The sequence below is a fragment of the Vulpes lagopus genome, chromosome 3 (assembly GCF_018345385.1).
Source record: "Vulpes lagopus strain Blue_001 chromosome 3, ASM1834538v1, whole genome shotgun sequence".
NCBI classification, from domain to species: Eukaryota; Metazoa; Chordata; class Mammalia; order Carnivora; family Canidae; genus Vulpes; species Vulpes lagopus.
The window spans coordinates 104,372,260-104,509,299 of NC_054826.1; the positions used below are offsets into that span (position 1 = coordinate 104,372,260).

The following is a 137,040-nucleotide window of genomic DNA, read 5'->3' on the forward strand; positions in this document are numbered from 1 at the left end:
TGGAGGTAGATTCTGGAGCCTGATGTCCTACTGCTTCCACTTCCAGGTCCCTAGTGCTGACGTTTCCAGTACCTGGGTGCTGGCAGCATGAGCTTGCAGAGGGCAGTAGAGTCACCTGAACACCAAAGGTTTCCCTAAGGCATCAACCGTTTAGGAAATCGGGCTCCCCTTAAATGCCCCTCCTTCTCCCACACTCTCTCTCACACACACGCAGGACCGTGGAAGTCCTGGCCCTGTGCCATGAGGCTGTGGGTGTACGGCGCAAATCAATTGCAAAGTGAGTTGTAAATCTCATGAAAGGTGCAAGATTTCGGAAAGCCTGTGAAGGTTGTTAATTCTGGGGGGTGTTCTGGTGGACGAAGCTGTCGGCAAGCTTGGGGAGGGCCCGGCGGTGCCAGACACGCAGGCAACAGGCAGACTGGTGAGAGGATGACGAGGACAGATGTGCCTATCAAAGGATCACCATCAATTTGGGAAAACTGATGGTGCCCTTGCATTGAGTGGCAAACCCGTCCTCCTGGTTACGGAGCTGGGAAAACCACACTGGTGCGATTTGTTGAAAAAATTATGGCCCTGCCAAATCAACATTTGATTCTTTGTTGGTTCTCCAAATTAACGTACAAGGGTATTCACAACCCCCAATTCCCTGAATGTAAGGCAAATTCAAGAGATTTATGATCACCTTGTGCTGGAGAACAGTCAACAGTAGGCAATGAGCATGGCACTCTCCCCATATGACCACTTGGGTGGCAGGAAGCTCCTTCCTGGACTTCCCACCTCCCTTCATACGCAGTCTCTGCCCAAGATCTAGACCAACAGACAGCCAACGGACAAGCACTTACAGATTTGCTTAACGGTGTCACCCACATGTCAGCCACGTCACTTCCACATCCTTTATAAAAATGAGAACTTTATTTCAGAGTTCAGGTATTTTTAGGGGTGTGTGTGTCAAATTTGTATCTATTTGTCTAGGTGGAGAGAATGCATGGGTAGGTGAATAGCAGTGAATGAACCTTTGGAAGGTTTCCCATCTCAAAGCAAGGCACTGGCAATTCACTTTTGGGTGGATGTGGGTGGAGGTGGGTTTAAATTTAGACCCAACAAAAACACTCTCCTCAGAAAGTGATACCCTTCTTTCTTCTGGAGTATCAAAACCATGAAAGTCATAATCTTTCTCTCTGTGAAGTCCACTGCAAGAAAGCTCAAAAACAGGTTTCCTTTTGATTTTTATTTCTATTTTGATGTTCTGTATACATGCCTTTTAAGCCGCCAGAAATCATTTTGGAGGGTGCATGCTTCATGAGACTTGACGCGCACTAAGGAATCATTAAATCACGAGAAAATGGAGCAAAGATTGGTGAGGCCAGGCTTCCTAAGGGGCTCAGTGGGGCGGGCAGACCAGGCAAGGGGCAGGCAATGCGCCCTGCAGGGGCTGGGGCAAGGTCTCCAGTGCGGGGTTCTCAAGGCTGTGACTCCCCTAAGGAGGCACGTGCAGGCTCAGACTACTGCAGGATCAGCGCGAGACTCCCCCCACCTCACCAGCAACACTTCCAGCTTGGAGAGAGGATGGAGGGGCTCTCAGGTCCCAGGAGGGAGCAGAAATCATCCTGCTGCAAGGGGCCATGCTGGTCACCACCCCCACCGCACCCCCCGGCCTGTACCCAGGGACCTGGGTGCCAGAGCCCGAAGCCCAGTAATCAAGGGCGAGCATCTGAAGCCCACATCCAGCCCTTACCAGCCTGACGACCTCGGGCAAGCTCTCAAGAGCCCGAGCAGCCAGCATGGGGTGGGGGTGGGAGTGGGTAACGATGCTGCTACCCCACGGGGCTAAGACTGCAGGAACAACTGCGAACAGCTCTTCGCACAATGCCTGGCACCCACCAAGGGCCTGATAGTCTGATGGATGTGGGCAAAAAGGGTGGCCCAGATGGATTCCTGGAGAGCTGGGGACCCCGGGATAGTGGGACCCAGGGCTCAACCCCGCAGATTGCCCCCCAAGAGCTGGGGACCGGGCAGGGGGCCAAGGGCTCACCCCGCGGATCGCCCCCCAAGAGCTGGGGACCCGGGCAGGGAGGCCAAGGGCTCGCCCCGCCGATCGCCCCCCAAGGGCTGGGGACCCGGGCAGGGAGGCCGAGGGCTCGCCCCACAGACTGACCCCCAAGGGCTGGGGACCCAGGCAGGGAGGCCGAGGGCTCGCCCCACAGACTGACCCCCAAGGGCTGGGGACCCGGGCAGGGGGCCGAGGCTCGCCCCGCGGACTGACCCCCAAGGGCTGGGGACCTGGGGAGGGGGCCAAGGGCTCACCCCACAGACTGACCCCCAAGGGCTGGGGACCCGGGCAGGGAGGCCGAGGTTCGCCCCAGAGACTGACCCCCAAGGGCTGGGGACCCGGGCAGGGAGGCCGAGGCTCGCCCCACGGACTGACCCCCAAGGGCTGGGGACCCGGGCAGGGAGGCCGAGGCTCGCCCCACGGATTGACCCCCAAGGGCTGGGGACCCGGGCAGGGGGCCAAGGGCTCACCCCACAGACTGACCCCCAAGGGCTGGGGACCCGGGCAGGGAGGCCAAGGGCTCACTTCACAGACTGAGCCCCAAGGGCTGGGGACCCGGGCAGGGAGGCCGAGGCTCGCCCCACGGACTGACCCCTAAGGGCTGGGGACCCGGGCAGGGGGCCAAGGGCTCACCCCACAGACTGACCCCCAAGGGCTGGGGACCCGGGCAGGGAGGCCAAGGGCTCACTTCACAGACTAACCCCCAAGGGCTGGGGACCTGGGCAGGGAGGCCGAGGCTCGCCCTGCGGACTGACCCCCAAGGGCTGGGGACCCGGGCAGGGGGCCGAGGGCTCGCCCCGCGGACTGACCCCCAAGGGCTGGGGACCCGGGCAGGGAGGCCGAGGGCTCGCCCCACGGACTGACGCCCAAGGCCTGGGGACCCGGGCAGGGAGGCCGAGGGCTCGCCCCACAGACTGACCCCCAAGGCCTGGGGACCCGGGCAGGGAGGCCGAGGGCTCGCCCCGCGGATCACCCCCCAAGGCCTGGGGACCCGCGCAGGGAGGCCGAGGCTCGCCCCGCGGACTGACCCCCAAGGGCTGGGGACCCGGGCAGGGAGGCCGAGGGCTCGCCCCGCAGACTGACCCCCAAGGGCTGGGGACCGAGGGCTCGCCCCGCGGATCATCCCCCAAGGGCTGGGGACCCGGGCAGGGAGGCCGAGGCTCACCCCACGGACTGACCCCCAAGGACTGGGGACCCGGGCAAGGGGCCAAGGGCTAACCCCACAGACTGACCCCCAAGGGCTGGGGACCCGGGCAGGGAGGCCGAGGCTCGCCCCACGGACTGACCCCCAAGGGCTGGGGACCCGGGCAGGGAGGCCGAGGGCTCGCCCCGCAGACTGACCCCCAAGGGCTGGGGACCGAGGGCTCGCCCCGCGGATCATCCCCCAAGGGCTGGGGACCCGGGCAGGGAGGCCGAGGCTCGCCCCACGGACTGACCCCCAAGGGCTGGGGACCCGGGCAGGGGGCCAAGGGCTCACCCCACAGACTGACCCCCAAGGGCTGGGGACCCGGGCAGGGAGGCCGAGGGCTCGCCCCGCAGACTGACCCCCAAGGGCTGGGGACCGAGGGTTCGCCCCGCGGATCATCCCCCAAGGGCTGGGGACCCGGGCAGGGAGGCCGAGGCTCGCCCCACGGACTGACCCCCAAGGGCTGGGGACCCGGGCAGGGGGCCAAGGGCTCACCCCACAGACTGACCCCCAAGGGCTGGGGACCCGGGCAGGGAGGCCGAGGCTCGCCCCACAGACTGACCCCCAAGGCCTGGGGACCCGGGCAGGGAGGCCGAGGGCTCACCCCGCGGATCACCCCCCAAGGCCTGGGGACCCGGGCAGGGAGGCCGAGGCTCGCCCTGCGGACTGACCCCCAAGGGCTGGGGACCCGGGCAGGGAGGCCGAGGCTCGCCCCACGGACTGACCCCCAAGGGCTGGGGACCCGGGCAGGGAGGCCGAGGCTCGCCCCACGGACTGACCCCCAAGGCCTGGGGACCCGGGCAGGGAGGCCGAGGCTCGCCCCGCCCTCCCCCGCCCCGGCGGGTCAGCAGGACGCCCCGCGGCCCCGCTCCGGGGTCCTCCCTCCGGCCGCACCGGGCCCCGTGGCCCGCTGCCCGGCGGCGACAGCGGCACGGCGGGGCGGGAACCCACAGCCAGGGAAGCAGGGCTCCCGCCAGGACCGCCGAGGACACCCAGGGAGCAGCCGGAGACCGAGGCCACGGCCCGGAGCTGGAGGCTGCAGCCCTTGGCCCGGAACACCCGACCGTCCCGGGAGCGCGGAACCCCGCCGCTGAGGGCCCAGGAGGCCCTGCCGGGACCGGAAGCCAACAGCCGCACTTCCGGCGGGGGAGGGGTGCAGGGCGGAGGCGGGCTCGCGTCGCCCAAAGGCGTCACTTCCGGGCGCGGCGCGGTGAGCGCGGGCGGCATGGCGGGTGGGAGCGGGACCCGGAGCGGCCGCGGGAGCGGGGGCAGGAGGGCGGGAGCCCGGGACGCGAGGACCGGGACCCCGTCCGCCGACCCCTGCCGCCGGGAGCGGCTCCCGAGGTGCCTGCCGAAGCCTGGGGTGCGGACGCTTCTGTTCAGTGCCGGCGGGGCAGACCCGGGGCACGTCCGACGCGGTCTGATCGGCTCCTTTTCTCTTCTTCTTAACCGTAGCAGTGCGGTTGAAGAGACCCGGCCATGGAAGGCAGGCCCCTGCTGACATCCAAGCAGAGGACGGAGGTGGTGTGCGGGGTCCCCACGCAGGTGGTGTGCACCGCCTTCAGCAGCCACATCCTGGTGGTGGTGACCCAGTTCGGGAAGATGGGCACCCTGGTCTCCCTGGAGCCCAGCGCCGTTGCCAGTGACGTCGGGAAGCCCGTGCTCACCACCAGAGTGCTTCTGGGGCAGGATGAGGTAGAGTGGGTGGAAGGGGGGGGCCCGCACGCAGCCACCTCAGCAGCAGTGGGGGCACCTGCCTGCCCGCCGGCACCGTTTCCCAGCCCAGCGGGTTTTGTGCAGCAGGCAGGTGGGCGGATGGATTTTGTAGGGTTTGACCCTCGTGGGGTAGCTTGGAGCCCGAGCTCTGAATAGATGGCCCATGGGATGTGATGGACCCCCGCCCAGCCTCCGCAGATCCTTCTGGGTTGCAGACAGCCCGGAGACACCCAGGATCAGGACGCAGCAGGAAGGCTAGTGTAACAGCGCCTGTTCAGCGTGTTGTTCAGGATTCGAGCTCCGGAGTCCAGTTGAACTCTGAACCGCTGTTGCCTTGAACTTACAGGGAGGGGTAGGTGGTTATTGGGGTGCAGGAAGGCAGTCGGGGAATCCTCCACGAAGGCGCTAAGGAAAACCGGATTTGTCTCCTTTAAAGTGGTCTCTCTCCTTCCCTTCTCCAGCCTCTCACCCACGTCTTTGCGAAAAACCTGGTGACCTTCGTGTCTCAGGAAGCTGGAAACAGAGCGGTCCTGCTAGCCCTGGCCATGAAGGACAGGAACGCAGAGGGGCTGAAGGCTGTGAAGGAGGTGATCCAGGCGTGCCAGGTCTGGTGACCCCAGAGCCAGCAGCCGCGGAGACTGGACGCCCTGTCCACTTGGAGACCGTCTGTGGCTCAGGCAGGAGGAGGAGCTGTCTGGCTCTAGCCCTAGAAGCCAGGAGAGATACACACATCTCAGGGGCGCTAACTTATCCACGGATGGAGGAGAGCTGCGGAGAGTGTCTGCCGGGGTTGTGGTGGTTCTTACCAGGGTCCAGATATTTGCATGTATTTGAGAATTGAAAGATGAGTCCTCAGGTGTGAATCCCGGCACTCCATGAGCAGCATCCGTTGTTGGAGGAAATGTTTGATGTTAAGAATAAACACCTGTCCCCAAATACTTCACCATCCCTCCTAACAGTGCTGAGAAGCTTCTGTCCCACGGTGTGGGTTCCGTTGGGTGCACCGTAGGTGGGAGAAAGCCTTACATGGTTCACACACTCTGCACACACCTCTCGCTCCTCCTCTGACATCCCTGAGCGGGTTTGGGTTGCCAGACAGCTGTTAACTTCCACTCCGAACACATTTCTTACCATCTTGCTGCTTGACAGTTCCCGTGAGGCATGTCTACCCCAAGGCAGCCTGTGCCTGCTCAGGCCTCTGGCAGACAACCGTTGGAAACCCCCCCGCCCCGGGCACATCTTCATCTCCGTGTAGCCACAGTGGAACTTCACCAGCCACACCAGAAACTGGGAGGTTAAGTGTGCTATCGAGTCCACCCCACAGAAGATCAGAGACAATGTGGGCATGGGGTCTGGGAAGCAGGGACCAGCTGGTGTCCCTGTGTTCTGAGAGTAGCCTTCCCTGGGAATGGGAATTTTTTTTTTTTTTTTTTTTTTTGAGATTTGTATAAAGGGGTGCCTGGCCGGCTCAGTGGAGCATGCGATTCTTGATTTGGGACTTGTGAGTTCAGGCCCCACAGTGGGCACAGAGAGGACTTAAAAAATAAAATCTTAAAAAAAAAACCATCTGTGTGATGAAATATCTTGGGTGGCATCCATGTCCTCATGAGATCAGGAGGAGTTTTTATTCAGTTTCCCTTAGAACCGACGGCTTCTGAGACAGGTTCTTGACTAGAAACTGCTCTCCAGCTGGCAACGAAAATAATTCAAGCCGCTGGTCCAGTTTGGAGGTGGGTGTGAGTTTGCTGAAGGTAGGACAGAGGGAAACTCTTCAGGGGCTCATTCCTTCAGACACTGCCTGTGCAGGGTCACTGTCAGCCCTGTCCCACCCAAGCCACAGACTGACTGATGGTGACCAGGTAGTTGTGCTTGGGAATCCTGATAGACTTCCTGGAGGAGGTGCCAACACAGGAGAGAGGAAGGCACCTTGTGCTGCCACCACTGCTGCTGCAGGGAGCTTGAGTGACCAGGCTGCCCCCGCTGGACCTGCATGCTTTGGAGATGCCAAGGGAAACTGAGGCCCATCCCCCAGAGGCACAGGACTCCTTTGTGGCCAGCTTTGCGGCACCATCCCAGCCAGTGGTTCCCATCCACCGCCTGACCCCTCGGGCAGACACATTCTCAGCCTGGCTGGTCCCACCCCACCTGCATTCACCCTGGCGTTCCTCCAGTAAAGTCCTGCACCCTGAGCCCCACTTGGTGGACCTCTCAGGGGACCAGGACCAGCACAAGTTCCAAGGACACCAGAGCTGACCAAGGAAGTGAAGGGAGAACCGCACCCACGAGGACCCCCAGGGATTGGGCTGTCAGGACGGGTGGGGAGTAAGGTCAGGGCTGGAATGGGGAGACTGCTGGGAGGCAGGCCAGCGAGACCTCGGCGGGAGGGGAGGAGCCGCCTGCTGGAGAAGCAGCGCCCCCACACCAGAGGCAGAGGCGCGGTATCCTCAGATTAATACTTGAGAGCAGTACTTACTCAACACTTGTCATCTAAAGATTAGATGTTTGTGCCATGGGGTTACCACTTTTCCCATTTAACAAGCAGGGGACCTGAGGCACGGGCAGGGTCCCCGTCTGAGTCCGGGTTCAGATTTGCAGCCTTTGCTGTTGTGGGACGAGCACACCTGCCTATCACGGTGACCAGGCTCCGCGGACAGCCCGGGTCGTACACATGCTAGCAGTCCTCACTCAGGCGGGGGAGATCGCTCCGCTGGTCATCCATGTGTGCCAGAGGGGGATACCGAGGCAGCGTCATGCAGCCACCCCTGGCACAGGGGAGCTGGGACCTGAGCTGGCCACAGGGCCCCTCACTGCCGCCCACTCATGGCCTGACTGCACGAAGGTGCAACACTCCCACCCCTTGCAGCCGCCCTGCAGAAGAGGCAGGTGGGCAGTGAAGGACCCCGGCTCCATGGGGCTCGGAGAACCGGGGCGGTGGCTGCCCGACCCACAGCGGCCTGCCGGGCGGGGGGATGCAGAACTAGCATGGACGGGGAACAGGGTCCCCGGCGCCTTCTCCGCAGCTGCCAGGAGCCGTCTGCTGGCTGGTAGGAATCACGGCCCAACGTCCATGCTCCTGTCACCTACGCCAGGGCCTGGTACTGTCTTGCCTTACACATCCAGGCGGGGATGGGCGGAGAGGCGCTCCGCGCCCCGGCGGGGATTCAGGAAGAGCGGTCGTGAGGCCGCAGGTCCCACAGGCGGGTGGGCCCCTCAAGAGGCGGCTACCCCTTTACACGGACCGGCGCTTACCCAACGACCAAACTGTGATCACGCCTTCCAGCAATTTGCAGCCGGTGAAAGCAGGGGACAGGGGCTATCAGCCCGCAGCCTGGACTGCTGGAGGGGCTGCTCCGTCAAGGCCACACTGTCTGACCACGGTGCCACCTGCCCTGCACGGTTCTCCACCCAGCTGCAAGCCAAGGCCCCCTCCCTGGCACGCCCTCCCTTTCCCTCAGTGGCCGTGGGGACAGGGCTCAGAGCCAAGGGCGAGCCCGAGAAGCCAGGGAGGGCGGCCGCTCTGGGCAATCCCTGAGCAGCTCAGTGGGGCTTTGACAGAGCCCCCAGTCCTCCCAAACCGGGTACAATGAACTGGACTAAGACAGCTGCACACAGGACCAGCGGAGTGCAGGCGCCTTAGCACCTTGGAGTAAAACGCAATCAGGACTTGGGACGTGGACGAGGGACTAGGATGGCCAATGGAAGAGCGATGGCGGGAGCCGCTGGTGACTGACCGTCTTCTCAGAGGCTGCGCATCTCTGGAGGAGGCTGCTCAGGGCCAGGACCCCATCTCTGGGGAAGGCAGGCAGGCCTGGAGGGGGAGGACCCTGCAGCCCACCCCCCACGCCTGGGCCACTCCAGGCAGGGAGGAAGGTGGGGGAGAGATACTGGGAGAAATGGGGGGGGGTCTGAGAAACAGACATCCAGAAGCAGTGGCCCTCACGCAGGCGGTCACCGGCCCGCACCAGCACTCGGGACGTGCCCACTCTGCACTCACCAAGCTCCATTTCCTACCTTCCTTCAACCCACACACCACCCAGGAGCATGAGGACCCCTGAACCCACTTCACAGACAAGAATACCAAGGCTCAGGGCCCTGCAGGGGGAGCCAGCAGGATTCAGGCCACAGCACCCCCCACCCCTGTGCTGGCCAGGGGCCCAAACCCTGCAGCCCCATTAACAGTGGGAGGGGGCCACTGTCAAAGCATGTGGAGCTACTTGTCCTGAGACCCCTTCTGGCTCCCTGATGCGGGACAGCCGAGGGATGAAGGCAGCAGAGGGACATGTGAGCCACTTCTGGAGGGACAGCGCACTCCACGTGTCTCAGACATGGCGTCACCCCATCTACCCCTCACTGCACCTCGGAAGGTGGGCTTCCGATCCCGTCCACACGGACTGGAGAGCTGTGGCCCCCAAAGCCACACCTGGCCAGTGACCCAGACGAGAGTCACAGCGGATGTCAGACTCTAAGGCCCACTCGTACCCACCGCCGGACAGTGGGTGGGAGGGACAGCTGGTCCCAGAATCTGTGGCAGAGGGTGTGGCCTGGGCGGCACCCAGGCTGGCAGAGCCGGCCTGGCAAGGTGGGCGGGTGGCAGGGAGGCGTTTTCTGGGTACCGGGGAAGGACAGCACTTCCCCAGGAGCAGCCGTACCTTGGACCGAACCAGGCTGCTGTGAGGAAGAGCACTGGAGGTCGGGAGGCCGCGCACCCCCGGGCCTAGAGCCCTGCCACACTGCTGCCCAAGGGGCCCGACCAGAAGGCTGAGGGAGCCACCGGGGAGGTGAGCCGCGGGCATGCATGTGTGTGTGCATCTGTGCACACCCATGGGTGGGCTGTGTTGTCCAGGCCAAGGTCCCATTCACTCCAGTGGGGTGGGGGCTCCTGGAGAAAAAAGCCCCCACCATGAAATTCTGAGAGTCCCAGCCTCTCTGCCCTACGCCCCTCCACCCAAGGGGACAGGGCCCTGCTGGTAACCACAAAGGGTCTCAGGCCAGCCTGGCCAGTCCAGGACCAGGCCGGCACCCCTGCCCCAGCTCTGCAAGGAAGAGTGCCCCCCCGGTACACACCCAGGACTGGTGGCTGGCTCCGGGGCAACAAGCAGGTACAGGCAGGCCCCAGGTACACACAACTTCTCTCTGGGGACTGAGGCAGCAGGCCTAGGGGAGGGACAGGGCACAGGGAACAGTGCAGAAAGGGCAGGAGAGCCCCAGGAGCAAGGGAGGAAGGTTCCCAAGATCCCACGTGGGGGTCCCCCAGGGCTGAGTGGCCTCGAGGCCCAGAGAAGCCCACGGACGGTGACCTGGCTGCTAGACTGTGACCTAGCTGGGAGGCCCAGCAGAGCTGTCCTGGGCTACAGTGGCCCATGGCCATCTTTAGGAGAAACAGGTGGCAGGGAGACGGGTGCTGACCAGCTGTATACAGGGCTCCAATGGCGGCAGAAACAGGAAGGTCACAGTGAAGAGCGTGTCAGAGTCCCAACCCAGTGTGTCTGACCCAGGGCCCGACCTCCCTGCCTGCCCTCCACGCAAGGGATCCCAGAAGTAGAGCTGGCGGGGGGACCCATAGTCCCCCATGGGCCCAGAGGGGAGAAGTGGTTCAGGGCACCCAGGCTGGCAGGTCCCTTCCACAGCCCTGTGACGCCACTGCAGCCCCCTACTTCTCCCAGGTCCCATCAGAGTGGCTTAAAGGCCTGAGCACCCAGGAGCTTCGCTGACGGTGGCCCGGGTCCAGTCACCCCCAGGCCCTAGGCCACGGTGGCTATTGATTGAGTCCAGGGCCATTCCAGGGGCCTTAACAAGCTCAGAAGCAAACCCTGTGTGCCACTCCCTGGGCACCAGCAGGGGGGACCCCCAGGGAGAGCCAGAGGACCTTGGTGGGGCTGACCCATGAGATCATGGTGTCCTGATGCTCCCTGCAACCCTGTGTCTGACTGCCCAGGGAGCACCAGACAGGGCTGGCGGCAGGGAAGGAGCCACAGGCCTTCAGAGATGTCCTCAGATGGCAGGCCAGCTGAGAAGGGGAACTGGCATGGCAGGACAGGTCTGGAAGGAGGTCCAGGGCCAGCAGTGAGGCCAGGAGCCACAGGCATTGGGTCATGGTGGTGAAAGGCAGGCATGGGAATGAGGACAAGGGTCTGACAATGGCCAGCAGTGCCTCGGCCACCCACCGCCCAGCCAGGACCTGCCCGGGTCTAGTCACCTGGTCACTATAAACAGGGGTCAGAGGCCCCAGCTACCCAGATCTGGGCAGGCAGGTCTGTCCTGTGACAGGCTTGGTCAGCATCCAGCCCCAGGCAGGGAAATCAGGCCGGGCCAGCCCGGTCACCTCTCCTGAGTGTGCATGGGCCATGACACCGCTGCCGGGGTGGGGCCGATGGCCCCACAGGCAGCTCTCTCGGCCCTCCTTGTCCCCGCGCTGAACCCCCCCAGCATGCTGTTTGTGGTGCTCGGCCCAGCTCCTGACCCCTCCCTGTCTCCCCATGCCTCCCCAATCGGGGCTTCTGCTGCTCTCTGCCAGGTACCTTGGTGGCCTGCGGTCTTGCTCCAGGGTCAGGGCCCTGGGAGGACCATGTGGCTGGGAGCCTTTCCCTGAGCTCAGGGCAAGGCAAGGGGGGTGTCCCAGGCCCCCAGTGATGGCAGGGACCTGTCTGCTGTACCCCATAGAATGGCAGGAGAACTCCAGACTCATCTGTACAGACGAGAAAGCAGAGGCCACGGGCAGAGCAAGGCATTGAGGACTGAGATTGTCTCTGGTGCGACAGACCAGGACCCAGAGAAGGAGGTGGGGCGAGGGCAGGAGGCCCCCATTTTGTAGAGAACCAGGCCTCTAACATGCACACATGGCCTGGTGCTGACTGGAAGGTCCCCGAGCAAAGCTGTGTCCTGTGCAAAAGATCCTGGAGTGGGGAGACTTCAAGGATTCCTGGAGGCCTTCCTGGAAGTAACAGCTGAACAAGACTCCAGGGTAGGGCAGCTGCGGGAACAACCCAGCGGGGACCCTGGACCTGCCCCCCCCGGCATCACAGCAGGGGTGGCCCTGGGTGGAAGGAGCTCCCCTTGCCACTGGCAGAGCTGCAGGGCGAGGAGGCCACCGGGCCTGCCCCTGGTGTACAACCTGCCTTGTCAGAGAACACGACCCTTCCCCACAGTGTTTCCACCTTTGAGGAAAGGGTAGAGCTTGGGAAATCCCTCGGTCTAGGTCTAGGCCCCAGGCCTCGCGCCTCCCCAAAGCCAGGGCCCCTCAGCACACTCCCAAAGGCCTGTCCCCGCTGACTCCAGCTAGGGAAGTCCCTCCAACATCTAACCATAGTGCTTCCTGCTGCATGTTCAGACATCCTAGCATCAGCCTGGGAAGGACCTGGGCCTGCTTTCTCCACCTGTGGAGGTGGTGGGCTCCCTGGGCCCTGCCAGCCCTGTCCATGTCCCCATAGCTGAGTCTTTGCCCTCCGGGTCCCCAAGCCGTTGTCACCATGGGCAGTAATGGGTTCTACCTCCACAATCGCCCATAACAATGACAACAATGTGCGCCGCCAGCAACACTGCTCTGCACACGCTGGTCGGCGGGCCTGCAGGTCACGGGTACCAAGGGCAGGTGGCAGGCTCAGGGCACACACAGACAAAACTGCCTTTGGCTGCACAAGTTAGAGCCCAGCCCTGCCACCCCTGCCAGAGCGAGTGGGAGCCACGGCCAGAGGGCAGGCCACTCAGAGGCTGCCCACGCCCTGTGCATGGGGGACAGGCTGGGCCCGGCACAAGGGGGGATTTAAAGGAGACATCTAAGCCGGCAGGACAAGGAAACAGCTGGGAGAAAAGGCATGGGAGGTCCCAGCAGCGCTCAGAGGAGGCCTGCTGGGGACTCTAGGGGGCAGGGGGTGGACGGTGTGGGTGGAGGGGTAGGAGTGGGGCCGCGTGTCCAGGGCTGGGCCTGGGGCCTCCCACACTCCTGGGGATCCATCACTCCAACCGTTGGCCCAGGGCTACAGGAAGTATTAGGTGCCACAAAGGACACAGACGTGTGGTCCCATCAAGGGCACAGAGCAGACGCTCCGTCCTGGGGCCCACGGTGGTGGCATGTATGCATTTGTGCCCAGAGCGTGGCCCCACCCTGACACCCCCTCCAGAGATGGAGCTGGGACAGCCTCTTCCCTGAGGGGCCTGTGGCATCAGGCTGAACCAGGGGCAAGATGAGTCAGGCCCCCTCGCGGAGCCCGGTGACCTGCCTGTCCTCTGCCCCCGACCCCGCAATCCCAGCAAGGTTTCCAATGCACCTCTTGGGGACTGGTTGAGAATTTCACAACATAAATTCACCCAATTCTAAGCAAACATCAGCCCAGCTCACCGAGACCCCTCCTGCCCGCCTGGGGCCTGGGTAGAAGCCACCTGGCTGTCTGGCAGGTGAGGGCACCTGGCGGCCAGCAGGTACCTGGGAGCCAGCTGCTGCTGAGCAAAGATAGAATGTCAGCCTCCCGGAGGGGACAAGCCTCTGCTCCTCCCCTTCCTCCCGGCCCCTCCCTGCAGGTGGCAGCACAGGTGGGCCACCGGGGCTGAGGTGGTGGCCGCCCCTCCCCAAGCCTGGTACAGCCTCCAGATAGCGGCCCTACCCCACCCCCCCGTGGGGCTGCCACTGGGGCCACGTGGCCACGCAAATGACCTGCCAGGCTTCCCTGGAGGCCCGGCCTCCCAGGGCTGGGCCGGCGCTTCCTGCCTGAGAGGTAGGCACTGGGTCCCGACTGTGGGCTGGAGGGAAGGGGAGAGGCTGGGTAAGCCACCAGTGTGGGACGGGGGAGGTGCCCGGTGCCCCAGCTTACTGGCAAGCAGCTGAAAAGAACCAACATCTGGGGTAGTGAGCGGCTTGGGGAGGTGGAGGGCCCTGCAGCAGAACTGGGCATCTACACAGTTGGGCAGGTCCCAGGGGGTGGGAAGGGGGGGCTGGGCTGCACCCCCCCCCATCAGCCTCTGTAGGCAGTGCCAGTTGGGCAGGGCACCAGGGGCTCCCCCACTTTCCCAGGCATCTCTGGCCCCTCAAATGTGGGTTCTCCGCAAGCCGGAGCAGCAGAGGCGGGGACCACCCTACCTCAGAGTCTGGTAGCTGATTCTGCGCCCAAGTGGCCGAGCCCTGGGGAAGGAGGGCACCCCAGGCCCTGTCCTTGGAGCTGAGTTCCTGTGCTCGGAGCTGCCCAAGGCCACCCGGAGTCAGGGGAGTGGGCAAGACGGTCAGACTCGAATTCCGCACAAGGGACGGTGAGGTATGCCCAGGGCAGCCCTGGCCTGCTGGTGGCCTGGGGGAGGAGCCCCTCCCTCCCCGCCCCCACTCCCTCCTCCCCTGCTGGCCCTGGGGCTGCTTCCAGCTGCCAGGGTGCACCTTTGCCCTCACTCCTCCCCATGTCCTCCCTCACCTCTGCAGATGACTAATGTCTCAGGGCTCCTGGGAACAGCCGGCGGCCCCCTGGTGTCAGCAACCTGGCCACAGCCCAGCCCCCTGCCGGCCATGCCCACCGTGCCTGCCATGCCCTCTGTGCCCACTGGGCCGCAGATGGACCGCATGGGGAACAGCTCCCAGGGCGCCTCCCGGCTCTTCCTCACCACTGCGTTGGCCCGCGGCATCTCAGGGGTCTTCGTGTGGACTGCCCTGTTGCTCACCTGCCACCAGGTAAGCCCTCCCTTCTGCACTTCTCTTTGGGCCCTGCTCTCTGTGGGACATGGCCCTGGCTGGCCCTGCTGGGATCTGGGACCGCAGGCCATGGCTGTGGGGCAGCCATCAGAGCCCTGGATGGATGATGCCAGGGCACAGGGGCAAGAGAGGAGGCTTTCTCCAGAACACGGCCTGTGGGAGCCAGGCCTGAGGATGGCAGTTCTCTGCCAGGGACAGAGCTTGGCTGGGAGCCCCAGAGGGGCTGGCCCCCCAGATCTAGGGAAGGAGAGGAGAGAAGCAACATGCTCAGCCCTGAGCCCCACAAGCCCCCGGCCCCACAGGGTGACAATTAGGCAGATGGACCCACCCCTCAGAGGGGGAATGGCCAGGCCCAGGGAAGGAAGAGCCAGGGTATGGGCAGCAGAACTGACACCCAGAGGGGCCCAGGATGACATGCTGGCCATGGGAGGTGAGTGTGCAGGCCAGGGACAGGACTGTCTGGGCACAGGGCGCTCAGGACATAGAACAGGGACCTTGAATGTCGGTGCAGCACACCCCAGAGGGTGTGGGGAGCGAGGGACAGCTGTGGGGGGAGCTGAGAGCAGAGTTGGCCTTTGGGATGGTTCAACTGGCACTGAGGGGAGGGCGGCGTGAGCCTGGGGCAGGGGGCTGGCAGGCAGGGAGGGCTGTGTGGCCTCACACAACCACAATGTAAGGTAGACACAAGTGTGTGAGGGGGGCCAGCTGAGTACAACACGGCTGAGAGCAGCAAGGGCCATCAGGGAGGGCTGTCTGGAGGAGGCAGTGTTTGCACAGAGTCTTACCAAGCTGCTCTTGGGCCTCTGGACAGGTCCACTGAACAGGTGTGTGGTGCATGCGCATTCCTGTGGCAGCCACACCTACTCCCTGGTGACGGGACGGGTGTTAGGTCTGGGGTTGTCTGCGATTTATGGGGCAAGGACCCACAGTGGCAGGCCCCCAAAGTCTGGAGTCGGGGTCTCGGACTCCCCTCTGTGTGACCCCAATTTCTGCAGTTGCGGCAACTGCGTGTGTGTGTGTGTGTCTGTCTGTGACTCCTGGGGTCCATCCCTCAGATGGGGCTGCAGCTCCTACCCCCGCCCCCACTGCCAGGCCCTCCGGGACATAAGGGCAACTAGACTCTGCCCTCTCCGAGCCCAGAAGGACAGAGAAAGATTCAACCTCTCACTTTAGAGACGGGAAGGCAAGGCCGGAGAGGACGGCGAGGGCCTGCCAAGGCCACCCAGCCAGGCAGTGCCAGCCCCAGGAGAGAATCCATGTCTCCTAGTGGCTGGTCAGGCCAGGCCCCTCCCACTGCACCGTCGGGGAGTGAGGGACAGATAAGGAGCCTGTTCTGGGCGCCAACCTGCCCCCGCCACTCCCTGCACTGCGCCCTACAAGCTGGGCGCATGCGGAGCTCCACACACAGCCTGCCCTCCCACGGCCCTCTCTCCACCTGCGCTTAAAGGCACCTCCTCCAGGAAGCCCTCCAGAGGTGCTGGGAACCACAGCCGGGTGCTGTGTGCCCGGCTCCCCAATGACTCTTCCTCTTCTAGACCCTCTCCCTGCTTCTCCATGTCCTCGCAGAAGACATGAAAATCAAGAAAGTGTTCTAGGCAAACTGTAATCAGCTGTGTTTTCCTACCGTCCAGGGATAAGACAGTGATGTCTTTTCCTCTTTACCGTGTTTCCAACATGCGTGGGGTCATCTCATGTTTACATGTCACATTACTTCAGAGCGGGTCCCCAAGTGCACATCTTGGGACGCTCCCGTGTGGGGTGGCTCTGCCGTGACCAGCCCGGCCCCACTGCCACGCACAGGTCGCTGTGATGGGCATCCTCATACCCAAACCCTTTCTTTCTGAATGTACCTGCTCCGTGGGGAAAATCCCAGGAGGGGTCGAGGGTATCAGCTGTTTGGATGCTCCCCCCCCCCCACAACATTGAGTTGCCAAACTGCCTTCCAGAGCGGCTGTGCCCCCTCGGGGGCCATGGATGCCCCTCACCCCCACCCCCAGGAAGATTCTCTCGGAATGAATGAACACATACATGAGTGAGCGAGCATTCCCGCTGCAGAGTATTTGCTACGCACGGGGCTGCCACACCCTGGGAAGTTCACACTGCCTCCCACACTGCCCGCTGGCCTGCACGACGGGGGCTGTATGCGGCCTGCCGCCCCCCAAGCCTGCCCTTGCTCTGCCTGCCCAGATTTACCTGCACCTGCGGTCCTACACGGTCCCCAACGAGCAGCGCTACATCATCCGCCTACTCTTCATCGTGCCCATCTACGCCTTTGACTCCTGGCTCAGCCTCCTCCTCCTGGGGGGCCACCAGCACTACATCTACTTCGACTCGGTGCGTGACTGCTATGAAGGTGAGCACCCCCAGCAAGATCCAGGGAGGCCACTTGTCAGCTCAGGAACCCCACCCTCCAGGGCCGAGTCCAGCTTGGTCGGAATGGTGGTGGGGACATCGTGGCCACAGTGACCGCCAACGGCCAGGGGTCACCAGGGATGGTGGGTGGTCGCGAAGCTGAGGGGAGGGTTCTGCTGTGTGAGGGTCCTTGGTGTGGGCGTCCTCGGGGAGCCGAGGCTCACTGCTGCGCATCCCGGCCCTCTGCTCTGCAGCCTTTGTCATCTACAGCTTCCTGAGCCTCTGCTTCCAGTACCTGGGGGGTGAGAGCGCCATCATGGCTGAGATTCGGGGAAAGCCCATCCGGTAAGCATCTCGCCCCAGAGCCCACGGGGGCCCCTCCACACCCCAGGCGTCAGGGCCGGTCTGGAGACATGTCCTCCCGGGCCCTGCTTAAGGGACTTCCACACCCCAGGTCCAGCTGCTTCTATGGCACCTGCTGCCTCCAGGGCATGTCCTACTCCATCGGCTTCCTGCGCTTCTGCAAGCAGGTCAGTAAGGGTCTTGCCTGCCCCTGCCCTGCCCCTCGCAGCCACCCCCTGACCACCCCTGGCTTCCCCCTCACCCCAGGCCACACTGCAGTTCTGCATCGTGAAGCCCATCATGGCCTTGATCACCATCGTCCTGCAGGCATTTGGCAAATACCACGATGGAGACTTCAAGTAAGGCCAGGGTGCTGTGCTAGCTGGGGGGTGGGCACTGGGCCTGGCAGAGAGGAGAGGCAGCGGGCTGAGTCCTCAGAGGTGCCAAACAGGCCTCCCTTCCTCTTGGGAGACTGCCAGGGCGAGGCTGCAGCAAACAGACCCAGAAGAGCTGGCCCGTGTCTGTGGGTTGTGGGGCTGCACACTCTAGGTCCAGGGGCTCCCTCCCCCAGCCCCCACCCCGCAGCCAGCCCACCTGGGGGAGAGTGAGGGGGACGAGGGCACTCAGGCCCAGGGAGCCATTGGGCACAGGGAGGTGGGCAGCGCCTCCCTGGCACTCTGGGAGGGAGCCCTGCACCGGGTCCACAGGAATACATGGCGTGTGCGGGCACACACACGCTCACAGGTGTGCATTCTCACTCACACAAGCACACGCCCACAAGTAGGCACACGCAGGCTTTCATGCGCACATACACACAGACACCCACTCGCAAGCTCATGCAAGCACAACGCTCCTGTGTATGTGTGAACATGCCCACAGGTTTCACTCACATCACCCACACGCTCACACATGGGCACACACCACCCGTGTCTACATGCAGAGGTCATCCCTTCAGGCTGTGCCTGGGTGGACAGGGAAGGGGGAGTGGGGTTTCATCAGGAGAAGGGCTACATCCTTACAGCCGTGTTGGGACTCCCCACAAGGGCTCCCTGCGGGAAGGGTTCAGGTGCACGTCCCTGTTGGTACCCAGGCTGGGGCAGTGGGGAGGGCGGGGGGCACGCCCTGAACCCCCGGCACCTGCTCTGGCCCCAGCATCCACAGCGGCTACCTCTACGTCACCCTCATCTACAACGTCTCCGTCAGCCTGGCCCTCTACGCCCTGTTCCTCTTCTACTTCGCCACCAGGGAGCTCCTGCAGCCCTTTGAACCCGTCCTCAAATTCCTCACCATCAAGGCCGTCATCTTCCTCTCCTTCTGGCAGGGTGGGTGGGTTGTTGGGGCAGAGACCAGAGCCCATCTCACGTCCATCCCCAGGCCCTGTGTGACCTCAGGCCTGGCCTCAGTTTCCCTGGTGGAGCACAGGTCGGAACCCCCACCCCCTTGGCCAGACACCACAAAGCCCCTGGAGCAGGGGAAATGGCGAGTCCCCTTCCAGCAGGTCTGGGTGGTCGTGGGTGGAGTACACAGGCAGAGGCCCCCAGGGCCAGGCTGGAAGCGCTTCCAGACCCCACCCTGCAGGGGAGGGGTGGGCCTAAGCTCTGGGATCAGGGAGGTCAGGGCAGACACATGGGGAGCTCCCAGGTGCCCACAGTGCGGGGACCCTGGCTTTGGAGGCACCCACTCTGCTGAACCTCATCCTCCCTGGCGGACCCCCACCAGCTCACAAGACCTGTGCAGGGCAGGTGCCTGAGCGGCTGTCACCATCCCCAGGGATGCTGCTGGCCATCCTGGAAAAGTGTGGGGTCATCCCTGAGGTCCAGGTCATCGATGGGAGCAAGGTTGGGGCTGGCACGGTGGCTGCTGGCTACCAAAATTTCATCATCTGCATCGAGATGCTGTTTGCCTCCATTGCCCTGCGCTATGCCTTCACCTGCCAGGTGTATGCAGAGAAGAAAGAGAATTCACCAGGTGTGCCTGCTGGGCCCTGTGGGGGGTGGGGGCATGTGGAGTGTGCGGCGATATCACAGCCAGGGGCCTGGGAGAGTGAGGCCAGCCCTGTCTTCCTTGGGGCACCCTCAGCACCACAGCTCTGTCTGCCATCCCATACATGGGCCCAGGGGATGTCAACCTCATGGACACTGGAGGACCCAACCCTGGACAGGGCCCACACTTGCATCTGGCCCAGGCTCTGAGCTCTGAGTGAGAGGGGCCAGACTGGATGTCTGGGCCCCACAGCCCCTGCTGGGATGGGGGGGTGCTTCCCGAGCCTGGGGTACCCTGCCCACCACACCCAGGGGCCCCGGGCATCCCTAGTGAATGATTCATTTGGGTGGCGATGACCTGCACCTGCTCTGGCAGCCTGGGTTACCCCAAGCATGAAGGACTCACTCCGAGCTGAAGAAAAGACCAGAGCTGGCCAAGGTGGTCTCTCCCTGTAGGCCCCAGGAGTCCCCTGGGCTGGGATAGCCCCAGCGGGAGGAGCAGGCTGGGATTCTGAAGCCCTGAGGGCTGGAAGTCACCCCCTGCTGGCTGAGCCCAGGGCCTGGGCAGCCTGGAGGCGGGTGGGAGCAGGGCCGTATCCCCGGGGCTGGGGTCCGAAGGGGAATGGACAGGTCCAGGACACCCCGACCCCACACTCGTGTTGTCTGCCCCCAGCCCCCGAGGCACCCATGCACAGCATCTCCAGTGGCCTCAAGGAGACCATGAGCCCACAGGACATCGTGCAGGACGCCGTGCACAACTTCTCCCCTGCCTACCAGCACTACACCCAGCAGGCCACACATGAGGCCCCAAGCCCCGGCACCCACCCCAGCGTGGCAGGAGGCTCTGGTGCCATCAGAAAGAGTCGGAACGTGGAAAAGCGGATGCTGATCCCCTCGGAGGAACTGTAGAAGGGCCACAGATCACCAGCCACCTGGCTGTGACCACCTGCCCAGGCCTCTGGGAAAGCACAGGGCTCCTCACCCACCAGCCCTCTTGCCAAAGCCCCTCCTGGGAGCCCTCCTGCCAGGCCTGTGGAGACACCTCCCAGTCTCCCTCCCACCGGCAGGCCCTTGGCCCCAGGAGGGGACACCTGAGCTTATCTGATGAGCCTGGGACCCTCGGGGCTCCCGTGGCCATCAGCTCAGGGGGCTGCTGTGATACGGGCACCAGCAGGCTCACACTGCATGGATGGAACCCAGGCCGGGCCCCTGCAGGGCAGGACGGTGTTGGGAAAGTGTGGCACTGCAGGCGCCATAGGCAGCGGGGCCAGGGAGCTCAGCTGGGTCCTGCCGGGCCGCCGCATACCCCCTCCGGCGGCGGTGGAGATTCTCAGAAAGCCCCCACCCCGAGGTGCCACCTGCACAGAACCTTTGCCCCGGGCAGCTCACGGAGCTTGTGGGGCTTCTAGGTGAATCACACTTATTTATACATAAACACCTGGGTTTTCTAGTGACTCCAGTGGTCTCTGTTCCTGCAGGGTCAGTGCCGGGAGGAAGGGACTGCAGTGGAGCTGTCAGATGAGCCCCACTATGCTAAGTCTGGTGTTGGGGGAAGGGTCTGGGTTGTCGCTTGAAGCAGAGGGAGCACAGAGCTCACAGGTAGACCTGCCCTGTGCTCCCAGGAGACCCAGAGCACTCCCCTTCCTTTTGGAGCTCAGCTGCCCCCATAAAATGAGTCCCTGGCCAGGTTCGACCGCAGTGGGTCCGTGGAGGACCCGGACACAAGCCCAGAGAGCGCACAGCATGCAGACGGGGCTCGCAGCTGGAACCTGCCTTCCCCGTCCTCTCGCCTATGTGCCAGGCTATGCTATGCCAGACACTCACCTTGCCCTCCAGAAGCTTCAAGGGGACCTTGTGGCATGGGACCACGGGAGAGATGCCAGCAGCAGCCAGCCGAATGGGGACACCTCCTGAGGGCAGGGGCCTGTGTGCCCGAGAGCCCGCGGGGGTGGGGAGCAGCAGGCAGGAAAGCCTGGTGGGCACCCTCCAGCGATGACCTCCACCCCTCCCGGCCACCTGTACCCCATCACCGGGGAAAGGACCCAAAGGTTCGGAGAGACTGAGCAGGGCAGGGACTGACCCACGGTGTCCTGGCCAGAGTAGGGTGGCCCTGAGGCCTTGCGATCTGGGACTCAAGGCATCAGCCTCTCCAAGAGCCCACATGGGCTGCCCTGCGAGATAAGCCACCCACCCACCTTATCATGCCCTCCACAGCTGGCGGGCCATGATTGGCCCCGCGCAGGCCCTGCGGTCTGTCAGCAGGTTTGCGAGTGGGCACAGTGCCTCTGAGATCTGTCGACCTCCGCAGAAGGTTGTATGGAAATCGCAGGAGGACCCGGTGCCAGCCCCACTGTGGGTGATGGGGCCATGCATCCCCTGCCCGGGGATGTCCACCCCCTTAGGCCCCAGCTGCCCAAAGCCGTGTGCACAGGGTCAGTGGATGGGGATCTCCTTCCAAAGGCCACACCCAGTGTGGGCTGCTGGCAGCAAGGGCGCCTTCAGGTCAGGTCTGTGCACTGGGGATGGCCTTGTCAGCCTGGCACTTTGGGGTCAGGGGCAGGGGGTCCACTGTGTGCTAAGGGTGGGCCCAGGACCCTGGCATACACTCCATCCTCACCACAGCTATGGGAAAGTTGGCCGAGGCCCAGAGAGGTTAAGCCACTTTCGAGAATTGGATCAGCCCCACAAAAGCCACCACTCGCCCTCATGCGGGCCCCCACAGACATCTCCGCCTGGGACTAGGTGCTGCTTCTCCTTCTGACACGACAGAGTAAAGCCGTGCCCCTGCCACCCACAGGTAGGACAGAGCCTCATGTGGTCCAAGTCACTGCCCCCACCTCACTGGCCGCCCCCCTCCTGGGAGGAGCATGGGCACTCTTGAGAAGGAAGGGGAGGAGGCACCTCTGGCCATTGATGGTGACAAGGTGGGCTCTCAGTTCTGGGGGCCAGGAGTGGTAGGGTAGGCAGGTCCCCGTGCTCTCATCTGGGAAATGGCCCCAGCAATCCGCACCCAAGGAGGCAGCCCCGAGAGGGGTGGACGGCCGGGGCAGGGCAGAGGGGCCCTGACAGGCTGGAGGCCATGCCTCCCCGAGCTCACGCCTGCGGGCTAGCTGCCAGCCCCAGGCACTGGGCCACCATGCGGGGCTCTCGCAGGTGGAGCAGGCCTGGCTTCGGGGAGGTCTGGCTTAGCTGGGGGCCCGGGTGACCCTGCCATGCTGCCAGTCTGCTCCCAGGACTGCACACAAGGGACCTGTGGATTGGAAGGCGGGAGACAGGTGTCCCAGAGCTCGCCACCCACTGAAGCCCCCCCTCTCCTGCCCATCAGGGACAGCAAGGACAGGAGTGGTCCTGGTACTGAAGCCCCCCCACCCTGCCCCACAGGGACAGGGAGGGCGGGGGCCATCCCATCAGCTTAGGCAGAGGTGGGCCAGGAGGGCCAGCAGGTCTTGGAAACCGTGAGACCTCATCTGCAAGCCCATCCTTCAGAGGCTGACCCATCTGCCCCTTGAAGGGATGGTAGGTGGGGAAGGCCCTCGGCTCTGGCTTCCAGGAGCGCCCCCTTACTTTAGGCATCTCATTCACCCCAGATCAACCTTCCCTCTCCCTCCTCCCACCTCCTGCAAGACCTGACCTGAGACTTGGCCACATACCACCCGGGGGGTGGGGGGAGCAATCCGCATTCAAGGGCCAGGGGCTCCTGGTCAGGGCAGACGGGACACTCGGGAATCACGCCCACCATTCAGAAGGCCAGCTCAGCCACGTCCACCTGCCTGACCCCCTCCCCATCCCAAGGCTGTCCTGATGGACAACCCCCCTCCAAACCTAGGAGACCCACCGCAGGTGAGGATGGTGTCAGGGGGCCGGGACACGGGCAGGGGGGGTGCAGTGGCCTAGCACATCCAACGCCCCCCCCCCACACACACTCAGGGACTTGACCCAAAGCCCCAGTCACAAAACCAGGCGGGTCTGAAACCAGAAGACTTTATTGCAAAGGTACAAAAGCATCACAGCAGAGATGTACAGCAATAAATTAGGTGGTGGCTGTGAGGGGACAGGGCAGGCGCAGGGCACGTGTCAAACGGACAAGGACCACAACGTGGGGTCTCTTCTCAATAATTTATACCATAAAAGCAGCACAAAAATAAATATTGAAATGGAACAGCCGAGCAACGGAGGCGAGGACACAGGAGGCCCTGTCACCCAGATGGATGAAGGCACTGCCCCCCTCGGGAAGGACCCGTGTGTCTGAAGCACAGGAGACAAGGGGACAAACCCAAGGGACAGAGGTCCTTGCCTTTTCTCTTAAATAAAAAAAAATCCATATATTAAACGTGTGACAATGGAATCTCAGTGAGCTGAAAGGAAAAGCGCGAGAATGCTCCGGTCTTCCGTCTCTGGCCCCCAGCCCCCCAGGGAGCGGGCACACAGGGGGCCCCAGGGCAGGCGGGATGTGGAGGGGAGCAGCGGGCAGCCGGGGTGGGGGTGATCGGCTCCCACCCCCACCCGACCCAAACTGCAGCTCTGCTCTATCAGGGATTTACAGTAAAAACAGGAAAAAAGTTACGAAAAATCTGTACGATAAAATGTGTATATAATTTTATATATATATATACTTTTCTCTCTTTTAAATATTTCCCCATGGTCCTTATTGATATCCAATGTGGATTACCTACCATGGCTATGGTATTGACAGCTTTTTTTTTTTTTTTTTTAAATACACTGGGCCTTTTGCTCTGTCAGGATCCAGCATGCCCAAGACCCTTCACCCTCCCCCAGGACAAGGCCAAGCCAAGGCCGCAAGGCAATGCTGCTGCAGAGCCCCAGACGTCTTCCGGCCGCCCCTGACAGCAGACACAGGAGGAGGATGCAGCCGTTGGGGCCACATGTCCTCTTCCTCCGGGAGGTGGTGGGTGGCGGGGCCAGGAGGAAGCTGGGAGCTTGAACTCACCGACCACCCCCAAACCCCGCAGCCCTGGCATCGCTCCAGCAGGGGCAGGAAGGGGCGGTCCAAGTTTGGAGCACAGAAGCCATGATCAATGGAGGAGGTTTGCAGGGGAGGGAAGCCCCAGCAGGGATCACCAAGGTCATGAGGGGTGCCAAGGGGGGGAGAAAGAGCAGGTGAAGGTTCCAGGTAAGGATGAAGCACCAAGGTGGCTGTGTCCCCTTGTCCCCTGTACCAACACACCACCCAGGTCCTTGGGAGGTGGCCCCATGCCTGTGTCAACTCCCTTGTCACACCATCCAGCCCCTCCTGCAGAACCACAGCCTGCCCTCGAGGACCCTGCCAACCTCACCCCATTCCACACAGAACCCCTGCGCGTCCACCCCCAGACCCCGCCACCCCTTCCTGCACCTGCTCCACCTTCCCCAGCTGGCTGCTCCCCGCCCAGCAGCTACTACTCCTCAGTGGGGACCTCCCTGGGGTCCCTCCAACAGAGGGAAAGCCAGCAACCCCCACGGAAATCTGGTACACGTGACAGGCCACACCAAGCCGCTCTCCTGCAGCCCTTGTGCTGCTGGCGTGCTGGTGTGACGGCTGGTGTGATGGCAGGCCTGTCCTGGGGCACACACACACACAGCCTCTCAGGCAGCCCTCCCTTCATCTCCGGTAAGGCTAGAGCACTGTCATGGTGCTTTTTGTCACCAGGGACAAATGGTTCCTCCTAGAGCACCAGAGCTCAGTCAGGGCAGCGAGGGGGTTCCTGCACCAGCTGGTGGATGATAGCAGGCCACTCCTGGGGGCAGTGGAAGACAGAGGGCCTGCCATCAGGGCCACGGGGCCAGGAACCTTGTGGACCTTCCCTCCATACACCCCGACTCCCAGTGGCACAAGACGCACACCCCTGGAAAAGGACAGTCTGGAGAGAGCTGGCAGGGCCCAGAGGAAGGCCAGGTGGGTGCATGTGTGCGTGTGTGCATGTGTGCGCATGTGGGAAGGCGTGCAGCACACGGTCTCACAAGACCCCATCTTTAGCCAGCACCCTCGTCCCCGCCACGAGTCTCTACTTGGGCTCAGGTGTTAGGGGTTCTGCTCCCCAGGGGAACCGCTGATGGGCATGAGAGGGATGCCCACCACCCGTCCGCCCGCCCACCCAGCACCCGGGCTGCTGCACCCCAAGGCCCAACCCCCGGTCAGGCACTAGGAGGCAGCTGAGAAGGGCACGGAGGTGGAGGAAATCTCGGCAGACTTGACGATGGTGATGACGCTGGTGGTGGCCACCTTGGTGGGGGTGACAGGCCCGCGGGCCACGGTGCGGGCGAAGGTCTGCAGGGCCTCGTACTTGGAGCGCAGCGCGTCAAGCTCCAGCTTCATGCTGCTGTTCTCTCGAGCCAGCTTCTCCACTTCCTGCTGCAACTCCACCCGCTGCCGCTCCAGCTCCTCCTTCTGCGTCACGCGCTTGATGCGGCAGCTGGCGGCGTAACCGCGGTTCTTGAGCGTGCGCCGGCGCTGCTTCAGGCGGACCACCTCCTCCTTGGTGAGGCCTCGCAGGTGCTGGTTCAGCTCCCGCACCGACATGGACACCAGCTCGTCATCGCTGAGCACCGGGGCGTTCTCGCCCGCCTCCTTCTTGACCTGCAGGGGCCACAGCACAGGGGTCAGCACAGGGACACGGGGGTGCCGTAGGGGGGCAGCAGGAAGGACTTGCCACAGCGGGCCCCCAGAGCTGGCTCAGTGTGTCTACGCTGGGACAAAACCTGGTTCCGGGCAGCAGAAAAACCTGGCAGCACTGCCTCTGCCGCCCAGGCTGGCCTTCACTCCTCCATCATGGATTGGGGGTGGTCCCTGTGGGGTCACCTGACACCACACACACAGAATGCAGGTGGCTCTCTGATGGGGGTCACTGGCTACACCTGACCCTCACCTGGTTCCCACTGGCTACCCAGACCCTGCAAGGCCATGGCCCACGTGCATGCCGCCCTCTGTGAAGCTCCAGTGCCGGGGGGTGGGATGGACACAGGCAGGTGAGGGGCAGGAAGGCACGGCAGCCCATCCTTCCACACCCCTCCGACCTAGTGGGACCTCAAAAGGGGTGTGGGTGTGCACGGCTCACCACAAATGCTCAGAGTTCCCTCTCGTGCCAGACCCAGCTCTGCTCCCAGGATGAGACAGCCAACCAAGAGCACAGGCTACCGGCCTCAGAAGCTGGGTGGGCCTGGGAGGCAGCACACACTGCGCACAGTCGGAGCCAGGCCCTGGGAGCTGGAGCATCACCATTCACACGTGCTGCCTTGCCAGGGGTTCTAGGGGATGGAGGCCACACTGCCCACGCCCGGGTGCCGGGGTGATGACATCCAAGCCAACAGAGATCCGGGGATCCGCTCCTACACCTCACCCTCCCAAGGAGTGATCCCCCGGATGTCAGAGCTGGCATCTCCCATGGCCACAACCCTCAATTCTGTCACCACCGCTCTGCGACATCTCCTCTAGCCAACAGCCCCCACAAACACACTCTATTCCAGGGGGTGGGACTTCCTTCCTCACACTCAGGGCAATCCTGGGAAAGAGGGGCTGCTGGGGTCTGAGCCAGGACAGAAACAGGGTCTGCTCACCCCTAGTCCCACTTACCTTTAACCCCTTGTTTGGTTTGGGATTAGTCGTCATAACCTGGGCACGTCACCCGAACAGAAGGCCTTGGAAATTGGAACTACAAGATCACATAAGAACACAAAAGTGAGCAAGGTTAGGTTCTGGCCAGGCTGGGGATGGGACCTGCTGTCGTCATAAGTGACCCGAGGTGGGGACATCCCCACCGTATAGATGCTCCAAGGAGGCTCAGCTCCTCGTTCCGAGTCACCCCAAAAGATGGGAGCCAGCCAGGCCTGAGGGGCTTGCCGAAGGGTCGGCATCCTGGCCACACCCCCCACTCCAGCATCAGACCACCAAGTCACCCAGACCCACCTTGGCCCAGCGCCTGGCAGCTACACGGCTGTCCTGTGCCGCCCCTGCCCACCAGGCCTATGCTGCCAGGGGTGGGGGTGGGGGGCACCAGAGCAGCTGTTGCTTCCTGTCCTCACTCCCTCTGAGCTGAGACGCTTGCACCCACCATGCACAGGTTGCACGTTTAAGGGCCAAAGTGCGCAGCAGCAAAGCTCCCACCAGGGAACAGCCACACCCAGCACCTGAAGGGCACTGCTGCCCCCAGGATGGCACCCTGCCCTGGCAAGAGCCCCCAGTACCCCTGACCTAGCCTGGCTCCAGAGAGGAAGGGCTCCTTCGGGGAGCACACCCCAAGGGACGGGTGGAGCCCCCACCCGCCGGGGCCCCGCCCTCCCTAGCAGACCTACCTCCGCAGAGAGCACTGCAGCTGTGGCATCACCACCCCCACCTGGGCTGCCCTACAGCCATGACCTGAAGCCCATGAGGTGGGCGGGGGCTCCCTACACTGGCCAGGGCAGGATCCAGGAGGTGGGGAGCTGCCACCGCACGAGCTCATCGACTGTCTGGCGGGAGTCCTCCCCGGCGCCCGCCAGCCCCCACCGCTGCCCGCCCTTCTAGTTTTCGCGTCTGCATTGTGTCACACATTCTAATCATTCATGAAAAAGCCAGCCAAAGCATCCCAAGCATGATTCCCCTCTGATAGTTGCCATGGCGACCTTGGGAAGTAGCCAACCCTTGATGGTCGTCATGGAAACAGAGAAGCCCACAGCAACAATGGCTTTGGGCAGGCGGGTGCAGACATCACAGGTTGTGGGACAGTAAACAAACCCGTGTGCCCTGGCGGCTGGCTGGGGAGGATGAGGGGAAGGGGTTCTAGAGTTGCCAGCACACTCTGTTGCTGGGTTAGGGACCAGGGTCCACATTCCAAACGCCAGGTAAAGTGAACTGAGCAAAGAGAACATGAGAAAAATGCATGGCGGGGGAGGGGGCAGGCCCCAGAGAAGGAGCCGCACCAAAGCCTCCATCTCCAGGGCGAGTGGGACTCGGTGGGTGACTCCACCCCGCCTTCCTTCACGCATGGCCCTGGGACCCCGAGTGCAGCACAGCCTAGACCTGTCCCCCCACTGCTCCTGCCTGCTGCTCCCAGAGGGTCTCAGCACCCAGGCCACTGGACCCCCAGTCAGCCCTGGCAACACAGCCACTCTCCCGGGCACTAATAATGGATGATGGAGAGCAGAACAGCAGCAGGGCTGAGACCAGGCACACCCTTGGGGGCACCGGGCTCCTCCGCACCCCCCACACGTGTGCATGAAACAGATACGCAGACACAGCAGGATGGGTGATCCCGGCAGGGACACAGGAGCTGCTTCCTGACAGCAGCCTGACCCCCAGTATCTGTGGTGTTGGGGGGGGGCACAACGAGTGTCCCTCCCTCCAGGTGCTGGGGTCAAAGCCGAGCTAGAGAAGCCACCTGGAGGGCCAGCAGAAGCCAGGCAGCTGGGAGAGCCATGAGAAACTTTTCCACGGGCACAGGAGGGGTGGCCGGGTGCCATTCCAGCACACGTCAGCGCACAAGGGCCTGGAGCCGCCAGGGCATAGCTGTGCGGTGAGTCACAGCTGTTTACAGAGTGAGGAGCTCACATTCCCACAGACCTAAAGCCCTCCCACCCTGCACGGACCGCCCAGCCTGCCTGATGAGAAAAGGGAGGCCCCAGAAAAGGAGGGACCTCCTCTCAGACCCCGACCAGCAGGGGCTTCTCTCCCTCACCATCAGTGAGGGGCCAGCTCAGCCAGCACCCAGGGCCACACAGGGCTTTGGTCAGGGCAGGTACACCTCCTCTGGGGACCTGCCCTCCATGACAGGCAAGGTGGGATGTCCAGGTAACCAGGATGGGCACAGGACTGGGCCACGGCGCTCCAAGGGCTCGGCCCCTCCTCTCTGTCTGCACAGGCCCCCTCAGGGTCCCTTGGCTGTCTGCAAGGTCAAGGTCACCTGGGCAAAGCCCCATGTCTACCAGCTCTGAACCCACCCGCCCACCTCCCTGGCCTTCTGGGAACAGGATACAGATGAGCGCCTCAGCAGAGGTGGGAGAAGAGTGGCCCCGAGCCCACCTGGGGTCCAAGCAAGAAGGGACGCCTCTCTGTGGGATGGTGCCACGCTGCGGTCTGACCCCTGGGGACTCCCTGCTGGTTTCAGACCACCTGTTCAACGGGAGAGTACACGCGGAGGTGATCATCGCCTTGAGACAAGGTTGGGGGGAAACCCAGTAAAGCTCTTCTCTCTGTAGGTCTCAGGCTCTTTTTCTGAAAATGAGGGGATCGGAACCAGGGGTCCCAGGCTTCTGTCCAGCTCGCTGAGGCCTCAGTTGGGCCGAGTGGGGGACGCCAAGGAGATTGGGGGCTCCATTCAACCCCCAGGGGGCTAGGGTCCATACCAGGAAACCCCTGAGAAGCCAGAGACTTGGGGACAGGTGGGCAAGTCCCAGGTAAGGGCAAACACTGTCCAGGGCCTTCTGCTCGCAGACACAACCCCACTGCCTCAGGAGGACCAAATCTTGGCCTCCGCCCCCTCCTGAGGCACCCGCTCGACTGGAAGTCTCCTCCAGCTGCTGGAAAGCACAACTGTCTGCCTGCCCTGCCAGCACCCAGTAGTCTGCCCCCAGAGGCACCTCACAGCCTCAGGGCCACAGTGCCAGGGACCCAGATCCAGGAGCACAGGGCTGGCCAGGCACTGCCCTGCTTTCGTGAGTTCAGTATACAGACAAAGCACCATCACTCCCCTCTGCCAAGCTATACAACATATATGCAGTAGTGAACTAAAGTCACTTCAAACACAAAAGGCAAAAAAACCCCTAATAGTTTGCTTTTGGCAATAGGTTCAGAGAGAGGTTTCATACCTGTGCAAGTTTGTAAAACAACTGATTTTAAAACAACTGCCCTAAAACATGTATTTATAAATGACTGAACCTCAGGCAACCTCATGGCCACCAGAGCGCAGGAGGGACTGTGTTCTGGTCTTGGGCTGGACCCCAGCCAGAGTTAGAGACCTCGGCCCTGATAGGCCAGGCCTCAGGGCCAGGCCGGGCGGAGCGCTGGTGAGGTGGCCCTCCTTCCTTTCCACAGCAGGCTCGATACCAGTGCCACCGCACCAGCAACAGGTCAGGACCAGGACCACCCCACGACTCTCCGACAGCTGCACAGGATGACACTCCGGCCATCATCTCCCGTCACTGCTAACTAACAAAACCCGCCATGAGTGGATGGAGTGCTCATCTCTCTCCACAGGCTTTTCTGAATTCCAGTAAAGTCACCTGAGCAGCCCAATGGCCAGAGCCAGGCAGGGATCCCGGGAGGCGGGTCTGAACCTCTGTGGCGCGCATGCCTGCCCAGCAAGTGAGGGTAAGGACGCCCATGTCCCGCAGCCCTTGAGACGCTGCTGGTCAAGGAGGGCTGCGCTGTATTATAATTTGGAACACCTTTCCGGTGACTGCTTTTCTAACTGAAGAGCTTAGTCTTCAACCCAAAGCCGGAAACTCTATTCTCGTGTCTATCTACACAAAGTCCAGGGAAAGACCGTTTGCCCTTAAAACAAACAAAAACAGACATACCAGCAGCCTAGATGTACGTCAAGTCTGGGGATGGCAGTTTGGAACAAGTTAGGGAGCCAGAGCCTGCCCTCCCTTCTGGGCCCCACCAAGAATAGGCAGGTCGTCCAGGTTCAACAGTCCAGGACAGCCCTTCCAGGGGCAGGTGAGCTGGAGGCCAGGGCCTCAGACCCTCCATGCCCCCAGCATATGTCTACTGCTTGCCCACTGTCCCATTCTGCTCACCTGGGGCGACTGCAGTCCAGGCTGGCCCCAGGGTGCTCTGGCCCTTTCTGCACTGGACCCAGATTCAGGGCCCCAGGGGAACGTTTGCTCCACCAGTAAAGCCGGGTGGCTAATGGGCACAATGGCCTGGGGCTTTGGAGTCTCACAGGGTTCTAATGCTCCCCTTGGTGAGACCCACCTACACCGTAAGCCTCATGTGCAGGAAGCCGAATCTCTGGCCTCCAGCAGAGTGGGGTCTCAAAACACTTGCTCCTGCTCAGTGTGGAGTGAAGGCTACTGCCACTCCTCGTGCCTGCCCCCATTCAGCACCCCAGCTGTTCTGAGCCTGTGTTCCCAGGGCTCTGTGGCTGTCAGGTCCAGGGAGGGAGGAAAGGGGTTCTGTCCTCGAGCAGATCTCCACTCTGAGCAGCAAAACAGCACCTGACTCCCTGGGTGGCTGCAAACCCCAAAGCCCGAAGTCACCGTGACGTGACTGCCTGTGTCCTGGAGGGCTGGGACCCTTCCCACAGGGGGCCCAAAGCTAAGCTCCCAGCTGCACAGTGGGGGACAGGAGTCAACTGTCCCATGAACACAGGTTAACACAGCCAGCTTGCCCCCCAAGCAGATGCCTCAACCAACTGAAGATGGGTCCCAGGACCAGGAGGGTGCACACCTCCCGCTGGACTCCCCTCAATGTGGGGTGCACCCCACCAGCCCGGCCCACACCCAGCCTGCAGGCTGGCCCTGGCTGGCCGCCCTCCGGCAAGACATGACTGTCTGCCTGGCTCGGAGGACGTCTGGTCACCTTGCGTTTGCAGTTTGAGGAAGCTGTGTCATCCTGGCTCTGTCCAGAGGTGACTCAGGCGGCTGCTAAGCTGACAGCAGGCCGAATGCCTCGCCTCCTGGACCACGCCCTGGCCCCTCGCTGCCCTGGTACCCCTCTGGGTGGTCGTCCTGTCTCCAGGCTCCCCTCTGCGCTTCTGTTCGCTCCACAGCTGCCCAGGGGGTCAACCAGCCCCAACCTCCATGTCCAGCCAAGGTTAAAGAGCCAGTGTGTCCGACAAGCCCCAGAGATGCACCCTGTCCCCACACCTGCCCTGCTTCCCAGTCTCCAGCTCAGGTGATGTCCCAGCATGCAATTCATGTCCCCAAGGCCTCACTGCTCCTTCCACATCCACCTGCTGGCCTCAGCCTGCCTCCTTGCAGATGCTCCAGCCCTCCAGCAGCACCTGGCTCAGGCCTCGGCTTCTTCCATCTGGACCTTGGTCCCTCCAATGTAGGCCCCAGGATAGGAAGAAGAACCACCTGCCCAAAGGCCCTCCTGAGCCCCTTGCTCCCTGGCTACCTGTCGCCTTCCAGGCCTCCAGCTCTGCCTTCTAGGGCCCCCACAATCAGTGCTCCTGCCCTCCTCCCTCAACCCCTACTGCACCAGAAAGCCCCCTCCTGCCCTCCCTGTGGCAGGCGGGCACCCTCTGGTGAGCATAAATCAAGGGCTGAGCCCAAGACTTGGTCCTGGTCTCTCTGTCCGAGGCTTGCTCCCCTCGCTGGAAGGAGAGCAGGGGATGTTCTTAACTACACCTGTTCCCCTCAACTTCCAGCAAGTGAGAGGCATGCTGCCTAACCACACATGAGCAGTGCACTGAAGGGAGGGGGCTCTGGGGCACCCCTCGTCCAGGGCAGCCCACGTGACACAGAGAAGCAGGCAGGGTGCTACCCCAGACCCCGGGTGTCAGACTCTGGCGCTATAGGCCAGGTGAGGAGGCTTCAGGCTTGGGGTCCTCATCTAAGCGGGAGGGGGTGAGGGTGGGGCGTGGACTGCATGATCCCTACCATGTATCTCTACCTGTTCTAAAGTTCTATGATTTTAAGACAACACTTTCAATTTCCTGAAACTGCAAGAAAGAGGAAACATGACGAGTCTGGGACTTACAAAAAGCAAAAGTAAACACGGGAGCAATGCATCTTCCATCGGCAGGGAGCAGGGAGGCGGGGAGCAGAGGGGAGGGTGAGTCACTGTTTACTGCTCTGAGGAGCAGCCACACAGAGAACGCTCACAGCTGCCCGGGTTCCATTTCCCGTGTGGACTGGACCCTAAAGCCAGAAAGTCCACTCCAGAAACCTTTAGACTCGGGACCAGGCAGGCCTTCTGCTCGGCTCCTGAGACAGTAAACAGACTCTCCAGCTATTGGAGCTCCAAGAGAGCCCGCGTGTGGGGCAGCAGACACTTGGGCGGACGAAGGTGGGTTGGGAAAGCCACCTCACTGCAGCCCTGCTGGGCCCTGGAGACAGGGCTGGAACGAAGCAAGCCACAGCAGTGACTTCCCCAGTAGCCCCAATTCGACTCCCATTTTTAGCAACCACCTTGAAAGTGAGTGGGGCTGAACTTGGACCACATCCCTTAAAGTCCAGCTATGCTCAAACACAGACGCAAAGGCACTCCAAAGAGAAGTCTTGCTTTGTGTTCCTGGGTCAGTAAACTTTATTTTGGAACCACAGGAGGACAGGGGTTAAGTTCTAAAAGCAGACCTCCCTCCTCCCCCCCTCCCCCCAGCTCAAACTCAAAACACTGCTACTGGGTTACTTACCTCCTGAGGGAAGTTCTGCAAAAGATGTCAACTACCCACAACGCAAGAGAGGTTTAGGTGTGCCTCACCCACGCGCACAGCCCACCTTCCACTTCTCAGACCCCTCCCACCCGAGTGGACAGACACTCTTTAAGGAGCCCCATCCCAGAAGGCACGGTGCTTGGAGAGGCCCAGCGCACACGGTGGAGAGCGGCACTCTGCCGAGATATACCTGTGCTGGGAGGGCTGTAACAGCAAAATCTCCAGTGCCCATAAAGGGGAGGGGAGGGGGGGAGGGGAGGGCGTCCAAGTCACACCGACCCAGGAAGCCACGGACCCCATCTGCGTGTAGGGATCTTCCGCACTAACCATCCAGCGGGGAAGCAGGGCTGCCCGACCAGAGAGCAGCGGGAAACGTAAACAAGAGCATAATCATCAACGCAGAACAGAGCAGGGAACTTCCAGCACCCCAAAACATCAACGCTCCACGGCTGTGTTCTGCTTTGTGAAAGCACCCCACAGCACGTGGCTGGCCACAACAGCACGAGACGCCCAAGGCAAAGCCATCAGCTCTGCCTAAGGTAGACCCAGGTAGGGGGGACCCTCCCCCACCCCGTAGCCCTCCGAGGTTCCCGGGGCGGGGGCGGGGGCGGGGGCAGTGGACGCGGGTAGGCGGACCTGGGAGGGACGGAGACCCCCATTCGCAGACGAGGAAGGTGAGGCCGCGGGGTTTGGGGGAAGTGTCCCCCTCCCCACGCAGAGCTCCCACCCCAAGGCCTGCCTCCGGGGATCCCCTGGCAGGTCAGCTGCTCCGAACGTGACAGCGGTCATGAGTCCCCCCGTCCTGTCGCCCCCGCCCCCAGCGCGGGTGGGCAGCCCCCGCCTGGCAGGGCGGCACCGGCCGGGTCGGCCCCGCGCCACCACGCGCTCCCCTGCACGTGGCCTGTATTTTCGCCCCCGCCTTCCCGCCTCCGAGCGGATCTCGGGGCCCAAGGCACCGCCGGCGGAGAGGGCTGGACGCGGAGCGCCGGGCCCGCCCGCACGCCCCGGGCTCCCCCCCGCGGGGCCCCCAGCCTCCCGCTCGGGCTCGGGCTCGGGGCGGCCCGGGGATCGGGAGAGCGCTCCGGGGCCCCAGGGGCAGGCGTCCCGGCCCGCGCGGCACCTGACGGCAGGTGCGCGGGCCGGGGTCTCGGGGTCCCGCCCAACTTCGCGGCCGCGCCGAGGCCGCCGTGACTCAGCGGCGCGCGGCCCCGCCCGCCCCCGGCCCGCCTCCGGCCGGCCCGGCCCCGGCCCCGGCCCGGCCCCGGCCCCGGCCCCGGCCCACTCGGCCCGGCCCGGCCCGGCCGCTCCTCACCTGGCGTCGCGCGGGGGGCGCGGGCGCGCGGCGGCTCCTCGCGGGCACGCGCTCTCCTCGCGCTCGCGCTCACTCTCGCGCTCCCCTCGGCCGCCGCCTCCGCCGCGCGCTGGGGCTCCGACTTCGCGAAGAACAACAAGTCCCCCCCGCCGCCCGCCGCCAGCCCGCCCGCCCGGCTCCCCAGCATCTGACACCGCTTCCGGGATCGGCGTCGGCGCGCGTCACGCCGCCCCGCCCACTGCGCGCCGCCGCCCGGCCCCGCCCCCCGCCGCCCGCCGCTCGCGGGCCCGGCCCCGCCCACCGCCCACGGCCCGGCCCCGCCCCCTCCCGCCGCGGCCCGCCGCTCCAGCGCCCGCCCAGCGCCCGCCCAGCGCCCGCCGAGCGCCGCCGAGGGCTGCACCTGTGCGCGCAGGTGCCGCGCGCCCCGCGCGGTGGCGGCCGTCCCCGGTGAGGGAGCTGAGCCAAGAGCTCCCCCGTTTCCCACCACCGTGCGCGCCGGCCGCGCTGCTCGCCTCTCCCAGCCGGCCTCGCGCGCACCCCCTCAGCCCCATTGGACCCTCGGGAGACTCCGCCGGCCCAGGGGTGGTCCCAGCGGGAGCCCAGCTTGGGGGCAGGGGGCTCCACCTGGGAATCCAGCTGGAGTTCTCGTCCTGGGGGACAGTGCGCTAGACGCTACTGCCAGAGGCCAGGGTCGTGGGGTCTAATCGGGGAGGGCAACCTCCTTGTACCATGCCCTGCCAGTGAGGAAGGGCCAACTGGCATTGCCCCCGTCCCCGCCATGGACATCCCCATCTGTCCTTTGATTTCTCTTTTTTGGTCAAGAAATGGGTAAAGAACGACGCCTGGGCGGTTCAGAGGTTGAGGGTCTGCCTTCGGCTCAGGTCATGGTCTCTGGGGACCTGCGATGGAGTTTCACACTGGGGTCCCTGCAGGTAGCCTGCTTCTCCCTCTGCCTATGTCTCTGCCTCTATCTGTGTGTCTCTCATGGATGAATAAATAAAATCTTTTTTAAAAAATGGTCAAAGAGAATTATTTCTCTTCTATAGGAATGATGATGAACAGCTTTGGCCCAGGGCCTCAGTGTGAAGGGCTCCCAGGTTCAGGGACCTGGGGAACAGGTCCAGCTCGTGGTTGCAAAGGCAGGCCCAGAACAGTGCCCTGGGTCACAGAGGGGGCGTTCTGGTCCCATGCCAGGTGGAGGATAGTCTGTGGAGGGGACCCCTCTGTAATAATCCACAACAAACAGAGACCAACCTTGAGTCAAACAGTTGAGTCGAACAAAGTTTCACTGAGCTGCTTTTGCAAAGCTGAGGTGACCCACGTCATTCCATGCTTGTGCCTCTGGAAATGATAAGCAAAACCTAAACCACTCCAAGGTTGTGGGGAGAGAACTACTAACCAGTTCTCACTCATTTAGGAAACTTCTGCTGAGGTAACCAGTCACCATGATCAATGAGTGTTCACCACACTCTCACTGTGGGGGCTGCTGTGTGACAGCACAGCCCCCAGCCTCATTCTCTGCTCAGGTGGGCATGCTCCTGGCTGGCCAAGTGTCTTTCTGCTGTGTGCACAGCTAAGTAAGTAAGTCCTACTGATTTGTTGTTTTACTTCTGGTACATGAGAACTTCACATGTCATGGTGTCAGAAGTGGGATCAAAAAAAAAAAAGGACACCCCCCACACACACATACACACACACACACAATGACTCCAAGGCTGCTCTGCAAACAGGTCTCAGCACCCACAGAGCCCACTCAGCTCACCACTTTCTCATCAACCCTGCAGTTTGAGGGTGAGTCTCTGGGATCTCAGCTCTGCTCTATGGTGTTCTAAGCTCTCCACCTTTATTGTGCATTCCTGCCCAGATGGCCAGAGGGGTTTTATAAAACATTCTCTCTGTGTGTCCCATCCTGTAAAGACCCTTTTGGAACTGTGTTTTGTGCTCCTTTTGTCTTTTAGCAGCTTCTGCTTGTGCCAATCAGAGTGCATTCCATTGTCCCTTAATGGGTTTGAACAAGAAAAGGTATAAAAGACACGGGTTTTGTTATTATTGTTTTGTTTTAGTTTTGGTTTTCAGGGGGGTTAGTAAGGGAAAAAGAGTAATTTTGTCTTAAAGTTAAATGATTATTCTGGAATAACAAAGGAAAAAGATAGGAAAAACCTAAAGGGATACAGAAAATTGCAAGAGGTTTGTGGGAAAAGATCTTGAAAAAACAATTTAATGTGTGGTTAAATGGTCTAAGATTGGAATGGATTATTTAACTTCCAAAAAAAGAATTTTAGGGGGTGTCTGCCTGGCTCAGTCAGTAGAGTGAGTGACTCTTAATCTCTGGGTCATGAATTCAAGCCCCATGTTGGGCATGGAGCCACTTAAAATTAAAAAAAAAAAAAACAGATTTTTAATATCAAAAGTACACCAGTACAAAATTAGAATTTGTTTTTTGCTCTGTTAAAGTCACAAAAATATTTTAGGTTATCAGTCCACCCCTAATCAGAAATTATATTTATTTATGAGAGACACAGAGAGAGGCAGAGACATAGGGAGAGGGAGAAGCAGGCTCCCTGCGGGGAGTGCAATGTGGGACTGGATCCCAGGACTTTGGAATCATGACCTGAACCCAAAGCAGACGCTTAACCACTGAGCCACTCAGGCATACCCCTAATCAGAAGTTATAAATAAAGGTTTTTCTTTACTTTTGATGTAATCTGCCTACGAAACAAAAACTCTGTATTTTATGAATATAATTTTCCTGTGCTTTACTAAGTCTTTGATTACCTAGAAAAATAACTGAGTCTTCTCTATTAAAAGAATTAAGGTCATTTTTACAACTCTGTAACTTTCTGTATTTGCCTTTGAAAATTTTAATCATCACTCTGGTGCCAATGGATAACTATGTACTGTTTTCACAGTGAACTATGATCCTATTTGATATTTGATCCTATTTGATATCCTTTGGATATCTTTGACAAACTTCTCAAAAATCAAATTCTAAATGAAGTTTTTTTCTTTAACCTCAAACTAACTTTGGGATTTTTAAAAGGACCCCGGACGATCTCAAAAGATTTGTTCTTTCTCCTTATAACAGGAATTCCGAACTAATTAGGCTTATTTGATATATGACATTACATGGGAAGCATTGTCTAATAAGTGATGATAACCCTTTAGCTTACGTTTGTATAATTTTTTGTTAATAATATGTTCATTCCAGATATTCTATGAGATTCTTGAAAACCTGACATGTACTGTTACAATGTTATTAGTCATAATTCTAGTTATTGTATTAAAATGTATGTCACAGAAAAAAACAAACTTCCTTGTCAATGGTGTTATAATGAACTTTCACAGATCTTTAACCATGGCCACTTTAAGTCTGTTACCATTTACAGACCCTTATTGTTTTACTCTGATGCTTTTGCAAAACTGTTCTTGCAAAAATGCTTTCTTTTCAAAGACATTCCCAGGAGTGATCCTGACAAGCACTCTAGAATGCAGCTCTTCTGATAACTTCAAGACCATAGCACTGAACTGAGTGAGAACTTCTAAAACTTTTCATGGAAAACTAATTGATTCATAAAGCCACTAACCCAAGATGAGGCAAAGCAAGAATTAATTACAAAACACTGAACGGGGCACCTAGGTGGTTCAGATGGTTAAGTGTCTGCCTTCAGCTCAGGTCATGATCTCAGAGTCGTGGGGTCAAGCCCCAAGTCAGGCTCCCTCCTTGATGAGGAGTCTGCTTCTCCCTCTGCCTCTGCCCACCTCAATCCCCCCTCTTCCCCTTTCAAGTAAATAAATAAAATCTTTAAAAAAAAAAAACACCAAAGGAGATGACTATAATTAGAACATTTACAACATTGCTAGTTCTTTCATGTCTTGTTTTCTGGGTGTAAAGGACCCCATTTCTCCTCTGTCTTAAGCTATCTATGGTGTACAACAATTTGGTAAAGTGGATCTTTGCAACAGAGGTTGAAATGTGTTTCTTTTTCTCCCCATATGATCTCTCTAGAATTCAGGAAACTCTTGTTAAATATTCTTATTTTTAACAATATTCATGTTTGCATAAGTTCAATAAGAATCTTTTTCCCCTAACAGGACATAACTGGCTTGGCTTCTTGGTCTGGACAGGCTCTTGAAAGTCCAATCTGAGTTTTCTTGTGAAAAGTTCCAGCAAAACAGACCTACAAGCACCTATGTGATCAATCACTATTTTTGTGCACTTGTACAAATAATCAGACTGAGTGTGTTAAAACTAGTCTTAATTTGCAAATGAATTAGTCTTACTATGGTTATCTTTGATAGAAATGGAGGATGATTATAGGGAGAAAAATATATTTCAATAATACGTCTTTGTGGATATCAGATTCTAGTGTTGTTTCTTGTCTTTGAGATATTGTTTTATACCTATAAACTGGGCTAGATCATCAGTTCTAGTTTCATCCAAAACTTGGATAGAATTCTCCAAACTAACATCTCTAATTCTCCCGTTCTCTTGACTTGGAATCACTATGAAACGAAAACCCTCCTTTTCCCAAAGCTATGCAAGCGAAAGCTTGACAACCTGATATCAGCTTCAGAGAAATCACAATGACTCATGTATGGAGAGTCTCCAAAGTGACTCGTGCTGATATGTGGCTGCTCAGAAAGATCATGCTGCAAACCAGGAAAATGGGTCAGATCACTACTGCCTGTTCTCGCCCCCTCTGGAGATGCTCCAAACCCAACACCTAGAAACTCAAGTGGCTGCTCTCCAAACTCAGAGACTGAACTTACAATTCCCTTGAAGGAATAACCTTTGTTTTTCTTGTGTTTGCATAGAAATGTCTGTCATTAAGTTACCTGATTGCTCAAACCATACCTGACTTAGGTGGAAGCCCACCTGTGGCATTGGCTCCTAAAGTACAATGGCCTCATTTGCCCTGTGCTGAGTAATTGTGAGGCTGAGTGATTGCTAACACATTACATGTGCCTTTGTAAGTAACTTCAAACAATTGTAATCATTGAATGTATTTGATTCGTGGCATGTTGTCTCCTGGGGAACTCTGCTCTGGGGAACCTTTCCATCCTGCTTATTGTCCTCCTTACTGTCGTCATACTGGCTTCTCCAGGATGTTGCACACTCTCTGGGTATGAATGCTGATGGCAGCCACCCATGTGCCAAACAGTGTCCATTAGAACCAGACACCTGGATGAAGTCAACAAGAACCACAGAAATGATGAAGATGTGACATCACGACCCTCCAGCCTGAAGATTCAGTCGAAAGTCAGAAGGCGAAGAAAGAACCTCACTGATATGACCAGCAAAAGGGGAGAATTGCTAAAACCCAGAACAAACAGAGACCAACCTTGAGTCAAACAGTTGAGTCAAACAAAGTTTCATTGAGCTGCTTTTGCAAAGCTGAAGTGACCCACGTCATTCCATGCTTGTGCCTCTGGAAATGATAAGCAAAACCTAAACTGCTTCAAAGCTGTTGGGAGAGAACCACTAACCAGTTCCCGCTCATTTAGGAAAGTTCTGCTGAGGTAACCAGTCACCATGAGTGTTCTGCTGAGGTAACCAGTCACCATGAACAATGAACCTCACTCTGACTGTGGGGGCTGCTGTGTGACAGCACAGCCCCCAGCCCCATTCCCTGCTCAGATGGGCATGCTCCTGGCTGGCCAACTGTCTTTCTGCTGTGTGCACAGTAACTAAATAAGTCTTACTGATTTGTTGGCTTTACTTCTGGTACGTGGGAACTTCTAACACCTCCCAAGTCATGTGGCCTGCCAGCCCACCAGCGCCACATTCCTATCCCCAGCACCCGGGTGGGAGGCTGAGTGTGGAGGAAACTCACCAAGACTCTGGGGGTGACAGCAGGCCCCCATGGGCGCAGCTGTGGGAGCAGTGCTCACGGGCCTCAGGCACCTTGCAGGCGGTGGATTCTGGGAAATAAGCAGGAGAAAGTGCCAGGAAGTAGCCTGTGGCTTCTCACTGCAGAGAAATGGCCCTCTTTCTGAGTGACTGTGTCCTCATTGGGCCAAATTGGCTTTGTGGACAACCAGGCACAGGGGTGTCTGCTGACTGTCTCAATGGGCACAGCAGAGCAACAGCAGCCCACCTCTCCAGGGTTGACTGCTCCCACCAGGGGATGTGAAAGTGGTTTGTCCTCCCCAAACCCTCTGTCTTCAGAGGCAATGCTGGAGCTCCATCCGCTCTGATGTTGTGTGTGACATGGTTTCTCATGAGGGTCCTCTTTCCCCTAACTGGCCTGCAGATTTTTATATTAATGTTGGGTTTCTAAGAGCACTCACAGTGCTCTCATGTCAGCTCCTGGAAGGCGGGAAGAGCAGGATGGCTGGGCACTGGGACCCAGGAGAGGGGAGGTGCAGGTCATGCTCATGGGCTCCTGATTTCACATTCCTAACCTCACTTTCTCCAACTCTAAAACAGGCTCAGTAAAATAGAACACAGACATATTTGTCAATAAATGATGTTGAAACAATGTGATGACCCCTTACAGAAAGGTGGAGCTGGGTCCATCTGCACACAACACACACCAGCACTATACACTTCAAATGGATCAAAAAGATTTAACATTTTTACAAAAAGATCAAAAATCAAAAAGATTTAACATTTTTACAAAGAAACCACACACGATGAAAACGTTCTAGAAATGGATGGTGGATGCTTGCCATAGGGACACACTTAATGCCACTCAACTGTGCACTTAGAAGTAGTTAAAATGGTAAATTTTAGGTTATGTATATTTTACTGAAATAAAATGAATTTTAAAAAAACCATTAAAAATATTTGCAGAAAATACAAGTGACTCCCTTTAAAACTTTGGAGCAGGAAAAAGGTATTTAAATCATGATTAAAAACCTGGACACATAAAAAAGACTTAAGGCAAAAATCAACATAAGCAAAGACACAACACAAAGTATACAGTAGGAAAAAATATTTGCAGTCCACATCACAAAGGGCTATCTCCCTTAATCTACAAAAGACTCCCAGGAATATAAAAGGAAGAGACAAATAAAAAGGACACAGGATAGGAAGAGATCACAACAGAAAAAAAAACAACTAAATTCAGAGAGAGGAAGATGTGCATAATCAAAGCACACATGTTAAAACAGTATCAAAACTCCATTTTGCATCTGTCAGAACTCAAGACTCAGGGGGTGTCCTCCAATGGCAAGGTAGGAGGAACAGGGGCACAGCTGCCAGTGGGGGTGCAGGAGGGCCATCTGGCGGCCCTTTCATCCTTGCCATGGACCTTCCTTGACCTCAGGCCTTCCCCCTTCTAGAGCTCCATGCAACAAGTGCACCTGTTCACAAGTGAACTAGGGGTGTACGAGACTTGTTGTGAGAGCAAAAAGTAGTCACTGCTAAAGGGCCAGCTAAGTGAGAGGCGGGCCCTGGGGTGCCATACAGCAGCAAAAGCTACATGGAAAGGTGCATGTGCAGGTCCATAAGATCTGGGGCACACGGTGGGTGAAAAGCAAGGTGCCTCACTGCATGTAACTGCACCGCCTTCAGTGTGAGGAGGGAGGGGGATACTACGGATGTCCGTGTGCCAAAGGAACCTGCCAAAGGAGAGGACAAGCTCATAATGAGCATCTGCTTACACTAGATAAAGTGCCCCCTTCGTCCTGCGGGGGCTGGCAGTCCCGTGACTGTCGGGTCCCAGAGAGTAGCAGGACCTGCCCCTTGGCCAGCTACGCATGCCGCCCCACCCTCCTTCCAGAAAGTTGGATGTAGGGAGTGCCACAGGGTGGACTCAGGTGGCCCTGGCCAAGGTCCGGGGCAGGGCAGGGCACCAATCACTCTGGGGGAAGAGGAGAGGCAGGGGCAGGGCTAGGCTGTAGCCCTGTGGGGGCAACTGCTCTCGCTGAAGGGGCCCCCGGTGGTCACAGCCTTCATAGCCCCTGACCCCAGAAACGTAGAGGGTTGAACCTTGGGTGGGCTGGCCTTGGCGACAGCCTGCTGCATGACCCCCACACACATGTAGGGCAGCCAAGTGCAGTCCTCTAGGAAGTCAATGGGGCGGGGTGTTTGTACCCCACACCCTGTAAGGGGGCAGTCTTTGCAGGCGGATGTTTGCTGACCTGGAACAGATGACTCATGCTTCTGTGCAGGGTAGGCAGCGCTCAGCAATGCCCTTCCCTCATCCTTTGCTGTCCATTGACTGCCCTTGGGGACAAAGGAGAAGTCTCCCTTTCCAACACCCCAGGTGACGCGCACCTGCCTGCACCTCTCTCTGATGGCATGTACCTTCTCTCAGGGCCTGTCCTCAGCCCACTCCCTAGCAGGTGCATGTCCAGCTCAGTCCCTACAGCTCAGAAGGCCAAGTCCTCTGCCATGAAGCAGCTGATGGCTACAGTGGGAGCTTAGGTGGTGGCCGAGACCCTCTATCTGCTTGTCCCCAGCTTGCTTCTGGTGCGAAGGAAGTAGTTGGCTCTTCTTGGAGAGGGTCTTGGAACCACCTTTTTCTTCACTAGTGGAGGGGAAAGGCTCCTCTGTACCTTAGGTCCAGGGGGAGCAGAGTTTGGCTTCCAAATGTTCCTCTGGAAGGAGCCAGCTGTGTGGCCTTGGGCAGGTCCTCCGTCTCTGAGCCCGTTTGCTAAACTGGGAATAGGATTGACAGACGATGGCCAGACATGGGAAGTGACTCTGTAATATGCAGAGCTCTCAGATGAAGACTCCCATCACTCTGATAATGATATTGATATATTGTAAAGTAATAAAGTTGGTTTCCATTCATACTTCGAGGGCAATTGGGTCAAGAATCCTGAAGAACAGGGATGCCTGGGTGGCTCGGCAGTTGAGCATCTGCCTTGGCTCAGGTCATGATCCCAGAGTGCCGGGATTGAGTCCTATATCAAGCTCCCTGCATGGAGCCTGCTTCTCCCTCTGCCTCTCTACCTCTGTCTCTCTCTCTCTGTCTCTCATGAATAAATAATTAAAACCTTTTTAAAGAAAAATAATAAAATCTTAAAAAAAAATTCCTGAAGAACATACCCCTCCCGCCTTCAATCCCCACCCCCACCCCCACCTGAGAGCAGCGCCGCATCCTCTCTACAAATCAGTGATGTTGCTGCTGACATCTTTGGCCCATCAGCTCCCAGCAGGTCCAGTGAACAGGGCAGGGATGGCGGCCCTCCTGGGCAAATCATGTCTGAGGCCGCCACCCCAACTTGGTGCCACACCCTGCATGCTACAGGGATGCAACAGGAAGGCCTGGCCCAATCTTCAGCAGGGGTACCTGGGACCCAGGTAGTGGCAAAGCTGGCTGATCAAGGCCACCAGCATCCCACTGAGGCTCTCACCCTTCTTCGAAGGCCTGTGGCCCAACCCCTGGGAGTCACAAGAGAGGCAGGCCAGCTGTGACCATGGCCGAGACCACCCTCCTGCATTGGGACACCTTACCAGGTGTCTCTGGGGCAAGAATGGCTGTGCTGCCTTCCCTCCCTCCACCCCAGGAACCACACCATTTACCCTGCAAACAAACACCCTGTTCCTGCCAGTGAAATATGGACATGCTCTAGGGCAGTGGTTCTCATCCGGGGGGTTTCAGGGGGACATGTTCTTACATTCTTGTTTGTGGCAGCCCAAGGAAGGGGGTTTGCTACTGGCATCTAGCGGGCAGAGGCCAGGAATGCTGCTCAATACCCTGCTGCACACAGGACAGCCCCGCACACCAAGAATGGTCAGGTACCAAATGTGAATAGCGGGACAAGGACAGCACAATGGGACAGCCATCTTCCCCTCAATGACTAACGACCACAATGCTATCAATCAATTTCTGTGAATTTTAATCGTTCTTATGCACCAGACACCAGTTTAGGTACATAGCATGCATTCAGTAAACTCCTCTGATGAGCTGGGCAAGACAGCTCTGTCCTGTCCACATTAGGGAGAATCAGAGAGCCAGGACCAGGGCCCGGAGACACAGGTGCAGGTGGAATCAGGTTCAAGTGAGAGGCCCCGTGTGCAAGCATTTATTCTGGCCTTACGCATCATCTTCCCAAGCAGAAATAACCAGCATGTCCACCAAGCGGTGGGCATGGCCCCTTGCCAGATGTCTGTCTGTGGTTGTGGCAGCCAGGAGCCAAGTTTGAAGAGGCGAGTGCACTGCATCTTCCAGGGATGCTGTACCAGTGTCTCCCCGCCAGGAGCGGAATGCGTGTCTTCTCCCAGGAACCTGGCCACGTCTTCCTGACAGAGGACAGTGGGCGTGATGTCCAGTGCTCTGTTTTCCCAAACACCAGCCAGATCTCCGGTGCTCTGGCATTGGCTGGGTGTCCCACAATTCACTGGCATCCTCCACTACTTCCCCGTGTTGGTGCAGATCAGGGGTGAAGGGTTGGGTTCCATGAGCTATCTCCGTGACCTCAGACTTAAGTCCTGAGCCCCTACAGTGCCCCCGCTACTTTTGCTGGCTGACAACAAATTCAGGCTCGGTAGTTCACTGTAATAGAACCAATCACAAAACTCAGGAGGGCATCATACTCGGGGGTACAGTGTTACCATAGAGGAAACAGTGCAGGGGCAGCCAGAGGAGGAGATGCGGGGACAAGAAGTGGGGAGATGAATACTGAGCCTCATGCCCTCTGCAGGCGGCCACCAGGAGCTGTTCCACAAAGTTGCATTGAAGTTCCATTAGGGGTGCAGGATTGAGTAGTTGGTGGGGCCGCCTCTAACCCTTCCTTCCCTTCCCTTCCCCCCTCAGAAGCTCAGGCTCTAATCACTAATTATGCCATCCACCCAGAGGGTCCCCATCCTGAGGCTGTCTGGGGGCCCTACCTGAGGGCACCTCCTTAGCACAAAAACTCAGGCAATGTCAAGAGACCCATTGGGAATAACAAATGACGCTCCCACCTTTCAGGAAATGTCAAGGATTGTAGGAGCTTAGTGCCAGGAACCCAGAGGGAAAACAGATATGATCTTTCTTATTTTAACATGTTACCCGACCTGGCAGCTTCCATCTGGCTCTAGGTCTCCAGGCTTCTGGCTTGGGGAAGCCAGCGCCATGTTGTGAGGAAGCCCGAGTCCTGAGCAGGTGCCACAGCCTACCTTGGGCACAAGCTAGCCGTGCCCAGTGCGACCAGTCACAGAAAACATGGGTCGTAAAGAATCGATACCATGAGAAATGCCAATTGGCACTTGACATCAAGATGCCTGGAAGTCTTATGCTCTTCTTCGATCATGAAGCCTGAGAATGAGAACATCAGTTTGTACTGACCCAACCTGGGACACTTTGTGCCTGACCGTAATGTCTGTACCACAAGTCAGGATGTGCGACATAGTGTGAGTGTGTGGAGGCACCTCTGTCAGCAAAACAGCACCTGGGAACTGTGTTTAGGACAGGGAGTTTCTGGGACATTTGTTTTCTGAATTTATTTACTTTCAAGAAAAGTGAAGGAGGGTCTTTTTCTCATTTTGAATACACTATATGCTCTTTGCAGAATATTTGAACAAGGCCAAATGAGGAGATGAAGCCGTGTATAGCCCCCCTTGCACCCCCGACCACGCTGGGAACACTTGGATGGTCTATAGGGCCCATGAGATGAAGGCCTGGAGTCAGATCTGTGCTGGGCAGGGCAGGAGGGAGGCGGTCATTGCGCAGGTGCCTCCCTTCCCCCAGCTGAAGGACAGAGAGAAGGAGGGGGCGCAGGTGCTGGGGGGAGTGCAGGGGGATAAGCCCTTCCGACTGCTCTCCCCAGAGGAAATGCTGTGTCTGGGGGACAAGACTCTCCCCACCCAAGCTACCTTGCTGGTCCTGCCTGATGTGGGCTGTGACCTCCGGAGGATGCAGCCCCATGCCCTTGACCTCTGACCTCTGCCCCACCACAGCTGACTGGTCACAGAGTGCACCTAGGGGCTTCCACCGGCCACCAAAAGAAGACAGCCTGAGGCCCGTCCTCAGCCTCAGCCATTCCAGGGGGAAATTTTGGCACATGGGTGAGGTGTTGGCTGGGAATGTGTAGCCAGGTCATGAGATACCCTATACCTTAGACCATGGCCATGCTGGCACTGGTTCTCAAACTGTGTTCTCTGGAACCCCAGGGTTCCATGGGGGGCAAGGTATACAGAGGGCCCCAGGGGCACCCAGTTCCTATCTTCCTGGCCCTCTGTGGCTGATAGAGCGTTCTTCCCCTCGAAGTCTTTCAACAGCGGAAAGATCAGAGCCAGAACAAAAGCCTGTGCCTCCTTTTCCTTCTGTTTCCACCCGGGAGCCCAGAGCTGGGCGGCGGCATGCAGCCGCTCACTGTGTGGGGTCCTCAGAGCATGGGCTGCTGGGCCCTGGGACGTCAGCATGTGACATCAAGGGCTGAGAGCCTGACACTAACTGAAGAGAAAGGGAAGATGAGGTCCAGGGAGGGGCACACGGCTATCAGATGGGGCCAGGCGGGTCTGCCCACTGGTTCTTTGCTCCGCATGCCCGAGATCCCCAAGAAAGCACTCCCTGCCAGCACTGGCTTGGCCTCCTAGCAGCATGATTTGGGGAAGGTGCCTGTACGCCAGTCCTGCTTTCTCACCTCCAGCCCCAAAACATTTGGGGGGTGCCCGAAGGTAAGAAACAGGACTCAGGGCCTGGTGGGTTCAGATACCTTGGATCCCCTGCTGGCTACATGGCCTTCCTGATGCTGCTTGCTCCCTTCCCGTGACGGGAGACTCATTTCCTCGTGAGCCAGCCCGTTCTATTTTCAGACAATTGTTGGAAAGCACTTCCCCGCCTCCAGCCAGAGGCTGCCTCCCCAGAGCTTCCGCTTGCTGGCCAGCGCCTGCCCAGCAGAGTCTCAGATATCACAGTGCCTCGGGCCAGGCTGCCAGGGCCCCAGCCTTCACGGGCACCGGACGAGAGGAATCCTTATGGCCTCCTTGCACACCGCCAGCCGGCCCCACGACAGGGGCTTCTCATTGGTGGATTCCAGCATTGAACACTCCGCGCCAGAATGTTCGCTGGCAGAGGAAATTCCCCAAGCCTCCGTTTGAGGGTAGCTGGGTCTCCAAGTTGCCCCAATCCCCCAGGATGCGGGCATCTGAGTTCTAATAACTGCTGACTCATGGTTTTGAAACCCAGTCACCAGGCTGCCGGGGCTTCCAGCACGAGTGAAGCGCTTTCTAAATTTAGTGGACAAGGTAGTTGGGAACTGACCAGCCGCCCTGGGGTGCCCTGTGCCTCATCTCACCGTCCCTACACCAGGAGTGCTAGGAAGGGCCAGGCCTGGTCCAGTGCTGGAGACGCCTGACCCAAGCGGGGAGACCTGGACCCCAGGGAGACACCACCAAGGGCCAAGCACAGCCCTGGGGCCCAGGCCAGGCATCGGGGAGCAGCTGCTTCCTGACCTAGAGGCAGTTAGACCACAGGCAGCTGCAGACCTGCATGCCTCCCCATCCCCCACCCCTGGGGGGGGCACCTAGGCTGGTCCCTGTTTACCTCTGTCCCCCACCCTGCTGGCCACCCAGGCCCTGGCATTTCAGATTCTGGGAGGGGCTGCCCTGTCTGATCCTCCCTCCTGCTGTCTTGGTGCTGCCTAAGCACATCACACAGTTGTTAGGTCAGGACCGGTGGCAGATACAGTTCTCTCGGTGATCCGGGGTCGTGGCAATGGTGACTGGGCGTGTGGGTATCAGAGGCCTGTGTTTGCCCACCTGATGCACCCCTGCGGGTTGAGCCCAGCTCCTAATAACTATGTCTTCACTGAACAGGACCTTGCTCTGTACAGGGCTGTGGCCACATTTATGCAGTGTGGAGCGTGGTCCCTGGATGCACAGGGGGCAGCAGAGCTGGTGCTGCTGGTGGCTGGTGTCAGGCCTACTCGTTGGTGAGTAGTAGCAGTTTCACAGGGACAGGAGGGTGACCAGGTGCCAGCCAGGCCAACTGGGGCTGGGGCCATGGTTGTGGGGGCCAGGGAAAAAGGCTGCACAGAGCAAAGACCAGTGAGAGCAAGGGTGGCCATGCGAGGGCCAGGGGCTCCTGACATGGGAAACAGGGTGAATAGAGGCCAGACGGCAGAGCCTGGCACTCCTAGGGTCCTCGCCAAAGAGCTGCAGCCGGCCAAATGGTGGCCCCCAAACACAGAATGGGCCTTGCTGGGAAACAGAGTCGCTGCACAGGTAAGTCAGGTATGAGTCTGAGATCACCCTGGGCTGGGCTGGGCCCTCATCCACCTGGAGGAGAGAAGGAGGCACAGACAGAGGAGCAGAGGTCACAGAAGAGGCTTGAACATGTGGTCGGGCCCTGGGCAGAGGCAGAGTCCAGGTGCCCCCCAGGAGCTGGGAGGGACTAGGAAAGACCCTCCTCCAGAGCCCTGGAGGGAGCACAGCCTGTCACCACCTTGATCTGAGGCCCCGGCCTCCAAGACTGGGGAAGAATAAACTTCCATTGTTTAGGCCTCCATCTGGGGTGTTTGTCACAGTAGCCAAGGGAGGAGACACAGTACATCTCAGGGAGCCTCGGGCACCTGTGCTGGCATGGTGGGAAGCTCGAAGAATCCAACTCCTGGGCCTGCCCCAGGTCCCTGCACTCAGTTCTGGGGTGGGGCAGCCTCAGTGTCCTGTCCTGGGCAGGGCGGCCTGCAGACCCCCAAGCAGGGGGACGGGAGCCTCTGTGGGGTGGAGCCTATGACTGCCCACAGGAAAGCACACTCCTCTTTGCTTTCCAACAAGAACCTTCTTGTCCCTGGGAAATCCACCTAATTGCCAAAATGAAGCCACACAGACAGACCACACTGGTGCTGCCCACTGCCCCTATAAGCACTGGGGTGTGTTCTTTCCCACCATGGACAGATGTGGTCACCTCATGTGTCCAGGGCCATAAGCAGCCCCCTTTTGCCCCATCTGGTCCTCTCGGCCCCGAAGGGTTGGTGTGGGCCTTTCATAGCAGCTTCGGAAAAGGGGGTGGTGTGGACGCCTCACGGCTGTGCTGACCAATAGAGGTGGCTGGACGCGGGGCCTCTGTGGCGGCCAAGCTGTTGCCTGCATTTCTGCACATTTGGGCTCAGATTCTGGGTCAGAGGTTGGGCACACTCAATCTCTGATGGCTTTTGCCAGAAGTCCCATCTTCCCCGCCCCCGTACATAGTTGCAGAACCTCCACTGGAGTCTGGCCCTGATTTGGCCCTCCTTGCTGGCTGCCCAGACCCTGCTGCCTGCAGCAGCCAGCACCCCATGTTGCCCACCCCAGGGAGGTTGCAGCAGGGTCTCCATCACTCCCAGGGACGGCCTGGAAAGGGCAGGAGGGGAAGCTGGCAGCCGTCGATGTGGAGGGGACACTCCCTTGTATGTCCAGCAGGCTGCCCCCCAGCTGCCCACCTAGCACATGCTCCAGCAGCTTCGCCTCTCAGGTGACCAGGGACGCCCACGCCCTCCCTCCCATCCCTCTCCTCCCATCCCTCGGCCGACTCTCCATCCTCCCACCAGCCCAGCTGTCCCTACCAAACAGCCTCCGCTCTCAGTGGCTTCAGAAAGTAACGAGAGGGGAGCAAAGGAAGGACAAGTAATGATGGAGTCGTGTCCAAAGCTGACAAGCTAGCTTGGCAGGGGCTCCACTGTCCAAAACCTGGGACATCTTGTGTCTCAAATAATGATGGTGCAGGGTTGCAGTGTGCTGGGCAAGGAGTCCCCCAGTCCATCCTGATGGGAACAGGCGGGTGGGGATGCCGCCCACAAACCCAGGATGGAGACTTGGGAAGCCAATGGCCATCAGTGATCCTCAGGACGGAGTCTGTGCAAGTCCATGAGGAAGCTGAAACTGAGTGGCTGAAAGTCTGGGGACCGGGGTGAGAGGGAAAATCCAGCAGAAGCCCCCGAATCAAGTAATCAACTTTGCCAGCAACGAGACAAATTACAGTTATGTTAAAGTCATGTAGCTGCTGATACGACGCGCCTACAGTTAGCATCTCTGAACTACTCCTGCCAGAAGCGCGTCACCTGGGGCTAACCGTGAGCCACAGGGCAAATGCAAGCTCACGGGAATTCTACAAAATAACAGGCCTGGACACTTCAAAGACGTCAACGTCCTGAACTACCAAGGAAGGCTGGAGACGGTTCCAGAGGAAAGGCTGCGGGGGTGGAGGATGGGGCTGCAGAATGCAATGCGAGATCTCAGGTTGGCGGTGTTGCCCAGACAACAGACAGTCTCCTAAGGCCTTAGGTGGACGAAGAGCACGGCTCTGACGTAGTTTTCCTGATGCCGATCACAGTGCTGTCGTCACCTGAGCCAGGAAATACACACTCAGGAGTCCAGGGGTTAAGGGAGTCTTTGGCCACTTACTCTTGAATGGTTTAGGAGAAGTCACGGGGAGAGAAAAAGAGGACAAGACGAAGACAGTACATGGTTAATGTTCCGGGATTTGGGACGAAGCCTCTTCAGGAACACTCTGCACCATTCTTGCAAATTCTGTTTGAAATCATGTCTCCCAGTTTTTCAAAACCTTTGTGAGTTTAGGGGTGTCTGGGTGGCTCAGTGGGTGAAGTGTCCAACTCTTGGTTTTGGCTTAGGTCGTGATCTCAGGGTTCTGGAGTAGAGCCCTGTGTCAGGCTCTGCACTCAGCACAGAGTCTGCTTGAGACTCTCTCCTTCTGTCCCTTCCCCTCTTCTCTCTCAAATAAATAACTCTTAAAAAAAAAACCCACCTTAGTGACTAAAAGTACCAATGGTCACCACCTTGCCCGCGGGTCTGTGTGCTGGGAAGGGGTGGCAGGGGAGGCCTATCTCTGCCCCTGCAGCAGCAGGTGTCACATAAGCAGAAACGCAGCTGGGTTCCAGGAGCCACTGTCCCAGGGTCGGGGTGTCCCAGCTGTCACATTCTGGGGGCCGAGCACTCATGGGAGCCCACTCCAGAGGGATGCAATGGAGACCTCACCTCGTGCCAGCAGGGGTCTCAGACAGCTTTGTGTCAAAACCAGGAGCTATCCAAGTGGTGACCAGGTGAGGACAAGGAGATGTGAGTGAGCTGGATTGCACTCATAATTTCACAAAGGGTACGTAGGTCAATTGCCACGTTCCATACCTTAAATACCTTAAATTGTTGTCAATTACACAACCGTGAAGATGGAAAAAAATACTTTTTTTTCTGGCTACCAAAAAAACCCCCACGAAGTATCATCGAACCGCTTCTTTCTTGATGACTTCATGGAGATACAGACCATGACGTTTACCATTTTAAAGTGCACTATTCAGCAGCTTTTAGAATATTCAAGTGCTTTGCACCTAGAAGCGACACCAAATTCCAGACACATTTACCTCAAAGATGATCCTGTGTCCCTGAGCAGTGCCCCTCCCTGGCCACCCCTCCCCCCACCTGCCCCCATCCAGCCTGACCATCTGCCTTCCTTCTCCGTGGTTTTGCCTGTTCTGGACACTTCGTACCAGTGGTCTGAATGTGTGGTCTTTTGGGTCTGGCTTCTCCCAGCATGTTTTCGGGGTTCATCTGTGGCATGGATCCATGCTTCCCTCCTTTTCGTGGCTGAATAATACTCCATGGTGTGGACAGACCACACTTTGTGTCTCTGTTCATCCACTGACGGACATTCCTCTCCACCTCTTGGCTTTTGTGAATCGTGCTGCCGTGAACGTGGGCATGCAGATGTCTGAGCAAGGTCGGTCTCTCAGTTCTCTGGGTCCGTGCTGAGGAGTGTTTCCCCGGGACCAGCAGCCCATTTCCCGCCAGCTCCATGTCCTTGCCAGCACTCATAGTGTCTGTCCTCACCCGAGTGATGGGGTGCAGCAGTCACCCTTCCCCTCTGAGCCCCTACTGGGTGCCCATCCAGAGGACTGGGATGTGAGCCCACCTGCCCTGTGAGCTCATGCCAGGGGTGCCTGACCTGGGGGTCCTGGCATTCCCACAGGGGTGGGGGCTGAGGGTGGTGGGGTGACAAGGGGGTGACAAGAAGCACAGTGGGAGAGGGGCTGCAGGCAGGTGTGACTGGACCACCATGAGGCCTCCTGCCTGCTGGAATGAGGGCCCTGGTCCCCCTCTCCCAGCCCATGAAAGCAGATGGGCTCCTGCTGTTGGCAGAAGGAGAGCTTTGAACGGGGTCTCGGCTCTGGCTGTGACACCATGGTGCCAGATGTGGCCCGCAGCACAGACGTTTCCTTCTCATGGTTCTGGAGGCTGCCCGCAGCCTTGGTGTCTGGTGAGGGCCAGTTTCCAGGCTCACAGACGCACCTTGCTGCAGGTTGTCCCGTGGGGGTGGGGGGCAAGCAGCGTGAGAAGACTCTCCCATCTCTTCTCATAAGGGCACTGATCCCATCACCAGGGCTCTGGCCCGGGACCCTACTTCCTCCCCCACTGAGGGCAGGGACCTCCCTGCTGTGTCCACTGGTCCTACCAGTGGCTGCTGACAGAGGGACCACAGGCAGGGCCAGTGAGGCCCCTGTTCCCTTCCTTAGAACGTTCAGGAAAGCGTCTGCAATAGTTAGTCCCTGCTGCATCCCTTTGGGATACACACTGGGACCCACAGCTATTCCAACAGGACGCTGGGCCCCGTATCTGCTCTCTGGTCACCGCCTGTCCATGGACACAGCTGGCCATGCAGCCATGCCACGAGTGCCTTTCGCGGGTCTTCCCTGGCCCCCACACCCTGCTTCTCCTCTGAAGCTCAGCCCTTCCCTGCCCGCGGGCATGGCGGAGTTGGGTCCCTATCCGCTGACCGCTGTCTCCCTGAAGCTCGCCATCTGGCAGGGGCCTCGAGCTCAGTGTTTGCGTGCATGGCCTGTCCCTTCCTGCCAGCGGACTGCTCCATAAAGGAAGGCACCTGGCTGGCTGGTGCGGGGCTGCAGGCAGAAATCCAGGCAGTTGCTCTGGGCCTTGTTCCTGGTGCGGGGTGGGATCCCCAGGACGCCCGGATCCCCAGCCAGAAACCCCAGGGCACCCGGAAACTCCAGAGGGGAGGAGGGTGTGGGGTTCCCTGTCGCCACGGAGCCCTCACTCTTCCCCCAAAGGGACTGAGACAGGTTGCACAGCCCCACTGTGCAGTCGAGCAAACAGTCTGGGCTGACTGATGCCCCCCAGCCGGTTGTGACGAGGGCCCTGCCCAGCCCCCGCGCTCCCTAGCTCCCTCCTCCTGCTCCACCGCAGGAACCCCAGAACCTGCCCTTCGACAGCTCAATGGGACAGCAGGACCCTGAAGACGCAGCACATCTGGACCAGAATCCTCGTGCCCCCTCTTCCCCTATCGCGTGTCCTCGGGCGCGTCACTAAGTGATGACAGCCTCCCCTGCCGAGAGCAGGTGCAAGATGGATCCGGGCAGCGGCGCCCCGCCGGCCTCCCGCCGCCAGAGGGCGCTGCAGGCACCGTTCAGACGTCGCGGACCCTCTTGCCTCGCTACCCCGGCCGCGCTGTTTTGCTTCCTGTTCTTCCGGAAGTTGGGGTGCCGAGGGTGGTGGAGGCGACTTCCGGTTCCGGGACGGCCGTGGCCGCGGCTCGGCACTGGGGGTGTAGGACTGTGGTGCGTGGGCCGCGGCTGGCGGCGACAGCGACCCCTGCCCGGCCGATCGGAGGCGGGGTTCGCGCGGCCCCCTCGAGTGGCTCGGCGGGGCAGGGCGGCGCGGCCCCTTCCGCCGCAGGTCCCGGGCCGCAGCGCTGACGGCCCCGGGACGAATGAATGAATGAGCCGGCGGGGGGACGGCGGACCCGGCGCCGGCCTTCCCCTCGGTGACAGCGCGGCGGCGGCGGCGGCGGCGCGGGACGGGGGACAGGATGAACCGGGCCAAGCCCGCGACCGTGCGCAGGCCCAGCGCGGCGGCCAAGCCGTCAGGTGTGCGGCCTGGGCACCCGGGGCGGGCGGCCTCCGGGTCACGGCACGCCCGAGGCCGGCGGGCTGGACTCCCCTGTGCCTCGCGTCCTTCCTCCGCAACGTGAGCTGTGGAGGAGTGGGTGGACCCGCAGCTACAGGGTGGGGAGGCCGGCCGTGCCCTGATGACCCTTGTCTGGTCCCCTCCAGACAGCGGGGGCTGGGGGTGCAGTCCGGCTCCACCACCACCCCCGCCATGGTGTAAGGTGCACGTTTCTCCACCTCCCCTCTCTGCAGGGCACCCTCCACCGGGAGACTTCATTGCTCTGGGCTCCAAGGGTCAGGCCAATGAATCCAAAACGGCGTCCACCCTGCTGAAGCCTGCCCCTTCCGGCCTGCCTTCCGAGCGCAAGCGGGACGCTGCAGCTGCCTTGGCGGGTGCCTCGGCCCTGACCGGCCTCACCAAGCGCCCCAAGCTCTCCTCCACGCCCCCGCTGAGTGCCCTGGGGCGCCTGGCTGAGGCTGCTGTGGCAGAAAAGCGTGCTATCTCTCCGTCCATTAAAGAGCCATCTGTGGTCCCAATTGAAGGTAGAGTCAGTCCCTGGGCTTAGATGGTGGAGATCGTGTTCCCACACAGCTCTGTGGTCTCCCCAGGGGTCAGTGAAGGCTGCCTCCAGGCCTAGCACCAGAGCTGAGCTGAGCTGGCCGTGGGTTCCCTGGAGAAAGGTTGAGCAGAGTCCATCTGGGAGTTTGTTCTGCAAAGACGCAGGTGTCTATCCTGAGTGTGCTTCCAAATACCATCACAGACAGGGAAGCATTAATGAGACCCAAGGCAGCGTGGCACAGGCGGTGGGGCCCGAACATGCTATGGGAGCGGGTGCTGACAGGGGCAGTGAGTGCAGCGAGCCTCTGCAGCCTGGTCTTCCCGCAAAGCACAGGCATCCTGTCCTACGGCTGGGAGGTGGTTGGATGGTGTCTGTCCTTGCTCTTCCTGCCCCCACGTCGTGGGGGAGCTCCTGCCGTGCTGCCAGTTGCCATCCTTTGGTAACAGCTTCTTTCGTTTGCCACCTGGTTCATCTCGGGTGTTTGCTGAGCACATCCTATGTGACGGAGCTCTATTCTCCATACTGGGGATGTGCAGAAACTGAGACCAGAGCCTTGTTCATGTGGGCTCTGTGTTCTACTGCTATCCTCTCTACGCTTCAGTAACCCCTACAAGGCTGGAGGGTACTGTTCCTGCTACGGCCATCAGCTGGGTCGGGCCTGTGAGGTGGGCACTACCTGCCCTGCTCCCTCCCCAGCTGTGGCTATTGTCCTTGGAGGCGGGCAACCATGGCATAGCCCTGACACCCTCACTCACTAGGTCTCTGCTGGTTTGCCCTGTTGCCCCCTGACAATCAGAGGGGGGTGCCCTGAAGGCGGGTTCTGCTTGGGGCTGCACCCTAATAATCGGGGAGGGTCTTGAAGGCAGGTTGCTTGGGGCTGCCCCCTGACGATTGGGGTGGGGCCCCTGAAGGCATGTTCTGCTTCGGGTGACCCCACAACGATGCCCTTCCTGCATCTGCCAGTGCCACCCTCCGTGCTGCTGGACGAGATCGAGGCTGCTGAGCTGGAGGGCAATGACGGCCGGATCGAGGGCGTGCTGTGTGGGGCAGGTGAAGCAGCTGAAGGCCACCCGTGCCAAGCCCGATGGCGCGCTGTACCTGAGCCTCATGTATCTGGCCAAGATCAAACCCAACATCTTTGCCACAGAGGGTGTCATTGAGGTGAGGGCTGGCTGGGTGGAGTGAGACAGGCTCTTGCTCTCTCCTCACACCCTCCCACCCTCTCCTTCCCTCCCCTGGGAGCACGCTGGCTCTGCCCTTTGTGCAGGGCACTGCTCCCCCTGATGATGTGCCCTCTTTTGCAGGCTCTGTGCAGCCTCCTGCGGCGGGACGCCTCCATCAACTTCAAGGCCAAGGGGAACAGTCTGGTATCTGTGTTGGCCTGTAATCTACTCATGGCTGCGTACGAGGAGGATGAGAACTGGCCTGAGATCTTTGTCAAGGTGGGTCTGCCTCTCCTGGGAGGCTCCCCTGGGGCCTCTGCACTGCCTGGGGTGATGGGGGCAGAGCGCTGGACCCTCGGGAGGAAGAAGAAGCCTGCCCGACTGTGCCATCCAGAGGCTGTGTATCTGGAGATCATGTTCTCACACACCTCTGTGGTCTCCCGGGGGTCAGTGACAGCCTGGTACATCTGTCTCTTGCCTTGGTCGCCGGGGAGATCAGCCTGGGAGCCGCCTCCCTACTCCCTGCTGCCCCAGGCAGCTGAAGACACTTGGGGAAGCATCTGTCTTGGGAGCAGAAGGGGTGGGCAGAAGCAAACTGCCCAGCAGGGGCCTGGAGTATGGATTTTATCATGTGCAGGTGTACATCGAAGACTCCTTGGGGGAGCGGATCTGGGTGGACAGCCCGCACTGCAAGACCTTTGTGGACAACATCCAGACAGCATTTAACACCAAGATGCCTCCCAAGAGCATGCTTCTGCAGGGGGAGGTGGGACGCAGCAGTGGGGATCTCAGTGCTGGTAAGGGACGCTAGCTGGCTGGGCTGGGGAGAGGACAGAATGTCCCTGAGGGAAGGGCTGGGGTCGTCTTCCTCCCCAGAGCCCGCTGTTGCGGGTGGGTACTCGTGGAACAGTCGGGGGGTATGTCCACGAGTGGCTTGGTCTACAGGGAGCAGCCCTCATCCTTCCCTCACGGAGGAGGAGGACAGTCAGACGGAGCTCCTGATCGCTGAGGAGAAGCTCAGCCCTGAGCAGGAGGGCCAGCTCATGCCCAGGTAGGCACGCCATGTGCCCCCCCACTCCCCTGCAGGGCCCTGTGTGTGGCTGGAGGCTGACAGGGTGGGCCCATGGGGAGAGCCAGCCCTCCGTCTTTCCTCCCCCCTCTGGCCTAGGTACGACGATCTCACAGAAAGTGTGGAGGAGTACGTCCTTGACATGCTCCGTGACCAGCTTAACCGGCGCCAGCCCATCGACAATGTGTCACGGAACCTCCTGCGGCTCCTCACCTCCACCTGTGGGTATAAGGAGGTGCGGCTGATGGCAGTCCAGAGACTGGAGATGTGGCTGCAGAACCCCAAGGTGAGGGCGGGGAGGTGCCATGAGTCCATGCACGCAAGGGCCTCCTCCCAGGTTCTGCAGGGGCCGGGCTGTGTGCAAACATGACGAGGCACCGCCCGGCCCCCCCTGCAGCTGACCAGGCCAGCCCAGGACTTGCTGATGTCCGTGTGCATGAATTGCAACACGCATGGTGTCGAGGACATGGACGTTATCTCCCACCTGATCAAAATCCGCCTCAAGCCGAAGGTTCTTCTCAACCACTACATGCTGTGTGTCAGGTGCGGTGGGGTAGGAGCAGGTGGGCAGGCAGGCAGGTGGCAGGAGGGCAGCCACAGTCCGAGCCAGCATCCCTTGGCTTGTCTTGTGTCCAGGGAGCTGCTGAGTGCACACAAGGACAACCTGGGCACCACCATCAAGTTTGTGGTCTTCAACGAGCTCTCCAATGCCCGGAACCCCAACAACATGCAAATCCTCTACACAGTGCTACAGCATAGCTCTGAGCTGGCGCCGAAGGTAGGATGCTTAGGTACCTGGCAGCCTTCTCCTGGGCTGGAGAGCAGCCCCTGGTGTGTGGGACTGGCCTCAAGCCTAGGGGCCCAATGCCAGACGTGGGGGCTCCAGGCCGGAGAGGAGCCATGGCATCACCTGCACTCCCAGGTGTTTGGACACAGCAGGTAGTGTGGTGCTGAGCCACAGGGGAGAAAGCCCTGGGAAGGGGCAGAGGGCTCAGTGAGCTCACACGGTGGCTTCTGAGTTCAGGTCAGGTCCAGAGCGGGTGCAGCCCTGCCACCTGTCTCTTTAGAACTAGGCTTCTTCAGGAGGCAGCACTTAGTCCCCAGAAAGGCTCCTGTTTCCAAGCCAAGGCCTGTCCTGCTGTCCTGAGGCCTGGTCTTTCCCAAATGAGGCAAGTGTGTCTGGTGCTGGCCTTTGGGTCCTGGCCGTAGAGTCCCTGGAATTCCAGGCAACTCTTGAACAGAGAGCCAAGAGCAGTGCTGGTGTCATTACCAAAATGGCTCAGCTGTGTGCAGGACACCAGGTGTGCGTGGTACCATGTCTCGCCTCTGCTCCTCCATCACCTAATAGCCCATCCCTGCAGCCGAGCACCTCAAATGTGGGTGCGTGTACACCCCTACCCCAGCCAGTGTCTTCATTAATCTGCTTCCTCGGTAATGAGGACGGCCCCCATGAGCCAGCTGTCAAGAGAGTGAAAGTCGTGTCCCCCGCTGTCACCTGCTGTGTGAGCCTGGCCAGCGTGGGGAAACAGGCAGGGACATTTTCCCAGAAGGACATTTTCCCAGAAGGAAGCCTCCCACAGGGCAAAGTGATGGGAGTGGAGTTGGTGGGGGTGGGGAGTGACCTCCTGGCGTGTCCTCTTTCCGCCCAGTTCCTGGCCATGGTGTTCCAGGACCTGCTGACCAACAAAGACGACTATCTACGGGCCTCTCGGGCCCTGCTCCGGGAGATCATCAAACAGACCAAGCATGAGGTCAACTTCCAGGCCTTCTGCCTCGGGCTCATGCAGGAGCGCAAGGAGCCCCAGTACCTGGACATGGAGTTCAAGGTTACCCAGCCTGCCTTCCTCTGGGCTCCTGCAGCCTCTCCTGCCATCTCTGGGTGGCACCCTGTGTGGCCAGTCCCAGAAGTGGGCCTGGGTTCCATTATGTGTGAGGACTCAGGAGGGCCTGGCTGCATGTGGGAGAGCTCCCAGGCAGGTGTGGATGTGGGGATGGAATTGGAGTCGGTAGGCCAGAGAGACCCGAAGGGTGACATGCGTGGGAAGACAGGGCTGGCCCCAGGGAGATTTTAGAATTTGAAGTGCAGAGGGAGATGGGGGTGGGGGGGTGGACAAACTGTGGAGCGTCTCCAGGGCCACATAGGTGAGTTGTCAGAGGACCTCACTTTCTTCTGCGGTTTGAGCCTTGCTGCCAGTCTGCTCCTGGTCCCTACACCGTCTCGTGCTGGCTATCTCCATGCACCATGCTCCCTGGGTATCCTGTGCCGGCTGCTCATGGGCAGGGGCCCTCTGGGGTGCAGGCCCCCACAGCACGCAAACCTTGTCATGCTGTACTTGCAGGAGCGCTTTGTGGTGCATATCACAGACGTACTGGCTGTGGCCATGATGCTGGGCATCACCGCCCAGGTGAAGGAGGCCGGCACCGCTTGGGACAAAGGCGAAAAGAAGAGTAAGGACCCAGAACAGACCCAACTGCACCCAGTGCCAGGGCAGAGATAGTGGGAACGGCGGTGGGCTCTCCCTTGGCAGCTGGCCATCCCCAGGGCCCACCATCCCTGGACACTCAGGGATCTTCTGGAAGTTGTCTGTTCTCCAGGCCCGGGGCCTGCTGTCTGCCTGGGGCATCTGCTCACTGGAATTGTGTGCCTTCAGGGGGCATTTCAGGCTCACAGTCCTGCCTCAGAGGGCAGGAGGGCAGGGGTGGTTGGTGGCGGCCTCCCTTCATCGCAGAGCCTACTGGGAGTCTGGTATCGAGTCCTTTTGAAGGGATCACCTTAATTGAAGTCATGAAAAATTTGAAGAATGAAATCATTTGGAATTTAAGAATTTTGTTTATCTCGGATTTTCTCAAGCCACAGGAGGCTTACGCCACACTCTGAGTGTTCCTTCTGCTGCTGCGTTGGTGTGTCCATCTCTGTGTCCCTCCCGTAACCCATAGGAGATGCAGAGATGAGATGGATGCTGAGTGCCCCCTGATGTCTTGGCTCCTGTCCCTGTACCCGACTCCAGGAGGCTGCTGCGCAGATGTGCTATAACCCTACATGTCCTTTTCAGACCTCGAGGTGCTGCGCTCCTTCCAGAACCAGATTGCGGCAATCCAGCGAGATGCCGTGTGGTGGCTGCACACCGTTGTCCCCTCCATCAGCAAGCTCGCTCCCAAGGACTATGTGCACTGGTATGGGCCTGGTTCACTCTGCTTCTGCAGCAGTCACTTCTCTGGACTCAGCCCACAAGAGCCTGCCACGCCAGATGTGGCCATCCACTGGCACCAGCTTTGTAGCCAGAGATGTCCCTCCCGCCAGTGATACAGGCTCATCTGTGGGGTCAGACCTCAGGCATAGCCTGCCTTTGTGAGGACATGGGTGGGGTCCTTTCTGACAGCCTTACTGGGGGACTGCAGGATGCTCTGGAAGACACCACGGGAGCCCCTGCCTGGAGCATGCAGCTTCTGCACTTGTGGGGATATGTGTATTTCTGGGAGCTAATGGGGTGGGGAGGGGCCCCTGGGTGCCTGCATCCCGACAGCCTCTCTGTCCCGCACAGCCTGCACAAAGTCCTCTTCACGGAGCAGCCAGAGACCTACTACAAGTGGGACAACTGGCCACCCGAGAGCGACCGCAAGTGAGCATGCCTGCCGTGTGCGCAGGGGGGTGGGGGATCCGTCCCTGTGAGCACCATGGACACCAGCCTCCTTAAAGCTCCCCGCCCCCAATCTGTTCTTCCTGGTCACCATCCCTGTCCCACCACCATCCTGGTGTGCTGTACCTGCTGTGTCTGCAGTGCTGTTCACTCCCAGGCTTTCAGCCACCTGTGTCCATGGGACCCACAAACTCCGTTCCTCTGTGCCTCCCGTGCGTTCTGGAGTCGCTCCCGGCTGTCTTCACTTTGGGTCCCTGCTTCCCAGTCCAGCTTGCTTACCTGCTACCCTCCTGTACTCTCTGCCCCTCCTCGCATTGCAGTTTGGCAGGTTGTGGGTGGTGGCCGGTGTGTCTGTGCCCCTAGGTGTCCGGCCCCTTCACCCATTCTTCCCTGGCAGGGCTGGGTCTTATCCACAGAGGCCTTGGGTGAATGAGCATGAGAGGGAGTGGCCGTCATCCTCTCTGTGGAGTCGAGACTCGGAGCTGGGGCTTCTCCTGCATGTGGGGCACCCTCTGGGCTTCGGGTTGGTACCCGTGGAGCCCAGCCTCCACCTGCTCTTTCCGCAGCTTCTTCCTCCGCCTCTGCTCAGAGGTTCCCATCCTGGAGGACACACTGATGCGCATCCTGGTAATCGGGCTGTCCCGCGAGCTCCCGCTTGGCCCCGCAGACGCCATGGAGCTTGCTGACCATCTGGTAAAACGAGCTGCGGCTGTGCAGGCAGATGGTGAGGGACCCTCCAGACTTTGTCTGGGTACCTCCTGCTTGGCCCCTCGGCCTCCCACGGCTGGGCTCTGCTGCCCTCACCCCTGCAGAAGCCCTCTGGGCACCCACATGCATGCTCTCTGGCTGCTCAGGTGGGCCTGCCTCCAGGCATCCAGCCAGGTATCTGCTCCATCTCATAGCCCCATGCTCACTGGTCTCTGGAATTGGGGGTGGGGCAGCAGACTTGTGTGTCCAGCAGTGATTCAGGGCCTGTTTCTGGAGCTCACTCTGGGACTTGCGCATATTCTCTGCATGATGAACTACGGCAGGTGCTGTGTCTGCCCCTCTGAAGGGCCACCATGGCCGTCCTAAGGACAGCACTCCTGCTTGCGAGGCTGATGCACCTCTGGCTGCCTCTGGGCCAGCAGTTGAGCCCTCAATGTGGCTCCCATGCCAGGCCCCCACCTGCCCCTCGGCATCTGGAGGCCAAGGCCCCATCTGCCTGCTGGCCTCCCACGGCCCAAGCTCTGTGCTTCGGGGCTCCTCTGGAGCATGTGAACTGCATTCTGGAACCTACCTGTGGCTCTCGGGTTTCAGATGTGGAAGTGCTGAAGGTGGAGAGGATTCAGCTGATCGATGCGGTCCTGAACTTGTGCACCTACCACCACCCCGAGAACATCCAGTTGCCCCCCGGGTAAGATGCTGCTTGCCCACCTGAGGTGCCTATGTGCTGCTCCCCTGACCCCTCCACATGGTGCATGGCCTCAGGCCTGCTGTCCTGCCTGCAGCTGCATTTCAGAAACTCGCGCCCCTGCTCTCTCCCTTTGGTGTCCATACTTCATCAATTCTTCTTTTCCTGTTTACTGCCATGCGTGCTTTTCTTAGTAGACAGCCCTTTCCTTGGTCTGTGCTGAGTTTTGTCCACTTTGTGTCATCCACATACACTTCACCCACTGAAAGTCACTGATGCACTGGTTACATGCACAGAGTGGGGCCACCACTGCCATAGTCCTATTTTAGAGCACGTCTCTCCCCCCTAAAGAAACCTGCACCTAGGAGCCAACACTACCCCCTCCCCCCCACACACACACCCTCAGCAGCCCGTAACCTGCTCTCATCCTGTTGGACACTTCACAGTGATAGGGGCACATGACACGTGGCCTGTGGCTGGCCTCCCTTGCTGAGCAGCACATTGTCAAAGTTCAGCTGTGGTATGACACTTACTTGGATTTCTTCCCTTCTCCTGGCCATGTAGCATTGTTCCATGTGGACTCCACACTTTGTTTAAGGTCCTGGCACCCTGTGAACTCTGCTGAGAACCGTTGCTACCTGCATCACTGCAGACCTGTGTTTCCGGTTCTCCTGGGGGACTCGCTGGGTCACATGGTTGACTGAGTTGCTGCTGGCTTCTCCATGGCGGTGCCCAGGGGATCCAGTCCTGCCACACCCGTGCCCATCTCTCCTTGTTCACCGCTCACCATCCTAGTGGATGTGTAGAGGTGTCACGCTGTGGCTTCCATGGGAGCTTCTCTGAGCACCGATGGTGCCTTTTGGCCACGTGTCCATCTTATCTGGAGAGATGTCTGGGTTCTTTGCCTGTTTTTAAATTGGTTTGTTTGGATTTTTGTTGTTGGATTTTGGGAGTTCTTTATATATTCTGAGTCTAGACCCTGAACAGGTCTATGATTTGCAGGTAATTATTTTCTATCTTGCGGGTTGTATTTCCACATTCTTGATAGTGTCCTTTGAGCTTTTGAGAGATAAGAACTTTAATTCTGGGAAAGTCTAGCTCATCTAGTTTTTTGGGGTTCTTGTTTTACGTCATTTTCTTTTTTTCTTTTTTTTTTTTAGACTATTTATTAGGCACAGCCAAAGAGCACTAGCAGGTGGAGAGGCAGAGGGAGAGGGGGAAGCAGACTCCTTGCTGAGCAAGGAACCTGACATGAGGTGGGATTCCGGGACCCTGAGATCACTACCAGAGTCCAGGGCAGATGTTTCACCGACTGAGCACTTCAGGCACCCCCTCTTGTGTCCTTTCTAAGGAGCTATTTCCTAGCCCAGGATCATGAAGATTTATTTCTCTGTTTCACGGTTTCAGCTCCCAGATTTAGGCCTTTGATCCCCCTAAGTTAGTTCTGTGCAGGGAGAGAGGCAGGGTCCAGGTCCATCTTGCTTTGGGTGGACATGCTGTTGGCCCAGTGCTGTGTGTTGACCGTGCGTGGTTTGTGTGGGGGCCCTCAGCTCTGCTCTGCCCAGGGAGGTGCCAACAATGTGGCCCTGTGTGCCTCTCTGATGCCATGTGGGTGCAGTGTCCTCCCCGGGCTTCCAGAGCTCTCTTGTGTGTTCTCCCAAGAACTTGAGTGTTTTAGGTCCCCTTTCATGTGAATGACTGGTGGTCTTGTACTTGGCACCATGTTGAAAAGCCTGTCCCCTCTCCCTGGTTGGCAGTCGGGTGACAATGATGTATGGGTTTTCTTCTGGGGCTCTCGGTTCTGTCCGTTGGGTCTGTGTGTCTGTCCCATGGCAGTAGCGCTCTTCAAGCCCATGGGTCGTGCAGAGTTCTGAAGTCGGGAAGTAGGAGTCCTCTGACTTTGTTCCTCAAGACTGTATGGGCTTTTTTGGGCCCTTGTTTACAGGTGGGTTTTCCGGTCAATTTTCAGAAAAAAAGCCCCATGGGATTTTGATGGGTTTTGCTGTGAACTTACAGATGAGTTTGGGGAGTGTGGCCGCGTTTATGATATTAAATCTCTGGTCTGCAAACATGGGACATCTCTGTTTGTTTAGATCCATAGCTTGTAGTGGGTCAGTCTTATGCTGCTTCTCGTACATTTGTACGGAAGTGTCTGTCTCTCCGGTGCTATTTATTGTGCCCAGGATTCACTTCTTTGTTTCCTTTCTGGGTTCCTAGCGTGTGTTCTGCTTCCCGACCTGGTCTCTCACATGTGGCAGCCCATTTGCTCATCCCTCCAACTTGGCTTCTCAACTCTTTCTTCTCTCACAGTGGTTTTCTGTTCTGGCATCTAGAACTTTCTGTTACCTGTAGGAACTACACACTAATCCTAAGTGTGTCATAAATGTGACATTTAAATCAGAGTGACGGTGTTAGGATTTGCACAGGTGGATAGAGGATTGTTTCTGGCTCTCTCAGAAGAAGAAATAGACCCATAATGAGCACTTACTGAGGTTTTCCATCATGACTGCCCTCATTCCCACTTTGTAGACTGGACACCAGGGCTTAGTGACCTAAAGAACTTGGCTTAGGGGCTCAGCTGGAATGGGGACCTGGGCAGCAGAGCAGTGCCCACAGCCCCCTTCCTGGGCACGCTGGTGTTGTCAGACGACCAGATTCAGGAGTTGCAGGTGTCTGCATTTCAATCTTTGAAGTGACCCCCTCTCTGGTCAGTCACCAGCTGGTCTCTGAGCCATTCCACCCTGCTCAGGACTGAATTGCGTCACTGCCTCGCATGGCCGAGGCCAAGCCACACAAGACTATCCTTGCGTTTCAGGTACCAGCCTCCGAACCTGGCCATCTCCACCCTCTACTGGAAGGCGTGGCCCCTCCTGCTAGTGGTCGCAGCATTCAACCCGGAGAACATTGGTGAGCTTCCTCTGGCCAGCTCACAGTTGTCTGAGCCGGGTGCTGCTCTTACCTCCTGTCGGGGCATCTTGCTTGTTGGGACTCGGAATGGAGTCTGATGAGGGACTGGGTAGTGGGCTGAGACCCCAGGCAGGGCAGGAGTGCTGTGTTCTGGCCGCCACTTGCCATCTCCTTCTCCCCTAGGCTTGGCCGCCTGGGAGGAGTACCCCACGCTGAAGATGCTCATGGAAATGGTGATGACCAAGTAAGTCAGCGTGTGCACTGCTGGGGGCAGGGTGCCGAGAGCAGACCCTAGTCTGGGGGATGCTGGAAGCAGAGCAGACCCAGAGCTCCCAACTCGTTCCGAACTATCTCCTCTGCTGTGCAGCTGCTTGGGATTCCTTTTCTCAACTCGAAAGAGAAGACCCAGTCCAGTCCATTCTGGGTCTGCTGAGCATTAGTACTCTCTCCTCTGGTTGAGGATGCGGTGGGATTGAGATGAGGGTCTTGGTGGCCGAGGTGCTCCAGGACCAGAGTGGGAGCAGGTCAGTGGATGGCCGGTGGCACACGAGGAGCAAGGGGGTGTGGCTAGATGGAGGTGCACGATGGAGACTCTGGGTGGACCAGGTGTAAATGTGAACACTGCCTAGGATCAGCACAGGGGACCGCTATGGTACATGGTGGGTGTGGGGCTTAGGCACAGCTGTGATGCCCGCTGCCAGGGTTGGGTGACTGTGCCCCACTGTAAGCCGGTCATCTGTTTCTAAAGAGTTGATTCAGTGCACTGGTGCCCAGGTGGCTGGTGTGCTTGTGTTGTGCTGCCTGCCAGTCAGTGGAGTGAGATCTGGCTCCATCTGCCAGCATGCTTCTGAGAGGCATAGTGAGGGTGACCACGCAGAAGGCTGTGGTTGAGATGGAGCAGGGCCTGAGGCCGTGGCACATGCACACTCTTGTATGTGTGGATTTGGCATGCGGGAACCAGGGGCCTGTGAGGCTGTGGTGGGTGGGAACAGGACGTGTGTGAACACACACATGTGGGTGAGGCTAGGGTCGATGGGGACCAGGTGTGCGTGGCCCAAAGTTGGAGCCGCAGCTGTTCCTATTGTATCTCTAAAGGGCTGTCCTGAGGCTGATGCAGTGGGCAGACTTTGGGGCCCTAAAGACAGGTCTGACATGAAAGGCCATCGCAGGCAGTGGGTTTGATCTCAGAACACGTGGAGCTGGCTGCTTGTGTCGCTCGAAGCCGCATGTGCCTCTGGGAGCAGCTGGCCTATGGATCCCTGTGGGCTGGGATGCCTGCCCGTTGGAAGGGGATTCTGGCCCCGGGAGTACCAGATGAGCGGGTGTCCAGGATCCTGACCCCCATTGGGCCCAATTCTGGAGGTGGCTGGTGCGCCTGCCATCCCATGGAGGGAGAGCGGCTTGCCTAGCACAGGGGCTCCCTCTTAGACCCCAGATCTGGCAGCGTTGCTGATGGTCCCGCTGATGGTTAGCCTCTCGGATGTGCTTGGTGGCTGAGGCTGTGTGCAGGGCCTTCGTGGCAACCCTCCTTGACCCTGTGCGCTTTGTGGCAACAGCAAGCCTCAGGCACGAAAGTATGTTCCTCCTACTTGCTCCCCAGCAACTACTCGTACCCTCCGTGCACCCTGACCGATGAGGAGACCCGGACAGAGATGATTAATCGGGAGCTGCAGACTTCCCAGCGAGAAAAGCAGGAGATCCTGGCGTTTGAGGGCCATCTGGCAGCGGCTTCCACCAAGCAGACCATCACTGAGAGCAGCAGCCTTCTCCTGTCGCAGCTCACCAGCTTGGACCCTCAGTACGTTGTGCTCACCCTCCGGGGGCCGGGCCGGAACTGGCAGTGGTGGGGCTGGTGGGGCAAGGCTGGAGGAGCAGCCCCAGGACCCTCTGCATGAGCTGAGTGCACTTAGCAGCTGGGAAGCAGAGGGACTGCCAGCCCTTCGTGAGGGGGCCAACTCAGGTGGGACACAGGCGGTCCTCCTGCCCTCACCTGCTGCTGTTGCTTGGGGACACTGTGCACACACAGCTTCCTAATACACTCATGTCATCTGGGACCTTCAGAGGACCGCCTCGGAGGCCTCCCCCCCACATTCTGGACCAAGTGAAAAGTCTAAACCAATCCCTGCGTCTCGGGCACCTGCTGTGCCGGAGCCGAAACCCAGACTTTCTCCTCAACATCATCCAGAGGCAGGCGAGTTCCCCGCAGCTTCGGTGGGTATGGTGGGGTGGGGGTGGGCTGGCAGAGGCATCAGCAGGAGGTGGGGAGGTGGGGCAGGAGGAACCCTGCAGAGACATCATCAGTCTCTCGCATTGAGACCGTATGTAACCAGAAGAGGGCACTCTGGGACACAGGGCCGCTCCTTGGCTCCTTGGCTGTAGGTGACTGCCAGCATGCAAGTGTGGCCATGACCTGTTGCTGCGGGAGCTTGGGGTGGCAGGCAGGTGGGTTGCGGCAGGGGACTCGGCAGATTCATGCTGGGAGGGGCTGAGTGTCTGCATCACCTGGCCCAGGCCTCCTCGCAGTCCATGCCCTGGCTGGCCGACCTGGTGCAGTCCAGCGAGGGTTCGCTGGACGTGCTGCCTGTGCAGTGCCTGTGTGAGTTCCTGCTGCACGACGCGGCGGACGATGCCACCTCTGGGGAGGAGGAGGAGGAGGGTGAGAGCAAAGAGCAGAAAGCCAAGAAGAGGCAGGTTGGTGCCCTCCCACCTCTCTGGGCTCCCCCCCGCAGGGTAGTATGTCTCCCCTGCAGTACCTGCCCTCCTCCCCCTGGGGTGCTGCATCCCTCCCACGGCCCCTTGGCCCACCCAGGGGTCTCCTTCGCCCCTGCAGAGGCAGCAGAAGCAGCGGCAGCTGCTGGGCCGCCTGCAGGACCTGCTGCTAGGCCCCAAGGCTGATGAGCAGACCACATGTGAAGTGCTGGACTACTTTCTGCGGCGCCTCGGCTCCTCCCAGGTGGCCTCCAGGGTGCTGGCCATGAAGGTGAGGCCCCTTCGCGCCCCCCACACCTCTGCCTCCCGGCCCGAGTTTCTGTCTTATACCTTTTTCAAGCTTTTATTCTACCGGGTGCTGAAGTGGTGGCTGGGGTGATGTCTGGGAGAGCCAGACCCCTTCTTGCCTGCCCATTGTCCCTCCCCAGGTGCTGTGGGAAGGCCCCGAGAGGGACTCAGTGACCTTGTAAGCCATCTTGCCCTGTCTAGTGAGATGCTGGGCGACTTTCTAATGGAGCTGTCTCAAGCGGCTTCCTGGTTGTGTCAGTTCAAGCATCTATGGCAGGACGCAGCATGCTTGTTGGCCAGGCAGCCCCCATCTTCCTGGGGCTTTGAGAGAACATGCCCATCTGCCCACAGGGCCTATCCCTGGTGCTCTCGGAGGGCAGTCCGCGGGATGGGGAGGAGAAGGAGCCCCCGATGGAGGAGGACCCTGGGGACCCTGAGGCGCTACGGGGCTACCAGTGGCTGCTGCGCGACCTGCCCCGGCTGCCTTTGTTTGACAGCGTCAGGCCCACCACTGCCCTGGCACTGCAGCAGGTAGGGGTGCAGGGTGCTGCTGACGGCATGGGGGCAGGGGACATGGGCCTGTAGATGGAGCTCATGCGGCCCTTCGTCCCCAGGCCATTCACATGGAGACCGACCCGCAGACCATCAGCGCCTACTTGGTCTACCTGTCCCAGCATACACCCGTGGAGGAGCAGGGCCAGCACAGTGACTTGGCACTGGTGAGGGCATGGGGATGGTGACCTGCACCGGGACAGAGGTCGTGGGGGGTACAGCAGAGCCATCCGGCCCTGCTGCGGAGGTGGCAGCCCCAGGCTGAGCAGGAGCTGAGCAGGGCCAGCAGTGCAACCCTCTGCAAGTGCCGTGCTTGCTTCCTCGTGGTTTCTGCCCAGAGCAAGTATCGGGGGAGCCAGGGTCTGGGTGTGCTTGGGGCCAGTGTAGCTGCTGTGGTTAGCAAGGCCTGGCCAGCTCTGTCACGTTCTTTGCCCCGAGGGCGGTGGTACTTGGGCTGTGACAGGGGTTGGGGCACCCATGGGCACGCTGGCTCAGGGAGGATAAGATGGGGTGCCTGGCCAAGCCGGGTGTGTTCTGGCAGGTCTTACACAGTGAGGGGGGTGGCCTGTTTCCTCTTTCCCTGTTGTTCTGGTTGGCTCTCTTGTGACCTAGCTGTCCTGTCTGCTGACACTGGCTCTGACCTCATGTGGGTCCTGTGGGTCCGGGGCTCTATGGGCTGAATGGATGTGGGTCCCTGGACATGGGGTCTTTTCCAAGTGTGTGCTTCTCGCTGAGGGGCCAGGTGGGAACAGCAGCCCAGGCCTTGATGCCCTGGCCCGAGTTGGCTCCGATGGGCAGCATGGGACAGCTCCTGGCCTGTGTGCCAGGCACGACTGTGTCTGGCTGTTGGCTTTTGTCTATGGGTCTTGAGAAGCGTGTGCTCCTGTTGGTCACGGGCTGGGGTCAGCGTTCCCTCCTTGCCGGCACATGCTCCCCTCTGCTAGCAGGGTGGGTTATGACAGCCGTTCCTGTCGGTGCACCTATCACATGCCACTGGGTCTCGGTGACCCTGGCTATGGCTGCACAAGCTCCCATGATGCGGCCTTGAGGTGGGCCACTGCTGGCTGTCAGCTTCGTGGAGACAAGATGACGAGGCTGGCGGGGGAGGCCCTCTGATGGCCCTGCTTGCTGCCCCCAGGATGTGGCCCGGCTGGTCGTGGAGCGGTCCACCATCATGTCTCACCTCTTCTCGAAGCGCTCCTGCAGTGCTGAGTCGGATGCCGTGCTCGTCGCCTTGCTCTCCATCTTCTCCCGCTATGTGAGGCGCATGCGCAAGAGCAAGGAAGGGGAGGAGGTGTACAGCTGGGTAAGGCTGGTGGGCGAGTGCTCCCCGGGTAGAGCCCCCAGCATCCTGCCACAGCCCAGCCACCCTCCTCTTCCTCCTGCAGTCGGAGTCCCAGGACCAGGTCTTCCTCCGCTGGACCAGTGGGGAGACGGCCACCATGCACATACTGGTGGTCCATGCCATGGTCATCCTCCTGACACTGGGGCCACCCCGAGGTGAGTGACCTGCCGGTGTGTCAGGGGCAGCTCCTGGGTCTGTGCCAACAGGCTTCTTCATGCTGTGAGCTCCAGCCCCGCCAGGTAGGGGTGCACAGCAGGTAGAATGCCTGCATTTGCTTGCGGCTTTGGGCAGGTCCCCGTAAGGAGGAGATGGGATCCTTTGTCTACCTGTCTTAGAGAGTTTGGCGGAAAGCACCCTGGATCCTCTGTGTGGCAGGATAGCTCTCAGGGGCTGCAAAGCTCCATGGATTAACAAGTCTGTGATCTCTGGTGCCTCTTCGCCACCCCAGCCCGTGGTGTTGTGTCATTGGGAGGCCACTTTGCCATGTCTGCGTCTCCAGGTGCTCCTAGCCCATTGATGAAACTCTTGGTTTCTGGAAGTGGAAGTATAGACACAGGGCTGCCTGTTGAGCTGTCACCGAGCCCCAGAGCTGTGAGCTCCAGCTCCTCTGCACAGGCCCTCCCCTCGCTGGCTGTGGACTATCCATATCCCTCTGGGTGGCTGAGCTCTCTTCAGCCTGGCAGCCTTCCCTCCACCCCTTCCTGGCCAGCTGCCGTGACCTGGTCTGCCATGTGCTTGTGTCTGGGAGGGGAAGGCAGGGCAGGGACAGGGCCTCTTACTGGGATTGGTGCCGTGTGGGCTCTGCTTGGAAGGTGGCCCCTCAGGACAGGAGTTCATGAGCCCTGTGCAATGAGTGGAGGCTGGCCTGATGTCAGCCTTGGGGAGTGGGGAGCAGAAGGGAGCTGGCTCAACTGAGCAGTGGGGTGGGAAAGTGCTGGCGGGGAATGCTAGACTGTCACAAAAAATCTCTCAAGGTGGACTGGCCGGCTTTAGGACCTGCATGCCCTCAGCTGGAATGGGGGTGCAGAGATTGTGGGGTTAGATACACAAGCCACACAGAGCCCCTGGCAGCAAAAGCAGGCCACCTCTCCTGGTCCTGTGAAGCCTCCATTCCCTCTTACACGGCAAGGAAATGTGGCTCTTCCAGCCTCAGCCTTCACTCCCTCGGGGGCGGGGGAGGGGGGGAGCTCCCTAACCTCAGAGGTTAGGACGGCCTTGTTGAGCTATCCTGCTGCTTACCACCTTGTCTCCCCGAAGCTGGTGATGGCGAGTTCCAGGCTCTGCTAGATATCTGGTTCCCGGAGAAGCAGCCTCTGCCCACAGCCTTCCTGGTGGACACGTCCGAGGAGGCCCTGCTGCTGCCCGATTGGCTGAAGCTGCGCATGATCCGCTCAGAGGTCCCTCGCCTGGTAGACGCTGGTACGGGGGTGGGCTGGCCTCACACCTCTTGTATACGCCTGGGCATTCCCATTATCACATGTTGGAGGGGATAGCTTGGTAGCCATATAGGCGCTGGGGCGTTCGTTATGCAGCAGGTGCTCATGGGGGTCTCGGGAGGCATGGCACTGTGCTGGGCTTTGTAGTGAGCACCATGCTGCCCTGGCCCCGAGCACCAGCCCCTCATTGTCTGGCAGGGAGGCCAAGGGGCCCCATGGGAGTGAGCAGTGCCAGAGGCCAGAGAGAAAGTGTCCTGGGAGTTTTGAGGGGAGACGTAAGGGCTGGGTCCTCTGCACTGGTTCTGGGGGATGGAGTGGGAGGGGGGTGGCCTGTTTGAGGAGGAACACTGTTCCTGCAGCGGCCAGTGCAGGTGAGTAGCACCTGGCCAGGGGAAGACAGCCTGGGAAGCAGTTTGGTACACAGTGGGCCTAGTTTGGGAAGCAAAGGGAGAACACACTCTAAGGAGCCTGTATTCCTTTTAAGTCACAGGGAGCCAGTGACATTTCTAGGGGAGCTCAGGGGCAAGAAAGAAGGAGCCACAGGGCTTGCACATGGCTTCAGGGGGCGGAGTGGGGGAGCCAGCTTATGAGCCAAGCAGTGAGCTGTGAGCCTTCTGGGGCAGGGAGTCTTCCCTGGGGCCCAGGGACACTGAGCGAGGGGTCACCAAGCAAGTGTCACCCTCAGCCCTACAGGACCTGGAGCCCCAGCAGCTGCTGCTCTTCGTGCAGTCCTTCGGCATCCCCGTGTCCAGCATGAGCAAACTCCTCCAGTACCTGGACCAGGCAGTGGCTCATGACCCCCAGACCCTGGAGCAGAACATCATGGACAAGAGTAAGAGTCAGGGATCCACATGTCTGCTGCATTCTTTGACCGAGCGCCTTGGGCCCTGCATGAGTGACAGGGATGGTCTGGGGGCAGAGGGCACTTAGGGCAGGCACTCTTGGCAGGAAGTCAAGCCTGGAGCACTCAGGAGAAGCCGGGCTGCTGTGTCCCAGCACACCCCGGGCATCCCAGGTGTCTGTAAGTGCTCTGGGGTTTGTGGATGGAGGAGCTGCAGGGGTGCACTCAAGGCTACCAGGTCCTTTGCTGAAAGATCCTGTAGCTCAGGTTGTGAAACCATGAGCTGGGGTGTTTGGGGAGCAGGGATGGTATTCCCAGAGCAGATTTCTATGGAATGGGGGGACACTCGCTCTCCTAGATTCAGGTGTTTTAACTACTGGCTGCTGGCCCACAGATTACATGGCTCACCTGGTTGAAGTTCAGCACGAGAGAGGAGCATCCGGAGGCCAGACCTTCCATTCCCTACTCACAGCATCCCTACCACCACGACGAGGTACCAGCCTGTCCCCCTGCCTCTCAGCTCAGCCCACGGCAACATAGGGCCTCCCCAGACCCAGAGCACACACTTGTCAGCTGCCGGGGTCCGACTTCCCAATGTAAAGGCCCTGCTTCTTGTGGCCCTCAGCGGGCCTGAGTGTGGCTAGCGTGCTTGGGGGGTTCCAAGCTCCTGCTCTAAGCCAACCATGAAGGGTCACCACCTGAAGCCTCTTCCTCTTTCTCTGCAGACAGCACAGAGGCGCCAAAATCCAAGAGCAGTCCGGAGCAGCCTTCGGGCCAGGGACGGACCCGGGCTGTGACCCAGGTGCGAGTGCTCGCCCCTGAGGATGACCTGGCCGGCATGCTCCTGCAGGTACCGCCGCTGCTGCCTGGGACAGTCTCTCCAGAGGTGGGGTGCCCCCAGGCTCAGGGAGGGAGGGGCTTCATCCTACAACTCCACATCCATGGGGGACACGCTGGAGCCTGTTGTCCTAGTCAGAGCTGGGCGACCCTGGACCAGCCCCTTCCCTCCCTCCTGCCTCAGCGCCCTCACTGGGGAAAGTGGCTGGTTACCATGCCTCCCACCCCACTTGGGTCGTCAGGTGTGTTCTGCTTTGAGGGTGGTGCCTGGAGGCAGCAGGTCTCTGCAGGACTGGCTCAGTTGGCATGAGCCCTCGGCCGCATGTGGAGTCCTGAGGGCCGACCTACTCTGATGATAACATGCTTCGTTTATACCCCATACAGTGTGCCTTCTAAAGCGGAGGGTCCCTGACTTTCAGCCTGTCCAGAGTTGCGTAGCTGTCGTTTCTGTGCACTTAGGAGAGTTGCACAGAAACTCCCTAGCATTCTCCCCCTAGCCACTGCCGCCCCGCTTCCTGACCCCGCACCTCTTGTGGACACACATGTGCAGCCTGGAGTCCCCGTGTGGGTGCTCATCTACTCACACGGCGACGTTCACTGTTGAGTGCTTGTGTCTTTTCTTGCTCACACGCTTGCACACACACTCTGTCTTGACTGGATTTCCCTGGACTCCCAGGCCCGTGCTTGGGATGCTACGGCCCACTCACACCCTCTGGGTTTGGTGCTCCGTTCTGTAACTGGGGCGACCAGTGTTTGCAGGGCGGTGGGCTAGCCTGCAGTTTCAGCCTAAGCTGCATGGCCCCATGCAGGCCCCCGTCAGGAGTCCTGGGCGCCCACCCTGGGTGCTTCCTTAGAGCATCCAGTAGGGACCGCTGCTGGCAGCACCTGGCACAGTCCGGCCAACAGGGCATTAGCAGTTGTGGCACAGGTGCAGGGCACAGCAGTCGCACCTCTGCTGAGCCTGCCTTCCTGATGCTGCTCCTTTTTCTGCACCAGATCTTCCCGCTGAGCCCAGGCCCACGGTGGCAGAGCTCTAGTGCCCGCCCTGCTGCTCTTGCGCTGCAGCAGGCCTTGGGCCAGGAGCTGGCACGAGTCCGTCAGGGGAGCCCTGAGGTGTCAGGTGTCACAGTGCGACTCCTGCAGGCCATTGCTACCCTGCTCAACTCCCCGCATAGCGGAGCCCTGGTGATGTCCATGCACCGGAGCCACTTCCTTGCCTGTCCTCTGATGCGCCAGCTCTGCCAGTACCAGGTGAGTGTGTCTGCAGCAAAGTTCTGGGCTGTGGGGAGCCACGCAGGAGGGCCACTGCGTGAGTTCCAGCACCTTGCATCCCAGGCTCTGCCCAGCTGAGTGTCCTAGCTGTGTCCCTCTGTGGGCCTTGATCCTTGGTTTCTCAATGGACAGAGGACATAGGCTTCTACATAGCTGGGTACGGAACACCTACCTCTGTTTATGGAATGTTTCCAGTAAGGAGAAGGAGGTAGTGGGGGTAGTTCCCAGTCTGTGCCTGTGCCCTGGATTTCGTAGTCTGGTACTGTGTGTTATTCCGCGTGCACGTACACGTGAACGTATTAGTGTTTGTACACGTGCATGTGTATGGTGGGGCGTCTCATTTTTCTTCCTGAGCTGTGAGAAGGTGAGTCTCAAACAATAGGATATCTCACCAGCTCTGGAGTTTGAAAGGGTCTGTCTGAGGCCCTGGCGCATCAGGGGCAGCATGATGGCCAGAGACTCTGTTCTGGCCTTGCCCTGGCTCTTGTGCCAGTTCTGAGCTGCGGGTTGTCCCCACAGCGCTGTGTGCCCCAAGATACCGGCTTTTCATCGCTCTTCCTCAAAGTGCTCATGCAGACACTGCAGTGGCTAGACGGCTCCGCTGGGGAAGGGGGGCCCCTGCAGGCCCAGCTCAAGCTGTTTGCTGCCCAGTACTCAGCACGCCGCAGGATCAGCGATGGTGAATGCTGGCAGGTTTCTGGGGGGTGGGGCCTCAGGCTTGCGGCCACTCCCCTGGGGCTAGGGGAGAGGGGCCGATGGCCTCCTTAGTGCAGGGGTATTAGCCCTGGTGCTCTGTGGGCCCCAGATGGACATCAATGTGGACGTGGCTGAGGGGTTGGAAAGCTAGGGCTTTGGGGAGCAAAGTAGGATCCCTAGCGGGAAGTGCATGTGAGACCTAGGGTCTTCCTGGGCAGAGCAGGTCACAGGGGCAGAGGCCTGTACCCTGGGTCACATATGTGCTTCCTTGCAGCACGGAGTGGGCTCCTGCGTCTGGCTGAGGCCCTGGCATTCCGAGGGGACTTGGAGGTGGTCAGCTCCACTGTCCGGGCTGTAGTCACCACCCTCAAGTCAGGAGAGAAGTGTGGTGTGGAGCCTGAGCTCGTCGGCAAAGGTACCTCAGGGCTAGGAACTGAGGCTCCCCAGTTTGGCTGCCTGGTGCAGAGGTTCCCTCCTGGATGCCCCCAAAATGAGGGCTGTGGAGAGGAGTGGCAGTCTGCCAGGAAGGCCCCATGTCCAGCAAAGTAGCCCTGGCTTGGGCTCTGCTGTTGGGATTTTGTGCATGTGGGGAACCCCCCTGCCCCCGCCCCCATGATGGACTCAGACCCGTAATCTCTCTTGAACCTTTTTCCTGGGGCAAGAGCCCAGAGCCACTGCTCACCATGGGCCACCCCAGCCTAGGCATGCAGGGCCTCACTGGCCTGTGGACACCCTGGCTGGAGTGACACAGTACATGCTTTCCATTTTCCCTACAGTCCTCCGGGGTCTGATTGAGGTGGGGTCGCCTCACCTGGAGGAACTGCTGGCTGCACTCTTGGCCCCTGCCCCCATGTCACCGACCTTGAGGCCTGTGGCAGTGGTGAGCTCCCTGCTGTTGCAAGACAAGGAGCCCCCAGTCCCAGGGGAGCCAGAAGCTGATGGCAGCAGGTGAGCTGGCAGGGTGATGGCCGATCTGTGGGTGGCCCTGACTGGTTGTTTCTGAGCCCTCTCCCCACTTTCCCTTCAGTTCAGAGGCTGTCCAGCTGGGACCCTGCTCAGGGCTCCTGGTCGACTGGCTGGAGATGCTGGACCCTGAGGTGATCAGCAGTTGCCCTGACCTGCAGCAGAGGCTGCTGTTCTCCCGGAACGAGGTGGGCTGTGCTCTGCTCTGAGGGCTGATGGCCTATGCTAGCTTGGGCATGCTGGGTACGGGGCTCCCAGGACAGCCTCCATGTGGACTCTTTCCACTGGTTCCAGCAGAAGCCCGGGCCTCTCACTGGCCAGGATGGGTGTGCCCTGTCCCCTGTGACCAGTTATTGCAGTGGCCAGATCTACTTGCTAAGGCAGGCGGGTAGGAGGGGGACCAATGCTTTGTGGCCCTGAGCCTCCTGCAAGGATGGGAGGTCCTGTGGTGAGCCAAGCAGAAAGTGGAGCTCAGTACCTCGCTAGGAATGGGTCCCCCGAGAAGCCTGTGGGGAGGATCTGGGCATCTCAGAGAGCTCTGATCACCCTCCTGTGTCCCCAAGTCCCCCGATGTACTTCCAGTCTGTGACCTTTGGATAAGACTCTGGGGGTCCTGGGAGCAGGAGTTGGGGATTTGGGTGTTTCTCATTTCTTCATTTGTGTGTACTTGCTGTCTCTGAGGTGCTGGTTTGGGTCAGCACATGCTGTATCTGTAGCATGCCCCAGCAGGGCCCCATGTGGTTCAGGGCTGCCAGACTTGCTCTGAGGCAGGAGCTCCAGGTTGTTCTGGAAACAGCCCTCTTCCTCTCCTTTCTAACTGCTCGAGGCCAGGCAGCCAGTCTGCCCAGCAGGGACCATATCTCATGCCCTTCCTCCGCAGGGCAAAGGTCATCCAGGCCCCCAGGTGCCATCCTTCCGACCCTACCTGCTGGCCCTTCTGACTCATCAGTCCAGCTGGTCCACATTGCACCAGTGTATCCGCATCCTGCTGGGCAAGAACCGGGAGCAGAGGTGAACACCCTGATCCACATCCCTCTCTGGCAGGCCAGGTGGTATGGTGGCCACATCAAGGGGCCCTCTAGTTATCTGATCCAGCCCACCGCACACTACTACCCTGAGAGGGGGCCCTGCAGCAGGTGTTACCACCCTGGGGGTACAGAGTCCACCTGGTCCAAGTGTCGCTGCTCTGGGTGACCACCAGATGGTCAGCAGGTGAAATGTGCACTCCTCGGATAGTCTCCATGGTTGCTGTCCATGCTGTGTGCTGTGGGTCCAGCAGGCCTAGAGGGTGGGCAGAACCGATGTTCGTTTTGCTGATGTGAGGTATGGAGAGGTCAGATGGGGCAGGGTGGCCCATATCCTTGAACAGCTGACCTGGGCACATACCTAGAGAGTGTATGAGAAAGTGGTGCTTGCAGCCTAAACTTTCCAGCACCAGGGCCTGTCCTACCTTTTGTTTTCTCCTGCATCTAATATTTATCTTTTGCCTGGAAACTGAGACAAAGCTCCCATGTCTTTACAGGTTTGACCCTTCAGCCTCTCTGGACTTCCTCTGGGCATGCATCCACGTTCCACGGATCTGGCAGGGAAGGGACCAGCGCACCCCTCAGGCAGGTCTTGGGGCACACCGCCCTGCAGGGTGGGGTGAGGCGTGTGCAAGCCTGTCCCGTCTGTCTTGGTGCTGACTGGTGGGGCTGGTTGCAGAAGCGGAGGGAGGAGCTGGTGCTGCGGGTCCAAGCGGCAGAGCTCATCGGCCTGGTGGAGCTGATCCTGGCAGAGGCAGAGGCCAAGAGCCAGGACGGGGACGCTGCTGCCTGCAGCCTCCTCCAGGCCCGGCTGCCCTTGCTGCTCAGCTGCTGCCGTGGACATGACGAGAGCGTTAGGAAGGTGACTGTGCACCTGACGAGCTGCCTCCAGCAGTGGGGCGACAGGTGAGGGCGCCCACCCCTTGCCCGTTCCCCCCACCCCCTGTCCCCCCAGCAGCCCCACCCCCCCAGCAGCCCCACCCCCCATGTCTTGCAGTGTGCTGGGCAGGCGCTGCCGGGACCTGCTGGTGCAGCTCTACCTGCAGTGGCCGGAGCTGCGGGTGCCGCTGCCTGAAGCCCTGCTGCACAGTGGAGGTGCCACTGGGAGCAGCACCTGCAAGGTGAGCAGAGGGTGGGCGGCCTGATGAGGGGGTGGTCGGGACCGCTTCTGACCCCTGTTCTCTCCTGGGGCGGGTGCAGAAACCCAAACCAGGTAGCCGAGAGACACAGTTCCTCAGATTTAAGAACAAAGGAGGACATATGAGTGGTGCTGGTGCATCTGGGCGGCCCGTTTTCAGGGGCACCTCAGAGCGCCCCTCACCCCTCTCGCCTGTGGCGCCTCCTGGAGGGCCCAGAGGCAGTCTTCTCTCCTTAAAGCAGCTCCTCAGGCTGTGGAGCAGAGCAGAGGAGCTTTCCGCCCGCACCCCATTTCTCCTTTATAAGGCACTGTAGACACACAGCCTGCTGCCTGGAGCTGGCATGGGGAGTGGTGGCAGCTGCATGTGCTGACTGCCCAGAGCGTCCCTGTGCCCCTGGCACCCTCTCCCTGCACTCCCTTGCCCTTGCCTCAGAGTTTGGGCTTCTTGGAGAATTCTCTCTGGGGAGTCGCCACACATGCTTCTCACTGGCCATCTTTGGCTCAGCATGGTCCCAAGACCCAGCAGTGCTGCAGGGCGTCACACCAGCTTGCTTCCTGTACCCCTGCCGGCAGACACTGGCACCGTCAGACTGCACAGCCTTGCGCTCGTGCAGATCTGTGTGTCATCTGCTGGCGCTGCTTTGGGGAGGATACGGAGGTGGTGTGCAAGTCTGACAGGCCTTCCGCACCCACCTCCGTGGTTTAGCTTCGAGTAGGACTTGTGACATTTTTAGTACAATGCAGGGAAGTTGGTTTTTTATGACGTTTCCTTCTGTTTTTTTATACATATTGTTTTGTACAGTTGAGGTCATGCTTCATACACCATGTCAGTTTCACATGTCCATCAACACAGTACCTTGGCATCGAGTGAGAGCATTTATTTTGTGCAGGGGTGAACTTTGAATACCATGTGTGAGGCTTTCTGGAGGCTTTGGCTTTGGCCTGTTGGACAGGCACCCAAAAGCACAGGAGTTGGGGGGGATAAGAGGGACAGCTTTCTCTGGTCACTGTGCGGCCATTCCAGGTCCTTGGGGAACCTGGGGCTCTCCACCCCCAGTGAGCCGCATCACAGGCCCTTCCAAGGTGGACTTGGGCCCTGGGTAGGGCAGACAGATGAGACGCCAGGGCTATAGGTGGCCCCCAGTCCTCACCGCCCCCATCTCCTCAGCTGGACGGCCTCATCCACCGCTTCATCACCCTCCTTGCGGACACCAGTGACTCCCGGTCATCAGAGAACAGAGTGGCCGATGCTAACATGGCCTGCCGGAAGTTGGCTGTGGCCCACCCCATCCTGCTGCTCAGGTACCGGTGCCCTGCTGCACTTCAGCAGGCCCTCTGGTGGCTCTTCACATCCTGGCTGTGCTCGGGTGCTCCTTGAAGAGCAGGTTCTGCGTCTAAAAGCTGCTGTGCAGAACATAGGACAGGGACAGCCCATGCGGCACAGGTATGACTGTTGGGTTCTTCCTGACTGAGCCGGAGCCAGGCCCAGGGCTCTCCCTGGAGGTGGGTCAGGAGAAACACCACCTCACAGATGTGGAGCCAGGTGGGGTGGGCAGGATGCCCAGTACCCGGCCCCTCAGGCTGTGCCCTGCAGCTTGTTGGAGCTGGGCATGTCCGTGAGCCCCAGGCTGTGTGGGCAAGCCAGGGTGGGCCGCTCTGCCTCTTGTGCTCCAGAGAGTGGGTTTCCTGTGGGGTCGGGCCGGAGTGTTGGATTTTTGGGGGAGCCGACCCCTGAGCACTCTTGGTTATCCCCAGGCACCTGCCCATGATCGCCGCGCTCCTTCACGGCCGCACCCACCTCAACTTCCAGGAGTTCCGCCAGCAGAACCACCTGACCTTCTTCCTGCATGTGCTGGGGGTCCTGGAGCTGCTGCAGCCTCAGGTGTTCCAGAACGAGCACCAGGGGGCGCTGTGGGACTGTCTGCGCTCCTTCGTCCGCCTGCTGTTGGTGCGTGGGCCTCTGCCTTTCAGACAGCCCACCCTGGGCAGTGGGGCCCCTCCTGGGCCCGTGTGCCCGTGTCACTCCTCTGCCCACTGTGCCCTCCTGTAGCCCCCACCACCCTTGGCCCCCTTCTGCTCCCTCGGCCCTGGCCCAGCTTGACCTTTCTGACCTGGGCTGCCAGGTTTGTTGCCCTCTGCCTGAGGCTAACATGGGCTCCTCAGGGTTCCCAGGGCACCTGTGTCACGAGGCTGGCCAGACCACCTCTCCAGTGGCTTCTGCTGCCCACCTGAGGCCCAGCTCCCTGCCTGTTGTGTGCCTGGGGAAAGCCCATGTTCTTTAGGCGGCTGCTGCAAGCCACAGCTGGGGCTGAGTGCTGCCTTCTCTGCGGCCACGGTGCCTTTGTGGGGTCTGTCACCCATCTCCTGTTATGCTCTGCTTGTTCCAGTTAGGCATCTGCCTGGCTGCCCTGGGGGCTCACAAATGGCAAGGCCATTTTGGGGACCCTTAAGATAGTACCCGCAGCCAGCACACCGTGGTGGCATTGCTGGTATCTGCGGGTCCGTCCTGAGACCTCCCAGGCAAGTGGGGTGAGCAGGGCAGGCAGCGCTCTGGCTGTGAATGCACGGCTTGTGCTTTGCAGAGTTACAGGAAGTCTTCCCGCCACCTGGCGCCCTTCATCCACAAGTTCGTGCACTTCACCCACAAGTATGTGACCTGCAATGCCCCGGCGGCCGTCTCCTTCCTGCAGAAACATGCGGATGCGCTGCAGTGAGTGTGTGTCTGTGTCTATGTGGAGGGGGCAGGGCGTCTGCAGCGCTGGACCCAGAGGTGGCAGGGGCTCTGGTCAAGTGCCGCACCATTACGATCCTGCTCCCCGGGGCTTCCAGCCTCCTCCCACGTCCACCTGGCTCCCTGTCTGCCTCTCACCTGTGGCACCTTCCTCATGGAGAATCTGTTCTCCCCAGTGACCTGTCATTCGACAGCAGCGACCTGGTGATGCTCAAGTCTCTCCTTGCAGGGCTGAGCCTTCCCAGTAGGGATGGCAGAGCCGACCGGGGCCTAGACGAGGAGGGTGAGGGTGAGTGTGGCCCAAGGAGGTTCTACCAAGAAGGGGCTTCAGGTCTGGCAGCCCTCAGGACCATCCTGGTGTCCCTGTGGTGTGTCCCAGCTGCAGCCGGGCAGGGCACTGCTATGTGTGTGTGAGGTCACACTTGGTGGGGTGAGAGAGTGAAAGTGCTGTCTCCCAGGCAGGTTCTAGCGCTCACTGTTCCCACATGTTTGTGGAAGTGCCCGTGCATGCCGGGCATTGTGCTCAGCCCTGGGGTCATGTGGGATTCCGGGGGCTGCTTGGCAAGGATGGCCCTTGCTCACAGGCAGGTTCTGGAGCCTAGGTGTCGAGTGCTGCCAGGGCAGACCTTCCCTTGGGCCCTGGGCAGATAGGTGCTCCCAGGGTGGGCCATCCCTGTCCCCAGCCTGACAGCACCAATTCCGGCTTCCAGATGAGAGCTCAGCTGGCTCCCTGCCTCTGGTCAGCGTCTCCCTATTCACTCCCCTGACGGCAGCAGAAATGGCCCCCTACATGAAGAGGCTTTCCCGGGGCCAGACTGTTGAGGGTGAGTTTGGGAGCCTGACTCCAGCAGGCCAGTCAGTCCCATGGCGGGTGGTGGGCTCCCGTTGTAACCCTGTGACATCCTCGGTCTGATAAGGGGCCTGGCCCTCCAGAAGACAGCAGCATCCCTGCCTGGTCATGGGAGGAGCAGAGAGGGCCTTAGGGAAGACAGAGGCTCCTGGAAGGGGCTACTCTGCTGGCGGGCTCACTGGGGAGCAGGCTGGAGACAGTGGAAGATCAGGGACCCCTGGGGCCGAGGGGCACCTACACATGGGAGGCCTGACTATGGGCTGGTAGGGGAGGGCCACTGTGCACGAGAACAGAGAGCAGGGCAGCTGCATGGACTTGGGCCGTTGGGCACATGGTGGTGCTGGCAACCCTCTAGAAGGGTGTGCATCTGGGGGGTCGGCATCCCTATGCAAAGATGAGGAGCCAGGTGCCACCTGGCAGGAGTGGCTCCAGGTGGCCAGGGACAGGCAGCTGAACAGGGTGGTTCCAGGGCATACTCCTGGCCTCCTCAGACCTGCTAGACGAGGGTCTGGGCGGGTCTGCACCTCTGAGAGCTTCCCGGTCAGCCAGCACCTACAGTTTGGCTTGCTGACCTGGTGTCACTGGGAAGCCAGCATGACTCCTGCTGCTTTTCCTCTTGAGGTGCTGGGGGACTCCTGGGCTTACCAGCATTCTGATGGGCCACACCACCCCTGGAGCACGTGGGGTCCTTCTGTTGGAATGTGTGCAGGGACTGGCAAGGGGTCCCTGTGTGCCCTCACTCTGCCACACCTGGGACACCAGGCTGTGGCCCTGAGGCTGCCTGGGGACACAGGTCTAGCCCTGAGTCCAGCAGCTGTGGCATGGCCCTCAAGTGCCCCTCTGCCCATCCCAGATCTGTTGGAAGTTCTGAGTGACATAGATGAGATGTCTCGGCGGAGACCTGAGATCCTGGGCTTTTTCTCGGTGAGTGAGCTGGGGCCATGGGAGCCCATCAGTCTTCTGTAGGAGGTGCGCCATGCTGGGGAGATGGGGCGCAAGTCTGAGCCTGGCCCTGTGCCAGGTGCTCCCAGGAAACCTACCCCTGCTCTGGGCTGGAATCTGCAGACTGCCAGTGCTTCCCACTTCGGGTCCTGAGGGGGTGGGGGCGTGGGGAGTGGGGTCCCCTACAACTCTCTGCAGTCCTATCATGAGTTCTGGGGGCCAGGGGGCTGAGCTCCCAACAGGAGCCCCAGTATCACCCCTTCTCCTGCAGACCAACCTGCAGCGCCTGATGAGCTCTGCTGAGGAGCCCTGCCGAAGTCTGGCCTTTGGCCTGGCCCTGCGCTCCATCCAGAACAACCCCAGGTGAGCCCAAGGTCCCTACCACCCCAGAGCGCCAGCTCTAGCCTGGCCCTGCCACCTGAGGGCATGGGCCTGGGAAAGGGGCCTGCCTGAGTGCGTGCCTTCTCAGCTTTGCAGCGGACTTCTTGCCCACATTTATGTGCTGCCTGGGCAGTCGGGACTTCGAGGTGGTGCAGACGGCCCTCAGGAACCTGCCCGAATACACCCTCCTTTGCCAAGGTGAGCCCCGGCCTGTTCTGCCCAGAGCGCCTACTGCCCCTGGACGCCTTTGCTCCCTGATGCCCGACTCTCAGGGAGGCCCAGACGCCCCACTTCCGAGAGTCGCCTGCTCACTGGGGCCTGGACGGGTGCCGTCCTGTCTCTCCCATAGAGCATGCAGCCGTCTTGCTGCACCGGGCCTTTCTGGTGGGCATGTACGGGCAGATGGACACCAGCGTCCAGATCTCGGAGGCCCTGAGGATCCTGCACATGGAGGCGGTGATGTGAGCCGGGGTGGCAGCCTGACTGCATGCCAGCCCTGGGTCCCTCTGCTGGTCACCTGCTGGTCTCCTCCGGGGCAGCGAGGGTGCCCAGCCACCACAGGGCTGAGCAGGGGCAGCACCCAGAGCCCACAGCTGGTGACTCCCTGCCTGCACAGTGACGGAGACATGGTCCAACGCCAGCAGACGCTGATGTCTCAGAGAGCCGTGACAAGGAGCTGGTTTTAAATGAAACATTCTGAATTCCAAGTGCTGGCTGCCTGGTGTTCACCTCCCTCGAGGCACCTGGGGGTTGAGCTGGGCCCCGGAGGGGGAGCACATGCACTAGCCTGACCCACTCCCTCAGCCCCTGCTCCCTGCTGTCCATACTCGGCCCACTCTTGGGTTCCCCGCTCCGGCAGTGTGAGAAGAGGGAGGCGGCAGCCCCTGAGGACCTGTGTTGGATGGGGCTTGTGGAGCCGCCTTCAGGGTTCCCATAGACCCCAGAAGGGGCCACAGGCCCAGGACCCCTGGCTGTGGGCGTCATGCAGGGGGCCAGCTGAATTGCCCCCAAGCACTGGCTGAGGGCCCCGGATGATCCCATCCACTGGAGGGCTGGGGCACCCCTGAAGGAGTGTGGGGGCGCAGGTGTACACCAGTGAAGGTGAAGGTGCCCTGCCTGAGAACTTGGCCTGGAGGTAGTGGGGAGGGCAGTGCCCCACCAAGTCGGCCCCTCCCATGAAACCCCAGGCCCAAGGTAGCGTTAACTTGTCTCACCTGGGGTGGGATAGGGGAGCCCCCCACTCCCTCCATGCCCCCAGCAGCACAGATGTCACCCTATCTTGTCCTCCTACTGGCTCTTCGTCAGCACCCGCTCGGCTGGTAATGGACCCCTGGTCTCCCCACTGTCCCCCACCCCCCAGGCTCCCCTGCCCCCTCCTGCTCAGCAGAGCCACCAGGGGGCGCAGTGGCTAAAAAACTGGCCCAAAGCAGCTGGCCCTGCGTGATGGTCCAGGCTGAGCCGGGCCTCTGGGAAAGACTGGGCCTGGGGCGTGGTGACAGTTGCCTGTGTGCCAGGCTGACCCGTGCCCCTTGCACCTCGCTTCAGAGGCCCCTGCACCCCGCCCTGGCCTCAGCATGGGGACAGTTGTGGTGCCCCTCTCAGTGTGAAGTAGACTAGCACTCCACTCCTTCTCCCAAGTCCCTTCCCAGGCACCCTTGCTCCCTGGTCCCCAAGTCCTGGTAGGTCAGCCTCCATGTACTGCCCCCACGACGGGCCCTGGTGTCCAGATCCTCATCCCACCTGCCTCTCTGTGCTTAGCCTAGGGCACATGGCAGTGGCCTGACGCCCACTCTCTGCAGGCAGAGTCCCAGCCCCCACCCACTGCAGCCCTGAGACCCTGAGCTGGGGAGCTCCTGGGGTGCTGCTTTGGCTTGACTGCTAGGATCACGTCACAGACACAGTGCCCCACAGTGGCACCTCCTCACCCAGGGCCCCAGGGTCCCAGCAGGTGGGTAGTACACTCCTTGTCAGAGCTGGTGCAGGGAGCCCCTGACCCTGGCATTGTGAAAAGGGTCCCAGCAGGCAGAGGCAGGCTCCCTGACTTGCGTAAGGGCCTAAGGTCAAGGCCCAAGGGAGCTCAGGGCTGGACGCAGTCTGGACCCCTGTTCACCTTGGCCTGGTCTCCCCTCCTGGTTTCCTCACACAAAAGCAGCGTTAGCACGCTCATCAACCACCCAACAGGAAAGGGCAGAGGCAGGGGCCCAGCTTCCCTGTGGGGGACATGGGAACTCCCAACAGCCCCAAGATGCCGCCTCCCCTGCTCAGCGCAGTGAAGACCAAGGCGTTCTGCGTGGGTGTGGGTGGGGCAGGGTGGTCACTGTCACATTGGCCGCAGTGGCAGTAGTGGAGGTCACCAGCAGGACCACAAGGAACCTGGGCACTTGTGTGAGATGTGTGGAGGGACAGCAGGGTTTGAAGCAGGGGTGCAGGCTCCAGCTGTCCTGGTGCTCCTGAGCCCCTGGCTGTTACCTCGGTGCCAGTGGTCCTACCGAGCATCAGCTCCTGATGACATGGTCTCTGTGTTAGGCCCCAGGAAACAAGCACAGGGAATAACAGGCTCAGGGTCTCCAGTTGATACATGGCTGAGACGCAAATGCTGGGACCCCCGGGGCCAGAGTCTGTGCCCCTGAACACCAGATGCGCCACCCCTCACATGGGGAGATGGATGGACGTCACAGCTACCCAGGGGCTTGGCCTATGCCGAGTGTGGGGGAAGGAGCCTGGTGGGGGTGTGCATGCCCCACAGACCCCAGCTTTGTGGGAGAAGGAGCACACGGGACTGAGGATGTGGGGGCCAGATGAGCCCCCTGCTCCGTGTCACCTCACCTCTCAGGGTGCATGACTTCCCCATGTCTGCTCAGCCCAGGCCTGAGCATGGGGTCTGTGCCCCACAGGCTCAGCAGGTACCAGGAGCTCAGCCCAGTTAGGACTTTCTGGATCCTCACCCTTCTCCCCTGCCAGGTCAGCACCACTGGGCTGGGTGCTTTCTTGCCATCCATGGTTGCACGCTAGGCTGGGGGTGGCGGCCCGGCTGTGGGGTGGGTCACTGTTCCAACAGGGCTTTGCCTGGGGCATGGTGTGCCAAGCAGCAGAGGGAGGGAATGAGGTCTGGTTTCTGAGAGTCTGAAGCCCTGGACCCTGGATTGGGAGCAGGGGGTGGGGGGAACTATGGCCTGGATGTTCCTACCTGGCCCTCACACCCGGGGGTTCCACAGGGGCTCCACACCTGGCTCTGAGGCCCACCCAGGCTGGACTGATGTGGGGAAGGGGGTCCTTGCATGTCGGGATGGTGGTGGGTGGGACCTGGACTTGGCTTCCATCCTGGGCATGTGACCTAGGGCAGCTGAATCCTGTCTTTGGGCCTCAGATTCCCTATCATTAAGGGGCGGCACTCACTACCCACCAGGAAAATGAAGGTTGTTTGAGCCAAGTTTGTGACATGAAACACATGGCGGGGGGTGGGGGGGGAGTGGCAGGGGATTTTCGGTTGGCCGGTCCCCAGGTGGCTTGGGGCCAGGGCTCATGATGGTGACTCTGGTGGGGGCACCCATGAGACAGACGGTCATGGCACTCACACCTCTCCATGACCCCTGGGGGATGGTGCAAGCTACACAGGCGGCGTGGGGGCCTGGCACCCAGTGAGTGGCGAGCTGGGATTTGAGCTGGGTTTGCTGCACCATCTCCAGCAGGCAGGCCTCGGACTTGGGATACCCGACATGGAATTTGCAGGGGGCGGGATGTGGGGGCGGGGAAATGTGAAAGCAGAGGTGCGCAAGTCAGAGAGGTGGTGCTGTCCCACCATGGGCCAACAGGTTGTGGGTGGATCAGAGGCCACAAAGCCCACCCATGATCTTGGCCTCCGCCTATCTGATCCCCCAAGCACCCCCACTGTGGCCATCCTCCTCAGAGCTAGTGGGCCCAATGCCCAGTGGCCCCAAGGTCCAGCTGTGGGGAGGGGACAATCAACAGGACCCCTGAGGATGGGTCCCTGCCCATCTGTTCTAGGATCAGCAAAGGCCGGTGGTGAGCTCCCCGTTACAGGGGCCAGCATGGCCTGGACCACTCGGGCTCCAAAGTAGAACAGCGCCAGACTGTGGCCCCTCCTCTGTAAGAGAAGAGGCCCGGGGAGGAGGATATGCCAAGGCCAGGCCGACTGCAAGGGCAGCTAGTTGCTCGGCTCCCTTCAGCAGGTGGGAAGGGGTGGGGCCAGAGGAGGTGTTGCCATGGTGACCAGCGCACCTGCTGCCCCTGGCAGCTTCAGGACAAACACCTGGTTTCATTTTCAGTCCTGGGAAGGGATGGGTCCCGCCCTACAGACAGGCAAGCCCGGCCTGGATATCTCCCCACAGGCTCCCCAGGGCCCATGCCCCACGTTCACCCTGGGAGGGCTGGCTGATGCCCCCATTTTTCAGATGAAGGTGACAAGGCCCAGACAGTGGCCCAGACTCACACAGGGTGGATCTGATTAGATTCTGGGTTGGGACCCTCCTCCTTGTCTCCTTAGAGCAACCAAGGACTTGACCCAGTTAGGCCCAGCCAGGCCGAGGTAGGGTAATTTCAGGTGTTGGAGGGGAGGGTGTGGCTGGAGGCCTCCCCAGGGCCTGCTGTCCCTCCCCCCAGACGAGGGACCTGCTGGAAACGCTCTGGGAGGACTATCCAGTTCCCTCGCCCCAGGACCCACTCACCAGTCCACACCCTGGTGCTAGTGCCTGGCCCAGGCTGGGCCTCCAGGGGACCCATGAGGCCTATGCCCAGGGGGAATCAGGAAGAGTTCTTAGAGAAAGTAGAATGTCAAGGGGGTCTTGAAGGGTGAATAGCAGTTTTTCAGGTGAGGACTCTGCTTATCAACCCACAATTGGAGGCACAGGGCTCTTATCTGTCGTCGGGTGTGAGTGGTGACCCCACAGCTCTGGCTCTCTGTGCCCTTCTGGTCTGGGGGGGACAGTGGGGCTCGATGGAACAAGGGGTGGGGCTGGGTGGTCACTTGTCCGGCAAGTGGTTTGGTCCCAACTGTTCCAGGTGGAGGAGCCACACACCCCAAGGTCATGGCCACAGGCAGAGGGAGGATCTGGGTTAGCACAAGATTAACAGCTGCGGGGCCCAGGGTCCCTGTGACCACCATGTGCTCTGCACACCATGGCTGCTGCCTCAATCTCCCTGGGAGACCTCCTGGGGATGCAGAGTTGGAGCTGGGGTATTGGTGGGGGCGGGGGGTGTCTGCATCCCAAAGACCCCTCAGACCGTCTCCTCCCTCTCTAGCATTACAGCCTGCATCCCAGGAGCCCACAGGCCAGACTTGCAGCCTGAGAGCGTTTGGGATGGCAAAGGACGTGACTGCAGGAGCTGAGGGGCCGCCAGGTCGAAGGCCAGCATGGGCCTTGGGTCCTCCTCACCCTGACTCTGAGTCCCACGCCCTGGAGCTCTCTAGTCCTGCTTGCTTAAGGCCAGGGTCAGCCTCACCTGACCACCCCCCCTCCAGCCCTGGGATGGGGGACCCTGAAGGCACAGACCGCTGCAACTCTGACACCAGTTCAGCTGTGGCCTTGGGCAAATTATTCCCCTCCCAGAGCTTGTGTTCACGTCTGTGAAATGGCCTGGAGGTACAGCCCAAAGTTCAGCGTGGCCTTGAGCGGCACCTGACGCAAGAAGTGCTCCATGCATGACCTGCTCTGTGAACAGAGAAGTGCTATGATCTGGCCAAGGACACACAGCCACGTGAGGCAGGGCTGGGCTTCCGTGGGCCCTGGGCCTGCCGCCTGGCCACCCCCACCAGCCCCTGGATGCTCTGTTTACCAGGGGCTGGGCGGGCCAGGCCTCATTACAAGGGGCTCCTATAAATGGCGTGAGGAGGATTAATAATGTATTTATAACACATCGTCGTGGTAGCCGAAAATGATCTATAAATGTGCGGTAAATGTTTTATAATGTTTTTGTAACCCGTTATAAATGATAAATGGCAAACTATAGATGCTGGATCAAATATTTATAACGCATTGTGTGCGACGTTGGGCTGCTACAGTTCAGGAAAGCCATTAATAATAAAGTGGGTGGAAATGGAGAAGTTACCGACATGCCCAGCAAAGCCATTTATAATGAAATGTAAAATTTGGCTGTTGGAAGCAACCCACGAGCCCTCGCCGAAGCACTGGCCAGGCTCTCCCGGAGCCCGGGGAAGGAGCGGGGTCATGAATTATTTGTGAAGTGTTCAGACGGGGATGTATACTATCCATAGCACGCCATATAAATATGCTATTAATATACCCAAGGCGACATGCATTATTCATTGGGCCTAATTAATTAATGGGTGGCCCCTTAAAATGGGGTGTCACAGCTTCCAGCTCTCTCTCCTGCCTGGGGCCGCGGTCATGGCATTGGCCTCCACAGTGGCCAACCTGACTGTGGCCTTGGGAGCTGGGGGAGGAGGGACAGCCCTTGGATGCTCTGTGAAGCCGGTGTGACCCCCAAACCGTCCTTCCTGGGCAGGGCGTGCGTGGTGCGGCTGTGGTCCACTCCAGGGGTGCTCTGTCCGCCTTGCCCCACCAGTGTCCATCTCCTACAACCGTGACTGCCGTGGCCAGGGGAAGGGAGCCACATGTCCACAGGTCATGCCTGGCGCCATCCTCCCTAAACGCCCGGGGATGAGAGGCCCTGTCTTGCCGTGAAGATGAGGAAGCTCCAGAAATGGGGAACCTTCCATAGGGTCCCAGGGCAAACCATTGTCTGAGTGAGAACTCCCAACTCAGCCTGCCAGTCTGACACTAAGCCATGTCTTCTGAGGGAGCCAGGGCCCCCACTTCTGTTCTATGACATGTTCTTGCAGCAGAGATTCTGGGGGCAGGTCAGTTTCGGAAACCCTGTGCAGTGTGGCTGCTCCCTTGGGAGTCCTGGTGTGCCGCAGGACATAAAGGCTCTGAGAAGTCCTGCAAGGGAAGCTGCAGAGCCAGGGCACCTCCCTTTGTTCTTGCCCCGCCCCTTCCCCTTTCCCCCCTCCCCGTCGCCCCCTCTCTCGTGGTTTCTCCCCTCTGCCTCAGAGGCTCGAGGCGTTGCAGTCCTAGCTTGGCCCATCAGCCTGGGGCAAATTAGTTACTTGGAATTGAATCCAGTTTCCAGGTCTACGGGCCCCACCTCACCACTGAGATTCTTCCTGGGGCCCAGTAGCCAGTGTGTCCTCCAGGTGGCCACTCAGGCAGGACGCCAGCCTGTGCTGACCCAGGCTCAGGTCCTCCCCACCTGTGTCAGGGCCAGGGCTCCTCAGTGAGCAGGGAACCTCTGCTCCTTGGGCTACAGGAAAGGTATGATCAGCTTGAACTCACAACCCTGAGATCAAGACTCGAGCTGAGATCAAGAGTCAGACACTTCACCGATGGAGCCACCCAGGCCCCTGATCAACCCACTTTTAAAGGGTGGCTGCAATAAAAGGGGAAATAGGTGTGAAAATTGGTAGGCTGGAGTAGGGGGCCTGGTGGGCCCTGCGCCCTCCTCCCCACTTCCTCTGAGGGACCTACACTCCCCTTTCTGTATTCCTCAGATCTTCATTCCTGCCTCAGGGCCTTTGCATGGACCATTCCCTCTGCCTGGGAAATTCTCTCCACTTGTGCTTCAGATCTCAGTCCCTATGCTGCCTCCTAAGGGATGCCCCCTCATCAACCAGGACAGGGTCCTTCTTCCACTCTGGAGTGAATGGTGCCTTGTGTCCCCTTGGAGGGCCGTCCCAGGTGCTCTTTTACCTGTGCTTGGGTATGTGTCAGGGACAAGGACTGCCAGCTAGCCTCTGTAACGACAACTCAACACAGTGCACACTTGTGGCTCCCCTGCCCAGAGGCCCACACAGCCTCCCCTGCAGCGTCCTGCACATTTGGCCGGCAGACCAGGGAAGGTGGTGAGTCTGGAGGCATATGCGTCCCCTCCTGAGCCAGAAATCAGCCACGCAGCCCCACTGTCCTCAGGGAAGGCCAGAAGATCACTCCGGGCAGAGGAAAGCATGAATGTGGAGGTCCAGAGGCAGGACCCTGAGCAGGTCTGAGGGGCGGCAATGGGAGGACAGGTGTGAGCATGGGTGGCATGCCCTCACCTCTGCTGTTGCAGATTGTGTGTGGAGAATAGTTTCTAGGTGGCGAAGCAGATGCAGAGGCAGGGTCAGAAGCTTCCAGTAGGAATCCAGCCCACTGGGTGGTGGCTGTGGTTGGTTTTACTGCTGGACTGCATGTGGGCATTGAGAGGACAGGAAGCAAGGGGCACTCCCAGGCTGGTGGCCTTTGGGGGGAAGGTACCATCCTTTCTGTGTGGCTGGCCGTGGAAGGGGCCTGTCTGCAGCCCTGGAAGAGTGGCTGAGTTCAGGGGACCAGTAGGACAGAGGCTCTGAGGCCAGAAAGGGAAGGAGAGGCAGAGGTCAGGGAGGGCAGCACTGATAGGGGCCAGGAGGCATGACTAGGGGCCTGGACTTTATTCGGAGTGCTGCAGAGGCCAAGCAGGAAAGTGTTTGTCCACTTGGCTTTCTGGAAAGCTCTCTTGGCTGCTGTGGAGGGGTGAATGATGGTGGCCAGACTGTAGAGGTCCTGGAGGGAGTAGGGCCACTGGAAGGAAATGACATGCTCAGGGGGACACCACCACAAATGCTACTCCCGGAGCCACTGCCCCTAGAGGAAGCTGCGTGGTGACCCCTGCAGACCAGAGGTCCAGCCGTCCCCCACTCTTCCTTCTATGGAGGTGGGCCTCCAGCCCTATCTCCTGTGAGCTCCACCTCTGCCCCCAGGCCTCTACTGTCCTCACTGGCTTTTCCAGTTCTCCTGACTGCTGCCCCGAGGGTTAGGAAAACCCATTTGGTTCCTTGTTTCAGGACCAGCCACCAACCTAGCTAAACAGGCATGGCACTGTGTTTTGTCCTCATGCTGGGAAACTCCCAGCAGGTCAGGGCAATGGTCATGGCCAGCCTTGATCCCAGGCCCAGGGCCCCCCTGTCTAGCACCGGCTTGCATGCCCCCTGTGATGGGGAGCTCACTACCTACACACAAGCCTCATTCTCACTGTAGAACAACTGGATGTCCACCCTCAGAGCCCAGCCACAGGAAAGAGCAGGAGTGCACATGCTGGCTCTGGCCTGGAAGACCTCAGTTTTTGCTCCTTCAAGTGGGCACAGAGAAGCCACCCCACAGCCCTGCTGGGGTCCAGTAGTGGAGAAACACCTCCCTTCCTGTTGGCCTTGTCTGGACAAGCCTGGACGACCGTGGCCGGTGTCAGTGTTTCCAGCTGATCCTCTGCTCGGCCTCAGCCAGGGCTCAGAGTGCGGAGGACAGCCAGCAGGGTACATGGGGTCCCCACGGGAGGTGCTTCCCCAAAGACCCGGCATCAGTGGAATCCAGGGCACAAGGGACCAGAACGACCCCTGAGGGACGTGGTGCCCCAGGAACAGCCGGTGTACAGGACAGGCCCGCGCGTGGGGGAGGACTCCTGGCGGGCACGTCCCCCTACTAGCGGGGCCACGCGGGGACCTCGCCCCCTTCCCAGCCTCAGCGGCCTCGCCTGGCCCCCCGCCAGCGTGAGCACCCGGGAGGAAAAGTCCCCTGAAAGCCCAGAAACGCTAGGGGCGTTTCCATGCTGGAGAGGGGCAGGCAAGGGCTCCCAGACCAAAGGCAGGCGGGGGGGCTCCGCCACGTCCTAGCCTGGCTCCCCGTCTGTAGCGGGGCTTTGTCCTTCACTTTTCCACGATGCTGGAGGGTGGAGGCGGTGAAAAGAAAGTCCCGAAGCGGGCATTGAGGTGGGCACTTAACGGGATGAGCGCTGAGTGTTATTCTGTATGTTGGCAAATTGAACACCAATAAAAAATAAATTTATATTAAAAAAAAAAAAAAGAAAGAAAGAAAGTCCCGAAGCCACGGGGATCAGGATCAGTGGAGGGCGGGGGAGGGGGGCGCTCCGAGGGGAGGAGAGGTGGGCGTGGCCCGAAGGGCGGGTCCTGGAGAGGGGGCGTGGCCAAGCCGAAGCGGAGCCTGGCTGGAGCGAGCCCTAGGGGCGGGAGCGAGCCCAGGGGGCGTGTCCTTCCAGGGGGCGGGTCCCTCCCGGGGGCGTGTCCTCCCCGGGGGCGGGTCCCTCCCGGGGGCGGGTCCTCGCGGGGGCGTGTCCTCCCGGGGGCGTGTCCTCCCCGGGGGCGGGTCCCTCCCGGGGCGGGTCCTCGCGGGGGCGTGTCCTCCCGGGGGCGTGTCCTCCCCGGGGGCGGGTCCTCGCGGGGGCGGGTCCTTCCCGGGGGCGGCCTCGGGCCGCACTCCCGCCGGCGGCGCGGCTAAGACCGGTGGTGCCCGGGCTTCGGCGGGGCTCGGGCGGGAGTCGGCGCGGGGGTCGACGCCGGGGCCAGGCGGGGCTCTGCGGGTCCCGCGGGCAGCGCGGGGTGGGTTCGCGGTCCCGGGAGGTGCAGTCGCAGCCTCGCGGCCGCGGGGAACGCCGCCGCCCGCATGGCCGCCATCAAGGCGCTGCAGCAGTGGTGCCGGCAGCAGTGCGAGGGCTACCGGGACGTGAGCATCACCAACATGACCACGTCGTTCCGCGACGGCCTAGCCTTCTGCGCCATCCTGCACCGCCACCGGCCCGACCTCCTGTGAGTGCCCCGCGGGCAGGGGGCGCCGAGACCGGGGGGGGGGGGCGAGCGGGGTCCTGCAGCCGCCACCGCCCGGGGCCCCCGGTGTGTCCGTCCACCAAGCGGAGCCGAGCCGGAGCCAGGCGGGCCGCCCCCGCGGGCTTAGTCAGTCCGTGAGTCAGGCCGGCGTCTGGGCTCCGGCCACTGCCCCCCTCCCCCCCTCCCGCGGCCTCCCTGGAGAGGGCCGGCGGGGCTGCCCTCCTGCTCCCCTCAGCGCCCTGCCGCCCAGATCCGGGGTGCTGCCCTCCCCACCCCAGCCGGTCCAGGCACCTTGAGGAATGCAGCCCAGGGCCCCATGGGGAAGGGGCGGTTGCAGAGCCCAAAGCCCCAGACTTCCCAGCCCCTGACCACAAGCCTGCCTGGGCACCCCTGGGTGACAGGTGTGGGGTGGAGGCTGAGCCCCCATCCCTGGGAGCTAAGGGACGGGGTTAGGGCCACTCCCTCCTGGAGGGTCTTGGAATGGTGGCTGGATCTTGTCTCCATCTCAACCCACTGCATGGGTTATTCACTCAGCAAACGCTCTTTCGTGGAGACTGGGACCTGGCTTGCTGGGATAGAGGTCTGTGTGACGAGGGCCTGGCCCCCGACTCGTGTGAACGGGAGATGGGTAAAACCCCCAAGAGGGGGTGCCTGGACTCGGGGGACGGAGGCTCAGGAAGGCTGTCCCCAGAAGGCCACCTGCCTTCTGGAAAAAGAGTGGTGTTCAAAACCATTCTGAGAAGCCATGGCTGGATCCAGGGGTAGGTGGGGTGTGTGTTTGCCAGAGAGGTCTCCAGGTTGGGAGAGGCCAGAGCCAGCAGCTCAGTGCGTCCCCTTTCTGTACAGATGGGGGAACCAAGGCCCAGAGTCCAGACACCCTTGTTCAGGGCACAGAGCACGTCAGCAGAGCCGGGGCTGGCACTTGGGGCTCCTCCCCAGCACCCAGATGTACCCTGCACCCCCAGGCACCCTACAGGGAAGCTAGTCTCAACAAAGGTCGGCACGCACTTCCTCCTCCTGCTCACGGTTGTGAAATGCATTTGTGGAAACTCCTGGGGAGGCCCTGGGTGGCATTTGGGCAGCAGCTTCTGCCCCCTGTTCAGGGATGCACCTCAGTCACCCTTGGAGGCAGAAATGTTGGGCTCCCACAGTGAACACCCTCAGCTGAGCTTTGATGGGGAGGTGGGCCAAGGGTGGGACAGGTTGAGCCCCTCCTGGGAGCATGGCTGGGGACTGAGCCGAGGCAGCCTAGACAGCGCGGCTCGAGAAGTCTTCAAGGGTGGACAAATCGGGTACGGCTGTCTGCTGGCCACCAGCCTTGGGCGACGCTATGGGTGTCACTGGAGATCTGGGCTTTTCTGAGCCCTGGGAGCTTCTCTCTGCTCCTAGCCATGCTGGGTTAGAGGCTTCTGTGTGTGCATGTGTGTGCATGTGTGTGTGTGTGGGGGGGTGCATGAGCCTGTCCCAGCATGCACGGCCCGAGCATGAGCACAGGTGTGCATATATGGGTGTGTACCATGCTAGCACAAGCAGGGGTCATATAACCGCTCCTTTAACCATTAATGAGTGCCTGCTGTATTCTCAGCAGCACAAACTGAAGAAGGACTTGACCCCTGCCCAGGGAAGTGATGTCAAGAGCTTCGGTTATTTCATTTACTGCTGACTTGGTTTTCGTTCACCTGCCCCCACTGGACTTTCAGCTCCAAAAGGATGAGGGTGTCTGTCTTTGGCATTGCTAATCCTCCGTGCCTGGAACTGTGTCTGGCCCATGACAGGTATTTGGTAGATACAAGCACATAGTTGGAGAGCTACAGATAAGGACATGCACTTGGGGCTCAGTAGGTAGGGTAGGACTTTGGTAAGTGTCATTGCAAGGTAGAGGCTCTGCAGGTGCCTGTGTGCAGTAGGGAAGGGAAGAGGCCATGTGACCTTAGAGGCAGAGATTGAGTGATGGGGCCCGCAAGCCAAGGATTGCCTGGAGCCAGTGGGCCAGCGGGGAGGTCTAAGGAACAGAAGGAGCGCCTCCAGAAGGAGCAGGGGCCTGCCGACGCCGCCCTGATCGTGGACTTCTGGCCTCCGGAACTGGAAGGGAATGGGTTTCTGTTTGTGTTCAGCAGTAGAACATTAGTACGGCTTTTGATACATGGGGGGTGCTGGAAGGCCTGGTGGGGTGCTGTGAGGGTGCTGGTGTTGTGTCTGCACCCGAGTGTGGACACACATGTGTCCTTTGTTGCCTTACACACCCGTCCCCTACTCCCAGTCCCTGTGCTGCCCACCTGCTCCCAGGGGTGCACAGAAATACACAATACGGAGTAGTGCAGGATTGCGACCTCCCTGGGACATCTCCTTGGCCAGTCTGGGGCAATCTCCCTCTGTGCTCCCCATCCTTTGGAGATCCTCTGGCCCCCGGAGGGTGGACATCTGGCTCTGTGTCTCCTGACTTTGCCACCAGGAAGTCCTTCCCCGTGCCTCATCTCCAGCCTTCCTGCTCCAGAACCGCTTCCTCCCAGAGGGCAGCCTCTCTGGGAGCAGCTGTGAAGGAGTGCCGGGCGCTGAGCCAGACAGGTGGCGGTCAGGCAGCTCCGACGCCAGCTCCACGTCTGCGTCTGCCCACCAAGATCCTGTGGCCTTGCTCCAGGAGGCACATGTGACGTCCTGGTGGCCATGAGGGGACCCCGGGAGGTGGGTATGGGTTGGGAGGCGGGCGCACCCGTGACACCCCACCGGAGTTGGCCGGGCGGTAGCAGCCCGGGCCCCTCTCTGCTCAGCCTGCCCCAGAGCTGCGGGCTTTCTCAGGTGGGCCTGCAGGGCGCCTGCCCGCAGAGTGTGTGGCACTCCACCCGAGGTCTGTTTCCCCAGTGACGCCACCTCCGCCAAGCAGCCAGGTGAGCGCGGGAGCCGCCCAGAACAAACAGCCCCTTCCTGCCCCAGGGCAGTAGACCTCTCAGGGCTGGAGCACACCGCTGGGCTCCTTCCCCTTCTGGGCTGACCAGGGGTGACTGAGGTTTTCAGCGGAGAGGCGGGAGGTAGGGGTGGCGGCTTCCGCCAGGAAGGAGGGTGCAGGAGACCTTCCCAGCAGCGAGCATAAGTGCCCCGGTTTCCTTGGGCCATTTGTAGGGGTTGTAGAGGGGCCAGGGCAGGGTGTCAGTGAGTGCGGGTTCTGCTGCAGACTCGCGCGCCTCCCAACTCCTCAGTCCCTGATCTTCCTCCAGGACCCTCCAGCTTGGGAGGCCAGTGTCAGGCCTGGGGCAGAGCCCGTGGTGGTGAGGCGTCTCCCTGGCCACGGCAGGGCTCCCTGAGACCCACCCTGAGACTCGCACGTAGTCGGGAGCCAGGAGAGGTCCCCACCCGGGCACTCGGAGACCGCACTGTTTCCCCTCCCCGGGCCAGAGCGGAGGGTGGGCTGGGCCCAGGCGCCGGGCTGGCCTCGCCTCCCAGACCGGCCTCTTGGCCAGCAGGAAGCTGCCTGGGGACAGAGGCCTTCTGTTCCCCAGCCTCAGGGCCTGCTGCCCAGGCCCCCGCTGCCGCCTTCCGGCCAGACTCTCCAGGATGGACACAGGCCGCGCTGCCAGCCCACCTCCTCAGGGTCGCCCGGGGCCAGTGCCCTGTGATGCCCCCCTCAGGCCACTGTAGAAGCCCCAGGGCTGACTCTTGCCTGGACCCTGCCCTGGGCCCAGGCTTGGAGGGTCAGGGTCTGTTCTGGCCCAGGGGGAGGCCTGCGGCTGGGTAGCCAAGGCTGAGGGGTCTTCTTTGTCCATGGGGTGTAAGGAGGTGGGACTCTGGGCCCTGGCCCTGCACCCACCCAGGACACTTCTCCCAGCCTCAGGCTTCGGGCGCCTGGTCATGTCCCAGTCCTCCCACGTGTCCACCCTGCCCCGGGACCTGTGCTAGCGTCTGCCCAGTGTCTCCCTGCCCTTCTGGCTCATGGCTCCTATCCATCTCCGTGTGTCCCCCCTTCATCCCTGCTCCCCTCCTGGTGGGACTAGCTCCAGATATGTTGAGGGTGCCTGGAAAAGGCGCCTTCCCTTCGGTCAGCCCCTCCCCGCCCAGCACCCACCCCCCGCAGGGCTGCATTTTGTTCCGGGAAATAAACAGCGTGAGGTCAGCTCTCCAGGAATTTGGAAGGGGTACACATTCCCAAGAGCCCCAAAAGCCTGGGAGCAGGAGGCTGGCTGACTTAAGAGTGTGAGGTCAACAGTCTTGGTCAGCTGTGGCCACAGGAGGGGCCATGCCTCAGGCTCTGGCAGCCAGGCTGGGGCTGGGCACACAGGGGCATAGGTGGGCACCCGACCAACGGCAGACAAGTCAGCGGTCACACGACATACATGTAGACCCGATGGGTGCGTTCATTGGCCGATGTTGAAAGAATAGATGGACACAAGTCCCCTCATTTGGCAAGCGCTGGAAGAATGAATTCATCAGCGAGCATTTACAGAGCGCCAGCTGTGTGCAGGTACCGTGGAGTCATACCAGAACGGATCTGAATTTAAATGAGAGGGATTCCACTAAATCCTGATCTCACCGGGGTGAGGGGTCAGGGTGCCCTGAGCCACAGCCCACCCGGTGTGCAGGTTCTTGTGCTGTTGCCACTTTGGCAAGGGGCAGCCACTCACAGCCTGAGAGGGCGAGGCTTGGGCATTTGGTCCAGCGAGTCCCTACGTGCCACCTCTCCGAGGATTGGCCAAAGTAGGACCATCACTGAAGCCGGCCCTACGGGGTACCGCACACATGCATCATCTGAGTCGGGTGCTGGCAGGTAGGCCCCTCCTGAGGTTCCGGGGCCTCCCCGTGGCTGGTGGAGGGCCAGCTCCCCTCCGTACGCATCTGGGTCCTGATTTCCCTTTTTCTATAAGATGCCAGTCATTTTGGATTAGGGCCCACCATCATGACCTCATTTTAACTGGATTCTCTCTGTCAGGGAGATCCTATTTCCAAAAAAGGTCATGTTTGGGGATCCTGGCAGTTAGGACTCCAACAGATCATTGCGGGGGGCACAGTTCAGCCCATCCCAACAAGAGTGCCCGATGGCAGAGAGCTGGTCCTGTTGGACTTCCTGATTGGGATGGGCGTGGTCTCTACTTGGCACCCTCTGAAGGCTTTGCGAGGCAGCACGCTGGCCCTAGAGTGCCCCAGAGCGCCGGGCCAGGCAGCCCTCAGGGACAAAGGCAACACCACCTGCACCCCATGCTGCGGGGGATGTGTGCTCACGCAGCTGCCTGCCAGAGGCAGAGACGTGTCCACTCGGGGACCTGCAGGGTGCCTCTGGGGAGGGGGTGATTGAGGCCCAGGGTGGGTGTGTTCTGCACATAGGGAGAAGTGTGGGCCGAGCTTGGGAGGCTGGGAAGGCAGGGCCTGTGGCGGAGAGCTTGCTTTGGGAGGGGCGGGGCGGTCGTGATACTGGCCAGGGTGTCCAGTCCCGCTCTGGAGGTCTTAGGGGTCCAGGGGAGCAGCTGGGCAAGGTGCTGAGCGGGGGGTGGCCCTTGGCCTTGAGTGGAAGGTCACCTCAGCATCTTTTGACCCGGATGCCTTTGCCCGTGCTCAGCGGGTGCCAGCATCACTGCTGTGGGTGCTGGACCGGGCGTCCTGGCCTGCCTAGGGCGCTGAGATGCTCACTCAGGGTCCCGGCCAAGTGAGGGTCCTCACCCCCCCACTGCTGAATCCTCCAGGCAGAGCTGCTGCATCCCCTCCCCGAGGCAGATGCAGGGGGCAGAGGGCCTCCTTCTCCTTGGTGTTTGGAGACAAAACAGAACTTGTTATCCTGCCCTCCTGCCACCCGGGCATCTTGCTGAGGACATGGCCGTTTGGGTCAGTGACCTGGGGCAGGTCTGGAAAAGAGATTGAACTTTCAAAGGGAAGGGGTGGGGGAGGGGTGGGGGAGGGCCCAGCATGCCGAGAGCCCCCTGGGCCACCGATGGAGACGGACCACTCCACGTGCCATGGACGCTGGTGGGACAGCCCTGGTGACCTGCGTGTGGCTGCACTGAGGAAGCAGGAGGGTGCCCTGCCTGCCCCTGCCACCCCCCTTGTCCCCCTGGAGACAAAGCTGCCCGCCATCTTGCCCTTGCACAAAAGCACCGTCTGTGTTCATGGGGTGGTCTTACCATCTGGAACACGTTACCTGGGAGGTGGTCCAAGCGGACAGTGAGGTCTCCCTGAACCCAGCAGGGTGATGGACGTCCGGCTGGAGGCTGGTGGGGGCCTCCTTGGAGGGAGGCAGGCAAAAGGCAGCCCTGTCCCCTCCCCTGCCCCATGGCCCAGGTCGAGGCCACAGGGCCCTGCCACAGCCAGGCCTCTTGGCTTACATCCTCCTCCAGACAGGGATACTGAGGCCTGAGAGTGGAGAGGCTCCCCCAGAGTCTGACGGTGCAACACGGCTGGGTCGGGAGGCAGCTCCCAGCCTGAGCCCTTTTCCACCCTGCAGAACCATCCAGCGCCGAAGGGGCAGAGCTGCCATGGATTGCCCTGCCAGTGCGTATTTGAGCGTCAGGATGAGTGCCTGCTGGGCCCGGCTGTGTTTTCTGCTCCAAGCTTCCTTGCAGGGGTGCCTGTGGTGGGTGGGGGCTCCGAGTCCTGGGACCAGCCTGGAGCTGCAGTGGGCTCTCTTTGTCCAAACGTCGGCTTTGCGAGTGACATCCCCAGGCAGGCCCACCACCCAGGCTGGGCCCCAGCACCTGGGACGTCTTGTACCCCCGAGGTCAAGTGCGGAGGGTGCCCTGACCAGTGGGCAGCGTGGAGCTCTATCCCACACTGCCTTCTGTGTCCACCCTGTGGCCTCACCCCTGGGACATGGGCCTCCCGTGACCCACTAGGCCCATAACCTTCTGGGAGTTTGGAAGCAGGCCATTTGGAGGTGTGCCTGACTGTACTCCCCAAGCTGGTGCTTGGCCTATCTTGGCCCAAGGTAGCTCTGGGAGGACAGGGCCCTGGGGTGGGTCCTGGTGTGGGTCGTGGCCCTTTCCCACCCTGTGGGGACCAGCCACCCTGAGCCTGCCATCAGCCTGGTGGCCAGGGGTAAGCACTTGGTCTCTGCAGGGCACCAGAGGTGAGGGTCATGGCTGCAGGGCCCGATGGTCGCCAGGGTGCTGCCGGCATTGCTGAGCCTAGAGCAGGGCCGACTCTGCTCACTCCTGGCTGCCTGGGACCTCATTCCTTCACAATTGCTGCTTCTGGACTCGGTCTCTCTATCTTGGCAGGATGACCTCTGAGCTGCTTTGGACACCTGTATTTTTCTCTTTCAGAGACTTCGATGCACTCAGGAAGGAAAACGTTTATGAGAACAACAAACTGGTGAGTGTCCTTGTTCCTGCCTCAAAGCCATTGTGGCCAGTCTGTCCTGTGCCGTCACCCAGGTCCCAGGGACCACCCTCAGGTACCACCAGGGCAGCTGTGAGAGGTGCTGGCACAGCAGGTGAGCATCTGGAGGCCAGAGACGCGCTGCAGAGCTCCACAGCCTGTCCTGAGCCGGGGGACCCCAACCCCAGAAATAGCCTCCAATCTGGTGCCCAGGCCCTCCTGGCTCCTTCTTCCTGTCACAGAAGGAAGAGGTTGGGGGTGGCTGGGATTTTATTTCCCATCCAAGGCAGAGTGGGTCCAGAGGTGGCTCTGGGAGGACCAGGCCCTGGGGTGAGTCCTGGCTGGGCTGTGGCTCTTCCCCACCTTGTGGGGACCAGCTGCCCCGAGCCTGCCTGTTGGCCTGGCCGCTGGGTCCTGAACACACTGCTTGCAGCCTCATGCTCTGGCCAGCCTGGGTCCAGGGTCCTGCCTGCCACCCCGCTGCCAGATGCTTCCCTGTGCCAGCTTCAGTTTCCTTGCTGCAGAATAAGCCCCATTATCACACTGGGTTGATGCCCAGAGAGGCAGACACGCACCCGGCCTCCCCAAGCTGTCTCTCCCAGCTCTGGGGAGGCAGGCCCAGCTCTGCGGGTCAAACCCGCACAGCTGATGCGCGCTCCGCTCAGCTCCTGCACGACTTGCATTTCCATCTGACTTAATTTAGAGGAAGTAGTGACAAATTCAGTTCCTCCGCCATGCTCTCTACCTGTCAGATGCTCACAGTAGATCGCATGGACTAGAGCTCGTCCATTGTCACAGAAAATTCTGTGGGGACACCATAGCGGGTGGGCCGGATGAACATGCAGGACAGTGCAGGGCAGGTGTGTGAGGCCACCGCGTGTTTGTCCTGAGGGGACAGGGCAGGCTCCCCTGGTAAAGAGGAGTCCCATGGGCACCTCTAGGAGGGGCCAGCCTGGTGGGGGGCTGCTGGCACAAGGCTGTCCCCTCTGGAGGGCACCTTGGCTAGTAGGAGAAATAGCAAGGGGGCACGGTGGGAACAGAGTAGGGGAGGCAGTGGGAACAGAGGGGGCATGGCGGGAACAGAATGAGAGGCAGTGGGAACAGAGGGAGAGGCAGTGGGAATAGAGGGGAGGCGCAGGTAGGACAGACTGGGGGAGGTGGGGACAGGTGGGCATGGGAAGCAGTTGGCCCCTCCCAGGGCTGCTGGGCTGGGGTGCTCAGGTCTTTAGGATCTATATTGACGGCCAGGTGGATGGTGAGGGGATGAAGGTGCATTATGAATAGTCAGATTCTCAGATTCTGCACACATTTTGAAGGGGTGTCGAAGGAGTTTCGAGGCCTTTGGCCTGAGCCTTGGAAGGAAGGTCACTGCTGGCTGGGCTGTGTGTCTGGGAGAGCTCAGGAACCCAGTTTTGGGCACATGGAGATGGACATGTGGCCCTCAGGCGTGGCATGGGCATCTCAGCAGTTTAAGGGAAGGATATGGATAGAGACCTGAGGACTGTCAGGTGAGGGACGGGCATTTACAGGCAGGAGATGTCAGGCTGGCCATGTGGGGACTGGCTCCCCAGATCCTTCAACCCCCCCATAGTCAGGATATGGTCTCTGTTGTACAGACCAGTAAACTGAGGCCCAGGGAGGTCACGCAGCCTGAGCAGAGCTCAAACCTTGAACCTAGACCTTTCTGGGCCTGGGCGGGTTTCTGGCCTCCTTCCTGGAGGGTGCTGGTGGCCTGATGGAGACAGAGGGGGTGTCCCCCAGCCCACCTGCGCTGACCACTCCCCCCAGGCCTTCTGTGTGGCCGAGGAGCAGTTGGGCATCCCAGCCCTGCTGGACGCTGAGGACATGGTGGCCCTGAAGGTGCCAGACCGGCTGAGCATCCTGACCTATGTGTCACAGTACTACAACTACTTCCACGGACGCTCCCCCAGTGAGTTGGGGCTGGAGGCCCCCCATGCCTTGCATCTGCCAGGCTGGCCCTCTGTCTTGGGCCCAAGTGAGCCCCGCCGCCAGTTCAGTGGTGGTTTTTAGCACCACCTGGCAGGGCAGAAAGCAGCAGGGAAGCCCCTCTGGAGCCACATACGTGGGGCTCCCTGAGCTGTGGCTTCCTCCCTGGGGGAGTAGCCCCACCCTCCTGCCACCATGAGGGTCTGAGCCCCCCAGACCCCACACTCACCTGTGCACCAAACAGAGGCACCCAGATCTTGCCTCTCCTTCCCCTCTGCACCCCTGGAGCCCATGCCCACAAGTCTCACCTCAGGCAACTTGGCAGACCCTGTGTGGGCTCCGAGGCCTGGCTCCAGAGGCGCCCCCCAACCCCCGTTTGGTCCTGATATTTGGCAGGCATGTGGGGGATGGGCCCAAGGGACTGGACTCCAGCTGCTCTGCCCACCCCGAAGCTCAGCTTCTTCCCCTCCCCTCACATTCCTCATCCAGACCTTAGAAATCCCCGGAACCACTCTGGGCACAGGACCAGCCCCGCCTTGATATTTCCACTTTGTGGAGAAACAGAAAAGTTCCATTTCCCTGACCCCAGATCAGGGCTCTTGGAGCCTGCGGGGGAGGGGTGTGGGTCAGACCAGGCCCCTGCTGGGAATGTGCACTTGTGGTTGTTCCTGGCTGCCCCTCAGCCTGCTCCAACAGCCCTGGGCTCCAGGCCTCACGTTATCCACTGGCACCCACAGAGAACCCAGAACGGGGGGTGGCCCCAGATACTTTGAGAGCCTGATCTCACATGTCTCATGCCAGTTGGGGGTATGGCTGGTATCAAGAGGCCCCCTTCGGATTCTGATGAGGAACCATCTGGGAAGAAGGCTCCATCCCAGCTGGCCAGGCCCTCACCCACTCCAGCCCGGGGACAGCCGCTGTCTCCAGTCAGCACAAACCCCACCGTCCAGCGGAAGGATGGGAGCTTAGGAGGCCCCCTGCTGAAAACCGTAAGCACCCCAGCTCCACCTTCCCTCTGACTCTTGGGATTGTGACCTCTACACCGCAGGGCCTGGGATGGGGGTCCCCTTGGCTCCCCAGCACATCCTCAGCTACTGTTTATCAGGATTGACTCCACATACCCCTTCAAATCTTGCATGTCGGGATATGATCCCCGTTGTACAGATAGGTAAAATGAGGCCCAGGGAGATTATGCAGGCCAAGCAGATCTGAGACATTGAACCCTGACGTTTCTGGGCTCCTGAGTGGTTTCTGGCCTCCTGCCCCTCCCTCCTGGGTGGGCCAGGAGAGAATCCTGGGTGTGTCCTTCCCGCCTGCCCAGGGCATTAGGCACCCCCACTTTCAGAGGGGGGGGGAACGGGGACGAGTGATGTGCTGTAGTCAGGCGCCCCCTGCTGTCCAAGTGATGAGGGAACTGTGGCCTGGTGTTGGGATTGCTGTACCTCTGGTGGCCTCAGGAGCGCCGGGATCTGGCCCCTGTCCCCCCAGACTCCCAAGGTTAGGCTGCAGCCCCTGAACTTAGAGTCCATCAGTGCCTGATGGGCTGCTCCCCTCAGGGCCTCAGTTCTCTGGTCTGTAAAGTGGGATCTTCTTGCCTGCTGATGGGGCGGCTGTCAGGAGGAGAGCTGGGGCACATGACCTCTCCTAGCCTATGGTGAGGGGTCAGAAATAGCAACTGGCACCCTTCCCAAGGGCCAGGCCTCGGCAGTCAGCAGCACCTGCGCAGTCTGCGGCAAGCACGTGCACCTCGTGCAGAGACACCTGGCTGACGGGAAGCTCTACCACCGGAGCTGCTTCAGGTAGAGCTGGTGTGTGCCTGTGCATGCCTGTGCGTGTGTGTGCATGTGCATGCACTCAGGCATGCATGTGTGCATGTGCATGTCTGTGACTATGCATGTGTGTGCATGCATGCACCCTTGTGTGTGTGAACCTGTGCATGTGTGCATGCACTTGTGCATGTGCATGCACCTGGGCACGTGTGTGTGTGTGTGTGTGTTGAGTGCGGCCATGCATGTGTATGCATGTGCACCTATGCATGTGTACATACCTGTGCATGTGTATGTGCGTGCTCATGAATGTGCGTGTGTACCCATGCATGTGTGTATGTGCCTATGAATGCACATGTGCACCCTGTGTGTGTGGGCCCGTGCATATATGTGCATGCACATATATGTGCATGTGTGTGCATGCCCCTGTGTGTGCCCATGCATATGTGCACTTCTGTGCACATTTGCGAGCATGCGTGTTCACCTGTGCACACTTGCACCCATGAATGTATGCATGTGCACTTATGTGTGCATTTGTGAGTATACATGTACACAGGCATGGACACTTTAGGTGTTTGTACCCTTAATGAGGATTTGTGGAGTCTGTGACTCAAAATGACTGTTGAGTCGATCGCCACAGAAGTTGGCACAGGGCTGCATGAGTGTGTACTCATGGGAGTGTGTGTGAATAAGGGAATGCACGCCTGCCTGCAGTGTCCTCATGGGTCTTTCTCTGCCCTGTGCCAGGTGTAAGCAGTGCTCCAACACACTGCACTCTGGGGCCTACAGGGCCACCGGCGAGCCCGGCGTCTTTGTGTGTTCCAGCCACCACCCCGAAGCTGCCTCTGCAAGCCCCACGTTGCGGGGCCCAGCCCCACGACAGCCAGGGGCCATACCCTCAGACTCCAAGCCGCCCAGTGCCCCACAGAAGGCCCAGGAGGCAAATGGGCCCCGAGATGCAGGGCCAGAGTCCAGGCCAGCGGCCCGGGAGCCTGTGATGGGCAACTCGACTGTCAAAGGCGTCCCTGCTACGGCCAACCCTCTGGCCACTGCCGCCTCCCACGTCCACGCAGGGAGCCCAGCCAGGCCTGCATTCTTGGCGGGCCTCCAGGGTGGCAGAGCCAGCACACGTGTGGCCAACAGCTCCCCAGTAGGGTGGTCATCGGTGGGACAGCACACAGCAGCAGTCATCCCCCGTTCTGCTCCAATGCCAAATGCCCCAGACTCTCGCCCAGCCACCCCACAGGGCCGAGTGACCCCTCAAGTGGCACCCCCCTACACCAAGGTCAGCTTGGGCCCAACGTCTCCAGGCCCAGCAGACACCCCAGACTGGGCCCCATCAGCAGCCTCCAAGATGCAGCAGGCCCGGGAGAGGTTCTTCCAGACTCCTGGAGCTGCCCCCAGTCCTGGCCCAGCTGGCAGGGCCCCGGCTCCTGCAGATGTGCCTTCTGGGGCCAACAGCAGGGAGCAGGCACTGAGCTGCCTCCGGAAGGCCCTTCCCAGGCTTGAGACTGGTGCTCTGGCACCTGGCAGGTGGGTGGGGAGGAGCTGGGGCAGGCGGGGTCGGGGGCAGCCTAGGAGGCTTCCAGGCCCTGCCTAGCTCTGCTCCCCAGCTTCAGCTTTCTCACCTGGAAATTGGGAATGAGACGGGACCCAGAGTGCCTGGTGCTCAGCAGGAGGGGATGCAGTTGTGACTGCAAAGTTGTGGGGGCACAGATGCTGCCCCTGGGGTCACCATGTGGCACACGCTGAGTCACACCTGAGGACACCCGTTTTACAGACCGGAAACCAGAGGCTGTGAGAAGCCCTGGATTGTCCTATCTGAGCCGGGTGGAGCTCATCACCGCCCCCTGCCTGCGTGGCAGTGCCTGCCTGGTGCCTTCAACACACTAGTCACGGAGCAGGCCCTGGTGGGATGGAGGGTCCCAGTGTTTGTGTCCTGAGGCTGCTGGGACAAAGCACCCAAACCACCAGAAACCTATTCTCACCCGGCTCTAAACACCAGAAGACTGAACTCGAGGTGGGCAGGGCTGCACTCCCTGCGCCGGCTCTCGGGGAGGGTCCTTCCTGCCTTTTCTAGCACCTGCTCACCCTGCATCCCCTGCTCATAGCCACAGCCTCCATCTGGGCCCCTGGGGTCACCTGGCTCCCATCTGTGTCTATGTCCTCTACTCTTCTGTCTCTGCTAAGGACACCCGACGCTGGACTTAGGGCCACCCTAATCCAGGATGACCTCATCTAAACTTGGTTACATCTGCAAAGACTCTATTTCCAAATAAGGCCACATCCTGGGCTTCCGAGTGGACATGAATTGGGGGAGGGGGACACAATTCATACTACGGTGGCCTCATGAGTAAGGAAATTGCATACTAGGTTGACTGACAATGCTGCGCCTGCTGCCTCATGCTGCCCTTTATTTTGGGGGAGCATTCTGGCTTAGAGCTGCTTGGGCCCACTGGATTAGCTGGTGGTGCCCCAAGAGAGTGAGTCTGCCCTGCCACTCCAGGCCTGGGGGTGTCCAGAGCACCTGGGGACTGAGGCTGCGTGGCTGTGAAGCCTCTCTCGGAGGCGTCCTGCGGGATGTCTGCCTGGGGCAGGGCCCAGCTCCTCCTGGTCACCCTGGGCCTAGGGAGCGGGGAGAACAGTGGGGAGAGATTGGTTTCATAGGGAGCACAGGGCACATGGAGGAGCTGCTTTGGCTTGGTGAGGTGCCCAGCTTGCTGCCTTGGGCTCTCCTGGGTGCTGGTGGCCATGCTTCCTGCACGTGTGTGTGCCTGGGGATGCAGGATGGCCTGGTGATGGGCAGCCCGCTTGGGGGGCTCATCCTTGTTGCTTAGATGGGGCTAAGCAGGCTTGGCTGGCCCACAGCTCTGGGCAGGGCTTCCACAGGGAAGTCCCAGGTGCTTCTGGGCAGGTAGATGAAAGAGGGAGGGGCTGTGGGTATGGCCCCTCCCCACACCCCATGCACAGTGTGTTTTGGGGCCATTTTAATCTCAGCTGATGCCAGAGTTAAATGGAAAGGTAAAAATCAGGTGCCATATACACCTGTGCCAGAAGTGGGTGCCCTTGGCCTGTCCCTCGGAGGGTCTATCTGTAGGTGGATGTCAGGAATCCTCTGCCAGGGGAGGTTGAGGGGCTTCTGCCTGAGGGTCATGGTGGGAGGGGGCTCCTGGATCCACCTGTGCCTGATGCCTACACTCTCACCCATAGGTCCTCCCCGGCCACCTCCCCTGCTCTGAAATCCCATAGCAGAGCTGAAGGGCCACAAGCAAGTCCATCAGCCAAGCTGTCCCAGGTGGTACCTGCCCAGGTCCTCAGCCCCCCTGCGAGGACTGAGCCACCAGCCCCAAGTGTGAGCACCACCTCACGGGCATCCATGTCACCCCAGGTGGACAAGAAGGACCCGCCTGTGTCCTCAGGGGCCAGCAGGGTGGGTGCTGGCTCCACGCTGAAGCCAGAGGCCCCAGTGGCAAAGGGTAAGCTCTCCCACTGATGCGCCATGGGGAGGTGTGGGGTGGGTTGTGTGGTGCCTGTGGCTGCTCTGCTCCCTGGCCTCTGGTTCTGCAGAACCAGCCCAGCTCCCATGTTACCCCCATCTTTGGCGCCCCCTGGTCCCCACTTTCTCCCCACTCTGACTCCAATTTCTGGAGTGCCAGATGCCCCTTCGGGCTTGTGTGTGTCTTTACAATCACTGTTCACTGCCCACCTGCCCCCGCCTGCATGTCCTGCTGCGGCCATGGCCCAACCTCGTCACTGTTCCCTGGTGACGACGCCAGGCAGCTGTCAGTTACTCTCTCCTGCTTTGCACTCCTTGCAGGGTCACCCCCTCCCATGGGGTTTTGCATCCACTGTCTGTGTCTGTTTTCCTGCTCTGTCCCAACAACAGGACCCTAAGGGTCCTAGAAGCCCCTTGGACTGCTTACTATCACTGCATATGCTTTCTGGGTAACTGTGGAGTTGGCTTTTTTCTGGGTGCCTGGGTATCTCTTAGGAGAGCCCTGGAGGGACTGAGCTGGGCTCAGAGAACACCCCGCACATAGGTTTTTACTGAGACCTTTCCTTGGCTGAGCCCCCATCATGAAAGCCACTCTGTTCTGAACCACTCAGCCCACAGACACACAGGCACTCTGCAACCACGGGACTCAGCTGGTCACACCCTCTCTATTGGGCAGCTGGGGACTTTGAGGCCCAGAGAGGCCCAGAGAGGGGACATGGCACAGGTGGTCAGGCCAGAAGTCCTGAGCCCGACTCCCAGCCCAACTGTCCCATGGGCCAGGCTGGTTGTGTGGGTACCGGAGAGGGGCTGGCTGCAGGAAGATGGGGTGGGGGTGAGTGAGATCCAGTCTTTTCTGGCAGAGCCCAGCCTCCCAACCCGGAATACCCCCTCATGACCTGTGTCCCTGCCCCCCACCTAGGGTCAGGCACCAGCCCCCAGGAAGGCCAGGAAGACGGGCCCGCAGGATGGAGGGCCCGCCTGAAGCCGGTGGAGAAGAAACACCCTGCTGAGAGGTGAGGGGAGGGTGGGCAGGGCTCGGGGGCAGGGGGTCTCTCTGGGTCCTGCACCTGGGCCTGTGGCTTTGTGCTCATGAAGCTGAGCATTAGCACAGGGCCTGGTACACAGTAGGTGCTCAACAGATGCTTACAGGTGAATGATGGCATGCATGTGGACTGATGGACACACCCACAGAGGGATGTGTGCGTATCTGCTTGGACCATTCACTGGGTGTAGCAGAAGCCAATTCACACCAGCCTAAGTGACAGGGGTGCAATGATGGGGGGAGCAGTCACACCGACCTGAGTGATGGAGTGGGGCAGTCACATGGGCCTGAATGATGAGGGAGCAGTCACACCGACCTGAGTGATGGAGTGGGGCAGTCACATGGGCCTGAATGATGAGGGAGTAGTCACACTGACCTGAGTGGCAGGGGAGCAGTCACACCAGGCTGTGACACAAGACCACATTCCCTTTGTGTGGCTGGAGCGTCAGGAGGGTGGGCAGCTGTGGGGAGGGTCTGTCAGGCCCGGGGTCCTCACTCACCTGAACCAGCCATGGTGGCCAAGGGATGAAAGTCCACCAGGCCTAAGCCTGGAGCGGCCATGCTGGCTCTACAGCGGGGAAGGGACAGCCCCCCCGCCCCAGAAAGCTTGGGTGGGACGGGGAAGGCGATGCTGCATCCCTGCATGAGGCCGCAGGTGCCAGGGCTGGACGGTCACATGAGCCATCCCGGGGGCCGGGCGTGCTGGTCCAGGGTCACCCGTGATGAGTGACCACCCTGTGTGTACTGTAGCAGTGGGTGGCCCACGGGTGGGCGGCACACTCGGGTCCTGCACCAGCTGTGAGTGCCTGAGCATGTGCACACACACACGAAGGTGAGCACATGGGTGAACACACACACATGTGCTCTAGGAGGGTCACAGCCAGTCAGGTAGCCCTTACGTGCTCCGTGCACTCCTCTCTTGCCTCTGGTGGTCTGCACCTGGGTGTGGGGCAGCCTGTCCTTCCCTTGGCTGACCCCCTGCCCTCTGTCTAGGGTCCTGGGAGAGCCTCGGACAGGTGACGCCCCTGGGAAAGCCCCCGGGAGCTCCGAGGGGCATGTCCATGTCCCTCCACCCCCTCGTTGGCCTGACAGGACAGCGGGCACAGCCAGCCCTGGGCCTGGCCTCTCAGGTAATGCTGGGCAGGAACCCGGGGGTCCAGATGCCCAGCCCGGGAACATGGCCCTGTGGTGCCAGAGGGGTCGGGTGGCAGCTCGTGTGTGCGTGTGTGTGTCTTTACACCTGCACGTGAGTGTGCTGTCCCCAGCATTCTTAGCTGCCCCTGGATCCATGTCCAGCCCTCATGTCACTTCCTGTGTGACTTCAAGCCAGTCTCCAACCTGCTGGGCTCATTTGCCCCTGTGTTGTCGAGGACACAGAATCTGCCCTCCCTGGATGGACATGGGCACAGGAGACTGACCCTGTGCTGGCCGGTGAAGCCGGTGGGGTCCCCTTGGGTGACCACCCTGCTCAGAGAAGCAGTGGGGGGGGGGCACCAGACCTGCTGGCTTGACATGTGGCCCTGTCCTCTGCCCTCGGGCAGCCACCTCCCCCTCCCCGTCTTCATCCCACCGCAAGAAGCTGGCTGTCCCTGCCAGCCTGGATGTTTCTGGCGACTGGCTTCATTCTGAGCCCTCAGGGCAGGAAGCCCCAGCCCGGAGCTGGAAGGAAGAGAAGAGGAAGCCCCCTGCTCAGGGCACACCAGGTCAGCCCCCATTCCTAGTTGGAGTGTAGATGAGGGGGGCTTGTCTGAGGAGGGAGTGGCTGCAGGGGTTTGCAGGATGACAAGTGGAGGGAAGGTACCCCAGGGGAGGGAGCAGTGTCGAATGCACCTGCAGGTGGCTGGCTTCCCTTGAGATGGGGCAGCGGGCCTGGAGGACCCTTCAGAGCCCTGGCCTGCCAGAAGGGAAGGGAAGACAGGACAGAGGCCCCAGCTCCTCCTGGTGCTGGAGCCACAGATACCTGGGGATGCTGATGCGCTTGCCCTTGGCAGCTTGCCTGCAGGGCATCCGGGCCACTGACTTGGGGAAGCTGGGGGGCCAGGGAGGGCATGGAGATGGTGGGGATGGTGCCTGCATCTGTGTGTGTGCTCTGGCTTTGGGACACCATTGGGAGGGAGCAGGGGAACCCTGGGCAGGGGGCCTGGGTGTGGTGCCCCCAGGTCCAGGAGACTTGTCTTATCATCAGCAGGGAGGTCCTTGGGCTCGTCTAGTGTCCCCACTCCACCCAGCAAGGCAGTGACCAACCCGGCCACGGTGAGTAGTCCAGGGTGCAGGTGGGCCAGGAGCTCAGCCCTCTGGGGCATGACCCGGCCTCTCCGCCTGCCCCTCACCTCCCCTCCGTCCCCAGCGGCCCCCAAACTACATGCCCCCAGAAGAGATCCAGAGGCACATGCAGGACATCGAGAGGCAGCTGGACATTCTGGAGCTCAGGGGTGTGGAGCTGGAGAAGCGTCTACGCGCGGCTGAGGGGGGTGAGCCTCGTCTACCCGACACAGGCCTGCCCCCTCCCCACGGCCCCGGCCGGGCCTCCACCAGCTTGACCCGGGGGCCTCACTGGCCCTGGCCTGACCCTCCCGGACCCCCTCCACAGATGCCTCTGAGGACACCCTCATGGTGGACTGGTTCCAGCTCATTCACAAGAAGCAGCTGCTGCTGAGGCAGGAGTCGGAGCTGATGTACAAGTGAGGGGTCCAGCCGTTCCACCTCAGCCCGAAGGGTCCTCTCCGGGATGGCCACCTCCTGACTGCACGGGCCGGGCTCAGGCACGGGGGAGGTCAGCCAGGCAGGCTGGGCCTCACGCCTGCGTCACCTCGGCAGGGCCAGGGACCAGCAGCTGGCAGAGGAGCAGTCGAACCTGGAGGGGGAGCTGCGTCAGCTGATGGCCAAGCCTCGTGCGTCCCGTCTACCCCCACCCTTGGGAACCTGGGCCTGGGCCGGGGAGGGTGATGGGGGTGGGCCCTTCCAGGCCCCTCCGACTGGCTGTCTGCGTGGCTACCCTTTGGAGAGGCTGATGGGATGTGGTTATGGCCCACATGCTGGGGCCCAGGGTAGAGTCTCAGCCCATCCACTCCTGGCCGTGCGTACTCGGCCAGGGCACTCAACTTCTCTGTGCTTCCAAAGTGGGGACAGGACTCATGCCTACCCCATCAGCTGCAGTGATTCCAGGGCAGTAAGCCCTGACCAGCTCAGCCTGCAGGTGCCATGGATGGAGTGGCTGAGGGCCCAGTGCTGGGGGCTCAGGTCCTGGCAGTCCTGCCTCTGCCCTTCCTTGCTGTGAGATGGGGGTGCTCTGCCTCTGATCTGGTCTTTCTTCCACTCATTCACTCATCCATCCACCCACCTATTCATCCATCCGTCTGCCGGTCCACGCGCTGATCCACCCATCCATGCATTCAGCATTGCCAGGAGCCCACCACAGATGGGCAGACTCTGTCCCTGTTGTCCGCCAAACCCTCCCCCACATCCAGTGGAGGAGTCTGACCCTGGAAAGTGGGGACGCCATGCCCTGAGCAGGGCGGGACAGCAGGGCTGCCGCTGAGGGCAGGCTGTCCCTGCAGAGAGTCTGAAGTCACCCCTGGACCAGCAGCGGGAGGCGGATCTGCTGAGCCGGTACATAAGCACAGTGGAGAACCGCAGCAACATCGTGGATGTCCTGGAGGAGGACCGGCTCAGGTGAGGGCGGGGCCTCCGGGCCCAGGGGAGGAGCCTCGGGGGTCCAGGGGAGGGCAGGGCCTCTGGGGCTCAGGGGAGGGACCTGGCAAGGCCACAAAGTCAGCGGCCAAGTTTGTTAAATATGTTACTCTCTGGGCTGAGGGAGCCCTGGCCCAGGTCCTCCCAGGGCCTTCCATCCTGTGTCACCGATGAGGGTCAGCACCCAGAGAGAGTAGGCACTGCCTTGTTGGCAGGTGGAAGGACCCAACTACTATCCTGTCCTGTTTCAGAGAGCTGGAGGAGGACGAGATGCTACAGAACATGATCCAGAATCTGGGTAACTGTAGGGCCAGGGCAGGTGGGAGGGAAGGGCATGTTGGCAGGGGCAGGTGCTGAGAGGTGGCACCTGTCCTAGTGTCCGCCCTCCCCACTCCCAGATCTCCAGAGAAGCAGTGGGGATCAGAAGAAGAAGTCCAAGTTCAGCTTGTCCAGAGTCCTGTCCCTGAGGAGCAAAAGGAACCCCGAGTGAGCTGCCTGGCCAGCCGCAGGACACTGACCCTTGGCCCGGGGAGGGTGGCCACCGCGGGGGTGGGGGTGTGGTGTGGGGATGTGCACCACCCTCCCCGTGGGGTCTGAGCAGCCACAATAAAGGAACAAACTACATGGCCTGGGCTCCCTCTCTTGTTCTCCACTCACCACACTCCAGGGTGGCCTGGCGTGGAGGTCTTGGTCGACTTCCAGTTCTGTACCAGTGTAGACACATCTGTGGCTGGCCCCAAGCAGTCATCTCCAAAGCTTGAAGTCTGCTCCCTTGACTTTGGGGTGGAGGTGAGCTATGCCCTGGGATGGAAGGATTCGAGCCTTGGACCCCTGTGTCCTGCAAGGGAGGGGGGCTCACCATCCTTCCCCATGCCTGCTGGACAGAGAGGACCAGAAGGGAGCAGGTCCCTGCAGCTCACTCAGTCCCTGCCCAGCACTGCCCTCATGGAGGTGACCTGGGAGAGTAACTTCTAAGGGCCTCAGCGTCCCTGTGTGTGAGAGGACTGGGCTTGTCTCTGTGCCATCTCCAGCTACTGTGGGTGCCCATCATGGCTGTGCTGGTGGGCCCTCGACAATGGCACAGCGCCACCATTCCCCAGCCTGGTGGCAGATGGGCTCAGGACCACATGGGGCCCACGGAGCTCCCACTGCATCCTGCTGCCTTTACAGGGTGCCGGAGGGTTCAGCCTCGGACTCTAGGGCTTGAGGTCAGGCTGTGACATGTGACGGGGTGGGTACAGATGGGCTTGCAGTCCACCCTGTGCCGCTCAGCTCTGAGGACTGGCAGGGTCATGTGTCTCCAGCTGCGGTGGAGGTGGAGGAACTGGAGTCCTCCTAGTGGCTGTCCCATCACAGCAGGAAGCCCCGGAGAGACTGGAGGACCTAGCAGTGGAGGGGTGGCAGCCAGAGTGGTCAGCAGGGCCTGGGCCACGCAGGCTTGGTGTCGTTCCTGGGTGCTGGGCACCATGGGTGCTTCTGAGCAGAGGCTCCAGGGTGGGATTGGCATGGTGGAGAGTGGCTGGGGCTGCTGGTCCCTCCAGCAGAGACCCTGGAGCTCCTGAGGTCCCCTTGGGCGCACCCCCAGGGGCCCGTGGAAGTGTGGGCTCTTCACCACCAGAGGGAGGCAGAGGGCCACCCAGCAGGGACCGGGCTCTGAGCCTGGGAGAAGCTGTGGTTCTCAGACAAGGAAATGGGCTGAGAGGCCTCCAGACACCCTGAAGCTACACAGCAAGTTAGGTGGGGCCTGGGCCTGGCCTCTGGGGCCCTCATCCCCCAGGCCCTGGGACGCCTGGTGGGCTGGGGCACGTGTGGGCACTCTGAGACGGGGGCAGGCAAGGAACCCATGAGGGTGTGTTGTCCATCCTGGAAAGCCAGGGGCGCAGGGGTGGGGGGTCCTGCTGGGGGCACACGCCCATCGTCACAACCACTGCCTGGGGGACCACGTGGGCACATGTTGGCGCTTCCCAACAGAGCCCTGCTCTCTGCAGGAGCCTGGTGCCTGCAGACCCTGTGGACACTATCAGAGCAGGACAAGCAGGGACATGTCTTTGGGAACACGGGACTGCCAGGTCCTGCAGTGTCTGTTCAGCCAGGGGCCAGAGCAGGAGGCGAACCACTGCTGTGGCCGCTCGTGGGGTGCAGGTGGGGTCTGACTGCCCTGCTGCCCTGCCCTAGCATGGGGGATCTACCCCCATGAGGAGGGCACAGCTGAGGAGCCAGGTCTACCTCGAGGGGACCTCTGACAACTTGCGAGGAGGCCAGGGAGCCCCCACCCCAGTGTGAGACACCTGGGCAGGTTCCAGAAGGCACAGCTAAGGAGGGGGCGGCCCAGCCAGACCTGTCTGCTGTGCTGTTCCTGGGGCTACACTGTGTGCATTCAGCAGGCTCTCAATTCGCGTCTCAGCCTTTGTCTTCCCCGATGGGGCCCGGAAAGACCAGTGTTCCCATCAGTAGACCTGGGATGGGGGCTGCTAGGTGGGCTGTTCCCTGGGCTGAACCCCTCACACCCATGGCACATATTTCCTGGAAGCCCCCACTGCCCCGTGGGTCTAGGGCTCATGGCCCAACGTCTGGAAGACATTTGGGGTAGAGGGAACCTGTGAACTAGGCGCTGACCGGGTAGTTTTGGGGGGGATCTCAGGGTAGGAAGTGGGCCAGTGTGGCTATAGCTGGAGGTGGGGAGGGAGGCTTATCCAGCCCAGGGATGGGGTGCTGGGGTGTGTGTGTGTGTATGGGGGCATACCCTTGCCCCACCCCCAGGAAGGTAGGGCTTGGGCTGGCTTCCTGCTGCCCCTCCCCTGTTCACTCTGCTCTGCCACAGCTCACTGGCCTCCACCCAGATGCCATAGGGCCTTTGCACTTGCTAGTGCCCATTAGAACCCCCACCCACCAGGCTGGCTCCTCAGCTGTGCCCTCCTCAGAGAGCTTTCCTGAGTCCCCTGGCTCTCTGCCTGCCACCCCTGCGGATTTTCTCACTTGGAAGTCACTTTCTGGATTTAGGTGTTGATCTCATCTGAAACCAGATGGCCCCTGAGTCAGGGAGTTTGTCTGTTCCTAGCACCGCGGGGTCCCTAGCGCCCAGAATGTGGTGCAAGTGCAACAAACGTATGTGTGGAGGAAATGAATGAAACGCATATGTCGAGCTGTGACACTGGCTGGGCCGGTGGCCTCTCCAGGCCTCCATCTGCCTCCTGTGGGCGAGGGTGGCCATGGCGCCAGGTGTCTGTTGGCGCAGGAGGGAGGCCCTGCCTGGACCCTGGCCTGGCGTAGATGCAGCCCCGGCCTGGGAGAATCAGCGGCCTCACCCGGGCCGAGAGCCCCTGCTGGGTGCCAGCGACACGGAGAGACCAGGCATCTCTGCCCCCTGACCACCTGGGGGTCTGCACCACATGCTCTGGGCACCCGAGGCCCAGGGGCGTCATAGGGAGTGGCTCACTCTGGCGGCCCGTCCCACATAGGCCCCTGCCTGCTGCCTGGGGAAGGGGAGGAGGGTGAGGGGTATGGGAAGGGCACCCACCCCCGCCATGCCTCGCCCCGTGCAACCTCCGCTGACTCGGCCCAACCCTCCTCCCTCAGCCCTTGCCCCGGTGGACGCACCCATGGGGGGCTTGGGCTGCGCAGCTAGCCTGGCTTGGCCCTTCCCATGGGCGGGAACTGAGCTCCCATGACCCCTTCCCATCCTAGAGGAGGGGATCAGGGTTCAGGAGGGAAAGGGCCTTCCCAGGGGTCACAGAGCAGGGACAGAGGCATGAGGAAGAAGCAGCGGGGTGTCCTTGGCTGCAGCAGAGCTTGCAGAGGGGATCATGGGCTGCATCTAGTTTCCCCCACAGAAAGGAAGGGTGTTAGGCAGCATTATGTCCCTTTGACAGGAGGGGAAACTGAGTCACAGAGGCACGTCCAGGATCACATGTCTGGAGTGGCAGGGCCTGGGTTTGGGTGCCTTTGGCCTGATCTGGGAGGACACAGGCCTCAGAGCTTGGACTCCCTGACACGGGGACCTTGTCTGACTGGGCCTGGGCAGGACCCACAGTCACCCCGCACATGAAATCCCTGCATGGACTCCATCTCTGCACCTGTGTGTCTGGGGGTCCCTGGAAGAAAAAGTGGCCGGGACTTCATGCAACATCTTCTGGGTCTGAGCCAGGGGTTTCCCCACCATATCCCTCCTGGGCTCCCCAACCCTAGGGTCAGCTGCTACTTCATCGTGACCACAGAGAAGGTCCTGGGCCGGGGTCGGGGGTCAGGGGGCTAGGTGGGCTCACCCAGCAGCCAGCCTCCCTGGAGCCCCGCCTCCTGCCCCATGGGGCCTGTCCTGCCCTGGGAGGACGTGCATGCACCCCACTTCCCTTCTAGGACTGTGCACACCACTGGTTGGGAGGCTCCTCAAGACCCCCTGGAAAGAGGGTTTCCAGGAGTCCTGGAGCTCCGGGTACCCAGAAAACTTTGTAGGCCGTGGATGTGAGTTTGGGTCCTATCCCTGGGGTCCCTCAGGCTGCGGCCGGAGGACCAGGGTCTCAACCCTCCTCCCCACAGTGCGGTAGACCCGGCCCTCTGCATGCCGCCTCCTGCAGGCCGGGACCTCCCTCCCCTGCATCCCCAGCCCTGCCTGCAAGCTGGTCCACCTGGGGGTCCCCTCCCAGCCCTCCCGTCCCAGGGCTGGGGCTGCAGATCCCCCACTAACGAGGTCTCCCAGGTGGGCCAGGAACGCTGATGAAGACGGATAGAGCGAACGTGGCCCATTACATTGTTAATAAAGAATATCACACACACACACCGTAATCGGCAGCCGGCCTGACACTTTACAAAGTACATTAGGATGTAATCCAATTGAAGCCGCAATATCGAGAACATCTTATCTTATCACAAATTGAAATTATATCATATTCCTCTTTTCTTAAATTAAAAAGCTAAAACCTTTTCGTTTGCTTTCACACGGTTGTGTAAAACTTAATCAGTGGTTTTAACAACATTATATTTCCATATGGGCCATTTCTATTCTCATTTATTTACGAGGGAGAACTTTCTGGAAGGGGTGATTGCATCTGTGGGTGGAGGCATCAAGTACCGGGGGCTGGTGCCTGGCGTGAGGGCTGTGGTTGGGGGTGGAGGCTCTGTAGGGACAGGATGCAGGGAGAGTGGGTTCGGGGGTTCCCAGTGTCCTGGGGCTGCAGGAACAGAGTGCCAGGTCGGGGGCCTCAAAACAGCACGCTCTGGATCCTTCCCCCTTTCCAGGGCCAGAAGTGTGAACCCAAGGTGTGCAGGCCAAGCTCCCTCTCTGGGCTCCAGGGAAGGGTCCTTCCTGCCTGTCCAGCTCCTGGCTGTGTGGCCTCCTCTGTGCATGCACATCCATGCTCCCCTCCTCCGTGAGGACCCCACCCTGCTCCAGTGTGACCTCAACGTAACCATCACCACCTCAGAGTCCCTGCTTCCGAGTAAGGCCACGTTCATGCATACATGGTGGCGGTGGCCAGACCTGAAGCATGAAGGGCTGAGGATCAGCGGCCTGGCCATCCCCCCCACACCTGTTCTACCCCCTGTCCCACTCCCGGCCCCCTTCTGTCTACTTTTCTTGCAATCCCATCTGCCACCCTCTCCCAGGGTCCTGGGTGTGCATCCCTGCAGACGCTGCTGCTTTTCCCTATTTGTTCAGATGTGTCCCCGCCTGCAAGCCCAGAGAGTGAATCATCCTTAGTACAAGCCAATCATGGCATCTTCCTGATATAGGAGGCACCAGGGAGGCATATGCTCTTCTTTGCTGAACATCATGCCTCCCTGGGATGCATGGTGCTGCAGCAGCCACTTTATGACCATGAGGGAGAATATGGCTGATATGTTGAGGATGGCAGGACAGAAACATGGAAGACCCTCCTGGGTCTTTGGTGACATCAGTGAGTTGCCCCCTGAATTAGTCAGTCCTGAAACCTCCTCTCTTTGGATTTATCTTAAGATGTATGAATCTCCTAGGGCTGTCATAACAAAATACCACAAACTTGGTGGCTTACACAACAAAAATTTATTTCCTCACAATTCCAGAGGCTACAAGTCTGAAATCAAAGTGTCAGCAAGGCTAGTTGCTTTTGAGGCTGTGGGGACAAGTGTTTTAGGCCCCTCTCCCACTTCTGGTGGCCACTGGCCATCCTGGGCTTGTGGCCACATGGCTCCCATCTCTCTCTCCATTGTCATGTGGCCTTCCCCTGTGTGTGTTGTCTATGTCCAAATGACCCCCCCCTCTTTTATAAGGACACCAGGCACAATGGGCTAAGGCCCACCCTAATGACCTCACCTCAACTTGATCATTTGCAAAGACCCGATTTCCAAATACAGGGCTCTGGATGCTCTGAAGTTCTGGGTGGACACGAAATTTGGGGGCCAGCATCTAAGCCATTACACATGAGGTAACTGTCCTCTTTGTGCTTAAACTTTCTCTCAGATCTCCCGGTGTGTGTCGATGAAAGGGTCCTAGCTGATACGGAGTTCGGTTCCAGGACTGGGGGTGTGGTAAGTCACGGAACCATGGTGGGGTGCTGGCTAGTGGGAACCCCAGCCTTCGGGCTGCACCCATTGGAAGGCACCCACATCAGATGAGACCCAGCTGACACCGTGGGGCCCTGGGCTCCCAGACCACAGCTCAGCAAGGCTGGGAACACAGTGGGAAAACAGAACATCAGGATTAGTGGACCACTTTTTGTGGCTCTTGGCGTAGTACAAGAGAGGGGGGCCTTCGGTGAAGGCGCCAGTGTGAAAGTTGTAGGAAGGAGCTTTGGGATCTGCTAAGAGGGGGCTTTTGTCCGAAGCCAGGTTGATCAAGCATTCTGGGAGCTGGAGACTTACCGTGGTGGGGGAGCCAATCCTGTGGCTGAAGTGGAAGTGCTCACCAGGGGTGAAGAAGGTGAAGAAGGAAGTAGAAGTCTTCGCAGGAGAAAACCTGGAGTTTCCGGCCCCCCATCCCGCAAACCACCCATGAAGACGATAATATGATTACGTGACAGACACTACCCGTATCTTTGCTGGGGTGCCTCAGGTGAGGAGACGGTTACGCTGTTGGATGGGCAACCATGACAGTGCTCAGCTTGACTCTCAGGTCATTCAAGTCAAAGAAACCCAAACAATTCTGGTTTATTATCCACCAGAACAAGAGGTTGATATGTAAGAAGGTTCTAGATTGGTTGATTCAGGGCTCACTGACATCAGCAGGACATCAACAGAGACCCAGACAACTTCCCTGCTCCTGCCCTGCCAGTCTCTGCACGGCAGCCATCTCTCCCCTCATGGTCCCAAGCTGGCTGCTGTGGTACCGTGAGTCCCAAGTCCCACCTGGGACCAGGAGCTCCTTGGAGGCAAAGACCTGACCCTGACCATGTACCCTGCCTCTGGCCTGTCCAGGACGGCCTGGCCCTGGGTTTGGCGTCCGTCCTGACACTGCTCTGCCCTCCCAGGGGGCCTGCATCAGGTCTGTCGTGTGACCATGAGCAGGGCCCTGGGGTCCTGTCTAGGAAGGTGGGGACATGGTGGTAACAGCACATCCCCATGCTATGCCGTGTGCAGGACTGGCTTTGTGGGCGGGAGGTGCTGCTGGTGGCGGCCAACGGCTGGTCCCAGGGGTGGCAGCCCCTCCACCAGGCAGCTGTGGGGGGCTCAGGTCTGCCTGCCACCAGGCAGGGAGCAGCACATGGCCTCAGGAGGGCTGGCGGTGGGGGACAATGTGGAGAACTTCCCCAAGCACAGCTTCCACCCCATGGGCCCAAGAGGTCTGGAGAAGGGGCCCCACCCCGCCCTCTCCCTGACCTCCCTGCCCTTCTCTGACCAGAGATGACCTAGCAGGTCCAGGAAGTCCCACCTCCCATCTGACCACTGTGGAAGGCTGGGCTGTTACCAGTGCCACTTCGCCCCTTGGATGCAGGGCGGGAGGGGTCCCTCCTCCTTCAGCTTGTTTAGGCTGACCTTCGTGTGACCCCAGGCCAGAGTTCTCTAGGGGCTTTTTTGGGGGGGGCGGGTAGGAGAGGGAGGAGGGGAGGAGGAAGGGGAGGAGGAGGAGGAAGTGGGGGAGGAGAAAGGAGTAGGAGGAGGAAGAGGGAGGAGGGAGAGGCAGAGGAAGGAGAGGGAGGGAGGAGGAAGAGAAAGAGGCGGGGAGGGAGAGGGAGAGGGACGAGGAAGAAGAGGAGGAGGAGGAGGACAGATAGGAGGTGGAGGAGGAGACGTGGGGCTCAGCCAGCCAGTAGCGCCTGGCTCTTGGCAGGGCTCCAGGCAGCAGCCAGGTAGCCGGCTGCACACCTCCCTCCCTGGAAGTGGGGGACCCCAGGGGACCCCCACGTCACATGACCCGTCAGCTGACAAAACAGGATGACTCAGCCGGCAGCTGTCGGCCCCCTGAAATAATGACAAAAACAATTAGCAATCCAAGCAGTAGCCTTTCCTTAATTATCTCCTCTGAGTTTAATTAACTAGCTAAATTATCAGCAGTAATGTAGGCATTAATTATGTCAAATTACAGTGTAAAACTCACAAAGTGTGGAAAATGTCAATTCAGCTTGGCTCACCTGCCAAGCGGGGGTGGCGGTGCTGTGCGTGTACCTGTGCTCGGGCCTCCGGGTGCCGCAGGCGGTGTGGGGCCACCGGGGCGGGCAGGTCCCGGCCAGGGGCCGTGTCCGCCGGGTCGGGCGGCGGGAAGGCGAGGGGACAGGGCGGGCTGGGCCCCAGGGACGCCCGGCGGGGTGGAGACGCGGCGGCTGGGACCAAAGGAGGGAAGGGAGCCTGCTCCCGGACCAGATGGCCAGGATGCTGAATTATTAAATTATGAATATTAATACAAATCAGACACAAAAGAGGTAATAATTTTGCTGCCCTACAGAAATAATTAACATAATTTTGATAAATTACATGATAAGAGAATCTCAAAATTGAGGTAGATTTATCTTAATTAATATCTTGGACCGGCTCTGAAAGGTAAATTGTTCCTCGGGGCTTGGGGTGGGGAGAGTCCAGGGTGGGATGCAGCCCCCGGCCCAGATTTCTCTTTGTCACGAGACCCAGGGGGACAGGGTGGGAAGGTGCGGGGACCCAGTCTGGCCGGGGGGCACTACAGCATCTCAGGGGTGGGGTGGGCCCTCTGTGGGCCTCAGTTTCCCTTTCTGGGAGCCCATTGGGGTTGCACAGGGCCTTTGGCTCTGACTGGTGCTTTGGCCAAGTTTTTCCCATCAAAAGACACTGCTGTGTTCTGGGACACCTGCCCACCAGGTGGGCCCTGCAGCTGCCTACCCACCTGTACACACCTGACCAGGGAGGCAGGGACCCAAGAGGTAGTCCCAGCAGCTTGTCCTGAGGTTCTGGAGGTCCTGGGGGATCCTCATGCTCTCTGGGTCTCAGTTACCTTTGGGACAATAGGAGTTGAGCTGCACGGACACTGAAGAGTATTGCTGTCCCTCCTGCCACCCCCCCTCCCCATTTCCCTGCCTGTCCTGTGCATTACTGCTGACAGGGAGGGGAGGACATTCACCAAACCAGAAGGGTCTCTGAGGACAGCAGTCAGCCTGGTGCAGCTGGCGCTCAGGATACTTATGTCCTGCGGGCCCAGTCAGTCCTCAGACTCCAGCAGCCTGGCCTTTTGTGGTCCAGGACTGTGGCTGTCCTGCTGGAGGGCTTGTCATCAGCGGAGTCAGTAGGGCCCCTTACCAGTCTCCTGGTGCCCCCTCACTCTTCTTCAGCAACGCCAGCTTCTCTGTGGTTTACAAACAGGGCAGACCTACCCATGCCCCAGGGCCTTTGCACCTGCTATTCCTTGCCTGGAATGCTTCTTTCCTGGAGTATTTGCGTGGCTCCCTCAGCTGCTTGAGGCCTCCCATGGCTCCCCACAGGATTTCCCATCCCCTCTCCCTCCTGCATTCCTATTCATCCATGTTCTGGTCAGGACGCCATATGTTTGCTTATTTATTGTCAGAGCCCCTCCCCCCCACTACACAGAGTGAAAGTCTCATAATGGCAGGGACTGGATCTGTTCACTGCTGTATCCCCAGGACCTGGCACATAGCAGTGCTCAAAATCATCTTTCTCAATTTATCAACTGACTGATCCATCGATCGATTGATTGCCATGGTGTCCTTGTTGCTATGTATTGATCCCATTGGAAACATTTAGACATAGCGCAGGGTACACACTGTACACAGCAGTCACACCCGAAGTCCTTGTACTGTCACCAACGCCAGCCACACCTGACACACAGAGTGCTGCATGCCCACTGCAGCCAGCCTTCCCTCGCACGCGCATGTGCATCCACATGGGAATAAAACACTTCGCCCATCCGCACGCTGCATGAGAGGGAGTATGTCACATACACGTGCCACCGTGCGTTATGCTGTGACTCCTGGCGCAGGACCGCCACAGGACACGTCATACACCTGTCACATCACACGTGTGCATTGAAAGTGACAGACCTGGCCAGCAGCCCATCACAGACTTCCAGCCCTAGCGTGTGCACTTGTGATTACACCTGTGTTACTTGTGTGCATGTGAACACACCCACGTGCACACGTGTGGGTATTTCTGTGAAATGTGAGTTTTAGAAGACAAATCGGGAGCAAATGACAGTTGAGCTGTCCCTGCGAGAGGCTCCGTCTATTCTCAGCCTCAGTTTCCCTGCCTGTGTGGGAGCGAGCCCTTACTATGGGTCCCACCCAGGAGCAGCCGGCCGAGCCGGGCTTCCAGCCATAGTGGCTTCCAGCGAGGTGACCGCACGGGGGCTGGGACCCAGGCCCCTCTCTCCAAGTGCTGGACCCACTAGAGCTGCAGGCTGGCATGTGGTCCAGGGGCTGGAGCAGGGCGACGGGAAGGCACCCGGCCCTGAGTGGCATCAGAGGCAGTGTGTGGCGGGAGGGTCCCCTGCCCCCTTGTGGGCTGGTTAAGCATTTGGGACTTGACACTGAGGACTCCAGGGAAAGCGTGGAGGGTGTCAGACCAGGGCGATGCGCTAGGTCTGGATTATTTTTTTTATATATTTAATTATGAAACATTTCCTACACACAGAGGAGCGCAAGAAACAGTATAACGGATCCCCATTAACCCGTCACCATGATGAAACAGATGTCAATGTTCCTACGTATTTCAAGCAGATCTCTTGAACGGGCTCTCTCTCTTTTTAAAATCAACCTTTTATTTTAGGAGAGTGTGGGTTTACAGAAAAGCTGCAGCGACAGCATGGAGGGTACCTGTGCGCTGCTGTTAGCAACCCCATCCCTCTAGGTCACCGCTGGGACACCTGTGCAGGTGCATGCCCAGGAAGGACAGCCCACACGTCACTGGGATTTCCTGTTTCCCTCAGCTCTCTTTGCTGCTCAAGGATGCCATGCGGGATCCCCCGTGATCTGGCGTCACGGCTCCTTGGACTCCTGTTCCGGACTTTCCTTGCTTTGATGATGCTGGCAGTTTTGATGAGTACTAGTTGAGCTTTTTGCAGAATGCCCCTCGATTAGGGTTTGTCTGGGGTTTTCCTCATGGCTCAGGGTTTTGGGAGGAAGATTGCCATCTTCAGATCTGGCCACCTGGGGAGGTGCCGCAGGAGACCCATGGGGGGAAGGGGGGGACATCTGGGCACTTTAGGGTGGGATGAGCAGACCTTGGGGTTCAGGAGGGCAGTGGGAGAGGGATTGGAGTGCCAGAGGACAATGAGCAGGGGTTCACATTTGGAACTCATGGAGGTGGGTCTGGAGCACTTGGGGAGGTGGGGGCGTTAAGGGTGGTGAGGAGTGGGCAAGGAGGACCTCCATTTCTGTTGAGCGTGCCTGGGGGGCCCTGCAGAGGGCTGCAGGGTGAGAACTGGGTTTGCTTCTGTTACACCCTGCCCCCCCACAGCATCTCCCCCCACAGTGCAGGCTCAGGGCCACCACTCGACGCTCAGGAGTGAGGCCACAAACCCAGGGTCTGGCGTCCTCCTAATTAATACATCAGGCACCTTGCGGGGAAGTCTGATGGGGCTCAAGTGTTTAATTACAAACTTCTGTGTAACGATGCACTTGGAGAGCCTTGGGAAGGGCCCATCCTGCCAGGCCTTGCTTCTGAGCGCCCTGTGTCCGGCCCAGGTTGTGAGGGGTCTCTGGAGAGCTGGTGGAAAGGGGGTTGGAAGGGGGGGACATGCAGGCTCTGGGGAGGAGGTGGATGGCCCCGGACAAGAATGCAGGAGGTGCAGGGGCCGGGGCCCATCTGGGGTCTCAGAGGGGCTGCAGGGCTGGGGTGTGCTGACACTACGGAGCCACCTTCACGGGGCAGGGGCATCTGTGACCGCAGGTCCTGAGCTCTGCGGAGAACGCTGGGGGCCTATGCCAGTGGTGCCTGCCTCCTGCTTGGTTTCTTCCCTCTGAAATGGGGCTCATGGCAGGACTTAGAGGAACCCACGTCCACTACGCAGCCATGGGGGAGTTAGCAGTGCATTTCATCCTTTAGCTTCAGTCCCTCCAGTTGGCCCCCTACCGCCCAGCGCCCAGTGCCCAGCATCCATCTGTCCCTCCCTCTCCATCCAGCCTCCCACACACCCAACAACTGAAGTGGACTTTTTTTTTTTTAAGATTTTATTTATTTATTCATGAGAGACACACACAGAGAGAGGCAGAGACACAGGCAGAGAGAGAAGCAGACTCCATGCAAGGAGCCGGACGTGGGACTCGATCCCGGGTCTCCAGGATCACGCCCTGGGCTGAAGGTGGTGCTAAACTGCTGAGCCACCCTGGCTGCCCTGAAGTGGACATTTGTAAGTTATATCAGCTGCCCAGCACCTGAACTTACAAAAGCAGGCACATCTACAGTGCGTGGGTGGGCAGGTGTGAGCCTGGGTACCCCTGCATGCAGGTGTGCCCATGTGAGTTGAGAGGGACCAGGCAAGTGGTTACAGCTTGGAGGGACGTCGTGGATGGTTCTGAACCATCTTGGTCTCAGGCCTGTTGCCCAAGCAGGGGCTGGGGATTGAACTGTGGGAGCTCTGATACTCCTCACCCCACAAGGCTGGTGGAAAGCTGGTCCCTGCTCTTGTTACTATTCAGGACCCCAGAGGGGTGTGTGTGTGTGTGTGTGCACCAGTGTAGGGTGTGGCTGTGGGTAGAGGGCCATGTGTGCACTTGCTGGGCAATAGCAGCCCATGGTGGCCGTTCCTGCCCATGGTGTGACCGGCCTGCTGCTCTTTGGAGACAAACACTTTTGGCTCCTGGCGGCTGTACCCCAGCCTCGGCTGCCTGTCTGCAAAACATTCTGAAGGCCCTGCTGTGACTCTGTGGGAGGAGGAGCCCATTCCCAGCATCTGCGAAGGGTCTGGACTTCCTTCCTTTCTCCAAGGGTCCCAGAGTCCAGGCCAGGCCAGATGGGCCTGGGGGCCCCTGGGCCTGAGGTTGGGATGGGGTTAGAGACCTGTTCCCCTCACTCCTTGGGAAAATCACACTGCCTCTCTGACCCTCCGTGTTCCCACCTGTAAAATGGGGCTGACCAAGGCCCTCCAGCCTGGCTGGCCGGCTAGTTGTGGGATGCAGTGGCCAGCAGCAACATCAAGTCTGATGCGGTACCAGCACACAGTAGGGCCTCCCAAGACCTTCCTGGTCCGGCCGGGGGCTGCAGACCTACCTTCTTCTGCTCGAGGCTCAGGTTCTGGCCCCTGATGAGGATATTAAGGCTCAGAGAAGTGAAGTGACTCACCCAAAGCCACACAGTCAGCCAGCATCCCAGCTGGGGTGTGCATGGAGCCATGTGTGACTGGGCCCCCAGTGACATGGTCGCTGGTGGAGGGAGAGCTGGGGGCTGGGGGAGGAGGCCGGGTAGACGGACGGACATGCTTATTAGGGGCACTGCTTAGCCAGCCCAGCCAGTGGCTATCCTCTCCCACGCCCAGGTGGCCGCGAGTGCAGGGCCTGCCACACCTCAGAACAGAGGTTCTCCACGGCAGCAGGCTCTGTGGAACCCAGGCTGGTGCCATATGCCCCTGGCAGCCCCTAATCCCCAGAGACGCCTCCCCTCGGGGTGGGACACTAGAGATGAGGGTGGGGCAGGGGATGGAGCTGTGTTGGACAGAGGCCCTGAAATTCCCCCTCAGGGACAGCCACAGGCTCTGGGAGGGGCCTGTGGGTGCTGGCAGGGCCACAGAGCCGGTGAACCCTGAGTCCCTGCACCAGCACAGTCCCTGCTGGAATCCTGGAATAGCACTGTTTGGAGGGGGCGCCGGCAGACCCTGAGAATGTACCCCAGCTCCCACTGCCCCCCCACTGTGAGGATGGGGAGACAGGCCACTCAGTGGAGAGCAGCCAGGGGCCCTGTCTCCCAGTGCTGCCCATGACATGGCCCTCTGCCCACCCGGCTCCTGATCCTATGCCTTCTTTTCTGACACCCTGACAGCCCTCGGCCTCTGCCCCAAACTCCTGCTCAAGTCGGGTCCTGGCGACGGCTCAGAAAGCTGAGGCGCATCCGGCCCTGACACTTGTAGGTGCGGGCGCATCTGTGCGCCTCACTTGTGAAACGGGTGTCAGCACACCTATTGCACAGCAGTGTGAGGGTCACACCGGTTTACAGTTGTAAACAACTTAATTACCAGGCAACAAATACATCTCAATTTGCCGGTCATTGTGGAGTGCACGCTGTGCACCCAGGCTGTGGGGCCCAAAACCCACTCCTCCCTGTGGGACCGGGGCCGGTGACACCTGTCCGCTGGTCTCCTCATCCCTAAGATGGGGTCCTATAGCGGCAGGATTATGGACACAGGGAGCGCGCTGATTGCACTCCCGGTTTGCGTCTGGGTCCACTTCAGGCTGGACCCTAAAGCTGGGATCCGGGTGCCTGCCTCCCTGGGGAACTATAGGGTCAGGGTTCCTGGAGCCTGCCTCCCGGGCTGCGCCCCAAGGGCACGAGGCGGGGCCGCGGGCAGATGGGCGGGGCTTCGGACGGGAGAGGGGCGGGGCCTGAGTCTGATGGGCGGACCTGGCAGAGGGGCGGGGCCTCGGGTGAACAGGTGGGGCCTGGGGCGGGCGCCGGGCAGATGGGCGGGCCTGGCGGAGCCTGGGGGCGGGGCCTGACTGAGAGGCGGGGCCTGGGGCGGGGCCCGGAGGGGGCGGGGCCTCGCGTCCAGCCTCGCGCCCTCCCCGTGGCCCGCAGCGCGGTCGGCAGGTGGCGCTGCGGCGTTTCCTAAGCGGCGCGGGGCAGGTACTGAGCACAGATGTGGCGCTGTGCACCCGGTTGCACGCACACGCAGGTCGTGTGCCTGCGCATCCATTACACACATGCACACATGGGGGTAGACCTTCGCTGCCCACCGATCACGCTGGGTCCTTACCCTAGCCGGTGCTCCAATCCTGAATGGCTGGGCCAGGCTGTCTGCAAGCCTTGCTCTCACCACCTCTCCTCCTGCCTCCTCTGCAAGCCGGCTCCACTCTGCAGCCCCAGGGCCTGGAGCCTGCCCCTACCTGCCCCTCAGCCGACTTGGCCTCCAGAGTCTGGGGGATGTCAAGGTCAGGGGCAAGTCAAGAGCACATCCCTCCCACCTGGAGCCAGCATCTCTATTTGGCCACACTGGGGGATGGATAGGTCCTGAACTGGGGTGGAGGCTGGAATGGACATTGTCCCGTGTGCATAGCACAGAACACACCCATCCACTGGGCAGAGGGTCGCTGACCACAGCACCGGTGATGGTGGCAACTCTGAGCAGCTGTACCTCCTGGGCTCCAGCACAGGGCAGGAGCTGATGGGCAGATCTCGCTACCGCTACCGTAAGGCTCTCACCAACCTGCCTGCTGGGTCCTGTTATCTCCCAGGCTGAGAGTAACTGAGGGTGGAGGGAGCAAACCTAGCCAAGGTCAGCGGCAGATGGGGCCAGGCCTGGGATCCCAAAGCTGCTCTCAGACAGAAGGACACTCATTCCTGGCCTTGGCCTCTTGGTCTGAGCTTAAGCAAATTCCTTAAAAGGGAGCTCAGCTGTGGCCTGTAGGGTCAGGAAGGCCCAGCACTGCCTTCAGCCCACTGTGTGTCTCAGACAAGGCCCCGACCTCTCTGGACTTCAGTTTTCCCATCTGTCGGGGGAGGGGGGATGACAGTTTTTACCTGGGCCGGCCCCGGAGGCTGTAGGGCAGGCCTGTGTGTCATCTCACCTGCTGACCGGCCGAGCCTTCCCAAATGTGGGATTCTCTGGTACCTGACAGCTACTTGAAGGCAGCCCTGAGGTCCCACCCAACGTCTCAGCTGCCTCCTCTGTGCATGGAACGGTGACACGGGAGACAGAACACTGAGACAGGTCGCTCATCCAGGGAGGCCTGGCTCTCATATTTGGTGCACGTGTGTGCCCATGTGTGTATACACAGAAGTACATACGGAAAACTGCTGTAGTCAGCCCCCCAAAGGAGATGCTGGGGTGCCCTCCATACAAGGGTGAGTGGCAGCGGGTAAGGCGCGGCTCCCCGGCAGAAAAGAACAGCCGAGCAGCCCCCGCCCACAGCCCCCGACCCTCCAGACGCACAGTTTATCTGTGCAGGTCAACAGCTTGCATCGTCTGCTCCACGGAGTTGTTTGAACACCCCGGATACGCCAGGAACACGCCTTAATTAGATTCTGCAGAACCCTGACACACAAACAAAAGATATTAATATCAAGCCGCGCAGCATCCAGCAGCTTACACAGATCAGAGAACGTTTTGGGTGCAAAGAGGTTGTGCGTGTGACAGGTTGTTACTTCACAAGTTGGGGGTGTGTGCACGTGACAGGCCTGGAGGGTCGGGGGAGGAGGAGAGAGGGCGGGGGGGGGGTTACCCCCAGGGAGGGCAGGTGGGGATGCAGGCCAGGGGTAGCATTATTGCCACTGCCGTCCTCAGGAGCACCCCGTGCCTGCCACCCAGAGCCGATCAGGCTCATGATCCCTACCGTGGCCTGTGCTCCTTCTCTCTCTCTCTCTCTCTCTCTGTCTCTCTGTCTCTCTCTCTCTCTTTGTGTTTTATAGCTTAAAACTTTTGAGAAAAATAAAAGCTTTATTGAGATAAAAGTCACATAAACTTTGGGTTAAACTGTGCCTCCAAAAAGAGACGCTGAAGCTCTAACCTCTGGTACTTGTGAATGTGGCCATACTGGAAGTAAGGTCTGCGTGGAGGTCATCGGACTTAGATGAGGTCACTGGGGGGAAATGGTGTCCTCATAAGAAGAGCAGAAGGCCGTGTGTAGACAGGAGGAGGAGGAGGTCCTATGGCCATAAGCTCAGGAATGGCCAGTGTTGCTGTGGGCCCAGGAGCAAGTCCAGAAGGCTCTTCCCCTACAGCATTTGGAGGGAGCATGCCCTGCTGCCACTTGGATCTCAGACTTGGGGCCCTCAGGGCTGTGAGACATTACATTCCTGCTGTTTCATTTACCCTGGTTCGTGGGACTTTGTCCCCGTGGCCCTAGAAATTCAGGCAACACAGCCTACTGTTCTCACTTCTAAAGCTCACTTGCATGTTTTTAGTGAGTTCACAGAGCTGTGCAGCCATCCCCACTGTCTAATTTGAGAGCGCTTTCGTCACCCCAGAAGAAACCCCGAACCTATTAGCAGCCACTCCCCCTTTGCTCCCAGACCACTGCCCTATCCCTGTAGGTTTCTCCATGCTGTACATCTTCTGTAAAGAAGTCGTAGTATGCTATATGTTCTCTGTGCCTGGCTTCTGTCTCTGGGAAGAATGTCTTTAAAGGTTGCCCACACTGGAGTGGGTGTCGGGGCTTCATTCCTTTTATGGCTGAGCAATTTCCCTCATATGGACTGACCACACCATGTGTATCCATCCATCAGTCTGTGGACATCTGGGTGGTTTCCACTTTTTGGCTATTGTGAGTAATACTGCTGTGAACATTCGTGTACAAATTTTTGCATGGATGTACATTTTTAATTTTCTTGGATATATACCCAGAAGTGCTTAAAACTTCTTTAAAGATAAAGTACAGGTACTTTTCGTAAAAGATAAACCTTTATCCTGGTAAAAACAAAACAAAACAAAATAAAAACAAAACAACAACAACAAAAAACAAATACAAAAAAAAAAAAAAAGCTATCACGGCAGTACAGAAGGGATGAATTGAAAATGCTTCCCTTCTATCATGGACCCCAGACTGCCAGTCGCTTGGCTGCAGTGTCCCCCCCGTCAGCATCCAGTGTATCCAGAAGCGCTCTACACTACAGTTGTACGAGGACCCGAGGAAGCCCTCCACCTTCCCCACAGTGATAGCATGTCACACAGTGCCCTGTGTCTTTCTGGCCTAACCCATGTCACTTGACTGTGCTTCCATGTGGAGCTATACTGTCCCTTTTGTCAGCCACCAAGTGTGCCAACAAAGGGTGTGACCACAACGTCCACCAGCCCTTGTGCAGTTTGTTTTGGAGTGTTTGCTGCCTTGCACAAGAGGGAAGGAGCAGCTTGGGCCCCCCACCCCCAGCTCCCATGTACAAGAGTATGGATGGGGTGGGTTCCCAGAGTGAGGATGCCAGGGCCAATGGTGTATGCTGTCTTATAGCCTGGGCCCGTGGCCTAACCACTGTATCCCTCAAGGTACATATAGGGAAACGGAGGCCTGGGGTGGGGCTGGGTCTTGTCCAAGCTCACCTAGAGAGTGAGAGCTTACCTGGCACCTGTTAGGCACCAGCGCTCTACAGATAGAGCCTCACTGGGCCCTGACACAGATGGGGAGCCTGGCGTTCGGCCCCACATGTGACACACTGGCAAGCTCCTTCCTCTCTCTGCCAACTCCAAGGATGCTGAGGTCACCCTGGCCCAGCACAATTCCCTGGGTGACTTCAAGGCAGTGGCTTCTGTTGCTGGGCCTCAGTGTCCTCAGCTATACACCAGGGGCAGCATCCAAGCTCAGACTGTGGTGTCCACAAAGCTGAGGGAAAGGGCTAAGCTCCTCAGTCGGGACACAGCCCTCCCATGGACTGCTGGCATCCATTTGATTCCCTTTGTATTAACTATGTTTTCTCATTGCTTACATATTTGATGCTCTGACATCTAGGCCTTGCTGACCCTGGAGGGACTTTTCCTCCCTGATTAACGGAGTCCCAGAAATGAGAGCACACTTTCCAAATACAAACCAGTGAGTGCAGAGCCCCCACCCCAACCCTCCCTTGTGGAGCCCTCACCTCCTAAGCCCTATCTGCTTGCCCTAATCACCCCAGACACCAGGAATGGCCCCCACAGCCCAGAACCTGCTGAGATCATTCACACTAACCAATCCTAGGCCTGCCCATCCTGCCTCACATTTCCCACTCCCACCTCCTGCCCAACCCTGGTGCTTCCTTTGTGGCCCTATGTGTGTGTGTGTGTGTGTGTGTGTGTGTGGCCTCCTGTTTCCAGGGGACTGTGAGAATAACAAACTTTTCCTTCATGACACTCCTTTCCATGTCTGTGTGTCTTTTGGCACTTGATTAAAGCCAAACCCCCATGTATTAGGTGTCTGGACACTGAATTCTCTGAACGGGACACTCCGCATGGGTAGCATACTGAGAACCTTCCAGGCTTTCTCTCTCTAAACCTCACATCAGCACTCTGATAGTGAGAAAACAGAGACTCAGAGAATTTAGGCCACTCACTCCAGGTTGCACAGCAAGCCAGTGGTGCAGCAGCAGGTGGATCCCATGAGGGATGGATTCCAAAGCCCCTGTCCCCTATAGGCGAGGTGGCCTGGGTGATGCAGAGCCTCCCTCCTCCTCCCAGGGGAAATGAGTTTCTGTTCTCCTCAGAACATGTTCTGAGGAGTGGGTGGCCCAGTTGTTGGGAAAGGGAAAACATGAATGTTTAAGGGAAACTGCCTCTGATGGATTCAATTATATGTAATTTATATAATGGCTGCTGGAGTTTCCAGCCAAAAAAATAATAATAATAATCGCATGACTTTGCTTCCAGGGCCCCAGAGACAAATTAAAATAATGTAAAGTGAGTTCCTAATTGGTGTGGGCTGCGGGGCCTGGGCAGCCTCCAGGTGTGTGCCTGACACGGCACAAGCCTGCTCCCCTAGCCTCGCCACACACTCACACCTGTCTGTGTGCACACGGGTGAGCACAGAAGCCCCCACCTCATGCCCTGGTGCCTCCCTGAGTTAGAGGACAGAGACCAAGGGGCGGCCACCAAGGGGAGAGAAGGTCAGGGATGCCCTACCCATCCTGCTGTCCCCACCCCCAGCGGGCCTCTGGGACTCACCCCTGCTCAGGGACTGGAAAGCTCATTGGAGCACTTGCCTGAGCAAAACAATCCTTTTTTCCTGCTGGGAGATAAAATCCTGTAACAACATCCAAAGGTGATGGCACGGCATCCGAGGAGAGCAAGCGGGGGGTCCTGCGTGACACAGACCAAGGACCCTCTGCCTCACTCTTCCTTGCCTGTAATGTGGGGCAGGCACCCAGCCTGAGAATTTGAACCTGTGATGGATGCGGCCCTGCCTGCCCTCCTGAGAACTGCATGATGCCACCTCCGTGGGCCTGTGGCTTGGGTGGCTCTAAAGACCTTGAAGATTTTCCTTCCTTAAAAGCGTGCTTGTGGTTCACATCTGTGAAATCACAGGACTGGCTGGCGTTGAGGGGTGCAGTTGGGGGTGGGTTCCCTGTAACTGCAGTCTGGGGGTCTAATCAATAGCCCAGCACCTCTCTGCAGGGCAATGTGGTTGCATCTGCTCACACACATGTGGGAGCATAACCTTTAGGCCCCCCAGTCCCCCATGGCTCCTTGAGCAGCAGCCCCTAGCTTTCCTGTCACAGAACATGTCCTCAACTCCCCCCCCCCATTAATCTGCACCCCACTCCTCCAAGGCCACCTCCTGGGGACTCTCCTGTGCCCCCACGGGGTGCTCTGGAGCCCCAGTGCCCTGTGTGTACACTATTAATACACTTGTCACAGGGTTTCAACTGCTTCTTCCTGTCCCAGTGCACAGGAGCTCTGGAGGCCAGGGATGGCTGTCTTGGGGTCCTGGGGGCTCGGTGTCCACCATGAGGGCACAGCCCACAGCCACGGGTTAATGAGGCAGTGCTGCCTTGTTTCCAGTGTGGAGCAAGGATGGAAATGGACGTATTTTAAAGGAATCGATCGGTTGAGAAACAGACCGGTGGATGAACGAAGAGGGAAGGACAGAGAGGGAAGGGCCTGTGCCCTGTGCCTCCAGCCCCCACCTGTGGGTCTCCCAGCGACCCCCTCCCCTGCCCTGCTCTGGGGAGATCCATTCTCCATGGGGGCTGGGCGCCCCAGGAGGCTGGCCTGGAGGGGCCAGATCGATCAGCTCCTTCCTTCTCTCCCCGAATCAATCACCCTGATCTGAAATGAACAAAAAGCATCCTTGACTTAGGAGACTAAACTCATGGCTGTCAAAGGTGGGAGGGTGGGAGCAGTGGCAGGGGTCTGGGCCTACTGTCTGCTGGCCCTGGGCGTGCCCTTGATGCCTGGCACCAACTGTGTACAGCTCTGGCCTGCTCCTTGCACCAGGCCTCTGGGTCATGGGCCCAGCCATCATGCAGGGCCAGGCTAGGCCAGCCATGCCCCTGTCTTATAGACGGGCCCGCAGTGGTGCAGGCGTCCGCTGGGGTGGCACGGCCTAGGAGTCATGCTGGGGGTCCTGCCGGGATCCGGGATCCCAGATCCACACACGGGGGGCTGGTCCTCAGACAGGCTTCTGGGGAAGCCCCCGCATCACCTCTGTTTCCTCCTTCACCTCCTCTGGTCACTGGTCCCTCTTCCATGGCACCTGCCTGGTGCCCTCCACGCCTGGGACCCCGCCATCCATCTGGCCCCAGTCTCCCCCTTCTTCTCCACTTCTGTCCTTACCCGTCTCCTGTCTCTAGCTGCAATTACAGCTAATCAGATACCTGAGCCGCTTGCGAAGCTATTAGCAGCTCTCCCTGCCCGGTGGGAAATCAGCCGGCTGGACAATTAGCTTTTTAGTTGCAACTCAGATTCTGATGCAAGCAATAAACAAGTCAGCGCTGGGCTCCTCCCTCCCCCTGCTCCTCTTCCTCCCTGCTGGCTCTTCCTGTGGCCTCCCCCTCAGCCACTCTGCACCCCCAGGTAGAGGCCCAGGGGCTCTGGATGAGCACTCCAGCCGCCCCTCCTCCCCGCTGGCCGGTCCAGTCACCTGATGTGGCTTGCACACCCGAACACCGGGGCCTCTAAGCCAGGCCCTTCTGACTGCCCTCTGTCGGGGTTCCGATCGGGGTGGGATGGCGGGGTGCTGGTGATGGGTGCTATTTTGGGGGCACTCATGGCCACCCCTCCAGGCTGGCCGCGGCTGGACCCTCCCTGCCTGCTGAATTTCTTGTAGGCGTGTTTGCATGTGTGCGCGTGCGTGTGCGCGCGTGCCTGTTTGTAATTAAGCAGTTAATTGCGCCGGGTTCTTGATTAGCTTTGGGGGATGGTGATGTTCTAGCGAGATGAGGTGTTGTGTACAGTTCAGAGTCATTCAGAGAAATCGGAGCTAATTTTGCTGTCTGTGCTTATTGCCGCATTAATTTAATTTGGGTTGCTTTTAGCTCATTAACACATCTAATTAATTCGTTGACATCACTATTAAGATGTCTCTTTGAAATTGGCGTCTCCAGATAATCAGGATGGAGAGGCTGACACATCAGGCGCGGAGCTGCCTGGGAACGCGGGAAGGGGAGGGAGAGACTAATGAATTTTCCATCAGAATCGCAGGGTTTGTCAGAGGAGGTGCGAGGGGCGGAGGGGAGCGGCGGAGACAAAGGAAGGGGGAGCCCGAGAGCTCCGGCGGCGGCTGGCCGCGTCTTAAATATTGAATTGGTTATGAAAACAAACAACCCGCGGTGGAGCGCCAATGTGCGCTGGGCAGGGCTGCTGCCTCCCGCCCGCCCCGTCCACCCAAGCCCGCCCGATCCCTGGTTTCCTGGCGGGGACCCTGGGCGGCGGCGCTGGCCAGGCCACTGTCAGGGTCAGCTTCACTGAGGCTGCCAGGGCCTAAGGGGCGAGGAGCGCATGAAGGGCACACCGGCTTGGGAGGGAGTCCTGAGGGCATAGGGGTGACCCCTTATTGAACAGATGGGGAGCCGAGGCCTAGAGCAGGGTGCAGGGGCGCCCAGGGTCTCAGGAGAGTTTGGGGACATCGAGTGGACAGTCCAGTGCATGCTGAGGAGCAGCCACATCCAGGGTGACTGGTGGGTGGCCTAGAGGGTCCCCACTGCCCCCGCTCATTCCCTTCTGTTTCCCAGAGCACCCCCTACCTCTCATGAGGTGCACTTGAGAGCAGGGACACGTTAGCCCTCCAGGATAGCAGGGATGGGGGCCTGTGGGAGGCAGGACTGCAATGTGGGGGGCCTTCTGGGGGCTCTGGGCAGCCCCTCTCTTCTCCCTTCCAGTCCTGTACCCATCACCTCACTTTCCCTTTCCTCATCCCCACGGTGAACCTATTTGAGCTTCAAAGAGTGTTCTCAGATGTCCCCTCCTTCATGAAGACCTCCTGGATTTCCCCTTAGACTCTGATGTCCAACAGGTGCCCATGGCAAGGCAACAGGCCACGTTCTCCTTGTATTTAGCAAAATGAGCAAACTCAGCTGAACTCCACTGGACCAAATCCACTAGGCTAAACTTTTGTTTGTTGATTCACTTAACAAACATTTATTAAGAACCGACTATGCATTAGACCCTGTGTTCAGTGCTGGGCACAGAGATGAACAGGATTCTCAGGTGCTCACAGTGCTGTCCCTTTTGTTTAGGGCCCCACAGTGGAAATGAAGAGGATGCTAAGGACCCAGGTCACTCAGGGTGTGGATCTTCCCCTTCTCTTTGGAAGTTGTAAAGGGAAGCCTTCAAGGAGGAGGTGACCCCTGAGCTGGGCTTTG

At 59.9% G+C, this 137,040-nt stretch overlaps 5 protein-coding genes across 16 annotated transcripts; 4 read left to right on the top strand and 1 right to left on the bottom strand.

The window, feature by feature from the left end:
• Positions 1–4,312: 4,312 nt before the first annotated feature.
• On the top strand, positions 4,313–5,890 carry PSMG3 (proteasome assembly chaperone 3). Of its 3 annotated transcripts, none has more exons than XM_041750293.1 (3): positions 4,313–4,446; positions 4,692–4,931; positions 5,414–5,890. In XM_041750293.1, exons 2-3 carry the CDS (start codon positions 4,716–4,718, stop codon positions 5,564–5,566), a joined length of 369 nt encoding a protein of 122 aa, XP_041606227.1. In that variant the 5' UTR covers positions 4,313–4,446; positions 4,692–4,715; the 3' UTR covers positions 5,567–5,890. The 3 variants fall into 3 exon arrangements, with proteins under 3 accessions (XP_041606227.1, XP_041606225.1, XP_041606226.1); XM_041750292.1 differs by lacking the exon at positions 4,313–4,446 and adding an exon at positions 4,459–4,580; XM_041750291.1 differs by lacking the exon at positions 4,313–4,446 and having other exon boundaries at positions 4,453–4,931.
• Positions 5,891–9,417: 3,527 nt separating this feature from the next.
• On the top strand, positions 9,418–20,749 carry TMEM184A (transmembrane protein 184A). 2 transcript variants are annotated; one of them, XM_041750290.1, is made up of 11 exons: positions 9,418–11,913; positions 13,467–13,660; positions 13,957–14,194; positions 14,353–14,598; positions 16,807–16,972; positions 17,226–17,316; positions 17,426–17,501; positions 17,581–17,672; positions 18,466–18,635; positions 19,084–19,281; positions 19,969–20,749. In XM_041750290.1, the coding sequence occupies exons 4-11, from the start codon at positions 14,353–14,355 to the stop codon at positions 20,202–20,204; spliced, it is 1,275 nt and encodes a 424-aa protein (XP_041606224.1). In that variant the 5' UTR covers positions 9,418–11,913; positions 13,467–13,660; positions 13,957–14,194; the 3' UTR covers positions 20,205–20,749. The 2 variants fall into 2 exon arrangements, with proteins under 2 accessions (XP_041606224.1, XP_041606223.1); XM_041750289.1 differs by having other exon boundaries at positions 9,418–9,730.
• Positions 20,750–23,262: 2,513 nt separating this feature from the next.
• MAFK (MAF bZIP transcription factor K) lies at positions 23,263–35,098 on the bottom strand. The gene is made up of 3 exons (XM_041749501.1): positions 34,902–35,098; positions 26,863–26,941; positions 23,263–25,869 (listed from the first exon to the last, which is right to left on the bottom strand). The coding sequence occupies exons 2-3, from the start codon at positions 26,896–26,898 to the stop codon at positions 25,435–25,437; spliced, it is 471 nt and encodes a 156-aa protein (XP_041605435.1). The 5' UTR covers positions 26,899–26,941; positions 34,902–35,098; the 3' UTR covers positions 23,263–25,434.
• Positions 35,099–54,286: 19,188 nt separating this feature from the next.
• On the top strand, positions 54,287–84,114 carry INTS1 (integrator complex subunit 1). The gene is given in 48 exon segments (XM_041750057.1): positions 54,287–54,650; positions 54,924–55,214; positions 56,195–56,280; positions 56,282–56,392; positions 56,536–56,673; positions 57,032–57,191; positions 57,340–57,445; positions 57,563–57,749; positions 57,861–58,006; positions 58,100–58,241; positions 59,113–59,289; positions 59,803–59,911; positions 60,517–60,637; positions 61,006–61,083; positions 61,668–61,825; positions 62,401–62,497; positions 65,310–65,401; positions 65,585–65,645; positions 67,002–67,199; positions 67,463–67,592; positions 67,913–68,092; positions 68,232–68,381; positions 68,750–68,929; positions 69,013–69,117; positions 70,089–70,256; positions 70,339–70,450; positions 71,553–71,714; positions 72,417–72,563; positions 72,967–73,065; positions 73,298–73,422; positions 74,406–74,660; positions 75,201–75,360; positions 75,652–75,792; positions 76,154–76,325; positions 76,405–76,528; positions 77,221–77,351; positions 77,863–77,950; positions 78,045–78,271; positions 78,363–78,486; positions 79,672–79,805; positions 80,259–80,451; positions 81,086–81,213; positions 81,411–81,523; positions 81,945–82,058; positions 82,938–83,008; positions 83,298–83,389; positions 83,496–83,605; positions 83,757–84,114. Coding segments are annotated over 48 exon segments (6,567 nt in total). The 5' UTR covers positions 54,287–54,592; the 3' UTR covers positions 83,873–84,114.
• A 9,525-nt stretch (positions 84,115–93,639) lies between these two features.
• On the top strand, positions 93,640–113,871 carry MICALL2 (MICAL like 2). 9 transcript variants are annotated; one of them, XM_041750255.1, is made up of 19 exons: positions 93,859–93,995; positions 94,860–95,009; positions 95,599–95,788; positions 101,252–101,300; positions 103,095–103,236; positions 104,055–104,242; positions 104,946–105,052; positions 105,767–106,552; positions 108,230–108,495; positions 109,435–109,528; positions 110,551–110,687; positions 111,099–111,260; positions 111,743–111,810; positions 111,905–112,028; positions 112,148–112,238; positions 112,375–112,448; positions 113,115–113,229; positions 113,499–113,545; positions 113,624–113,871. In XM_041750255.1, exons 3-19 carry the CDS (start codon positions 95,724–95,726, stop codon positions 113,842–113,844), a joined length of 2,736 nt encoding a protein of 911 aa, XP_041606189.1. In that variant the 5' UTR covers positions 93,859–93,995; positions 94,860–95,009; positions 95,599–95,723; the 3' UTR covers positions 113,845–113,871. The 9 variants fall into 9 exon arrangements, with proteins under 9 accessions (XP_041606187.1, XP_041606192.1, XP_041606188.1 ...); XM_041750256.1 differs by having other exon boundaries at positions 95,602–95,788; XM_041750260.1 differs by lacking the exon at positions 95,599–95,788.
• Positions 113,872–137,040: the final 23,169 nt, after the last annotated feature.

Bases quoted from the DNA above. Each gene is read 5' to 3' on its own strand.
- PSMG3 (XM_041750293.1), top strand. From the start codon at position 4,716: ATGGAAGGCAGGCCCCTGCTGACATCCAAGCAGAGGACGGAGGTGGTG. The intron at 4,932-5,413 runs GTAGAGTGGGTG...TCCCTTCTCCAG, and splicing joins TGCTTCTGGGGCAGGATGAG to CCTCTCACCCACGTCTTTGC.
- TMEM184A (XM_041750290.1), top strand. From the start codon at position 14,353: ATGACTAATGTCTCAGGGCTCCTGGGAACAGCCGGCGGCCCCCTGGTG. The intron at 14,599-16,806 runs GTAAGCCCTCCC...CTGCCTGCCCAG, and splicing joins TGTTGCTCACCTGCCACCAG to ATTTACCTGCACCTGCGGTC. The intron at 18,636-19,083 runs GTGGGTGGGTTG...CACCATCCCCAG, and splicing joins CTTCCTCTCCTTCTGGCAGG to GGATGCTGCTGGCCATCCTG.
- MAFK (XM_041749501.1), bottom strand. From the start codon at position 26,898: ATGACGACTAATCCCAAACCAAACAAGGGGTTAAAG. The intron at 25,870-26,862 runs GTAAGTGGGACT...TGGCCCCTGCAG, and splicing joins AACCAAACAAGGGGTTAAAG to GTCAAGAAGGAGGCGGGCGA.
- MICALL2 (XM_041750253.1), top strand. From the start codon at position 93,853: ATGGCCGCCATCAAGGCGCTGCAGCAGTGGTGCCGGCAGCAGTGCGAG. The intron at 101,301-103,094 runs GTGAGTGTCCTT...CACTCCCCCCAG, and splicing joins TTTATGAGAACAACAAACTG to GCCTTCTGTGTGGCCGAGGA. The intron at 109,529-110,550 runs GTGAGGGGAGGG...CCCTCTGTCTAG, and splicing joins AAGAAACACCCTGCTGAGAG to GGTCCTGGGAGAGCCTCGGA.